The sequence below is a fragment of the Anoplopoma fimbria genome, chromosome 13 (assembly GCF_027596085.1).
Source record: "Anoplopoma fimbria isolate UVic2021 breed Golden Eagle Sablefish chromosome 13, Afim_UVic_2022, whole genome shotgun sequence".
Taxonomy (NCBI): domain Eukaryota; kingdom Metazoa; phylum Chordata; class Actinopteri; order Perciformes; family Anoplopomatidae; genus Anoplopoma; species Anoplopoma fimbria.
This window is the reverse complement of record NC_072461.1, coordinates 10,017,850-10,159,500: the sequence shown is the minus strand read 5'-3', so window position 1 is coordinate 10,159,500 and position 141,651 is coordinate 10,017,850. Positions and strand designations below refer to the sequence as shown.

The window sequence follows — 141,651 nt, the reverse complement described above, 5'->3', positions numbered from 1 at the left end:
TGTGTTTCTTAGCTCTGACATTTAAATGCCTCTTGCCTTCAGCTGAGTTGGCTGTTGTTAGTTTAAAATAGTGGCAATAAACTGCAGGAGTATGAGGTAAATATAAAGCCATACGATGTCTGACTTCTGTTTCCAGAGCTGGCCAATTACGAGAAAAACGTCAACAGGGCGATACACAAGTACAACGCTTACAGGTGAGGTGTGCTTTGTTTAAGGATGAGGGTTTCACTATTGTTGAAACAGCAATATGTAATTACAAATGTAATACTGTCGAAACAATACATCAATGTGTGAAGTTGGATGTCTATAGAGCATACACCCAATTGTCAGTTCGTTTAAAACCACAAAAAGATCATCACTTTATATTGAAACATTTGTTTTTTAATCAATTTGATGGTGATTTTTTTTAAGAAGATGTCGTTCAACTACAGCCTCCAAAATAACCATAAAGTTAAAATAACACTTCTCTAAAATGATTTGGAAATTTTAACCTTCATTGAGGTTAGGATTATTACATTGTTTGATACTGGCAACTGGGTTTATTATACACTTGATGCCATATGGATAAGGATGTTGTTTAGTAATTGGGATAAAAGGTGTTGCAATTTTAGCAGAAACGTTCTGTTGAGGCATCCAACAGAACTTTTCTGTCACCATCTGATTTATCTACTTTAAATATCTTTAACATCTCATTTAAACTTTATCCATCTTTTGCTTATTCCCTGTCTAGGAAAGCAGCATCGACCATCTCCAAGTACCCTAACAAAATCAAAAATGGCGAAGAGGCAAAGAAACTGGTATGTGTTCTAGATTTGGTTTTAAAGGTCTTCAGTTGTTGCCTTATTTTAAATAAAACGCTTCACACATGTGGAAATTTGACCTGGTGACAATGGTCCTAGTCCAACTGAAGTCACAAGTCATCGGAGTTCAAGTCAGTTAAGTTGCAAGTCTTTTTATAATATTGTCAAGTCGAGTCATCAAATTTGTGACTGGAGTCTGATTCAAGTCCAAACTTTGTGAGTCCAGTTATTACCATCAGCACCATCCGTATTACACTATTGTTCTTTAGTACAAAAGTTTCATATTGGATGTGTATCATGTCACCCTTTTGTTTTGGCTCGCATCCATGAAACTACTTGCTTTATGAAGAAATTCAAAAGTTTTCATACATGTCTGAAGGTAGGTTAGTGTAACCAATTGTCAGAATTATTGTCATAGAAGAATAATCGCTTGATTTTACAACATAAGCATAATAATCAGTATTTTACTTTTTAAACAGGGAGTCATGATAGAGTTTCGTGTTGGTAATTTCTTATGGTGATTATATCGGATTCACTAAGTCTAAAGTAATATCTTATTCTCTGTATTGAACTCAATCCAGAATGATGTTTTGGTCTCAGCTGCTTCACCGACAGTTTATTTCAGCGTTATGGTGCCTGGAAACTGGAAAGGTCTCCATCATTGTTAGTATTCCCTCGGCTAATGCGTCCATGTTGGTTTTGTGTGTTATGTGATGCCCTCTGCTCTAGCATTTGCTTGTCAACAGCACAACTTTGCACATCTTACATAACTGCTGCAGCTCACTCTATTCACCACCCTAATGCTTGTTTTCACTCTTGAACAGGAAGGTGTTGGAGCTAAAATAGCAGAAAAGATTGATGAGTTCCTACAAACTGGCAAGCTACGGAAACTGGAAAAGGTGAGTGTTGGGTCGTCGTAGTACAGGATCCATGCCACACTGTATAAATATCTGATTAGTAAAAGCTCAATTTAAATGTATTACACAAACTGACTTTTATATTTTCTTTTAGATCCGTAACGATGACACAAGCTCTTCCATCAATTTCCTCACCAGAGTCACCGGAATTGGGTAAGTCATTAAGTTAGGAATCTAAAATAAAAACCTGTTCAATGTTTTGTATGGACTTTCACTGTCAAATGCAACATGACTAATACAAATGCACAGGGTTACCAGTTCATAGGCCACTTCAGAGGCATGCTTGCATGATAACAAGCTTTTTGCCAGTGGAGTAGAGCGAGTTAGGAGAGAAAATAAAGAAATAAAACAGCACAAGCTTGCGATTTTAAGAAGACTTGCTGTGTATATAAAATGGATTTGTTAATCAAGGGGGTCATATCAGATTCAAACTATTCTTCAGTAGCCCAAACAACCAAGAGATGTCGTTTATTGAACAATTCAGAGATTTCGGGGTAATTCTCCCTGATAGACCCGCGGTCTATTCTGGGAGGATTTGCTGTAAAAAAAAAATTAGATTACTAGAAAAGGTTGAAAATTCAAAATGTATTGAAAAGAACTGGCAGTCAGACGGTAGCTCAACATTGCGTCACAGACAAAAATGAGGAAGGCTCAAGAATAGTAGAGAAGAGGGAAAAGCACACGCCAACAAAGAAGCCTCAGAAACAGAAGCTGTGCCAGACTCTCAGCCTGGCATCTCATACCAGTACGACAGAGGTCAATAATTAACATTTCACAGACCTCAAGGCAGAGTGCTTTTAATATATATATCGAACAGCGTTTATAGCAGTGTCAGTAATGCTGTAGCGGTCTGGACCCGGGCATGAGGGATACAGGAAAGGTTAAGGATGTTTCTGTAGTTTTACTGTATGTGCTTTATGTAACAATCTGCTTCTCTTGGGTCTTGACTTCAGCCCTGCTGCCGCCAGGAAGTTTTTTGAAGAAGGGGTGAAGACATTAGAAGGTTTGTTTAGTTTATTTATTAGAATTGTTTAAAAAGAATGTTTCCTTTTTATTCTTGGTCCTTGGTACTTCCAGATTTATTCAACATAGAGTATATTGCATGCTAAATACATGTATGTAATGTAGATTTAGATTTGGCGTGATTTGAAATGAGCAATGTTTGTATTTTTTTAGATTTGAAAAAGATTGAGCACAAGCTGAATCATCATCAACAGATTGGACTCAAGTAAGTTCAGCTGAATGCTCTTGTTTTTCTATAGTAGTTATGTTTTCTATCAAAATAAAATATGTTTGGATATCTTGAAGTGATACATGAGTTGTGTTTCATGGATTATTCTGTTGCCTTCAGGTACTTTGAGGAATTTGAGAAGAGGATTCCACGTGCTGAAATGGAACAGATGGAGGTGAAGATGAAGCATTTAAGTTTGTGTCGTCTTTTTATTAGTTTTTATTGAGAGTTTTCTTACACTGTGTGTTTTCTCTAGACTCTTATTCTTGGAGAGTTGAAGGAGATCGGCACAGAATATATTGGGACAATCTGTGGAAGCTACAGGAGAGGTAACATTTCCCCATTTGTGTTGATGTTCGGTTAATGACAGCAATTCAGACTCATCAAACTCACATGTTCATAATTTCCAGGTGCAGCATCGAGTGGTGATATTGATATTTTGCTGACCCACCCAGACTACACCTCTGATACTCAGAAGCAGGTGAGACTCTTCTCTACTGTAGCTAACTCATCCTGTAGCAATAGATAAAACATTACTGTTGTTATTAATGCGTTGCAGTGATATATATATTTTCAATTAATTTTGCTTCATTTATATTTTTCTCTTCCAGCCCAAGCTCCTTCATGCAGTGGTTGACCATTTGGAGTCCATTGGGTTTGTGACCGAGACCATGTCCAAAGGAGACACTAAGTTCATGGTGAGGCCGGTGCTTATTTATTTTATTTTGCTTCTCATCACTTTTCAATTATTACAAACCATTGACAATATCACTCTCAATGTGATGCACAATGTTTTTCTATCTTTTGTTGTCGTAATTTACTTTTTCTATTTTAGTTGATTTTTTTTTTGTAAAACTATATTTAGTTTGAATATCTTTATATTTTTATTCTATTTTTTAGTTTTTCTTCTGTTGTAATTTTTGATCAAATTTAGGCGCAAGAAATTCCTTTGTGTTTAAATAAAGTTCTGTCTTAATTGATCCTTTCTTTGGAGTGCTCAGCTGTATGTTTATGATGTTCTGGTAACGAGTTCGTACAGTAACTATACAGTCTATTAACCCAACCCATGAAGTGCATGCCTGTGGTCACCATGTGCTGGATCTTGTTTTCTAGGGAGTCTGCCAGCTGCAGCGGACTGATGAAGATGAGGAAGAATACCTTCACAGGCGTATTGATATTAGGTGCCCTACTTTCTGTTGCTTAGATCTATGATCTTCCAAAATAAAACATTGCCTCTACCTACTACAATACGAAACAAGCCCAGTTATGTTCAATTTGATATACTGCAAAAAACTGTAAAGAGGCAACCTTCTGTTTTATTTCCTTAATATTCAAACTGTATGTTCATCTGTTTGTTCCTGCTCTCTAACTGTCCTCTCTCCCTCTCCCTAAGGTTAATTCCCAAGGACCAGTACTACTGTGGAGTTCTGTATTTCACTGGAAGTGACATCTTCAATAAAAACATGAGAACTCATGCGCTGGAGAAGGGCTTCACTCTTAATGAGTACACCATACGGCCACTCGGGGTCACTGGTGAGTCTCAGTCAGATGTGACACATGACCTTGCTGACCTCTGTTTCAGCGCTGTCTCTCTTCTGGCTTCAGTAAGTAACCAATGATTCATGCTTTAAACGTTTAATATCAGCTTGTTCTCTCTCTGTGGATCTGTTGTAGGTGTGGCAGGGGAGCCTCTGATGGTGGATAGTGAGAGAGACATCTTTGAATACATCCACTACAAATACAGAGAGCCAAAGGAGCGCAGCCAGTGAAGCAAAGGTTTACAGTTACATCTTTATTTGAAGCTACAGCTTTCTAGCAAAGGAGATCAGAAGCATCTGTACAAATGTGTTGGTTTACCATTCAACTATGTTATTGAACACAAAACAACTATGAAAGTCATTGAATTTTTTTTTTGCTGTATCTTTCTATCAAGATGAATCCCCTTTTAATAACATTTGTACCTAAATGCACACACAACAAAATTGTTATTGTGTTTTTATCACAGGCTAATTCTGAATGTTCATGTATCCTCTTTTATTGTATTTTTGACCACACTTTAAGATTATACCATAACCTGAGGATTAAAACACAACATAAACAAGGAATACCACTATCATCAGGGCATTTTCCCTTGAAAGTAGTTCCCTTTAACAAACTGGCTGAGCTGAGGGGTTTTAATGGTTAATTGTTTCCCGTTCATTCAACAGTGTTGCTACTTTATGTTAGTAGTTAATAGTAGTTAGTAAAAAATCACTTCTGCATGGACATATGCATGTTTTTAAACCTGTAGTATTTCTCTTCAAATTAGGGGGCAAACTAATAATAATAATTCAAGATAAGAAATGCAATGATGCAAACATTATTTTCTGCTTCTGGGTGCTAATGATTTTTTTTTTTAAAGATAAATGAGATTGTTTGATATGTGAATATGACTGTTACACTGGTAGATATTATTGATCTCTCGTATGTGGTTGTGTGAACATGATGACGTGTTTCGTGATAGATACAAATTGACCAGGTTCCTGAAATACTGCTACAGTGTACCCTGGTGATGCAGATCTTAATCTGTAACACAAAACTTTAGGATTAGGACGTCGATTCAGTTTTGTATGTGGATGATTGCAAATATAGCTGGTAATATTTAAGAAAATAAAAATAAAATGATAACCAAATTATATGTCAATTTTCATTTATATAAATTTCCAATTTTTCTTTACACTCAAATTTAAAATTTAAATGGGTTTTATTGTAGCATCAATATAGACTGTCCCTTCTCAAGAAAATCGGAAAGAGCAGTTTGGCTACATTAGAAAAAAGTTAATTACGATATATTCTTTCTCAATATCACGAGAAACTACTGTTGTAGCAAATTAATCAATTAAATAAATGTTTTGTTGTTGGGGCTGGATTTTACAGTAGCATCTAGTACATCACAGTTTGGCCTAAACTTTGTTTTCATGTTTGAAAGTATGATATGCTTTACTATGAAATTTGTTTTTTGTATGGCATATTATTCCATGGCATACTATATACTGTGACTTTTTTCAGGCATACTTTACTATAACATTTTTAAGCCTCATGAGACATCATGTTATCAGGTTTTCCTTCCACCCGTTAGGTCCATTCTTGTGAACTCAATATCCCAGAAATAGTTGGAAGAAATTATTTTTCAAATTTGGCACATTTGTATGACATTCTAAAGGGATTTTTAATGACATTTTGATGGTGTTCTGTGCTATGAATGTTATGTTTTTTTTATTCTATACTATAAATTGACTTTCATGATTTTTTTCAACATACTATAGTATTATTTATTTGGCATACTATACTTTGAGTTTTTTTATTACTTTATTCTACATAATATACTATGACTATTTTATAACCTTTTTCAACATACTATTTGTTTTCAATGATTTTTTTTTAAATTACTATTGTACCAAATATATAATGACTTTTTTGGACAAATTACGACTTTTTACAACTTTTTTCCACATGCTAAACTATGACTTTTTGACATACTTTACTTTGACTTTTTGACATACTATACTATGACTTTTATCTTAATTTTATACTCTGACTTTATTATAACTTTTTCAGGCATACTATACTATGACATATTTTGGCATAATGTACAATATAGAACAAAAAACTCCTGCACACTGTCTTCTTCACTTGCATATAAATATATTTAAGTAACAACGTTTCAGTACGTAGAACTTCATCAGGTTATTTGTACATAATGTACAATTACTTTTTCTATATATTATACTATGATTATTTTCGACATGCTTGCTATGCCTTTTTCTACACGCTATACTATGACTTTTGGACATACTGTACTATGACTTTTTCTACATGCTAAACTAAGATTTTTCTAGACCCGCTATACAACACATTTTTCATGACTTTTTTGACATACTATACTGTGATTTTGTTCAACATAATCTATAATGATTTACATACAATACTATGTTCTTTACGACAAACTACTATGACTTTCCACAACATATTACACTTTGAATTTTTGACACATAACACTATGACGTTGTTCTAACTTTTTTTGACATGCTATTCTCTGACCCTCTAACCGTCTAACGCATACTATACTATGACTTTTTTATGACTTTTTCGACTTGCTATACTCTGACTTATTCAATATACTATACTATCACTTTGTCACGACTTTTTTGACAAACAACATTGTGATTTTTTTTATGACTTTTAAAAAATAAACTATTCTATGACTTTTTTATGACTTTTTTGACAAATTGTACTATTTCTTTTTATGACTTTTTCAACATAGTATAATATGACTTTTAATGACTTTTTTCGACATGCTAAATTAATGAGTTCGACAAACTATACTATGTTTTTTTATACCTTGTTATACTTTGACTTTTTGACAAACTATACCATGAGTTTTTTTTTTTTAACACTATAGTATGACTTTTTTTCGCCCTTCTAATCTATGACTTTTTTCAACATGATATACTATAACTTTTTATAACTTTTTTCGACATAATATATTATGACTTTTTTCGACATACTATACTATGACTTTGTTTGACAACTGTTAGATTTTTCAACATACTAAATTATGGCTTTATTAAAAGTGCTATACTATGCCTTTTTCTGACTTTTGTCAACATGCTATACTATGACTTTTTTCAACATACAGTACTATGACGTTGTCATGCTATTCTCTGACCCTTCAACGCATACTACAGTATGACTTTTTGATGACTTTTTTCGACATGCTATATTGTGAATTTTTCATGACTTTTTGACATGCTAAACTATGACTTTTTTTTCGACAGGCTATGCTATGAGTTCTTTGAACACTATACTATGACTTTTTTCGATATACCATACTATGATTTTTTTCAACAAAAAGTCATAGTCATTATGTTATATATAGTTTGTTTTTTCGACATACTATACTAAGACTTTATCGACATACCAAATTATGCCTTTTTTTGACATTACTATACTATGACTTTTTTTGACATACTATAGTATGATGTTTTTCAACAAGACTTTTTAATGACTTTATTTTGACATGCTATACAATGACCTCTTGACATACTACACTATGACTTTTTTCAACATAATGTACTATGAATTATTCAACATACTATACTATGACTTTTTAGAATTACTATACTATGACTTGTTTCGATATACTGTACTATGACTTTTTCATGACTTTTTTCGACATACTACTAATACTATGACTTATTTTCACAAACTATACTATTATATTTTTAAACATACTATACTATGACTTTTTTTACTTTTTTCGACATACTGAACTATGTCTTTGTAATACATTTTTCCAAGCTATACCATGTCTTTTTTCAACATACTAGACAATTAGTTTTTCTGACTTTTTTCAACATACTTTAATATAGTTATCTTCGACATACTATACTCTGACCTTTCTTTATTTTATTATAGTATGGATTTCTTTGGCATACTATCATATTACTTTTTATGACTTTTCTCGACCTACTATAATATGTATTTTATATGGGTATTTTACTTTCTATGACTTTGTTCAACACACCATACAATGCCTTCTTATGACTTTTTTCAACAGACTTTACCATGAATCTTTGACTTTTTCCTCCATTCTTAACAATGGATTTTGTTAGGATGTTCACTTGGAGGCTGGACATTAAAATCAGGAGGCTTGAGACAGTGGTTAGGTGCAAACCAACAAGATGTTTATTTCACCCACAAGTAACACAAAAAACATGAGATCTTGTGTATGTATCATGCGGTGGACCAAGGGCAGCATGTGGTCCTGGCAGCAACAGCGGTTGATGGAAACTGGCAGCCTTATATAGCCACTGACAATGACCTCAACTCCACCACAGTGTAGGGAACTCGGCCCCTCACCTGATATCAAGATTACCTAAACCACAACAAAAACATTAAAATACATTTCTATCACCCTAATGCCAATCATCTGCATGAACTCAATTTATGTTACACATTATAATAGAGTCATAGAAAGCCAGAACAGGAGTTCAACTGCACTAACATCACTCTACTAATTACCAAAATCTCTACTAAAAACTAAATTTGTGCTCACGTGGTCTGGGGACTCTTTTAACCCGAACACCCTGTAAAAGAGGTAAGTGAACACAGACATTACACATTATCTTACTGCACAATAAAGAAACTGTTTATACCGCATGTGTGTCTTATTTCTTTAAGCAGTCCTGTATACAAAGTGTGCTACAAAAACTAGTATTGGAGAGGACTTTCATTACAGCTTTATTCAACATACTATTCTGTGACTGTTTATGACTTTTTTTTTTTGACATACTATTTAATGGCTTTCTTCGAAATACTATATTATGACCTTTTTTAAATTATTAATATTAATTGTTTTCATTACTTTTTCGACATACTATACTATTTCTTTGTTTGACATACTACAATCAGGTCTTTTTATTACTTTTTTCGACAAACTATACTATGACTTTTTTCGACACACTTATGGTTTTCTTCGCAGTGCTATACTATAACTCTTTTGACTTTTCCACACACTATACTATGATCTTTTTTTTGACGTACTATACTATGACTTTTTTTCGAAATACTATACTAGGACTGTCTTTTCGACCATACTATACTATGACTTTTTTCCACATGCTATACTAATGACTTTTTTAATGATTTTCTTCAACAAACTCCGCTATAACTTTTTTCAACATACTATACTGTGCCTTTTCTTGTGATTTTTTTTGGTGACATACTATACTATGACTTTTATGACATGCTATACAATTAATTTTTTAGGATTTGTTTTCGACATACTATACTATGACTTTTTTTCGACATACTAAACTCTGTTTTTTAAACATACTACACTATGACTTTTATGACTTTTTTCTGACATACTATACTATGACTTTGTTCTGAATTTTCTTTTCATAGTATACTAAGTCTTTTGTAAGGCCTTTTTTTCTACATACAATACTATGAATTTTTAAGACATGCTTTACTATGACTTTCTTTCAATTCATACTAGGACTTTTTATGAATTTAATTGATATACCAAGCTATGACATTTTATGACATTGCTATGCTGTGACTTTTTTTGCCATTTCATACTATGACTTTATTCGTATTCTTTTAGACATACTGACTTTTTTCCACATGGTACACTATGACTTTCATGATATTTTTTTTGAGATGCTTAACTATGACTTTTTTTGACCTATTATACTATGACTTTATCATGTCTATTTCAAGATGTTATACTTTGACTTTTTTCGACATACCATATTATGACTTTTTTATGACTATTTTTGACATGCTATACTATGAATTTTTTAAACATACTATACTAGGACTGTTTCTCTGTTTCTCTATTTCTCTCTTTCTTACTCACTCACTCTCTCCATTTCACTCTCTCTTTCACTCTCTCCTTCTCTCTCTCTCTTTCTCTCTCACTAGATCTCTCTCTCTCTCTCACACACTCTTTCTCTCTCACTCACTCACACACACTTTCTCTCTCGCTCTCACTCCCTCTCTCTTTCTCTTTCACTCTTATCTCTTTCACTCACCCTTTCTCTCTTTCACTCACCCTCTCTCTCTTTCACTCTCTCTCTTTTTCAATCTCTCTTTCTCTCACTTACTCTTTCACTTTCTCTTTCTCTCTCACAAGCGCTCTCTCTCTCTTACTAGCTCACTCCCACTCTTTCTCACTCACTCACTCACACTCGCGCTCTCTCTTTCTCTCTCACTCACTCACACTCGCTCTCTCTCTCTCTCTCACTCACTCACACTCGCTCTCTCTCTTTCTCTCACTCACTCACACTCGCTCTCTCTTTGTCTCTCTCACTCACTCTCTCTGTCTCACTCACTCTCTCTCAGTCTCTCTTTCTCTTTCACTCACTCAGTCTCTCTCTTTCACTCACTCAGTCTCTATTTCTCTGTCTCTGTCTTTCTCTATCTCTCAATGCCTTACTTTCTCTCACACACAATTTCAGGTAGAACCTTCCCTGTGTTATCACCAGTTATGGCCAACAGTAACTCAGCACGACTACTATTAATACTACTATTAATACTACAACAACTTCTACTATTGCTGATTCGACAATTTCTTCTACTTAACCACTGATATTACTGCTGCTATGGATACTACTACCACTACTATAACTTCAGCTTCTAAAACTACTACTCTTCTTATGACTGCTTCTTCTACTATAACTACTACCTCTACAGTTTAACAGTTCAGCTTCCAGATTTTTCTTCATTGTATTTCAGCTCTTTGCTTCTTTTGATGATGCAGTTCATCTTCCATCTCTGCCAGTTTTAAAATTCAACTACCAGGTTTTTCAGCAGTGCAGTTCTTGGCTTTTGGGCTTTTTCAGGAAAGTCATTTGTAACTTCCACATTTGCAGCAATGCTCTGTGACTGATTTCAGCTTTCAGCATTCCAACGCATTTTCTGCAGGATTGTATTATTTATGCGATTGGACTTACTTTTTTTTTTCAAAGGAAACTCAAATGTACCTCAAATGAACCCCAAACTAACCCTAAATGAACCCCATTGATACAGCTGTCTCAAAACTGTTAATATATGCAACATCTTCGGGCAGTAGCACCCACACAGTCAAAATTTCTTGCGAAAATTTCTAGTTTAAACATACTATACTATGACCTTTTTCGTCATGCTATACAAGTAATTTTTTCGACACACTATGCTATGACTTTTTTGGACATACTTTAATATGACTTTTGTCGATATTCAATACTATGACTTTTTTGGACATGCTATACTATGACTTTTTAACATACGATACTATCTTTTTTAAACCTATTTTACGTCATGCATAACCATGACTTTTTTCAACATGCTACTTTTTTGAATTACTATATTATGCTTTTTTTCAACACACTATGGTATGACTTTTTTCTACATACTATACCATGACTTTTGTCGACATACTAAATTATGATTTTTTTAACACACTTTGCTATGACTTTTTTCTACATACTTTACTATGACTTTGTCGACATGCTATACCATTAACCTTTCCGGCATACGATGTTATGTCTTTTTTTGACCTACTATACTATTCATTTTTTCAACACACTATACTATGACTTTATACTACATGCTATACAATGTATTTCACATTCCTTACTATGACTTTTTCGTTACTTTTTTCAACATGCTATTTGATAACTTTTTAAAACTAAACAATTTTTTTAACAGACTATACTATGACTTCGTTATTTTTTTTGACATGCTACACTATAGCTTCTTTTTACTTTCTGACATACTATGTCTTTTTTTGACATACCATACTATGACTTTTTAGCTAACTTTTTTTGACCCTTCCAACATTATATTATATACTATACCATGAATTTTTGATTACGTTTTTTACATATTATTGTCTGACTTTTTTGACAGTCTGTAATATGACAACTTTTTTTAATATACTTTACTACATATTATTCCATGACTTGTATAGTCATGTAGGCGTATTGGTAGGCTACTATTACTTTTTTTTTAATGCACTTTTCATTACAAACACTACTGTGATATTTTTTATGAAAAATGTATGGCACTAGACCATAACTTTTTTCATGTGACATTTGTTGACATACTATATTGTGACTTTTTTATGATATACAATGCTATAACTGTTTATATATTTTTTAACATATATCACACATTATACAATGACTTTTGAATGAATTTGTATGGCATACTATACAATGCTGTTTATTATAAAAAGAATGATGACATACCATACTACTCCTTTTTTTACAACATTCTTATGACATACTTTACATACATGAGATTTTTGATTATTTTTTGATTATTTTGATTACTTTTTTATGACATAGTATATTATTTCTTTTTTAAGGACGTTTTTTTTGGCATGCTATACTATGCTTTTTATGACCGTATTATGAAATTACTCATTATTTATACACCACAGGTATAAGTTACCTATTATACGAGAAACGTTCCTAGATTTATAATTTAAGGAACTATAAAATAATAAATTAAATATTAAGTCGACATGTTAGTATATTCAATGTTGTGTGCAAAATGCAATAATTTTACATAAATACATTCCATATTTTGCCACAGTGCTATTGCCAATGAGTCATGAACCATTGGAGGCATGGACAATCTTGCTCATAACTTGCCCATAGCAAGTTATTTACGGTGGTTACCGCGGCAATGATCGTGTCGCAAGGCATGATGGTCTGAAATAAAATGCGGGTAGAAACACCGGATAGATAGACCTGCATAAGCCAATGACAGCACCCGGTGCAATAATACCAGCCAATTGGAAGACGTCAAGGCAGCAGTCTCTCACCCCTACACACCCACACTACTTTTGTGTCAACCACTTCGCGGGAGTTGTCACAACAGGAGCGGTCATCTATTTAAAACTAGACAAACACTAAACGGGAGACGAGTAAGTATATTTTAGAATATGGCATGTAGAAAGTGATATGGTGGTTAATGTATTTAGTTGTGGGTATTGTTAAACTGGGATCACCTGTGCTTACTGTTAGAGGGTGTGTTTTCCCTTTAGCGGGATGAATGAGCCGCTAACTAGTAATCGTGTTTCTTAACGTTGGCGAATCAACAGCTCATCATCGACGAGTACGCGCGTGGAGATGTGGTGCTCGCGAACCCACCACCGCTCGGTTAACGTTATTGTTATTATTTCAATGCCGCGTTTATTCAGGTGTCCTTCGTGCTGCGGGGCTCTACATGTGCATGTGTCGTAGTGTTCTTGTTGAAGGTAGAGACGAAACGACCCTCTCGAATGTCTCCCGTATCCATAGAAACTACGCAGAGCGCGCATCCACCGAGCTGATGGAAGTTGTTATGCAACACTTGTAGAAATGGCTAGTACAAATATCATGTGGCAGTTATTATGTAATGACAACTTCGTCACCAACTAACTCGTGTTTTTGTTGTTTTTTTACTTAACTGAGTGTCCAGACCCTGACAGTATGTCCTCTCTACGGTTTGGGTTTGTAGTCAGTCGATGCTGCTCAGGGTCTATTGCATTGTGTGCGTGTGTGTGTGCGCCAATGCGCGGCGTGAAGATGATAAATCCTCTGCTATGTTTTGGTTTCCCAGGGCAACCATGTCTGAAAGAAAAGCAGTGATCAAAAATGCCGACATGTCGGAGGACATGCAGCAGGACGCCGTTGAGTGTGCCACGCAGGCCCTGGAGAAGTACAACATCGAGAAAGACATCGCTGCATACATCAAGAAGGTAAAAGCTGCCGCTGACGCACCTCCGTAACTTCAGCCCACTGACGTGAACACAATCTAGTTTAGGTAAAACTGACAGCAACAAGTGGTGTGAGGCTATTTTGCACTCAGTGAACAACCATAGTTTTGCATAATTGACGTTAAACACCGAGCCCGGAATTTGTAATTGTTTCCACTCTTCCAGTTCCTCTTGGACTGACTGACTGACCGGCAGCAACCACATGCCCACATTTCTTATCTTCCTGGTGGCAATCCTGACCAGTGTAGTGAAGGGCACAGCTCGGATTGTCATAGCATCCCTTTTAAAACTTGAGTAACGCTGTATCATTTCCATCAGACACTCCCTGAGCCTTGGCGAGGGTCCACATTCCATTATTACTCGGGGAGTTTTCACAGCTAGGGCTTGTTGACTAAATTGTCCCAGTTTCTTGGAACCAACAGTTTCCCAATTTGCAAAATTGGCAATATAAGATACAGTATTTACACTGAAGATAATTTAAAGATTAGCCAACAAATCTGTTTTGAAAAGCTCAATTTAGGGGTACATAGTTAAATAGTGTATTTTTAATTTTATATAGAAGTCTTATCTTGGAAGATTTAATACATCTATGTGCTAAGGTGAAGCAAGTAAATTATACTGTTGATATCTCCTAACTACAACAATCGAATAATTGGAGGAAATTGTTTCACATGTTGAGATGTAGCATTGATCATATACTATTACTATCTTACATTATTAAGCAATGTATTCTCATCTTTTCTTCACAACTCCCAGCATGTCGGTCCATAAGTGTGTAATTAACAGATGTATTTTTTTTACCCACAGGAGTTTGACAAGAAATACAACCCAACCTGGCACTGCATCGTTGGGAGGAACTTTGGCAGCTACGTTACTCATGAGACCAAGCATTTCATTTACTTCTACTTGGGTCAGGTGGCCATTCTGCTGTTCAAGTCTGGCTGAGGGAACTCGTTTTCTCAACACCAGCTGACCATACAGTACTGACTGATGATTCGACAAAGGCACTTATCATTCCTTGGCAAGGGGCCGCTGCCTTTTTCTGTGCTGCTTTCTACTTTGTTCTGTTTTTGAGGATAAAAAAAACGTGGCCATGTTAAAGAGATGAAACACTTGTATTTATTTTTGTGTTGTTACATTAGACATGTCATTTTTTAATTAAAGCGTAGCTGTTAAGCTGTCTGGGTCCAATGCCTGGTGTGGTCAATTCATTGCACGGCTTCATTATACACCAATTGAACCAGGATATTTATACCATGACAAGATACTTGTCATGTTTTAATATTTGTACATTAATTGGTAGATGTTTGAAGTGTGTTAATATTACAAGTGGTAAGAAATAAACAATTTGCAGTATCCAGGGTAGTGAATCTACATATGTATATTTGACAATTCGACACCATATGGTATGGGGTTTGAAACCTATGGCACACCAAGAAAGTGTATTACAATATGTTAAGGTCACAAGCTCAATAACATTAGTACCTGCATCATGCAGGCAGCTATTGTGAGATTTTCCAGAAAAGCACCAACCTTCAAGACCCATTTCAGATGCTAATATAAAGTTAGTTGCAAAGAATAGTTTCATCTGCATGGTACCATAAAAACCTGATAATGCATACATTAAAAACCAAAAAGGTTAATGTGCATTTTTTTCTGTCAAAATACTTAATATAATCCATTTTATTATATAATGCATGGATGGCTGCAATTTAGAAGCCAGGTGACACTTGAGCCATCAATACACACCATTTTTTGCAAAAAAACAAGGCAAGAGAGGGGAATTATACGGTGGTACTCTTTATTACAACACATTTAGAAAACCAGCTTGTGTGGGTAGACACCATTGGACAAGCAGAAGGAAGAGCGCAGGTACCCTTTGAGTTGAGGTACTTTCTTGATGAGGGGCAGGAGCTGAGCGTCAACAGCCTTCTGGTCCTCTTTCCTCTGCTCGGTCAGCTGGTACTTCTGCAGATGGAGACGAGGGGAAGAACACCAGTGAGTCAGGTACCTTAAATATGATTGAAGTTGTATTATTATTAGTAGTAGGGCAATATTCAAGTTAGTTTACCTCCTTCTCTGTATCAAAGATCTCCCCCTCCTGGTGACGGGGCCTCCTCAGCTTCTTCTTCTTGAAGTAGGCATCGTTCAGAGTTTTGGGGATCTTCATGCCAGAGATGTCGATTTTTGTGTTGGTAGCAATGGAAAACTTCTGGTGAGCCCTACGTAGGGGTACTCTGTTCAAAGCAAGAGGGCCTAGAAGTATGCAAAAAGTAAAAATATTAGAGATGCAGTATGGTAAATGACCACCATCTTACTATAGCACAGTTGCTGTGCATAACTGAACATCAATCTAAACCACCAAGAAGTGTCATCCTTACCGGTGACAAGCAGGAGACCACTGGAGAGCTGCTTCAGGAACACCACGCGCTAAAGAACAAAAACAAGTTCTCTTTAGTATAAAGATCTTGTATTTAAGGTTTGCACACCAATGACCTCATAATCACACATGTGCCACTGTGATGAGACATTTAATATCTGCAATCCACATTGATGCCAAGCAATAGATGGCAAAAAATACATCTACTTGACACACTCTTAATCCATTATGAGCGCTCTCTGCCCGTCAGATTTCAGATTCACAGCTGAAACATTATTTAGGTCAGCTACTGCTCAAAGTGTGTGTGGGCACACTAGCATGCCTCCATAACTTGCCCATGTAGCGTTAGAGTGTGGGAGGGAGGGACAATGTCTGTGGTACCGAGGGTGTGATTATAAAGATGTGTCAAGCACGCTTGTTAGAAAATACATTTTTTTAATGCAGAATAAGGATGCACCACTGATATACCACTGAAGGGAAGGCTCAATAGCCTCAGACACCGTGCTTTCTATGAATCTCTTCAAAGCCGGACTGCTCTGCTATCATGTTGGTTATATAACACTTTAAGTTTAATCTATGACAGTTCAAGAAAAGACAACCTCTTTTACCATTAGAGAATCCTGCCAAAGTCTGTTCGAGATGGTGTACAGTGAAGTGTTAATAGATTTAAAGAAAGCCTCTGTGGCATTTCTCTTAATCCCTTGTTTTTTTGCATCAAGACTCATCCTTAGAATCCATTGTGGATTCTAAGGATCCGCATTTCACAATATAAATAGTACTCCTTTATCCAAAATAGTTATTTGCCATTATTAGCAAATACACTGTGTTTAATTGCCAGTTAAACTATAAAACTAACTCAGTATTGATGCTAGAAGTGTTCTGACATTCCTAGACATGGGAAAACTACCACGACGTTGCAATTATTTTAGTGCCCAACAATAATAATTTGACAGCATGAAGTTTTAGTGTAGTGTAAAAATTTCTGTTACCAACATTAGATGTAAACGAGCTTTTTAACTACATTTAACATATTTTGTTCTTTGTTTAGCTGCAAGCCTACTGATATTCTTAGCTTTAAAATTTTGATGGAGATGTCCTTTTGTGATCCAAAAACAATATGAAATATGGATCACAATTTCTATATTTGCAGATCATAATTACTAATACTTGTCAAATGTTATTACTTCTGCATCTGTCTGTATGACATCATGGCTTATCGATCATACAAGGGCTATTAAATATTCACCTGTTAAGCTTAGCCAAAGCCCTAGAAGCATTTTGCTACTCCTTTAGACACTTAACATTTTACAGCCTTTGCTGTGCCATTTCTGCTAATCCATAAGAACATGGAAATAATTGTCAAGATGTGCTAGAAATTGTTCTCACCTTTCCACGATGGCGACCAGTGAGCAGAATGAGGACAGTTCCTGGGGTGATGGAGCTGCGCAGCTTCCTCTTGTGCTGGCTGAAGGGTTTCTTTCCGTGGCTCTTCAGCTTACGGGGAACATCCTCTGTGGGGTAGTAGCGAGGCTACAAGCAGGAGCACATGAAAATACATATAACAATTTTAAATACATTACACCATTGCTTTATCAGCTAATTTGACATGTTATGGCATGTCAACTGACTCACTGTGCCTGGAATACAAACGCTGCACACCAATTGTACCAACAATAGTGACAAAATTCTCAATTTGGTACACAATGGAGTAATTTCTCAGTCAGGCACACATTCAAGATTGCCTAAATGTGTGTGCTACTTCATGTTGAATTCAATTTCTGTCAGCATAATGACATTTACAGTTCCAACTAAATCAAACAAAGTAAAATCTTTGGGGACATTATATTTTATCTCAATTACCATCTTGCGCAGTTTGACGACACGGGTGCCTCCATTCTTGTCTCCTCCAACTGTCTTGACAACAGTTGCCTGAGGCTTCGTCTTAATCTTTTTCTCCATCTGAAACAAGAGCATATTGTCAATACAAGATGCAGTGAACAATAGGATATGTATTCTTTACCATTCATTTTGTTGGGTGTCACAGATGTGCCCTCACCTTGGTCTCAGTGATCTTTGACTTGCGCTTGTACATGGCCCTGCGGGCGTACATAGCAGACCGGGAGTAACGGCCAATGCCCCGGGCCAGAACCGGGTTCCGGCTCCCGTGCTTCTTCTTGGAAGCCTTTTGGTCTCCCTCTGCCATCTGACACAAAGAAAAGTAAAACAAAGGTTAGTATATGGACTGCTGCAATATTGCATGTAATGACAATGTCAACGGATTATATTTGAAATGAGTCACTTTTAATAAACAAAATATCCAGCTTTGGTTGGACAGTGCATCGTATACTGTTGAGCAGCCCTATGGTTCTGGTATCATGTACAGAGAAATAGCTGTTCCAATACTACTACAGCCTTTATGAAAAGAGTGGTCCTTATAGACATTATACAATACATATGTAAAGCGTACATAACAAAGCTTGGTTAACGTCTAACGACTAACTCAGTCGTTTATGTAAAATTGAGAAAATGTGTTTGGTAGAGCGCCTAACACCGCAGCCACCGCCAGTGCACAACAGGCATGAGACGTAACATTCACTAGCAATTAGCAACACAGCACAGAGGAAACACCTTACTGGGTCGCAAATCACTTGTCTTCTCAAAATTACAATTTAATGTTTTAACTGAGAACTTAGTATGTGACGGAGGGATTGTATGGTTGAACAGCACAGCAGACTAACGACAACACGTTTGTGTTAGCAAGCTAGCAAGCGTTACAGCACGAAGGCTAGCCGGCGGCCTAGGACTGCAGATACAGCAAACTGTTCATTATTACAGAAACACGACGGATTAATCAGAGTAATAACGATGGCTAACGCAATGTTGTAATACAAGGATTGGTTTCCTGATATTTGGAGACAGGATTTTAGATTCTGTAACGCAGATGAACACAGATTTTATTCCAACAGAAATATGAAGGCAAGGCCGTCTTACCTTTGCTACGAAAAAAAGAACGACATCCGGGGACGTGACGGATATAAGGACGCCGCACGATGACGTTTACGTAATTGCGTAACATTTCAAGGAGGTATTGGTTATTGTAGTCCTGCATATATTTGCCCTTAATTCTCACTGTAAATTTGAAATAAAATCAACATTGCAATTGTTTTTTTTAACAAATACCATGATAACGTTCTTTTATAGTTATTTTTCAGTTGCTTTGATAAACACATTTATCTATATATATTATTGTTTTATCTGCTGATACAAACAATAAAACAATTAATGCTTGCATAGAGCTTCTTAATAAATAAACACAAGAAAAGAATAACAAACAATGTTGCCAACTTAAGATAGTTGTTACTAACATTGAGTACATCAATGTCTCATATCAAATATGACTGAGTACATTTAGTACCCCTCTCTCTATGGTGATATGTTAGCATTTAAAAAAAACCATTATGAGCATATATAACAAAACAATCAAAGGTTACTACTTCTTTAAAGATTATGATTATGATTGTTAGAATTAAAACTGCCATTGAAACAAAAATAAGTGGCTGTTTATTAATTCCCTGCTAATTCCCTGTAAATTTCCCCGCTGCGGGACTAATTAAGGATTATTTTATTTTATCTTAATCTAGGAAAAAAATGATTCTGTCAAGGCCTGATAATGAAAGCTTCAAAATTCAATTTTTGAAAATGTTATTTATTGAGATTCTTTAACACAGAAATACAAAATCATTTTTTGCTGGAGCCATCACAGGAAATCCTTATTTTCTGGAAATATAATCCCTTTTAATGGAGTGATAGAGAAGATTTTAAGGCAAACATCAATCTAAAGTCCCCTTTAGACCCCACTTTAATGCAAAACAAACTATGAGTTAATAATATGCTACACATGTAAAGTGACCAAGGACCTAGTCCTGTGTCTAGGGCACATACACATACAGTCTCTTGCACTCTTGTGCAACGACCAAAGAAATATGCAGTAGCTCTTTATCTTCACAGGGCTTCCAACACAGTACTGGACTGAAACATTTATTGCACTTTGGAGCATTTGACATTTCATATGTACGTGAAAAGGATTTAAAAAAATCTTCTTTTAGCATGTGTCACCCATGCATGTCAACGGTGAGGCAAGACATTCTTCAGCAGTAATTCTTCTGATACTGGCAGCTTCTTGGGTCAGTACTTTTCCAGGATGATGGCGATACCCTGACCACCACCGATGCAGGCAGAGCCAACAGCGTACTTGCCTCCCCGTCGCCTGTCAAAAACAAAGTTCATAATTGAAGCTACCTAATATGCAGAAATATCACCGCATTACAATAACCACATAATATTTACAACTGTAAATACGAAAAGAAAAAATTACCTGAGCTCATGAACCAGGTGGGCAGTGATACGTGCTCCAGAAGCACCAAGAGGATGTCCGATGGCAATAGCTCCACCGTTAACGTTGCTTTTTGCTGGATCCAGTCCAAGAGCCTTAGCAACAGCCAGATACTGAGGGGCAAAAGCCTCGTTCACCTGTGCAAAGCAAACGACATTAGTGACAGAGCTGGGTAATAACAACTAGAAAGGTGCACTTTGTAATGTGAAGTTCTCTGACCGGTGTGTCTGCAACAACCACTGTTGTATTGTGTGACTGAATAAATATAACCCACAATTGGCTAATCCCCGTCACACATGAATGTGCTGTTAGGATTCGTAAAACACGCAACCACGAGAGGTCTTTGAGCATGCAGCCATAACTGTGCACCCAAAATATTTTGCCGTTTGCTGCGGCAGAATGCGAGATTAGCCGTGGACAGACCAAGAGGTGCACACACACTCATGGACCCACGCAAACCAGACTGATCGCATGATCCCCCAGGCGTAGATAATATATATATCAGTCACAGGGGACATTTCACTTTTACTTCTGATACTTAAATTATATTTTGCTGATAATACTTATGTACTTTTATTTAAGTACATTTTTTAATGTGGGACTTGTAATGGAATAGTTATTAGATGTGCGTATCGGTGCTTCTACTTAAGTAAAGAACCTGAGTAATTCTTCCACTATTGATGAAATATATCACACATTCATACGGAGGTAGTCACAGATATAATTGTTTCACTGATAACAAACCTCGACAAGATCCATGTCGTTGAGAGTCAGACCAGCTTTTTTTAGAGCTTCTGTTATTGCTGGAACGGGACCTAAGATGATTAAAAGAAACCAGAAATTCTTACTTTAAAATAACCAATGTCAAATACCACAACAGTTGAGTTAGTCATTCAGTTCTTTTAATTCAAAGAGATTAAATTACATCTCCATATCAGTGGTGTCACTTACCTATTCCCATAATGCTCGGGTCACAGCCTGAAACATGATAGGCCACAATTCTGGCCAGAGGAGTGAGCTTGTGTTCATTCAGCGCATCTTCACTTGCAATCACCACGGCAGCAGCACCGTCAGATACACCCTGGAGATCAGGAAGAGAGTAGTAGATTTAGTAATAGTCAGTTACTTCCCATGGTGGCAGACAGTAACAATAGTTGCATGATTTTAACATCAATATACATTTCACTGTAAATCAAGCTGTTAAAATCCAAAGGAAACTGATCCAAGTCATAAGTCCTTTATAAAAATGTAATGTCTTTCAAATGAAGTAAAAGAGACCATGAAAAATAAACTGACCACCTTAGATCCTGAAGTTAAGCCTTTAAGTCTCCGGCCGCGCAAGTTGAACCCACGGCCCCCAGGCCCCCTGTGTGATTCAAAAATGAGCTTACCACTAGAGCCCCTAGGCCCCTGGCGCTTCAAGCAGGATTTGACCACAAGGGCCCAGGGCACCTCGGCACCTGGCGAGTGAGGGTCCCTCAGCCCTTAAAGCATAAGTTGACATATCGGGACCCAGGCCCTGCAGCACCTGCAATGTGAGGCCCCTGGGTGCTTGCAGTTTAATTTTGCTCTCAAAATGCAACAGATTCATGCATTCAGCGTTAAAACTTACAAAATGTTCTTCCGGGTGAGAATGCCCCTGGGCCCCCCCCTGGAGGGTCCGAGGTCCACACACCACAGTATTACAAAATCCTGTGGGAAACACTGCTGCCTAAATTCCCAGACTCACTCTCAGCCAGGCTGTTTAGCTCAGCCTGAGCAAAGATAATGTAACGAGAGCCTTTAATTAAGTAAGAATCATATTTAAAAAGGTAAAAACCTCGAAACACATGTACTAGTTAGACATATGGCTGTCGGCATGAACTCACCGAAGCGTTAGCAGCAGTAACGGTCCCTCCCTTCTTGAAGACAGTAGGCATTTTGGCCATCTGTTCCAGAGTGGTCTGTGGACGGGGATGTTCATCGTGAGTCATGGACACCTTGCCTTTCCTAGCTTTCACATCAATGGGAGCAATTTCCGCTGTGTAGTAGCCAGCCTCGTGAGCTTTAAGTAGAAAAAAAAAAAAAGGTACGATTTAACTTTTATGACTGATTAGCAAAGTTAACTCTTTAACGAGGTGAGCAGATTGTGAATACAACAAATACATATCAAAGAACGAAACCTGTCTTACCTGCCTTCCACCTTTGCTGTGTCTGGTATGCATAGTTATCAACTTCTTCTCGTGTGATCTGGTATTTCTCTGCCAGGTTTTCTGCTGTGATGCCCATCGGGATTTTGATGTGCAGGTCAGTCAGGCCCGCCCACAACGTGTCCTCTAGCTGTCAGGAAGACGAGGCAAGGTTTTTATTTTTATCTTTGCATCAAAAGGTTCTGGAGTTATAAAAACAAGCGGTCTTGGCGTCTCGTGTACATTTGTGTCAAGTGTTTGGGGATTTGCGAGTAGAGAAAAATCAAAATAAAATCAACAGGTAGCAAACCTTGAGATCGGTTCCAAACTTTGTACCAAATCTTATGTTGCGAACAGCGTACGGGGCCTGACTCATACTCTCTGAGCCTCCGCACAGGACCACCTCTGAATCCCTGAGGCAAATCTCCTACAAGAACACAAGGAAACGGGGTTTGGTTTTTGGAGCAACAAGAAAAAATATTAGACACATTATGTGCAATTGATATATTGTGCTTTTATAATGTATGCTCTTTGTATTTTACAAATATACAGAAGTGTCCATAGTGCATTATATTATGGTTCATTCTTGTATTTCTGCCAGAATGTTTTGGTTCTTGGTGGAGTGCTTACTTGAGCGCCATTGATGATGGACTGGAAACCAGATCCACACAGTCTGTTCACAGTGAGAGCAGGCACTGGGATCGGAACACCACACCTCAGACCCACATGACGAGCAATGTAGGGTGCATCAGCTGAGCTCTGAAATTAGGGATGTGGATCAAGAGAAATTATAAAAGGTGAGGGGCCAATCCAAGTGCACTAGTCAAGCTTTTAATGTGACTGTAGTAGTGATCTGTTTATTGTAGCTAATAGATTTGTTAGAGTTTCGGTACCTGCATGACATTTCCCATGATGACACTGTTTACAAGTTCTGGAGCCACGCCCCCTGCTGCGAGGGCGGCTTTGGCTGCATGCTCGGCCAAGTCTGTTGCACTGTGATCCCTCAGCACGCCACCATAGGTGCCAAATGGAGTGCGCTTGGCAGCTACAACAAATACACCTGCAGAGCAAACAGAGTTTGCATTCAAGCCAGTGCATTGAGATGCAGAAAATTAAGATGGCGTATAAGAGGGAAACTAACATCAGATGGATCAAGTTGGACTGGAGGGACAAGAGGAGTATGTAACTACATCTGGATTTTTTAATTCTCAAGGTAGAGTATACATCTCTTTACCAGGAGGACTTCTTTCATACACAGGCATCAAAACACTTCATGTTCAGGGATTATGGAGTTTTATCAATCTTTTTCTTGTTTAACAAATTCGAAATTATGCCTATCGAAAAGAGCAGTAAATAATAACAGGGAAACTGGAACATTGTGTTTTCTTCTCTGAAAGAAACATACTGTATAATAGACAAAGTGTTTAAATCTTTTGCAATTTGCTTCATGTGCAAATCCTCAGATAGAGAAAAATAAGTAATTTAAATGTCCTATTATTATACACCAGTATGTACTTGCTTAACTGGAGTGACAATAAACATCTTTAATCCTGTTATAGTAGCAGCTGACTCGTGCTGGTTGTGTTTAGTGTTCTGTAACTTGTACAGTTGTATTTGCTCAAGTAACTGTATTTAAGTTTGGAGGTACTTCTTTTTTACTTGAGTTGTCCCCTTTTATATTACTTAACACTTCCACTCCACTAAATGTCAGAGGGTAATATTGTACTTTTTACTTCACTACATGTATCTGAGATCTGTTGTTACAACTAGTTACACACCCAAAAAATGTTTTTACATAAAAAAACTGTATTCAGACTAGATTCAACTACCCTAAAGTAGTTAGTATGCTGCAAGTTGAACTGCCACACCGCTGCTTACACGTTAGTGACACAATATTTATAACCCAATACTGTATTTGTAATGATAATGTAATGCCTTACTAAACTTAAAATCAATCAATTTTTTATATTAAAATGCCAACAATAAGTGGTATAACCCTTTACTAGTTTTCTCTGGAATAAGTCACTTCGTTATGAATTGCTTTACTTCTCCTTTCCTTCCCTCCATCAATGGAGGTAATAATTGTTATTTTCACTTCAGTGGATCGAAAGGTAATTGTGGACAAGCTGTTAATGATCTTGACACCATCTTGTCACCTTTCACCTACATCGCAGTGGCGTGTGATTAGAAAAACACATCTTCTGATTTATATACAAATATATTTACAAAAAAATCAACTTTAAGAGATGACATCATTCATTTTAAGTCACTGATAATCTTAAACTGCGACACAAATAAGAGATTTTTAGCCATAACTTTTAGGTCCACCTGCTTTTTCCGCCTCCTGCTGAACTGAAGCATGTTTGTTTACCTCTGAGAAGCGCCATGATGCAGGATTATCACACCACCACTGTCCGGATCAAACTCTTCGACCAATATCTTCTTGTGGCACTCTGACTTCTCTCAATGGAACCGTGGTGAATGATGAAAAAAACCTGCGACCTTTCCCCTAAATACTACAGCAGCACCTGTACTCTCGTCCAGTCAGATTCGACAGAAATGTTACATGTCGATTCAGACGACGACATTATTAAACCCTTAAAAAACAGTAACGCCTTGCATCATTTTATTATTGATTTTATTTACAAAGTAATATATATATAATGCATTTTTGGTTATTTTCTGAACAAATAAAATACACGAAAGTGCACCCGTAACATTGTGAGCGTGACAGCTCGACGACGTCATCTTCTCGCGCCTCGTCTGTCGTTCGAGCAAGGGGACAGCACATCATCCTTGGGGGACGGGAGAGGGAAATACATGTGAACATTTTTGACCCCGAGTATGTGTTTAGAGTGAAACAATTCACAGTGGAAACATGTCTGCGGCCTTATCGCGCTCTCTCTGCAGGGTTTTATCCCGACAGACCGCTCCGTCACGGTGAGTGTTTGTAGTATCATTGGAACAGCTAACAAGGCGCTAGCTACCTGGAGCTAACACAGCTAAGGTTATTCAGTAGAGAAATGCTGCTGATCACCTCAGTGGTTGACAGATCTGTTTGTTGCTGTTCTACAGCTTCCTGTTGGGAGAACATCATGCTGTACAGAGTCCTTGGTTCGCACCAGTAATGACACTGAAGACATCTGCTCCACTGAGGTATGAACTAAAGTCCCAGGTTCACTGTCACTGAATGCCAATTGTTTTTATCAAATAACTTCGATAAACAGCTTGCACTACTAAAACACAGTATTAAGACCGAACCTGCTGCTAACTGCTAATCAAGTAACCGCCTTGCATAGTGGCAAAATCAACTTTTGATATAATTTGTTGATTTTGCACTCTGTTTGTAATTGTCATTCATTTAATGATTATTTTGTGTATCAATGAATGCTCAAAACTGTCCACGTCAATATCAAGTTTCGAGAATCAAAAGGTATGTCTTCATATTGTCCTAATATGTAATTTAGGATCATATAAAATGGAGAAAAGGAAATAAGTGAGACAATCTTCACATTTGAGGCTGAAACCTGAGAATGACAAGGCATTGTTGCTTCATTATGACCCAAAAGCTAAAAATCTAAATGATTTGCAATTTACACTTAAGACAACATCAAAAACTCAAATTGATATTATGTCATATGTTTTTCAGATCAATATGAAAATCTGAGACAATATCATGTTCCATGTCACAGTATCAATATATTTCCCAGATTTACTTTAAAACATATCTCGCGGTTAAATATGCTCACATATCTGTACTTTGTGTTTAAGAGCGGAGCCTAAAAAGAAGAAGAAAGTGGACCCAAGAAGGGAGCAGATGTTGAAGGAGAGGATGAGAAAAAAGCTGAAGAAGCTGGAGAAGGTTGCACCTGAGCTTATACCCATAGAGGACCTCATCACTCCGACCAAATGCTTGGATGAAACAAGGTACAGCACATTTCACCGTTGTCACTGAATCTTGGTCTCTTTTTTTAAAAGATTCAGTTGGCATCAGAGTTCCATACACTGAGTTTTAATATGACGTGTTAAGAATATGTTTCTTTGGGGTTCCCAGACTCAAGAAAGCTAAAAATCAATTTTTCTGAATTGTTAATCCATCAAGTTTTACATTTGTATTGATCCCCTCTAGGATATAGGGGTTTAGGGATGGATGTGACATAAATTATACAACTGTTGTTCAACAAGATCAAACAAAAGGTTTCCTATTGGCTGTTCCAAACAGTAAATTAACTACACAAAGCCTTTTGGCATTAACTTGGGGGACATTAAAACATTTTATCGACACGTTTGCCTTTTATTTATCCTGCTTTTATTTGTCTTACTGTACCTTTTTTGTTCTTTCCTTGCTATTTAGTGCTCACTGACTTTAAAGTGCTGTTAATTGGTATTTCTTATTCTCTTACAAAGGGAACGCTCTGCACCAAGGCTGTCATTTGAAGAAAGTGAGGGTCGCGCCTTGTTGCTGAAGGAGTGGTGTCGATACAAACAGGTCACCACTTAACCTATAACATCTCCGTCGCTAAAGCTTTTATAGAAAATCTTTCCTCTGACCTCTGCTCTCTATCTTGCTCACTTAGTGGGCTATATTTTGATGTGCTCTTCTGTCTTTGCTCTTGCAGGAGCAGCACATGGCTGAGGTGCAGGCTGTTGAGCTCGCCCTAGAAGCACAGAGGGAGGCATTGGAGGAGCTGAAATTAGAGTCTGAGGAGCTGTACAAGGCGGCGCTGAAACCAGACCCCCTTCTGTTTCCCTTCACTCACGAAGGTCCTGCCTACACACCGCCAAAGACCAAGTATGAAGCTCCTGATGGGAAATACAACAACATTACTAAAGTGTACACACAGTGATGGACAGGGGAGGGCTGTGAGCACAGCCTGTGTGTTTTGTCATGTATTTAGTGTCCTTGTTTGTACATGATTCAATAAGCCATCATGCAGTCTTCATGGGAACGACACTTTGCAAATATGTTTTTTTCTTTCTTGAATTGTACAGTCACCTCAGTTGTTTCATGTCTGTATGAAATGCTACAATACTCTTGGAAATTATGCATTGTTCTCTTTTTTTCCTCCACATTCAAGTCTCTGTAGAAAACATACTGACTTGATCAAATTTGTTCAAGATCATTTAAAGCTTTTCATGTATTGGAGCTATAAAGCTGAATTTTGTGTACTATGCTTTTATAATATATTCATCAAAAGAGGTGTACCTACAGCACAGGTTGGAGAGAATGTGGTGCTTTTGAGCAATGTTGACAGACTTATTAGGGCCAACTCTCCTGTATTTTGCATCAAAAGGGTTTTCTAGTGCAGCATTAATTGTTAATGTAACTTATCTATACAATGCAGGACAGATACTTCATTATATGGATGAAAAACATTTAATCTTCAGAATGTATCCATTGCTTAATTTGACCCAATATTCCCCCCATTTCTTACACTTAACACAGAAAAACAAGGAAATTATTCTTTAACTCATTTACAGCAAAACTGTGAGTGAAGTCACCCTTTTTGCTTTTTACACAATCCTTAGAGCTTTAATAATTTATGACGACAAAAAAAAAAAACAATGCCTTTGCAGAGATCATCTTGTATTCATTGGTTAAACATAGATGCTGTTATACTTATCAGTGACCACTAGGCGCTGCTACCACTGTTTAAACATATCTGTTTTCACACAGCAGCTCAGCTTGAGATGGCAATAAGTGATGACCAGTGTCTCCAGCACTTTTCTCCAAATTATTTCTTTAAGTCCATTAAGTGACAAGAATCTCGAATCTTCATTTCGCCTTGCTTTGGCCGGCAATGGAACGGAGACACGTCAGGTTAGTGGTTACAGTTCATGTGTCCTGAGGCTTCTCCTGGTTCAGAGGCATGTGCCAGTCTCTGGGAGGCTCTCGCCTCAGTTCCCACACTGGGGTGAAGTTTCTCTGCTCCGCCACTCTGTTCCTCTCACTCTTCTGCAAGGCTTCCTGCAATACAGATAGGTTACATAAAAAGATAATTGCAATTTCAAAACATTTTTTAAAGTTTTTTCATGGATTCTTCAGGACATTCAAATTAGGACACCATGAATTATTATCTGTTTGATCACACGTTTAGGAATTGAAGTAAAGTGACTTCCTGATGCTGTACCTTGGATTCAGTGGTTCTGTGTTTCTCCCACTCTCTACAGTTGTAGTAGTCCTGTTTCCACTGTAGGCAGGATGGCAAGGTACCGTGGGTATAATAGTGGTGAAAACAGTTCCTAAAGCTTTTGCAATGTCTGAATTCACTCCAGTAGTCATCACAGACTCGGGGCGGCTGTACAAACAGACAAAATCCAGAGTCAGCACCAAGCCAAGTTGTTGAAATTATATTTTGAACCTCTACTGCTTTGTCCCTGGAAAGTAACTCCATCACTTCCAAATTTCTGGTTGGGTCTAACAAGCTCATTTAAGATGAAACATGTAAGGTCATAAAGGATTAACATGGGGAGTGCTGAACTTGTGCTGCTGGCTACGGCTTTTGCTTAAGTGAGGTTGAAATTCCAAACTTAATCAAGGCTAGTCTTGATTGTCCAAGAATTAGTAATTAAAAGAGAGACATTATTAAATAAAAATAAATTAATTTTTTGAAGAAAAAAAAAAAGGCCATGAGCACAGAAAAAGGCCGTCCTGAAACGAACAGTCCTGGAATTAATCAGTTACCTTCAATAAAATATGAGCTATGTTTAAAAAACTATCGTGAATTATATCCCAATTTATAGTATTTATTTTTGTATTATTCATGTGATGATTTGTTTCATAATAGCTTATTTCAAACGTAGTTAATCAATCGTCCACTACCAAGACGCACTCTTGAACATCGTTTGAAAGTCATACTGTTCAACACTTTCTAAAACTGAAATAGGGGTAAGTAACTAAAGGTCACTTTAAATAGAGAAAAAGAAAACGCATATTAGTCTGACAGCACCTCCCTCAGGTCGCTAATGTTTATCAACCCTATCGTGCTACGTGACTGATCCAGCTTTACAAGTATCTACATTGCATGTAGTTTTAAAAGTGTATATTTAACGATATATTTCAAAGCAAACACGCGTTTGATCACGATAAATAAAGTTTCTGTCAAAACCTCCTCTTTTAACTGACATTGATGATAGCTAGCTAAGGGCGATTTAGCAAAGACAGCTAATGTTATCACCTTGCCAACTATTTGGGTCAGATTTCGACTTTCCTATTGATCATTAGGACTAGCAAGAACAAGGTAGCTTCAAATAAATCACAACATTAAGCCGACAGCATGAGAATTGTTAAATTACCCTCCACGCTTCTTGTCCAGGTCGGTCCATTGATAGCCGCGCTAGCAAATACAGCAACAGAACTTCCGGTTCGAGTTCACTTCAAAGTAAAAGACCTTTGAAAATACTCACTAAACACTTTCGAACAGCAAACATCAAAATAAAACTAAAGCATGACTGACTTATACTAGTGATCACTAACCAAACATCCCATAATTTAAGTAACCATAATTGTGACCAATATATTTAAAGTTACTCCGCATTTGTTAAGTCAAGAACCAGTTTTTAAAAAAATATGGACATTTCTTCTTTGACATCTTTGTTGTTTTTCCACCATCTTTGGTGTTATAAGGTATACCGTATGTTTTTTACTCAGCATTTTATCCTGCCATTACACTGTCTAATAAGAACAAGACAATCAGACATAACGCATCTGCTTATTACTAAATAAATGTGTCTAATTCCAGTCAAGAAAAATGCCATAAAAACATCCTAATATATACCAGATTCATTATGTAGTTTGTGTTCATGCTTGGACATTACAAAAAATAACTAGTAGCGACAATACATTTCAAACACAGTCCTTTATTTTGCTTATAAATAAACCAAGAAAAAAGGGGGGACTTGCAAATTTCTCCTATAACTCAAAATAAAATGATTTTCATTATATTTAAAAACAAAAGTATTGAGCTATTATTGCTCCCATTTTATAAGAATGGGACTCTGGATAACAGTATATTTAAATTGTCAATTGTAAAAATATAACAATTATGGAAAAAGGGGGAAAATGTTCTAATATCACAACAATACTCCACAAGTTATTTATTTTTAGTGGTGTGGTGAAATAAATTATTCTTATTTATTCCACAAACTCCAGACCGCAGGAGCTCAGCTTTTGTTGAGAAAGATATTACTGTCTGAGTTTTAATGATATATATCCAAGCTCAGCAGCAAAACCATTTCGAAGGGTCAGAGACAAAATCCCAGTGCATCTGAAGGCCAGTTTTTTTTTTTTTTTTTTTACTTTGCTGTTGAAGGTAACAATAATATGGTGAATCCGTTTGCATTATTCAGTCTCTCCACTTAGAATCCTTCAAGGCTTTCTGCCCTTCTTGCGTAGTGACTGTCCTTCTCCTGAGAAGGCGATGAATCTGTTCAGGGCATCATCCTTTGAGGATTGAAAGAGATTTTAAATTGTTATAATTTTAAAAGTACAGCAGGAGTGCTACGATAAATTGTATTTAGAGAATTTACTGCAAACAAATAGAATGAAACACACAATAAAATAGTTTAGTTCAATTGCTATGAACAAAAAGGATGTTCTGGAAAAGGGTGTGAGAAACTGATCTGAAACACTGTAAATAAAATAAATATGTACGAAAAAAATCTTCCATATTTCTTACATCATCTAAAAATTTCCTGGGCAGAGGCTTCGAGTTTCTGATGAAGGTGATCCTTCCAACTTTGAATTCGTAGTTGGGAATGCCTCTGTGAAATGAAAGTTTAGAGTTTAAGGTTAAGAATTTACATTCAAGGCTAAAACACAGCTTGAATGGTTCAATGTTCAGTGATGTATAGTAAAATAAACATTGAACAGGCGTCACTAGGTGTGTCCACACAGTGTGGAACTCTAACCATTTCACATTGTGCAAGAGTAAAAAAAGATGACGTTTTGACATATTGCAGTGGTCAGACGGTGCAAAGGGAGTCAATCTATTGTTACATTTAGCAATTTATTAAATGGCCTAACTATGAATTATATCTGCTAAAAGCAAGCTGACCATGTTACGTGAAACGAAAACCAGATGGTGTAGGGGCAATAGTGAGCAACAAGCAGCAGAGTTTAATCTCTGGAGAAATCAAAAGATGGGAAATTAGAAGGGAGTGGACATAGTTTGGCAATTCTCGAACGGGCGTTAGACTTAGTATTTCCAGCTGTCTGTCAAAGACCCTCACAAATATCATCATAGCCTTATGTCATTTCCTGCCATGCTCTACTCTACCCTAGTGGTCAGTAGTTACTAACAAGAAATCACAGCACTAGTTGGTACACCAGTTTGTGTACAAATTGAAGTATGATACAAAATTGCTCACACTGCCAGAAATTTGTCAGAGTCTATAGCGCAATCTGCTGTGCTCCACCACGTGACATTGTATTTTCCATCTCAGCTTCTACACTTCTGCAATGACGTTATCAGTGCTAACTGCAATATGAGCACACTGCTGAGTGGCGGTGATAAGCTAGTCAGTCCGGCACACACACTGGGAATATGCAATAACATGCACAGGCGGCCAAAGCGGCCACGTAAACAAAGTACGGAGAAACTTGGATTACATCACACAGAGTAAAAATGACAGTTCACAATTTCCAGAAGAAAATATGCTATATTCATGCTCTAGGGCATAAAATGCCCCAAACATCTTAATAATATTGCAGAGTTATCATGTTGAATAGTTAAACCATTATGTTACAAAATTTTATTTTAGGCCACTTCATGTCTACATGTATAAAATACTGATCATCACCTTTTGATGTCACTTGGGTCAAGAGGGACAGGGCTGGGCTCGATCCCTTTTGTTTTACCATCCAAACGATTGCCAGAGCCGGTGAAAGCCTGAGGATAAGAAGCAGATCAGAAGTTGCATTAGCACAAATTATTACGGTTATCAGTGCGGTTTATTTCTCTCTAAGTCACAGCAACATTTACTCACTCTGAATCCCAGGTCCATGTCGGCGTAATTGGTGGGATCTGCTTCTTCCTCCTGTGAAGAATTGAGTTTTATCAAATTGTTCAGAGCACAAATTGTACAAGTACCTTTAGGGTTTGGTTCTTACCGTTGGTTCTTCCTGGTGCTGCGGTCGTCGTTCGGGCTCTTTGTAACCCAAAGGAGCATCAAAATCCACCTGAGAAACAGAGTCGCGACACATGTAAAGCGGAGAACACAACACAATAATATAGGTTGTCTGTGGTAATATGATGCAGAGGTTTTCAAAATCTTCCATGCAAAGCGCACTGAATTAGCATTGGTTTACGGCTAAGGACCCCCTTTTTGCCAGTTGTCTTTAAAAACCCATTGACAATGCTATATCAAATGTAAACAAAACAAAAAAAATGTGGAATATATTTTCCAACTTTTATTAATGCAATTATAATAACATTCATATTTCAAATCCATTTCTGTTTGCATGTTAAGAATTGTTTTTCCTTAAAGCTTAACAAGCTAGCTTCATTTCAAGAGCAGAACCGCTTTGTGGCAGGCGCAGATTGTTACAGGTCATCAGAAAGATGGGCAAATAAGAGTAAATATGTTATATATTATTATACATTATGCTTTATGAAAATAATATTTAAACTTTTTGTTGTTTGTTGGCATTTTCCTTTATCTCAATTAGGAGATAAAGGCTGCCCCTACTTTGAAATTCACTGCTATTGAGAATCTTACGTTCATATCGCACTCGATGATAGACACTGCTTTATCTGGCTTGGTCTCCATTACTCGCAGCTCATATATCTGAAACAATAACAAAGAAGCCATTAGCATTCGTATTCAGTAGAAAAAAGATAGACAAAAACGTATTCACATAGTCCAATACTCACCTTTTCGTTGTAGTTGATAGCTACGACATCACCAGTTGTCAAGCAGGCAAAGTTTCTCAGTGCGTTCTCCAGCCTGCAATAAAGTAAAAACTTAGTTAGTCACTATAGTTAAACACAAAAAGTGAAATGGATCACTTTTATGTTAACAGATATTTCTTACACTGCCTTGGGGTTTGTAATGTCCAGGAAATCGGGGCTCTGCGGCTGGAACTTTGAGTAAGTGGCCACCATGAGGTTAACGCTTTCCACCTGGACCAGACCTCCTTCCTCCAGCAGGAGATTCTGCATCATCTGCAGCAAACAGAAAGAAACAAATCTCAATCGATACGTTAAAATCAGTAGAGAACATTTAGACACCGACATCAAACTGGTTTCTTTTTCTCACCCAGTGGGGCAGGTAGCAGATTCCCTCGTCTGCCACAAACTCCAAAACACCACAGTGTGTCATTCTGTCGGAGTTCTTGTTGGTCAGCTTGAACAGCATTGGATAGGTGATGTTAAGCCTGCCTGTGCAAGGAAAAAGAACAGAAAGGTGAGATTCCTGGAAGGTTCATACAGGACATTAGTAACGAAGGGGTGTTTCATTTAACTTCCACTTACTGAGCTGGTCGAGGGCTGAAGGTGGCATTATTACTGAAAAAGAAAACGCTCATTAGTTGAGACATTAACAAATAAGATCAAGTAAATACCTTTGCTTTCAGTTAAAAGTGTTTTGACACACAAGATATGCAAGATGCAACATTATTAAATATTATTTGTGAATGATCACCTTAAAAAGGGCAAACCACCATTATTCTGGGGAATTACAGAGAAACTGCTGTAAAACGTAATGTCTCTTTTAACACTGTGGCTTTTTTTAACATTTAGAAGTGGGAATTTATTGCCTGTACTACTACGCTTATTGACTTGCTTGCATCCCTGGAGTCTTTGTGCTTTCTCGCTTCGCAGGCTTCTATAAATCGTGGCTGTACCTGGACCGTGGATGTGCATCCTGCTACGGCCCTGCTGACACCGACTGCTACCACCATTATTATTATTACTAGTCACATTACTATTACTATTACCTGTACCATTAAGCATTTTAGCTTTACTTCCACCCTGAAGCCCTTTTGCTTTCTCGCTCTGCAGGTTTCCATGAATCGTTGTGGTACCTGGACCGTAGTCGTGCCTCCTGCTGTGAGCCGACTGACACCCACTGCTACTTCGATTATTATTATTAATCACATTACTATCCCTATTTTCATAATTATAATTATACTGTAATAATTGCTGCTGTTATTATAAGTAGTCTTATTATATGAATCATTTATTTTACATTACATTACATTACAGTCATTTAGCAGACGCTTTTATCCAAAGCGACTGACAAGAAGTGTATTCAACATAGGTATTCAGGAAATTTACGTCATATACATTGAATGTGTTGCATCTCTGTTATGCTGTTCATTCTGTACACATGACATCTATTGCATTCTGTCCATCCTGGGAGAAGGATCCCTCCTCTGTCGTTCTCCCATAGGTTTCTTCCTTTTTTCTCCCTGTTAAAGGGGTTTTTAGGGGAGTTTTTCCTGTGCCGATGTGAGGGAAGGACAGAGGATGTCGCATGTGCACAGATTGTAAAGTACTCTGAGGCAAATTTGTAATTTGTGATTCTGGGCAATACAAAATAAACTGAATTGAATTGAAAGAGCTTAAACTGATGAACCTTTATCAAACTTCGATCCACAGATATGTTCCCAAGCGTCTACAGCTTACACAACAAAAGGTTGGCTGCACCGGAGAGCAGGGATCATTCACTGGTAAGGTAGCTCAGGTTTCTTGTGACTTTATGATTATTCTACAATTTGAACTGAATTTCCTTCAGACCTTTGAGAGAAAGACACAGTAGTTACTTCCAATCTTTGCGGGAGGGCCATAAAATTTAAGGAAACACTGTATTTATACAGATTTCATTAGTTTTGTTTGGGGCAAGAAAAAGAGTGCTAAACTATTGCAGAGCAGGGAAAAAGCATTGTGGCCTGAATAATCAAAGTTCAACATTACGAACGCTTCAGCAAGACTACTCAAAAGATCCAGGAGGAGAGTCCACATTACACCCATTTTACAATCTTTACACTGGTTGCATGTTCGTTCAAGAAATTAATTAAATTTCGTCTTTTAACCACAAGAATGGCAATTTGGTCCCATGCTCCTGCTGTCCGCATGACAAAGTGTCCCTGAGCGAGATGGCTCCTCAATGCTTAAGATGGGCTAATGCAAAGGTCAAATTTCATGTATGTACGTATATGTCTATGAACATTGTAACAAAAATTAAGTTAAGGTTTTTACTAACAAGGCTAAAAACTAGAGACTGAGTCTGTGGAGTCAAGACCCCAGACACCCTGGAACGACTTGCTGGAGGAGATCAGGCAGGCCAGCTCTGATTCTTCTTTCAAATCTCTAGAAATGATTTATCTTAAAATCCGATATTGTTCTGTTTTACTTTACTTGTACTTACTGTGTTTTAGTAATAGGCATAACTACTTTCCATTTTATTCATTATTTACCTGTAACTTTCTCTTGTTTTGTATGCATTTGTAGAGCACTTTGTAACTTGTTTGCAATATAAATAAAGGTAATATCATTATTATCATCATCATTTCCGTTCAGTTAGTTTTTTTTTTACCAATTAATAGATTCAATCGAGAGAAGACTCAGCATTTCTCTATTAACATCAAGAAACCCTATGTTTGCATTTACCATGACGAGATTGTACAGACAGTGTATTAAAGTATACCGGCATATTATGTGACAATAACAATACTTACTTTTTCCTCCTTTCTCCACGTCGGAACGGTCGTTTGGACCCGCAAGCATGGACACCGAGTAGCAGCGGTACTGAGTGGAGAAGCGGTTCGGAAACCCCCGAGACATCGGGTGATCGAATACGTGGAAGGAAAACTGTGAAAGAAACCAAATCCTATTAAAACAACAGAATTGTTTCCGATATGTTTACGTTAGTTTGTAAAATCCAGACAGGACTTAAAAGTCCATCATGACAGAGCAGCTTTCTGCTGATGTGTTGTTGTGAGTCGCTCGCTAGCTAAACCGCTCCGGTTACGACTCGTTTCGACATAACGTTGAATGTTTCGTCACCGTCGAGCCAAACCGGAGTGTCACTCACCATGTCGACAGTGTTGGTCTTTGGTTGTCAAACGACTCAAATCAAAATGGCTTTTTGTTTTTTTCTTATTAGAAAATGTTGCTTGTGAGCTGTGACTTTCCACTGTTGTCTTCCGCTTCTTCCGGAAGTGTACAAACTGCGCGGAGGAAATGACGACACGACATACATTAGCCAATCACAGAAGCCAACTGAAAGAACACTTTTCTACTTTTTTATTACATTTTTCCTGCAGATGCTAGAGGATTCTGTATTATGAGATGAAAACAACTTCCAATTTTAGATTCCATATTATTAAAAATGAAGATTTTACATTGCATTAAGCTAGTTTAAGAACTCTCACGATGTTTTTAAGTCTCATAAGACTATGCCTTCATAATAAAGGCATTTCAATATTTTATAAGAGTGCCTTGGATTTTTCTTGTTATTTTTTTAAGCTACTAGATAGACTGTGTGGTGAGCCTGTTAGGATAATTGATTCATTCTAACTGATTAACTATTCAACTTTCAGTTTTGACTTCTTAGCAAACAGACATGTGAAGTCATGTATTTAGATTAATTTATTCATCTAGAGTTCTGATGCCTAGGAAAAATCCATCTGCTGAGGAAGATCATATGAAACAATAAAAAACTCCAGAAAATGTTCAAAATTGCACAGACATTTCAACCAATTACCTTTCATTCGACACACCCTGCCTGGTAAATATTCCAAGATTTGTACTCCATTCTCCATGCCCAAACTGAGATCATTATTATTAATATGAGGGTTCTTTTTCAAACATGTTTTAAAAACAACTTTATTCTCCTGTTCACAGGATGACGGATACTCTTCAAGCCTAGTAAACTGTCACTGACGTGTAAAATCAGTGGAGCTGCCATTTAATATTTACCAACCAGTTTACATAGATCATGAATAAATCGCACAGCAGCCTTATTCAGAGCCACACGGTTTTAATGAGTCTTATGAAGACCAAATCAGACAAACAGCACACTGATAACAAGTTAAAAGTCATTATAGAGCTCTAGTTGAAAACTGTACAAGTCACAGATACAGTCTATAAAATATAAAACTGAGAGAAGGCAGTGTTGTAGTATTGTAGTTTAACTTTGAGAGAACATTTAAAAAATCTGAAGGTCTGAAGACGCCTTATAATGGCAAGAAGGGAATTCAACAGATTTGTAAATCGACATGATTCTCTTATCAAGTGTGTAATCCAATTTTTCTGCATTCTTTTTTAGATGTAGGTCTTCATATCGGAGGCCAACTTTTTGCCACTTCTTGATGCAAGGCTTCAGGTAACCACTGGCAGTATGCAGACAACAGGACTGTAGGAGGAGAAAAATACACAATAAACAGGAGAAAAATGTCAAGAAGACCAACAAATCAGAATCAATCAGAAAGCCATGCCAATCAAATGAAATCCTCACATTTATCTTCAGTTTCCCAGACAGAGAGGAGGGCATCTCTGCAGTCAACCCTCTTTGACACCAGCACTCCCAGCAGAGCCTCCGTCCTCGGTTGAAGCCTAAAGCAGCAGAGACACAGCATTAAAAGAAAAGTCATTCCTTGATACAAGTTAATTTGTATTTTGACAAAAATGGAGAGATGCCTCACGGAAGGCAGATCAGTGTGAGAATACAAACTTACTTTGCCCACGTTTTCAGCATGATGGAGGGGTTTGAGAGGAGGTGGCTGCTGTGGTTCATTAGTTTAGGACAAACCTGAGGACCAGACAAAGCCAACATCAGAGTTACGGTTTGATCAGCTACAGGCATCATTTGTCCAGCTTTTGTAAAGTTTGTGCCAACAACACAAGAGGGACAACATAACTGTATTTATTATATTAACTCAGATAAAAAAACTTGTCCAAAAGTTGTGGAATGGGTTAAAGAATTTAAACATTTCTAATTTCCTTTTGGATTGATTGATTTGTATTTGTGGTATTTTTTGGTTTGGGAGTAGTAGTGGTGATAGTGTAAACTGTTTTGATTTCCTCGGAAGTGTGTTAATATCTGTTGATCATGTTGTATATTTCAATAAGAAGAGAAGGAATGGAAGGAGGAGGCTCAATAGTTTAAGGCTAGTTTAAGGCTACCAATACTATAATAATATCAGTATTTTGTCCTCTATCAGTGATCAGGACTGTTAAGGATTGGACAGAGTGGTCAGATTCAAGCTTTCATGCCTAATTTGAAACTTGAGTGACGACTGAACAGAGATGGTAAAACCTGCTGCAGTACCTGTCCCTCGAGCAGAAACCTGGCAAACAGTTTGTAACGCTCGAGGCCGTCTGGATATTCCATCTCCACTGCTGGCAGCTGCCAAGCTACACGGACTGCAGGAGAAAAACAACAGTTACACAAATGTAAACCTTTTCGGCACAAAATCAGCTATGATGCTCAGCTGTGGAAAACCTACAGAAGGTGCTTGGGCGGTGACATCTGATGGTGCCGGTGGACGAACAGAACCACGGTGACGGCGACTCCAGAGGGGAGCCCGAATGACAATACTGGGGCAGAAGGTCGGGGATCCACTCTGCTTCTACTGCTGACACACCTGACGGAGACAGAGAGGAAGACATTTCACCAGCTGAAACCATCAGCCTGCAAATCCAGATGATTCAATTCACAGAATTCAAGACGAACTTTGTCGTTGTGAAATTTGGCAGTTTAGAAATCTTGCATTTTCTATAAGATTTTTAAGAGAGACACACAATATAAAAATGAGAAAATATTGTCCCTTGATCCGTAAAGTTATGATTGACTGATGGAAATCGTGTCAGTTCATTTTAATTAAAAACTCTCTTTTCTCGGCCATGTGAAGCTAAGAAAAATCCATTGATTTGTCTAAAATAAGGGGTTTTAAAGTCTGACATGAAATCTCAGCTATTCAATTCACCTTTAACTTTTGTCTGCACATTAGAAAAATATAAAAAAATTCTCACAGATAATTCCATGTGAAAATCAAGCACCCTGGATACCACATCTGATGTTTTATCAAAGCTTGTTTACCTCTCATGTACAACTTGGTGGTCTCCATGATCTCCTGGTAGACTATGAACTCTGGCAGCGTTTTGAACAGCGCAGAGCTGGGATGAATGAACACCGGGTCGTCCAGGAGAGGCGTCTATGAACAAAAACAGATAAAGGTGAGATGGTGAAGGAGAGCTATAGTCGACTCCCTTATTTAATCACAACTACAGCCATCCGAGCAACTTGCCTTGTATCCATTCCTCCATTTGGGGTCCAGTATATCTTCTGCCTGTACGCGCCTTGCGAGATGGTCTCCCAGTCCTGCAAGAACAATCTGCCGCAAGCAAACCACCTGGTGCTCAGTGGGCGGAGTCATCTTGGGATTCACAAATACTCCCACCTCTGAACACACTGCGTTCACTGGGATGAGAGAACACGGATGGTTAATTATTCAATTAAATTAATTCATAAGCTCTATGCCTCACTGTGTGACTAAGATCATTATTTATTTTTAAGGCAAAATCTGACCTCACTCAAACATTGCTTTCCTAACTTTGTAAAAAAATCATAATGTCCATTTACTGAATTGTTTATAAAAAATACTAAATTGTACACCAGCACCTTGGTGAAAAATCTTCAATATTAAAAGGAATTGCCACTCAAACGTTAAACTTTTAAATTCAGTACCAAATTGGTCATTCTTAAACAGGAATTCAAATTCCAGTATACAATGTATGTAAACACAGAATTGAAATGAGTAGATTGGCCCCATTGTAACTGATACCTCATCCAGCTATTTGAGTCAGCATCGGCTAGATATTGTTATGAGTGCATCCCTAGTTTTCTGTGTGTGTTTGTGTACCTGCGTTGGTAAGTTGTCCTCTGAGCCTCCTGATCTCCACCATGGCTTTATACCTCAGGCCGTTCTCCTCGCAAAACGTAGGAGTGCAACCAGCGAATTCACAAGCACCAACAGCACCTGTTGTCACATGTATACAGAACTGTAGTACAACCATATCAATGTACTTAATATAAAACATTTTGTACGTAAAATTTGTTTTTTTCTTATATCTCATCTCTTTACTATGAATGTAAAGTGAAAATTGTTTTTGCTTTTGCATCTTGCAATCAGGTGTGAAATGAAACTCCAAAGAAAATGTGATTGTAGACTTTTGGGGCACCACAAACCCTCTTCAACTAGGTCTCACTTAGATCCCTCAAATCAAATGCTTTCCAATGTAAGTAAGTCTCACCTGGAACCTGGAAGAAAATGAGGTTTGTGAAGCCAAGTCATGTGACCTTTAGAGGTCAACATATGACCTAACGTACTGTCCAGTATTGTAACCTGAACAAAAAAGGAAGCTTACCCAGCATGACCATGAGGTCCCCCAGCAGCAGCGATGCTCCTCGCCCAGCCCACAACCTCTTCATCTGGGTCAGCCGAGCTCGACGCTGGGTGAGCTTGGAGCTCTCGTCTTCACTACCTGAAGGTCTGAGGAGAAACAGAAATGTGTTACCAGAATGAAGATAAAAAATGAGGTATGCAGCGTGATTGTGTCAGTAAATCTTTACCCTTCTGAAGCAACTATTTCTACAAGCAAGACATCAGAATCCAGTTTAAAACACGTTAATCTATAAGCAGACATCTTTAGAGCAAACGTGTGTCCTCACCTGTCGAGGTCTTCGAAGAGCTCCCGGACTGTCATGGCTGCTACCACAGCGATGACGTAAGGCAGACAATCCTGCTGCTTACCGAGAGCTAACATTTTAGCATAACGCGGTGCCACAGGGAACGAAGCCATCGCTCTGCCCAGGGGGCTGATGGGACAGCTCAGCCTTGCTCGCTCCATCTCTTTCACACTGACAGGAGAAACAAAAAAAAGTTTACAATTGTGGGCATGTGACACCACTAATAATTAGCTCAATCTGTCTTATCACACTGGGTAAACTAAGACAGAGTCAATATAAAAGGCTTTCTTACTTAAATGCCACATAAAAGTGTCAAATACTGTGTTCCAGACAACTCGGAGCTCAAAAATGTCCCTCAACATTACCCAAACGATTCTAATGAACAGTATTAAGGTAGGTAAAAACAGGGAAACCCATCGACACACAGTTAGTTTACCTTCCTGTGCGAGGTGGCTCTTTCAGAGCTCCCAACGAGATTAACAACTGCTCTGCTGCAACGAGAGCCTCGGCAGACGGAGACGTGGGGAAGGGAAAGTTGACCACCTGTACAAACAGAGAAAAAAAATCAGTTTTTATGAGAACAAGCAGCGTTTCACTCGGAGGCCTGCTGGTGAGTTTGTCATTTACTTTCTACTGACCTTCTCTATGTTGAGGTCCTTCATCTGTAAAACCAGGTCCTCCACGGGCCTGCGAGTGATTTCTGCCTCTGAGAACAAACTGAAGTCTCCGAATACTGCAGACGAGTACAACCTGCAGAAGCACCACAGAAACAAGGAGACAAACATTAGGGAATCCTCAAGGGAAGAAAACAGCCATTTGATCAACTCGGGACCATTTCAAAGTCCTGACCTGTAGCAGTGTCCCGGCTCCGTTCGTCCCGCTCTACCCGCCCTCTGATTGGCTGAGGCCTGGGATGTCCACGTGACCTTGAAGGACGACACTCCGGTTACCCGGTCGTAGAAGCGCTTCTTGACTCGTCCGCAGTCGACCACGTACTTGATGCCGGGGATGGTCAGGGACGTCTCAGCCACGTTGGTGGCGACCACGCAAAGACGAGTTCCAGGTGGAGGAGGCCTGAACACCTGAAGGTGTGATACAAGATATCACTGTAAGTTTATTGACTGTACTGCATCATATGGACTCCTCAGGTATAGGACAATGACGGCTGAAAATAACTAAAGGTTTGTCAAAACGTCAATCTGTACAAAATAGCGAGATTATTTAAATTTATTATCACTTTAGATGACCATTTGTTTGTTTATCATATTCTATTGTAAATTTTCAAATCTCTATTTAATATATGTCTTATACTATTGCACTGTGTTTATTGTCCATCCATCCATCCATCCATCTCCATCCAGTTAAGGGTCCATAACCGCTTATCCAGTTAAGGGCTGTGTTTATTGTCATTTACCAATAACCAAGCAAAGTTCCTTGGTGCAAACATAATTGTGCTGGATTTACACAATAGATAACATAAACATATCTATTAGTTTGCAGTAGTAATAACTAGTTCTTTATATAATAAAAACACAAGACATGATGTGGTTATATAACAGGACCACCTAATAAGTTGGAAAGTTGATAATCGGATGAAGATGTCTGTTTTTACAGACAAAGATAAAATATATATATATATATATATATATATATATATATATATATATATATAAAAACATGTTTCCTAATGTGTATTTTGGAAAACAATGGGCACCTGCTATTATATTGAACTATTTAAACCATTACTAACAACTTATCCCGAAAAGCATGCTTTTTACCATCAGCTTCAATTTGGATGTGTTTTCCTGATGTGGTTAAGGACAGGTTTTGGGGTTCAGAGGTTTAAAGACATCCTCCCCATTAGCAACATTAGCAGTGCAGTTGATGTCCATGATGGCTGCAGCTACAGTACTGTTGCTGGGAAATTTCTAACACATGTCCAAATATTTAATTCTATCCACAACACTGAAAAATATGCAAAAATAACCCTACTCTTCTCATGGATTAGTTTAGTGCTGACATAAAATAATAATCTCACCTTGGCCTGCTGCTCTGGAGCCAACAGGGAGTACAGAGGGAGAACATAGAGAGGAATAGAGGGGTCGGCCTTCTCCTCTGCAGAAACAAAACACAGAGCAGAATTAGTAGAAGCCCTCATCTGAAACACATCCAGCTTGATGTGAAGAATGATTCATTAGGAGCAGCTCGCCTGTGCTGGCGGGATCTTCTCCGATCTCCAGGTCGGAGCCGTCGTCCTCCTCGTATCCAATCCCCGCCTCTCTGTCCTCGTCCCCTTCATCCAGCGGGAGAGCAGAGTAGTTGTCCAGGTCGATTCGGGGCAGAGCCTGGAAGAGAGATATAATGCTCTTAAAATATGTACAGTACACACTCACAATTTTTTTTATCTTTTAGTTAACAGATTTTAGGGGCATTTTCTTGAAATTAGACTTACGACCCTCTTCTTCTGTTTGGCCTTTTTAAACTTCCTCATTGCATCTGAGGTCTCTGCTTCCTCGTCTTCACCTAATCACAAAAGAAAGTAAATATATGAAAACATACTCATGTATATATCTGAACATAAGAGGGGAAAACAGGTGTGTGTTAGACTCACCAGTTGTTGCGTTACCCCTCCTGAAGGGGAAAGCGTTTCTCAGTTTTCTGCACAGAATGTGAACCTCTGCCTGACCGGTCAGAAACACCAGGATACCGCCTAAAGGACAGAGACCAGGCATCAGGGTGGTGAGTGTGTGTGTGTGTGTGTGTGTGTGTGTGTGTGTGTGTGTGTGTGTGTGTGTGTGTGTGTGTGTGTGTGTGTAGGTTAAACTCCTGTCCTGCTTGCTTACTTACAGTCCACATTTAAAAACTACATTGTTGAAAATTAACTAGCAAAGTGCAATTCTTCGGGCATCCCACCACAATATCTTAACATTAACAGCTATTGATGCCGTGAAGCTGCAAGGTTAATTTTTCTATCTTTAATCTGGTCAAATTCAGATAATGTAACTGCTTCCCCTCAAATAACTGAGAGTCTCCATCTTTCAGGGTATCTAAGAGCCAAAACTGATATCTGTCATGTTTTGTATTTGCACCTGGAGGCAGCATCCGGTGGATCTTGCAGATTTTGTGGAAAGTTTCTCCTGTGTAATCCTCCATTGGGGTGCGTTTGTTGAAATGTATGGTGACCGGGAACTGGCGAGCGTCCACCTTGATGACGGGCGGCGGCGTCCGGAACAGCTTGGCGTTGTCCGTGAAGTCCTCCACTCTCAGAGTAGCCGACATGACCAGCAGCTTCATGGGCAGACCTTTCTGCAGAGACATGAAGAGTTTTTTGAAATGTGAAACATTGACCAACAGAGCAGGCTAGCTGACCAATCAGGGCAGACTTTGCTTTCTGGAGGGAGGAGCAAGCGTTACAACGGAGCATTTCAGAGAGAGGGTGAGGAGAGGTGCTGCAGGACAGCCATGATGAGGAAAAACAAGGTGGATTATGAGCATTAATGCATGTAAACATGTTATAAATGTAACTTGAGATAAAAAATATGCACCCGGAAAATAGCATTATAGGGCTTGTTTAAACAAAGGGGTTTTCTACACCAAACACATGAAACACAGCAGAGTCTCTCACCTTGTTTCTGAGCGGGACGATACGAGACAAAAGTCCGACGAGGATGTCTGTGTAGACACTCCTTTCATGAGCCTCGTCTATGATTATCACACTGTATCTCTGGAGCAGGAAATCCTATGAGACAAGACAGAAACACTAAATAAAATACAGAAGCATCAAGCTAATTAAAGGAAATTAAATGAAAGAAAACTGTCTCAACATCCTCATATGATGTTCTTTAATCTCCCAAATCATCTTTCAAAAGATTAAAGCGCTCAGTGTGAAATATAAATATGATATGATCTTACTACTATATGAGCACGGGCAGGATTTATGAAATTTGTGAAATTTAGAAAAATGTTTTAGGTTAAACCCACTGACTTGAAACTGAAAAAGAGGATTCAAATAATTTTACTGTAAAGAAAAAGCTGGGTCCTCTTACATAGACAGACTAAACATAAACAGTATCACACATTCAACACTCTCCATGTGTCTCCCTCTGACTCTGTTGCTATCCTCTCTGTGGTCAAGAAGGAAAACATCAGCTACCTGGATGTTTCTCCGCTGCCTCGTTTCATGTCAAAATGGCATTAGATATACTAGTAAGCCAAAGTCTGTCATGTTTACTTTATTTTATAAAATGATACCTTCTGAATCTCCTTCAGTAGAACACCATCCGTCATGAACTTGATCTTGGTATCGCTGGTCACGTTCCCCTCGTATCGAATCTGGTATGACACCACCCTAAACACAGACGCACAAACATGCACCACATCATTTAATAAATGTTTCTGTCATCAGCAAAACTTCCATTCCCAAGACAAAACAATGTTTACTATTCAAGTCTGTTACATTTGAAATATTTTGAGTGTCCGTTACCGTGTGGACAGGTTCATCTCTTTGGCCACTCTGTGAGACATGCTGACAGCAGCCACTCTTCTTGGTTCTGTGATTCCGATTATTCCGCTGCCGCTGCGGGAAACCAGGACCAAAAAGACGACAGTAATCACATGAAAGCACATACAGATGTGCATCCGCATGCAGGCCCTTTATTCCAGGTAAACATCAGCCTACCTGGCGTAGCCGGCTTCATACAGGAACTGAGGCACTTGAGTGGTCTTTCCACTTCCTGTCTCTCCGCAGATGACGACGCAGGGGTTTTCCCTCACTGCCTCCATGATGACCTGCTCCTCCGCCAGCACGGGCAGCTTCAGACGAGCCTCCTGTAGCAGCAGATTCAAATACACTTAAAGCACGCTCACAAAAACAAGACACACACCTGTCTGAATGGAACCTGTAGTTTGGCCACACCTGTATTTCTGCTAATCGGTCGACGGGAATAAAGACAGCCGGCTGCGACGGCGTCTTGTTTTCCACTTTCTCCTGATCTGAAGTCTTATCATTCTGTCCATCTTGTTCCGTTTTGGGTTGGTCTCCCTTCACTTCCTGTTTGTCCCCTGTCTCGTGACAGGGAGAGGCTGTCTTCACTGTGGTCTCGTTCACTTCTTCATCCTCCTCCTCCTCATCAGACGAGGTGTCCAACTCGCTGCTTTCTTCTGCCTTTTCTTCCTCTTCTTCGTCCTCCTCTTCTCTCCATTTTCTTTTTCTGTTCGCTCCACTGAGGCTGCTGATCTTTGGTCCTGAGTCTCCATTTATTATTTCATCTGGTAACCTGAAAATAACAAGAAAATAATAAAACCACGGACTCCACCATCTCCAGATCTTCCAATGAGAAAAGGGCTTTTTTTGTTGCTTTTCTTATCTAAAATGATGCATTAGTGCGCTTACTGTTTGGTCTGGTAGAGTTTGTCTCCTGTTCCCAGTTTGGATGTGGTGTACAGCAGCTTCAGTTCAGACTCTGGAAGCTGCACCTCAGCCAGTTTGGTGAGGATGTCTGCTCTCTGGACGGGACAGACAGGTGGACAGGTAAATGGGTTGTGATCTAGTCCTTCATATCTCACTTGTTGGCAGAGTTACTAAATATATTACAATTTATTTCCAGTATACCTAATGAACTTAAGCAGGGTGAGTTACTGTAAATAATTAAGTAGGAATAAATTGGTTCAGTCTTGTGTCTAGGGCTGGACATCTTTTTAGTAGTAATAACAATACTGATATCTGAAAAAAAGATGTATATATATATATATTTCTTCAATTCCCTCTCTCTCCCTGATTTTCTGTCACCTCTTTATTGTCTGCAATCAAGGCAATGCCCCAAAGAACATCATGTCAACATGTCTAACTACGAAAATGTTACGAAAAAAGTCACAAAAACCCATCAGAACTTCAATGTGAAGTCTTAAACTTACTTGTTATGTACAACTGACAGTCCAAAACCCAAAGATATTCAATTTACAGTGACATAAAACAAGAGAAGCAACAAATCCTCACGTTTACTCTTAATTACTTAGTTGTTGCTATAGATCAACTACCATTAATGGACCACAAATGTTTCAGCACTACTAAAGGTTTGAACTGTTCGTATGAACTGAACCAAAGCCGTCTTATCTTGGATAAAAATAGACTGTAAAACCTGATGAGAGAAACAACTTTCTCCTCAAAGCGTTGTGAGAACCTGCTGCAGCATCAACCTGTGTCTCACCTGAGCTTTCTTCTCCTTGCGCTCCAGGACCTTCTGCAGCTCTTTCCTCTGCTTCTTGGTGAGGGGCTTTTTGGTGGAGACAGGTGTCACTGAGGCTTTCTTCTTGTTGACTCTGTTGGCTGGGAGGACCAAAGCGTTGCTCTGGTCTACACCTTTTAGCCTGGCCCCATCTGAAGAAAACAAGTGTTACAAACCAAAACTGACAACACATTTAAGTGAAAATAAATACCAAAATAACTTCACCAGTTTATAGACTTCACCTCTGAATTCTTACCTTGAAGTTCCACAACAACGTTTGTCTTCTCTTCCTCTGCTGGTTGTTGGGCTTCATTTTGCAGTCTTCCCTTCCAGTTGTGTTTCTTCCTTAGTTTTCCCATTTTAAATTGAGGTCTGTAAATAAATAAATAACAAACGGCGTATATAATACCACCAACTGATAACTTGTAATGTTTGACACCAAGGAAGAGCTAAAACGAGCTAACTAGCAAACTGAGGCTAAACCATACGGTAAAAATGTAAATAACACACGCGACTAGATCTTTATGAATATTAAGAAATACAACAAAAAAATTCGCAGGTTTAACAATGGCATGTGTAATTTAAACACTTCACGTGCGAAATTACAGCCCTGGACGAACCTCACGTGTAAACATACAACGGTCCATCAGTTAAAATTGTCCGACGCTGAATCCTAGTCTCCGCATAAAGGTTCCGTTACAAAGAAGAAATGATTGCCAATATTATAGACAACTGTAATTTTTTTACAGAAGTGATTCTGTTTTAATGAATAAGTTGATTAAGAGGGAAAGACCTAAAAAAGTATATTGAATTTTTAAATTGAAATTATTTTCTATTTCATCCATGATGAAAGATTCTTTTTAAAATGTATGTTAAAAAAAGAAATTCACAACATTTTATACAATGTGTGTACATTGCAATTAAACTTGTTATATTTTGTTTTTATTTGAATTATTAGAATACAGTACCAAAAAAGACATGAATAAATTTTATCTTGGAGTAACACAACCATTTTTTTCTTGTTGACTATTTTCACGATAATAGAAAATGGCAAATTACTTTTTTAAGATATAATGCAATTAGAAAAATGTATACAATTGCCAGATATCAAACAAACACACAAAACACTCACTTCATGAATTACTTCAGTCATAATCATTTCTCATTCAATCTTCAGTTAGGAATATCTTTCAAAGCTCACATGTACAAATAAAGCTTCTCAAGGAGCTGAAATACATGTTTTTATTGATCTATGAGTTTTTTCATCACAGGCCTTTGAAAATAGAAAATTACAATTTAATATTTCAACCACATTGCAGAAAGAGTCTGTTTTCAAACCCACATAGAAAATGTTAAATTTCTTCATGTGATCATTGTTATCATGTTAACAAAACTAGTTTATTGTGAGCAAGTGTAATTAGTATAACTCTGCTGACTTCAACCCAATCAATTTACAATACTATCAACTGATATTAGCTGAACACAGACATATCGGTATGAACAATAGAGTGATATGTTTGTAGTAGTTTCTTTACGATCAAGTGTAAAATGTCCTGCTTTTTTCATAATTTAAATGGTTTTCATCAAAATACTGTCAATGAAATAAATAGAATCCAGTATGTTGTTACAGGAAATGTTCTTCTCAAATAACAACATTCGCAACAGCCTCAAAAATCCATTATCAGTCATTCTCTAGTGCAGATTATTTCTAATCTTTCTTTTTATTTAGCCTGTTCTACGGTGTTAAACGGTGGTATATGAAGGCCTACAGATACACAGATGGATGACAAATAAAATAAATAAATGCGTCTTAGTGAGGTGTTTCAAGTCTCCCATAGCTGCTCAGTTGGAACTGGTTAACATTATTGTCATACTTATTCATACCATTCCAGCTTTTTCCTGCATTGAAGCATCTTTGTTATTATTCTCTACTCATTTATTCTGGGTTTTTCTTTCATTTGTCACCTGCTTGTGCATGAAATTAACTTTGGTATTATAGCATGAAACACAAAAGTATGACATTTACTCTTGGATGTTCAAACAATAAACAGCTCTTCTTCTTCTTTTGTATCAATAAAACATCACAACTCCATCTCAGATGCTGCTGTCCTTTAGAAGAGCGTACTCGTCCTCCCTCAGATTCTCCCCAGCTGTGAGGCTCTCCTCCCTGGTCCTCTTCGCCTCTTTGGAAAGCCTCTCGAACCTCTTCAGGAACACGATGAGAACCACCAGCAGAGCCGCCTGCAGCAGCACAAACACAAACAGACACACCTGTGAGGCCAGAGCCAGGTCACAGTACCAGTAGTGGCAGGACTCCAGGACCTCCTTCTCCGTTAAATACACCACCAGTCGCCCTCTCAGGCCGAGAGGGGAGCTGCAGTTGACGCCCAGGTGTGATGTGAGGGCGGGAGGCTGACGCAGCAGCAAGGCCCGCAGGTAGAGGACGCCGCAGTCACACTCCCAGGGGTTACCATGAAGGGAGACGGAGCGGAGGGAGGTCAGATCATCCAGGAGCCCATTGGGGAGGCTGGTCAACCGGTTGTCGTGGAGACGGAGGGAGGTGGTCCCAGCGGGGAAACTGGTGGGAAGTGTGGAGGAGGTGAGAGCCCTTCTGCTGCAATCCACCTGATTGTCATGACAGGAGCAAAGGTGGGGGCATGCTGATGACCTTTGACCTCCAAACAAGGGGAGCAGGCAGAGGAGCAGAAACCCTTTCATGGTTACTAATCACTGGAGGAGAGAGGAGAGGAGAGGAGAGAGGAGAGGAGACATTTACTGAAGTACTGCACTTAAAGTGGACATGTCATCCCTATTTTTAAGCTCATACTTGTATTTTGGGTTTCTACTAAACATGTCTATATGCTGAAATGTTAAAATAAAACATGAGTGGGGGGGCTTCATGTGAGATGTGATGTGGAGCCAAATCCAGATACCCAAACGTACACAAGCACTGGAAAATTCAGTTTTTCATGATATGTATCTATAAATACAAATTTATACTTGAGTATTTCCATTTTCTACCACTTTATTCTTCTACTACAATTCAGAGGAAAATATTATACCTTTACTTCACTTAATTTATAAGTATCTTTGCAGATTAATAAAACAAAATACTATCAACAAATTATTATCGGTCAGGTATCGATAAGACTTCATTGATCCCCAAGGAAGGAAATCACAAACTACCCAGCAGTATGTAAAGCATTAAAAATGATCTCCACCTTTACCAGCAGCAACATTTAAGTGATGAACACAATAATACATCAACTATAATAATCTAATTACATATTATACATCATTCTGAAATGGGCCATTCTGCATAACGAGTACTTTTACTTTTGATACTTTAAGTACATTTGATGCTTTTTCTACTTTTACACAAGTCAACTTTTGAATGCAGAACTTTACCACCAGCAAAGTATTTCTCCACTGACATATTACTACTTTTACTTGAGTAAATGATCATAACACTACTACTAATCACTTTAGATTGATGCATTGTGTGTTGGTTTCACTGGTCAAAGAGGAAACCATAATCAGCCACTGCTCTTTATAACTCTTGATGGGTGAAATATTTGTTTTCCGCAGATATTAAGGTGTAGGAACGGTACAACTACACTCCCACATTTCCTGTCTGGTTCTTGACTGTAAATTAAAGAGATCATTCAACTGTTACTGTTAAACTTCATATTAAACAACACTAGATACATTAACATTAAAGTTTGCAGAAACATAATCCTCTGTCACAAACTGATGACTGGCATGTAAGTGAAGGTAAACATAATAAAGTGAACTATCAAGGTAATGACTCAACATCTGATAAGAAAACACATTTTAAATGTATCTTTTAAAAGCTCCTTCCTGGCCCTTACAAACAGAATAGAGTAATTTTGCCAAACTTAACTTCACCGACTTGACAGCTTACTGAGATAACTTAAGACCAATAAATTGAGTGATGGATCAGGAAACCAAGTTTTAATGTAATTTATGTTAAAGACAGCTACAGAACTAAAAGTCTTCATAAGGTCTGAGGAGAGTCTTTTACCTTCAGTGCTGCGTGTCTTCAGGAGAGAACTGTGTTTCTACGGAGGATGTGTGTGTGTGTTACTACCAGCTGACACTCACTGATAAGGACCACTGACAAATATGAACACACACACACACCCGTACAGTACAACACACACACACACGTACAGAACAACACACACACAGACGTCTAACAGGACATGAGAAGTATCTCAGTAACTCTTTATCTTGTGGGTCCTTCATTTCTAATGACTTTCTACTGCAGGAAGCTCTCTGGAAAGAACTGTTTGGTACTTAGAGGACAAATAGAGAAAGTGTTCAATAAGTTACAGATATTATTATCTTTAATTAATTACTAGTGAAACCTAGAGTCTTTGAGTCAGATTACAGAAGCTAAACATGGGAACATTTTTCTATTTTCCCTATAATTCCCAAATATTGTACTTGTTACTCCACTGCATTTATTTGATAACCTAAGTTACTGGTTACTTAGTGGTTTCTGACTAATAAAACAAAATATAATCAACAAGTAACCTATGATGTATCAGTATAGGTTAAGATAAGTTTATCGATCCCTACGGAAATTCACAAACTACCCAGCAGTATATAAAGTATTTAAAATAAGCTCCACCTTTACCAGCTGCAACATTAACACAGCATTAATGCATCAATAATTGTAATCTTTAATATATATTATTCCGATATGGGCCATTCTGCATAATGAGTGCTTTTACTTTTGGTACTTTAAGTATATTTTGATGCTAACACATTTGCACTAAGTACATTTCTAATGCAGGACTTTTACCCCAGTATGACTACTAGATCTGAGTACTTCTTCCACCATAAAATGTGTCCCGGCCCAGTAAAATACACACGTCTGTCAATCATACTGATGTTACGTCTGCTCTGACTGGCAGGGAGAAGATGCTGTGTGCAGTGTGCAGAGGAAGAATGGCTGCAGGAGATAAACTTCACTCAGCAGATGATGATTTCCTGCAGCGGCGCTGAACTCACTGGAACTTAATGTACTTTAACTCTGAAACACTCAGAGAGAAACGATGCAGGTTGACGAGAAAACACAAGTTTTATTTGTCACACTTTTATAAACGGGGCACAGCCTTCAGGAGAAAATATGAACTGTTCCTCAGCATCAGCCAACACACACGCATGCTCACGCCACGCGCACGCGCACGCACACACACACACACACACACACACACACACACACACACACACACACACACACACACACACACACACACACACACACACACACACACACACACACAGGATGCATATCTTTACTAGCAGAATGCAGAGACTCACTTCCAATGAGAGAGATTTAAAACAGAAGCATAGACACAGTATTATTTGAAAAAATGTCACATGAAATTATTTGTGAGGATCAGACAGCAAATTAACAAAAGAAAAATTGGATAAAAAAAAAAAAGAATAAGTAAAGTCATTGTGGATAAAAGGGAGTTTCATGGACGGATATCTGGAGGAAATGTCATGAAATACACACACACACACACACACACACACACACACACACACACACACACACACACACACACACACACACACACACACACACACACACAAAAATCATAAAAAACAATGTCCATCAAATCTTGACATCACCAACAACCTAAATCTCTTTACAAAACATCTGGTAGCACACATCAGACCCTGACAAAATATCCAAAAAAGTTTAGCATTGCATTTATAAATTAGATACCAAAAGAGACCAAAAAAACAAGATATTCAATTCACAAGATAACTGTACATGTATTTGTTTTAGTAGTTGTAGCCACACTACCGAGGTCTGTATATCCATGTGTGTGTATTTCTATATAAATAATATTTGTGTTATTTTTAGATATTTATGCATATTTTTTTCTCTCCTTTGATTGTTTTGTACCTTTGTAAATGTCATGTTTTATTGTTGTATACTGCATTTTAATATAATATATATCAGGTGAATCTAATACAATATTAATCATTAATGCTGGTGTTTCTATTTAAGATTGCAATCCAACTTTTTGAGATATCTGATGCCTCAAGTCATTATGGAATAATTATAAAAGAAAGAAGAAGCTTTACTTGACTTACACACTATACATTATAAGTTACCCCACTCAATTAAATATGAGTCAATAAAGTAGCATTGAATTGTTTGTTCATTAGCTGTTGTAATTTAAAATCCATTAGATGAACAACTGATAATAAGGGAATAAGTTGAATTAACTTACATCCTTAAGTGTAATTAAGAGCCTTTCTGTCACAAAGCGTTGCTTTTCACCTCTTCATCTTTCATTTTGATTAGTTTCTCAGTCTCCACATCTGGAGTGGATAGCGGCAGGATGGGGATGGGACTCTCCATACGGTTGTCCTGAGCCAGTTTACTGAGGAGGAGAAGGAAGAAGAAGAAAAGGAGGAGGAGAGATGAAGCAGACACATCTGTCCGGAAATCTGTAAACCTCAGCAGATGTTTCCTGAACATTGTCTCTCTCTCTCGTCTTCACATACCTGGTCATCTCCTGGATGCACTGCGCTCTGTAGTTCTCGTAGTGGACGTCGCAGGTCACGTCTTTGAGGTCGTGCATGTGTGAACGAATCAGCATGTTCCTCAGTTTCACAAAGTCACAGTGCGACTGATTTCCACTGAGCAAAGACAAACGTAGAGGGAATGAATAATCCGACGTATACGACGTTCAAACTGTGTCTAACAACAGATGAGGTCTAGACAAACCTTCAACGATTCCCCAGGGGTACAGTCTCCCTCTCACTCTCTGCCCTCGAGCCTCCACCACTGTGTTACTGACGATCACAGTGAACGGGGTGCACTCCTGCACACGGAGACAAGAGGGGGGATTGTTTTTATGTTTTACATTTCTGCCAATAGATGCTCCCTAATGCTAGACATTGTCCCTTTAAACCAACAAAATGAATAAATATAAATTAAATCCAAATAAAGAAAAAAAAGACAAACATTTATTTTGGTGTATTTTATTTTCTAAGAAAGGGCGTGTTTGGGGAACTATTAAATCGTGTCATTGACCCCGAGTGATAAAACATGTTTTCCTGGAAACATATTATAAGTGAAATGACGTCAATCTGAGGCCAAAGTTACAGTTACTTCCACTGACAGTGAATCAGTTCAATAACTGAACTCAGGTCTCTGACTGCTCAGACTCACCTTCAGCTCTTTGTCGAGCTGTTTAAACTCTTCATCCTCATCAGAGTCACATTCGGGGAACTGGTACACTTTGATCCCAAACTTGTCTATTTCCTCTCGTATCTAGAGATGAATCAGATGAACGGTTACAGTGAGACGACCTGCACACAGTAAAACATGATGAATCCACTGTGGAGCTGCTCTTCTGGGACTCACTCTGTCTTTGAGCTTCTTGATCTCGTTGGGCGTGAGGCAGTCCGCTTTGGCAATGAGCGGAATTATGTTCACCTTCTCGTGCAGAGCCTTCATGAACTCGACGTCCACCGGACGCAGCCTGTGGAAGAAAAAAACCAGAGTGAGAAGGAAGTAAAGTGAGAGTAAAATCCTCCATATCAAAAACAGTTTGAATGGATGACTTCATACATAAAATACAAAGGTGAAAAATGTGTTTCCTGCTCCGATCACTGCCATGAGTGAAATTGAGTGAAATTAAAACAATAATACTGCTGCTGAGCTGCATCTCTACATTCAAGACAGACACACTTGGTGACATGTGATGGAGGACACCTGCTGTGACATCACTGAGTGGGGTGTGGCCAGAAAAGCATCATCACCATCAGATTTCTTTCACTTGAGAAAAACTAGGAAGCTCTTATTTTGATTTTGATTATTGGTTGAAACTCTAAACATAAATACAATATTTCCATTAATGATTCAATCATATTAATGACTATTTAATGTTTGCTTCATCATAGGAGACATAGAAGCTACCAGCTGTGTGCTACTACTCAGTTTGAACCAATCAACAGCCAGATGATAACATCAGCTTCAGTAACAACAGATTGTGGAGGATACATTTATAATATCACTCTGTGATTTAACAACAACCAAAATAAAATAAAACATTTATTGATGAATATGATTCATGGAAGCTTAATGTAAAACGGAAATTTAGTTGTTAAGATGCCTCATTCCTCATAAGGCTATCTTAATTTCACAACATATTTAATAAATAGTGGTGCACATTCCTAAAGAAGTTGTCAATGTTTTGTGGGGCGTTCAGGGTCTTGGGCCTTTATAGGACAGCCTGCTTTTTCAGTTCAGTCATGAAAGTTCCCATCAGAGCATCTCAGCTGTAAAGTGACCTCAGTCACTGAACTAAGAAAACTCTCATCAGTCGATGACTTGTGTTGTTTTAGCTTCAAATCTCCTGACAGCTCGAAACTTTCATTCACGGTTGAGGCCAATTTCAACGGCGCTGCTTTGCCCGGCACGTGACGACGAGAGCACGAGCGCATCCAGCGGCTTTAAAACTTTATCCAGATGTTTCACGGAGCAACAGCTGGATGTTTTATAATAAAAGATGACAGAAGATGTTCTGCATTGAAGCAGCGACCAGGTCAACCTGCTTCATTTGTTCTTCTATTTCCAAACACTGAAGTTTGACTTCTCTTGACCCATTTAGTCCAGCGTTAAGACATGAAGTAAGCTGGCTAACAGTCACGAAAAACAAAGTTTGAACTCAGTTTGTTCACTAAGCAGGAGACAAATGTTCAACACGATGTGTATCCGTCAGACCAGGGGGTTACTGACTCTGACTCATATTTAATAAGAAATATGGAGATAACCACACAACTACAGTCAGCTAGCTTAACTATGTGTTAATGCTAAACACATTGTATTTCCACATGTCCTCTCTTCTTTGAACTGAGACTATTCATTTGTTGACGATGTTAAAATAAACTGCAGTAATATGAAGTGGATGTTAATCCAAAAACAAGTGTAGTTTAATACATTGAGTCTCTACAATATAATAGTGTAACTGAAGGAGGAGGGGATGATGCAAACTACTGTGTTTAGATGAATAAATTCATAAAATAAGTCAAACATATTCATACTTTAATCTCCAGTCAGTCCAGTTAGGATTAGCAGCTGGTGACGTATGAACCTGGTTGCCATGGAGTCCATATATATTGGAAAGACGCGTTCCAAATCCACCATTTTGTTCTGAGACTCTGAGAGAGAAACTTTCACTCCACAATTTCTGCAAAACTGAAAAAGCGAATACCGAAAGAAAACACCCAACTGATTCCAGATCAACTCCTTTTCTGGTTCATCATGGAAAATGTAATAATTTAACGACTTTATGTCATTTTAAGACTTTTTTAGGCTGTTTTAATCTACAGCTTGGGGCATCTAGCTAGCTAATGCTCGACAGCCCCAGGGCCTGACTTCCACACAGTGGCTAGTTGTTGCAGTTAAATATAAGAAAATAAGAAATATAAAGTGTTACAGTAGAGTTGTTTGTGTTAATAACTGAAATGTGAGGATAGAGATGCCAAATCCTGAAACAAAAGCTGCTTTTCATGCAAATAGTTCCAGTGTACACTAGCTTAAACTCCTTTGGTAAAATGAAATGTTGCATATTTCACACATGTCCTTCAGTAGGCCTAAAATGCTTTTGTTGAATTAAGCAGAGTTTATTCCTAAACTGGATGTTAATCATTACAGATGTGTGATGTGCCATCTCACCTCCGAGACCACAACTACTGGCGGAGAGAGCCCAGCAGGAGCCAGACCAGGTCCAGCACCAACCAGGTACAACACTTGCCTTTTACACACCAAACATGTGTTTATATATATTTATATATATCCTGTTAGATCTGTTAAGAGTTTGTGCTTATTTTAGATATTATTTTCATCATTATCTTTAGTGTGCATCGCTTTGATACCTGATGATTGTAAATGACTAGAACTGTATTTGTCCAGACCATCTGTGAACATATGCAGCTACATAAATGTCAATGTAGGATTGAAGTTTAAATTAACACTCACAGCTGTCATGTCATGTTTGTGACACTGAGACGACCGTGACATAACAAGTGACAATGTGCTTCATGCTTAATGTTTGAAACCATGCAAGTGTAGACACTGAAAGTGTGTTTTTGATGTCATATGTGTGAGTGTGAAAAAAAGATATATAGTTCTTTTAAAAAGAGCTATATATTATGATACTTCAGTTTCAGCTGTATGTGTTGTGTTGCATTCAGAACCGTTGTTATTCTGCATTTTTTTGTATGTAATGAAGGTGAAGAAGCTATTTATCACTTTGTGGTTTTATTTGATCAATTTGAGTTTTGGCCATTATATATATTTACTATATAGACTAGATATATTTATATTTTATTGTTTGTATTGTTTATTCAGTGTACTTTTGTTATGTAAGAACTATAGGACCATTTAAAAAAGAAATGTAACTTTTCCGTTTTAATTCTACATAAAAATCTTACTTACAATTAATGTGGACGTCAGTGGAGATATTTGAGAGCATAGAAAGTTCAAGTTTAGCAATGCGTCCGACTTCCATCCTACTGGCTGGGCCTCAGCTGAAGCCTCCCCCTGCTGGGGACACGGTGGGAGGCAGACTGTCTCTGTGTCCCATCCTGGGATAATACAGAGACCTACAGCTCCTGTCAGGACGTCTAAACCCGTGAAGACTGAAGTCTCTGTGGAAGTGAGGATCAGACGGGCATCTCTCCTCTCGCTGCCCTGCACCTCGTTCATCAGAGACATCGAGTAAAAGGTGTGACCGTCATTATCAACAATCAGGTGAGGACATTAAAGGACCGTCCCGCATGTCACCCTGCTGTCCAAGCGTCACAGAGGACAAGACGTCTGTCTGCACAGGAGCTTCAGCTGCATTCCAACATGTCCCCTGTTTAACCTCCTCCTCCTCAAATGTTGCCATGGCAGCCAGTCACATCATTTCTCACGCTGCTCTGATGTGGTTTCTGCATGTAACTCCTCATGTTGGCCTGCGTCCCTCTCCTGGAAGCAGCAGTAACACCTGTCTTCACTTTCTCTGGCTGTATGAACTGCAGTCAGCTGACCCACTGATTGTTTGTGCTCCTGCAGGTCTTCATGCGTCTCCCGGATGAAGACGTGTCGTTTTGCCGACGGTGCGTTTGGTTCCGCCTCGGTCCGTGCTTCACACTAAGTGATCAGTAAGTTTGACGTGTCGCTGCTGAGCTCGGAGACCAGTGGGAGTGGTTGAGTGATGAGAAGTGTGGAGTGGAAGTGTGTGCTGGAGAGCTACGAGTCTGATTTCTGTTATTATCGCTGTCAGCAAAGGCCTGAAGAACTGGACTCTAGCAAGTTCACCAGGAAATAGTTTAGCTGAGGTGTTAAGCCGCCCCGGTCCTGACACATCTCATCTAGTGATCACTTGAGTTAACGTTTGATGGACGAAACAACAGCCACCCTCATTATCCGTGTGTAAAATAATTACATTTACAGCACAAGTGATGCATCAAGTTGGTCCATTTGTTTCCTCAAAAGAGGAACTTTCTGCCAGTATATTCTGTGTAGTTAAAGTATTCCCATAAGAATAGTCTGTATAGTAATCATTTAGTAATAATGCTAACCAGTGTTTGCTCTTTGACGTTACCATTTTATAATAAACAGAGCAGAGTGATACCAGGTCAGCAACAGAAGCCCCTTTTAATGAAATACAAAGATCCATTCAGTTACACAGGAGACTCAGATGGAAACCAGTGATGTTCCAGCAGCAGTCTTTTAGGACTAGAAGTGAACTAGTCCGACCTGGTTCTTACTTTCTCCCTCCGTTCATCTCTAATAGGTTGCCGAGAGCAGGAAGAGGCAGAGGGAGCAGGAGAGCAGCTCCGGAGGCCTTGAGGAGCCTCCAGAGAGACGACTCCGTGAGGACGCTGCCGTTCTGTCAGAGCCGCAGCCCTCCACCTCCACCTCACTCCGTGAGGTCGCTGCTGTCCTGCCAGCCCCTCGGCCATTCACCTCCACCTCACAGGTGGCCAGGCCGGAGGCCAGGCCGGAGGACGTCCAGCTGGAGGTGAGTGCTCTACATGTTTCCTTAGTGTTGGTCTTCACCTGCCTCCTGTTTTAGTTTGAGGAGAAACCACTCTGTCCTAGCTGGATGGTCACCGTACACATTTATCCCACACTACTGCATCAGTCTAAAGGGTGTAGCTCAACCAGTCTGACCCCCCCACTCTCTTTCTCTCTCCCCGTCTGTCCACATGGTTCAGGAGATCCAGCCAGCAACCCTCCAGGAGCCTGTGGAGGACATCCAGCCTGATGATGTCATGGCCTTGCCTCTCTTTCCCAGCCTCTACGGTCCCGAGCCAGCTGGTCTCTCACCGTCCGCTTTCCATGAAGTGACGGAGATGATTTTGGGGTGGATGACTGACTCTCCATTCAACCCGGAGTTGTGATCTCACCCCACACACACACACACACACACACATATATATATATACATACACACACAAACATTAATAACCATTCATTCCAACATTAGATTTCACTTCCTTCTTAAAACTTTGAGAAGGAAGTTAAATCTATTTCCCCCTCTTTTAGGCTGTAGATAAGTATTACATCTTTAATTTTAAAGTTTGTTGATAAGTTTTACATTTTAATTATTTCTTTGCTTATAGATACGTTTTACATACATGTTATTGCATGTTGATGAGTTTAACATTTTTAATAACTTTTTAGTTCTTAGTATAGATAGAGTTTTAAATCTTTCATAAGTTTTAAGTGTTTAATTTTTTAAGTATGTTGGTAAGTTTTCAATATTTTTTCATTCTCAGTTTGTAGATAATTTCTAAGTCTTTAAGTTTGTAGACATGTTAAAATACTTAATTTCTTCTTGGTTCATAAATTAATGCTTTTAACGATTTAATAGCTTTAACGAGTAAGAAGGACAAATTATAATAAGTATTCACATTTCACTGACACACCCAAAAAGACAAAGTGATTTTATTTTAACAATGTTAACAAGAATTTCAAAAAATCTATAATAATCAAAATATTTAGGTAAAACATATTTTAAGTATTTAAAATATTTCTATTCTTAAATATATTAGGGTCAAGTTATATGAAATTACTGTATGTTACTTCAAGAACTTTAACTAAATTTCTAAATCACTTTGACAAAGAAAATAATTTAGATTTCTCTGTTTTTCTAAGATTTGACTTGGTAGAAGAAGGAAAGAGCTTTAAGAGGGTCTATAGACAATGTTCCATTTAAATCGTTTAGTTTTTTTAGTTTTTTGCTGTGTTCAGACATCACACATTTTTGAAGACTAAAAATTATTCTCTATTAATGTTTCTAATTAATACCATAGTTAATTGTCAGTTAAAACTTGAAAGTTAACAATTGAAAACAATTCCTTAAATTAGGTGTTTAATATCTTGTTAAACTAGAGTATTTTTATATCATGACTTTGCAACATGAACATCAGGAAACATTTGGATGGAACATTGTCAAAGGATTAGGTTTAGGGAGGGTTAGACCCTCTTAAAGACCTTTACTTTTTAAAAAGAGTTCAACAGACAAACTCATACATTCTTATTATTTGGTTTTTAATTTGTTTCAGTTTGTAGCCATGTTATGATATATGTCAAGTCCTTCGTAGTTCATAGATAAGCTTTAAGAGTTTTTAATTTGTTGGTAAGTTTCACATCTTTTTCTCTTCATAGTTGGTAGATAGGTTTTAAGACTTTATTATTTTAATATGTTGATGTTTTACTTTTTTCATTCTTTCTTAGTATGTAGATAACTTTTAGGTCTTTAATTACTTTTAGTTTGTAGATATGTTAAAATACTTAATTCTTGTTAGTATGTACAAGTAATGTAAGTCGTTTAACTATTTGATGGATTTAATTCTCTCTTTGAAAAACTTACTTATCTAAAGATAAACAATCATGGTAAGTATTCAGTCACACTTTATAAATAATCTAAAATGACAAACAAAATAATTTCCTTTAACAATGTTAACAAGAATTTCAATTAATCTAGAATATTCAAAATATTGAGGTATCAAATATTTTTAGTATTTAAAATATCTCTATTATTAAATCAATTGAGGCCAAGTTATATGAAATTACTTTATGTTACTTCAACAACTTTAACTAAATTTCTAAATCATTTTGACAAAGAAAATAATTCAGATTTCTGTTTTTTATGATTTGATTTAATAGAAGAAGGAAAGAGCTTTAAGAGGGTCTATAGACAATGTTCCATTTAAATTGTTTAGTTTTTTTTACTGTAGTTCAGACATCACACACTTTAGAAGACTAAAAACTATTCTCTATTAATGTTTCTAATTAATACCATAGTTAATTGTCAGTTAAAACTTGAAAGTTAACAATTTAAAACAATTCCTTAAATTAAGTGTTTAATATCTTGTTAAACTAGAGTCTTGTTATATCATGACTTTGCAACATGAACATTAGGAAACATACATTTGGATGGAACATTGTCAAAGGGTTAGGGTTAGGGAGGGTTAGACCCTCTTAAAGACCTTTACTTTTTAAAAAAAAGAGTTCAACAGACAAACTCATGATAACACCACACAGGAAGTTAAGATGGTATGTTCCATTCATTCATGATTAGCAGTAGTAGTCGTAGTATTTGTATCAGCTGTAATAATACTGTGGTAGTTGCATCAGCAACAGCAGCACTAAAGCAGCTTTTAAAAAGGAAACTCTAAAATGTTTTAACATCCATGTGTCTCCATCACAGCTGTGCCTTAATATTGTTCCCTTGTGTTTCTCTCTGTTTCCCTCTCCTGCCGTGTCTCCCTCTCTATGTGAGTGTGTGAGTGTGTGTTTGTGTGAGTGTTGATTCTTTCCTACAGCTCACTCTCCTGGATTCCTGCTCACCTGCCTCATCCAGCTCTTCACACATCCAGGGCCAGATTGTTGCTTCTGTTACTGAGGTAGAGACACCCTTCCTTCCTGTCTGCCTGCTCGTTTTCCTGCTAACTCGTCTGAGGCTCAAGTCTGCCCACGTTCTTCCACCCAGCCCAGCCGGTCCTGACATTCCTCTTCCTAATCCCAGCTCATCTAGATACTTTTCAATGAATTAGTTAAACGTTATCTGTCTCCTGGTTGTGTTTTGCTCTTGGGTCAACTTTTTAAACTATAGGTGTCCACAATATTATGTAAATAGAATTGGGCTGCGTTATAACACAGTATACAATACCTTGCAAAAGTATTCAACCCCTCTGGAGTTTTCCTATTTTGTTGCATTATAATGTGGAATTCAAATAGATTTTTATTTGGATTTCATGTAATGGACCTACACAAGATAGTCAGAATTGGTGAAGTTAAGTGGTGTGTGCATATGTATTACCCCCTTAAACAATCTGGTGCTACCAATTACCTTCAGAAGTCACATAAATAGTGTGCAATCCAAGCATCACATGATCTAACAGAGTGGCATTAAATTCGTTATTACAAAATGGAAAGAATACCGCACCAGAACCAACCTGCAACGACCAAGAACTCACAGACCAACAAAGAGACCAAAGATAAACCTGAAGGAGCTGGGAAGCTCCACCACGAAGATTGGAGTATTTGTCAAAAGTAAAGCTTTTAATAACTTTTCATCTTAAAAGGTCTTAAGATCATCCTGGCCAAATTTGAAGTCGATTGCATAAATTCTCTAGGACGAGTTCGTTAAAGTTCAATCCCTGAAAACGATGAAAAAGGCCTAAAAATACAGAAAATGGCCAAATTACTGTAGCGGCCCCTATTGGATGAATGGAATGAAAATTTCAGGGTATGTTACAGGATGCGATGCCGACATATTCTGCAAGTTTCGTGATGATGGGCCAAACGGTTTTCTCCATAACTCGCAAAAATGTGTTTTTAACAAAATTCTAAATGGCGGAAAATCTAGGAGGCGGAGCCTAATGGTCAGAAGGCGTGGTTTGTAGAGCAGATGGAACGGGATATGTGTGTAGAATTTCAAGTCAATCGGACATACGGGATGAGGGCCGTGGCCTTCAAAAATCTAAATTTTGTACGGGGCGCTGTCGAGTCGACTTGCCACTCTGATGCATTAAAATCATATCAGGCAACTACATTTTGGACTTTTAATGTGTGTGCCAATTGTGTGCCTTTAAAAACACTTTCGTTTTCATGGCGAACAATGCGTCGCCACAGTAACGGCGTTCCGCGAAACAACAAACTTGATAACTTTTAATCACCAAGGTCTTTAGATTGTTCTGACCAAATTTGAAGTGGATCTGATAAATTCTCTTGGAGGAGTTCGTTAAAGTTTAGCGCCTTGAAATGGCAAAAAATACAAAATAAATTCATACAAAATTAAAAATGGCCAACTTCCGGTTGGGTTTAGAGCATGGTTCCAAGAGACTTTATTTTAAGTCGACATGTCATACATGTGCCTACCAAATTTCATACATCTAGGTGAAACGTACTGCGGGGGCTGCTTCGTCGAAATTTCGTAGGGGGGCGCTATCGAGTTGACTTGCCACTCTGATGCATTAAAACCATGAGAGATAACTACATTTTGGACTTTATATGTGTGTGCCAAGTTTGGTTGTGTTTTGAGCATTTTTAATCCCTCCGTCTTCAGGCCCGGAGTCTCATCAAACATGTGAAATATGGAAAAGATCTGACTTTGTGAAGTTGAGTTAGTTATTTGTTCATGGCCGCCACGTCGCCGCCGTTTAACGAATTCTTACAATCTTCACAATGAAGCATTATCAAGGTCTTAAGACTTTTCTGACTAAATTTGAGAGGGATCTGATTAATCTGTGAGGAGGAGGATGAAAGAGTACACAACATGTAACTTCCTGTTGCCACTAGGTGGCGCTATTACTATGATTCTAAATTGACATAAAGATGTTATTCATTAATTAATTCATCGTTTGTTCTATGAAAGCTAGAAAATCAAACTAATGCCCAATATCATTTCCCAGATCCCATGGCAATGTTTTCAAATTTCATGTTTCATCAAACCTTACAAAATATTCTTACTTTAGATTAGTTAAGAAGGATATGTGACAGAGAAAACATTGAATCCTTACATTGGAAGTTGGATTTTTCCATCAAAAAAGGCTTAAAAGATAAGTTGTTTATTAATATAGTTAGCAAAATTAAAGAATCGATTTATCAATTTAACTGAATATTAAAAACTGAAACTACTCATGAATCCTACATTGAGTAGTCTTTGGGAGAAAGGCTGGATGTCAATATGTTATACATGTTATAAAAGACACAACAATTAAAAAAATTGTTTGTTATTTTGTGAAAATCCAGTCATTGCGCTTAGCTAAGCTGACTGGCTGTAGCTGTATTTTTACTGAATAGATATGACGATGGTATCAATCTTCTCATCTAACTCTCGGGGAAAAAAGGACAAACAAGCTCTTTTCCCTTGAATCCTTAACTATTACTTTCTATCTGAGTGTCGTGAACGGCTACTCAATTTGGCTGTCAACAGCCATTACTGATGCGGGCATATGTTGTCTCATCCTCTCTGGAACACTCACACTCAAACACACATGCTCACAGCAGCAAGGTCCCTCAGCTACAACAACGGTGATATAGTGACAAAGTCTGAAACTGTAGGCAGCGCCACAGTTCATCCAGGCATATCTGCACATGGACCATTTGTTCTGATTGCACCATAGCAATAGATCATCTACAGGGGTATGTCCTTTTTTCATGAAACATACATAGTTTCGAAAAAAGTACAGTCGTGTATTCTGAAAGCAATAATAATGAACCAGCAAGTTAGATTAAGTTCAAATTTAATTCTTTTTAATTCTTGATTATTATTATTTTTATTACATACATTAAATTTACAGAGGATTATAAAGCATTACTAACAAAATTTAATTTAATTAATTCTTAATTATTATTTTATTACATACATTAAATTTACAGAGGATTATAAAACATTACTAACTAAATTTAATTTAATTAATTCTTGATTATTATTTTTATTACATACATTAAATTTAGAGAGGATAATAAATCATTACTAACAAAATTTAATTTAATTGACAACCACCCTGACCACAAACTCTCAATGATGGCGAGGAAAACTCCCTGGATTGATAAGAAATGTTAAAAAAAAAAAGAAGGAAGAAACCTCGGGAGGGACCGCTAAATGTAGGATCCCCCTCCAGGATGGTCAGCAAACAGGTGGCAATAAAGGACAAATTAAATTTGTAATCTGTCCTTTATTGGCAAACGGGTGCCAATAAAGGACAGATTACAAATTAAATTTTGCTGTTACCTTTTTTTCTAATTGTGTATTTGCCATAGCCTGATTCACTGTATGTATGTATGTATGTATGTATGTATGTATGTATGTATGTATGTATGTATGTATGTATGTATGTATGTATGTATGTATCAATTTAATTGAGTTAAATTGATATATATATATCAGTGTATATATATATATCAATTTAATTGATTCAATTTAACTGTCTCCTCTCAACGTTTGAATCGTTTGCTGCCCGGTGTGTCCTCTTCTTCATCGTCCTCCCTCGACTTCTTTCTAGATCCACCTGGTCTTGGGTCCCTCTCCTCGTCCACCTGCGTCTCTTGCTTCTTGTCCGTCTCCTCTGCAGCAGCTGCATCTTCAGTCACCGTAATATTTCCACTACTCTTAGCAGGATCGTGGCCAGTTGTGACGGTAACTGTGTCTGAGTTGTTGTCTGTAAACTCAAAACACTGTCTTGACTTCTTGCTGCTTCTCTCATCTTCTGCTCTGTCAGTCTTTCTTGTCCTTTTCCTCGATAGACCAGGCAGAGGCTCTTCTTCAGGAACTTCAGCATGTTTGATTGGACTGTTTCCAGTTTTCTTGTTGAAATCGTCGCAGTCGTTGCCGTCACTGTCGTTGCCGTCACTGTCGTTGCCGTCACTGTCGCTGCTGCTTTCAGCAAACTCATCCCACCATCTGCATCTTTTGCTGCTTCTCTCCTCAAAGTCATCTTCATCCTCCTCTCTTGACCTCCTCCTTGACACTCCAGGTAGGGGGCCTTCTTCCTCACCCTGTTTGACTCCAACCTCAACCCCAGCACTAGCACCAGCCTGTTCTGCATCTTCATTATTGTTATCAATTCTGTGATTGTCAACGATGTCGTCTACATTGTCGATGTTGATGTGATTATTGTTGTCCAGGCTGTCGTGGTTGCTTATGTTGTCAAGGTTGAGAATATTATCATTGTTGTCAGGGTTTTCACGGTTGCCCTGGATTTCATTGTTGTCAATGTTACCATGGTTTTCATCATCCTGGTCCTCAATATTGTCACCGACGTCATTTGCATTTTCTACTTCAGGGACGAGAAGCAGGTCCCCTACCAGAGCGTAGCCGGGCTCCCGGGGTCCAGGAACCAAGAGAAATTCAACCAAGCGAACGAGTCTGACACGAAGTTGAACTGCCGGTGACCAATCTCCTCTTGCATTCAAATTAAGGCCAAGTCGGGGGCCTGCAAGGTAAAAAAAAAATCATGTTATCATTACCATTAACTGCACAAAACTGAAAATAAGTCCCCCTTAAAGGTAGAGTCTGTGATACTGGAGAAAGATTCAACAACCAAACCCCAGATTTACCGTCCCTGTCACTGCCTTTCTCTTTATGCATCCATGGCCTTTCCCCTGCTGCAATAGTGTTGTGTGGCTCAAAGGGTGGTCCCGAATAGTTTATAGCTTAATTTATAGTGTCCATACATTATTTATTTTTCTAACCACCATTGTCTTATTTCAGAGCACTTCCACACTTCTTTGTGTGGCCACTCCAAAACGCTTCTAGTTGAATATCACTGAACTTTTCAGAAAGGCGCTGCGCTTCCCAGCACCCTGCCAGCGTGGACAAACAGACTTACAGAAATAATGGGGGCATTACCCCACCTTCTATTTTCTCTTCCCATCTCTCACAAACACACATTCACTGAAATTCTCCCAGTTAAAAAGGTTGATGTAATAATTTCTAAAATGAACATGTTTTTTACGAACAAAATATTCTACTTTAATCCATATTTGTTGGCGTTAACAGTTGAAAAACGACATTTTCAACGTGGCTGGTTTGTTCTCCTGCTTGCCACCCATCAAGGGAGGCCCACCTACACTGTGTGCACAATTATTAGGCAAGTGAGTATTTTGACCATATCATCATTTTTATGCCTATTTTCCAACTCCAAGCTGTATAAACTTGAATGCCTATTGGATTTAAGCATATCAGGTGATGTGTATTTGTGTAATGAGGGAGGGTGTGGCCTAAGGAGATCAACACCCTATATCAAGGTGTGCATAATTATTAGGCAGCTTCTTTTCCTCAGGCAAAATGGGCCAAAAAATAAAAAGATTTAACTGACTCTGAAAAGTCAAAAATTGTAAAAAGTCTTTCAGAGGGATACAGCACTCCTGAAATTGTCTACAGGGTCGCAAGAAACGCGTTGAGAAAGAAGACGCAAATGAACTGCCAAAGATTTGAGAAGAATCAAACATGAAGCTACCAGGAACCCATTATCCTCCAGTGCTGTCATATTCCAGAACTGCAACCTACCTGGAGTGCCCAGAAGCACAAGGTGTTCAGTGCTCAGAGACATGGCCAAGGTAAGGAAGGCTGAAACCCGACCACCACTGAACAAGACACATAAGTTGAAACGTCAAGACTGGGCCAAGAAATATCTAAAGACAGATTTTTCAAAGGTTTTATGGACTGATGAGATGAGAGTGACTCTTGACGGACCAGATGGATGGGCCCGTGGCTGGATCAATAACGGGCACAGAGCTCCACTTTGACTCAGTCGCCAGCAAGGTTGAGGTGGGCTACTGGTATGGGCTGGTATTATAAAAGATGAGCTAGTTGGACCTTTTCGGGTTGAAGATGGACTCAAAATCAACTCCCAAACCTACTGCCAGTTTTTAGAAGACACTTTCTTCAAGCAGTAGTACAGGAAAAAGTCTGCAGCTTTCAAGAAGACCATGATTTTTATGCAGGACAATGCTCCATCGCATGCATCGAAGTACTCCACCACGTGGCTAGCCAGTACAGGCCTTAAAGATGAAAGAATAATGACATGGCCCCCTTCCTCACCTGACCTAAACCCTATTGAGAACTTGTGGGCCCTTCTTAAACGGGAGATTTACTGTGAAGGAAAACAGTACACCTCTCTGAACAGTGTCTGGGAGGCTGTGGTTGCTTCTGCACAAAACGTTGATCGTCAACAGATCAAGAAACTGACAGACTCCATGAATGGAAGGCTTATGACTGTTATTGAAAATAAGGGTGGCTATATTGGTCACTGATTTTTTTTTTTTTTTTGAAATGTCAGAAATGTTTATTTGTAAATTTTGAGTTGTTCGTTTATTATTCTCACTTTAACAGATGCAAATAAACAAGTGAGTTGGGAAAATTTTCGTTTTCCATTTAGTTGCATAATAATTCTGCACACTAATAGTTGCCCAATAATTGTGCACACATAGATATTCTCCTAAGAAAGCCAAAACCTCATTTTTACTTTCTTAAATATTCAGGTTTGAGGTTTATTAACATTTTTGGATTGACCGAGAGCACTGAAGTTGTTCAATAATAAAATGAATCCTCAAAAATACAACTTGCCTAATAATTGTGCACACAGTGTATACTAATAGGCGTTACAAGCTTTTTTAGAAAACCCCAATAGAAGCTTTGAATGTTAAAAAATGTAATTAGTTTGCCCCAGTGTCCCGGCCTGATCCACTGTCTTTGGTTTCTATTTAGAGAGCCAAGGCTGTGTATGAACACCGGGGTTTTTTTTTCAGAGCAAACAGTACGGACAGCTAACAGAGCATGAGGAAATAATAACTTAAAATTTCTGTTTTTTGATTAGAACCGCAGACTCCACCTTTTTAAAGCTTTTAGAAAGATTATACATTACAGATAGATGTATAAAATGATGAACCAAGCACTTACCATTTCTGCTGTTGTGAGATCCGTCTCCTCTTTGGTCCATTTTGACTAAATAAATCAGACAAAGAAAACAAAAATTACATTACAATATCAAAATATTGTCCGTCCTACCTCAAATATTTACATTTCAATTCTGAAGCTTGAAACCATCAAATTTGACATTTAGCATATGTGACAGCTTATCTAGTAAATGGTATCTGTCCCTAAAATCTGTAGTACAAACACAAGCTTGTGCCAACGTTTTGTTGAACAAATATGATTTCAAAAGAAGTCCCTACCAGCTAATTAATGCAACATTTGTTGATTTTAACATAATGACTGACTAATTAAGTAGACAACGACAGTCATGATAAGACTTAAATGATGAACTAGGTGATTGAGGAATGATCCTATAAACAGGGTTGTAGACATACCTTACTTCCAAAGAGCTGGTCTGTAATTTTAGCTAAAAATAATAGCTGCAAGTTGTCGCCTGACAAAAACTGTTTTCAGTGTTGATCTGTGTTGATATGCTTTGATCTGTGTTGATCGGTGTTAATCTGTGCTGATCTGTGCATGTCTGTGTTGATTATTTTCACTCCTTTGATACACGTGTGAATTCTAGAACTATGAGTTCTAGAATGTCATGGTTCCATTTTGTTTCTCTAATAATAACACTGAGTGTTCATTACTGTATATATGTATATATATAGTGTTATTTTTCTCAACAACTCATATGAATGGACACAAACCAGCAATAAATTGCTCTTCAACAGTATTCCCTATGTAGCTTAATCCTCTGTGCCTCAATGCCACCTTAGCATAAAGTTGCTGGCAGTAACTATGACAATGTTTGAGAGATGCAGTACCAGTCAAAAGTTTGGACACACCTTCTCATCAATGGTTTTACTTTATTTTAATTTTTTTCTACATTGTAGATTAATATTGAAGACATCCAAACTATGAAGGAACACATACGGAATTATTTGGTAAACAAACTAATGCTCAACAAACCAGAATATGTTTTTATATTTTAGATTCTTCAAAGTAGTTGAATGAGAAGGTGTGTCCAAACTTTTGACTGGTGCTGTAGATGCATAAGCATGCTGATATTTTGCCAAGAGAATATCTTTTTTGATATGAGGCCAATGTGTTATTTCACAGTTCTGAAAACTAAGAAACACAAGTTATTAGTTTTTTGTACTACTGTCTGTTCAAGCAATGGTCGCAGTGATTGGCTGTGTCCAGAGAGGTCAAATAGACCTTAGACAGTAGCAAATAGAGATCACCAGCCTTAAACAATACTCACAGGAACTCACTGTGCCCTGCCGAGAAATATTACTGCAACTAAAACCAATATTGTCATTATAACACTTTGGTTTTTGTATGTATTAAACAAACAAGGTGCAGCGTGTTAATTAGTGGGCTTTGGAGAAGTTTGTTTACCCTTTAGACTGTGCCAGGCTAGCGATTTATCCCTTGATTTAAGTCGTTAATCTAAACTAAGCTAACCATCTCCTGGCTTTAGCTACATATTCACCGTACAGACATTTTATCAATCTTCTCATCTTCCCCTTGACAAGATAGAGAATATAAGCCTATTACCCATTATGTTGAACTACTCCTTTAACAGGTTTTCGGGTTGATGTTTTTCCCCAAGTGTTTGGATTAAAAAGTGAATTAACTTCAATTGGATGTAGAGGTGACAGTGCCAGCAGTGAGAGCAGAGGATGGACTCAGGCTGTGATTATCTCTCTTTGGGAGTTCAAGATCAGGTCAGAGAGACAACAGAGATAGACTTACTCACTTTTACAGCAAAAGAAGAGCATGAGAGACATACAGACGCAAAAACAAACAAAACAGAGCCTGTGGGAAAACGTGTTTGTAGATAAAAAGATGAAATACATACCTAGAGGAATGGAATAAATTAACATTTTTAATAAAGTTTGTCAAAAAGGATGCCAGATATTTGGTTTAAAGGTATATTATGTAGTCATATTGTTAGCCCTGTTAGCCTTTCCTCTTTGGCTAAACAAGTGATGGCAGGTATATTCCAAAACCCAAATAAACACATCCACACCTCCTCACAAACCTGTGGGAAGGTACCAGATTTTAAAGGAATGCAGCCAAAGGCACTCTTATCCTGCAGTCGCCCCCCAGTCTGCTTTCTGTGTCTGTATGTCTCTCTGCTCGGTATGTGACACAGCCCAATATAGCATCACATAGAGACTGAAAGGGGAAAATGAAGCTTTAAAAAACACAGTGATTTTACAACCCGCTGCCTTGTATAGGACGCTAAAGAGTGCCACATAGGTCAACCTGGGCCTCTGTACGGTTTGACATCGAAATTATACTGGATGCAGACCCTGCTTCATGGTTTTGGTTACACAACCATGTGAGGTCCAAATGTGCTCTGCTGAGCCCAGAAATGTCCCAGTCACAGCATAATTAAAATAAAAAGGAAAATACAGGCAGATGGCAACACACGCTTGTAATGAGTCATAAGTGATGATTCAAAGGAGTATCAGTCTAAACAAAGGAAACATAGGAAATTGATGCACTTTCAAGAGTTAATATCTGCAAAAACATTCCCATCAGACTCAGCCATACTTACTGTTTAGTGGTAATTAGCAAAAGTTTGCATACTGAGCTAGCATGGTGAACATGGTAAACGTTATACCTGCTTGGCATTATATTGTTTTTGTCAATACGCCGAAATTAAGAATATAAAACAGGCATTACTCTATGGTAAATCGTTTAACGTAAAGAAAGTTAATCAAGGGGTTAATATTTCACTTTTCAGCAACAAAAATGTTGGTGGTCTAAAGTTATTATTTATCATCGTTTTATTTATGTACTAATAGCACACAGATTAAATCAAGTTGAGATCTGTGTGGTGCAGCTGTGTACAAGGTGACTGTCTAGGAATGAGTCAATATGTTACAGAGACGATCTGCCATTAGTTTTGTTACGTCTCCAACATGCCAGCTGGAAAGCAGCCTTCTGCAATTGCGTCGCAGCTGTGTCTTTTTTAGCCTCCACGTTTTTGCAATAACTTTATTGAAGAAGGCTGGTGTTTGCTACAAGCCTTTCCGAGCTTCTCTTGCGTGCAGGGACTGAGCTAATATTTGAAACAAACAAGTAGAAAGTGAGTAGTGGGGGTGCCAGCGCCTGGTGACGCTTGATTTCGGAGAAAGACGATACACATCTTTCCCCGAAATCATGCGTCACCAGGCGGCCACGAAGACAACCTAAGACCGGGGCTGCAAACTGAAGCGCTGGCACCAAATCAAAATGCCAAATCTTTTGTCTATATTCTGGAAAATGAGTTACACTCTAAATAAAATGTGGATGTAGGAAGATGGAGAGAGAGTCTGGTAACAGAACTGTGGGTATAAAATTGATTAAGTGGCGCTTTTCTTGTGTGAGCCTATTTGCAGGATAATGATTTTATGCTTTGAATAAATATATTTATATTCAAAATTGTAATCACTGAAGTTTATTTTGATAGATGTTTTTAATCAAAACTGGAGTAGACTCTTTAAAGCCTTTTATGCTTTTGCCCTTGCATATTATTTTATTATTTATATTGGGTTGTTTTTTTAACGTTCTTTATTATGTGATATAAATAATTCAATCCATCACTCAAAAATCCTGAGAATAAAAATACAATAACAGTCGTATCCTTACGCACTCTAGTTTCAATGTTCTGTTTTTTTTTTTTGCTTGAGTCCTCCATGGTTATTATTTTTTAATTATCAATTATATTGCCGTACTGCCTTCTCGAGCAGGTAGAGGGCAACTTAATGACCCAGCGAGGGAAAAGTAGGGACAAGGAAATATGTCTTATGGCCGGAGTCTCATCAAACATGTGAAATATGGAAAAGATCAGACCTTGTGGAGTCGAGTTACAGAAGTTTATTTGTTCACGGTGAAGGATCGAAATTCGCTGAGCCGCCCTTCAACAAATTCTTACAATCTTCACAATGAAGCATTATCAAGGTTTTAAGGCTTTTCTGACAAAATCTGAGAGAGATCTAATTAATGTGATGAGGAGGTTGTAAGAGTACACAACATGTAACTTCCTGTTGCCACTAGGTGGCGCTATTACTAATATTCTAAATTGACATGAAGATGTCTTCAGGGTCAGGATGGCATGACATATGAGAAATTTTGAGCATATTAGACAATGTACGGCCGAGTTATAACAACTTCCTGTTTCATGGCGAATGGTGTTTTTTTGAAAGTGATGCCACAGATACAGTTAAAACTGGAAAGTTAACAGTTGAAAACAATTCCTTAAATTAGGTGTAATATCTTGTTAAACAAGAGTCTTGTTATATCATGACTTTGCAACATGAACATTAGGAAACATACATTTGGATGGAACATTGTCAAAGGGTTAGGGTTAGACCCTCTTAAAGACCTTTACTTTTTTTTAATAAAAGACAAACTCATGATAACACCACACAAAGTTAAGATGGTACGTTCCATTCATTCATGATTAGCAGTAGTAGTAGTAGTTTGTATCAGCTGTAATAATACTGTGGTAGTTGCAGCAGCACTAAAGCAGCTTTTAAAAAGGCATGTGTCTCCATCACGGCCGTGCCTTAATATTGTTCCCTTGTGTTTCTCTCTGTTTCCCTCTCTATGTGAGTGTGTGAGTGTTGATTCTTTCCTACAGCTCACTCTCCTGTTCTCCTGCCTCATCAGTTCATCAGCTTCGCTGTTTTCAACCCCGGCTCTTCACATCCAGATCGTTGCTTCTGTTACTGAGGTAGAGACGCTTCAGTCTTCTCTGGTTAGTAATTTATCCTTCGTGTTTCATTCCTGTTAACTCCTCTGCAACTCAGGTCTGCCCACGTTCTTCCATCCAGTCCAGCCCGTCCTCACATTCCTCTTCACCCTCCTGTCCTCTGCCGTCAGCAGCCATCCCATCTCTTCTGAATACTTTTCAATAAATCAGTTAAACGTCATCTGTCTCTTAGTTTGTGTTCAGCTCATTCACGGCTCCATCGTGGTTTCAGTGTGAACAGGAAACGTTTCAGAAGTGAAGCGTCTATTCTTCAGCAGCCACAAGTCTGAAACAGTTTGACAACATTTTTGGTGTTTTACAAGCATAAATACATAATAACATAACTCCATCAAATTCACAGGAACCAACAGCAGCTGTTGTTGCAGCTATACAGAACTGTAGTACAACCATATCAGTGTACCTAATATAAAACTTCCTGTACAATAAAACGTTTTTTAAATATGCTCTTGCATCTTGCAATCAGGTGAAAACAAAAGTTGTGTCCAAAAATAAATGTGATTGTAGACTTTTGGGGCCCCACAAACCCTCAACCAGGTCTCAATTAGATCCCTTAATTCAAAAGCCTGATGTTAAGTCTCACCCTGAAATCCTGCTTCATGCTGGAACCTGGAAAAAAAAATGAGGTTTGTGAAGCCAAGTCATGTGACCTTTAGAGGTCAAAATATGACCTGACGTACTGTCCACTATTGTAACCTGAACAAAAAATTAAGCTCACCCAGCATTGTGATGGAAATCTTAGAGCTAGTTCCCAGATGTCTTAAGCAGTAACATTTATTGTTGCTCGATCGAGGAAAACAGGGAAACGCCACGTGTGAATCACAGCGTACTGCTACCCAATTCTGAAGATGGTGTCCTTGAGCACAGTATTTAACCTTTCCAGTACCAGCTAAGTTCCGCTATACTGTACTGCGTCCTTGTTCTGAACGGCACACCACTCAGAAAACAACCTCCACCTGTTCTCGTACTGGAGACGGGTAGAAGGGGCTCTGGCTTTAAGGATAGTCCTTCTAACTGGTTCTATGCAGCCACTCAGCAGCGGGTCGGGCCCTCCAGCGGCCAGACCCACAGTTAAAGGCAGCCGGGATCAGGATGCAAAATCCGACCCCTAGGCTGAGACAGGAGGGTTCTCCCGTCGGCGAGGCACAAGGGCGTCCTGCAGCAGAGTCTGTGCAGCAGAGCTAAACCAAGTCCTGGCTGGCCATAAGGGGCCACCAGCAGAAGTCTGAGGCCTGTTGAAGCCCTCTGAGAATTGTGGTAAGATCAAAATGTTGGAAAAAGGCGTAAAGAAGACCTTCTGGCCACATGTGAGCCAGGGCATCCTGACACAGAGGACTGGTTCTCTCCATCAAGGAGAACCAGACGGGGCAGTGGGTCAACATCTCCGAGGCAAAGAGATCCACATCTGCCCTGCCGAAGAGGCCCCAGATGCTGCGCACCACCTCTGGTTGAAGCCCCCCCAGGAAATCTACGACCTTCTTCAGTTCCCCTGGTAGATACATTGTCCGTAAACGGGACGGCCGTAACAACTTTGCAGATTTAGTGCCCCCTGGTGGTTCATAAGAAACACGGTCGAGGTGCTCTTCGACCGGACCAGCACATGCTTTACTCTCAAGTATGGCAGAAAGCGTTTGAACACTAGATGCACAGCCCGTAGCTCTAGAACATTGACATGCTCAATGCAGTCCTGAGCAGACCTGTTCCCCCATACTGCACTCGACCCTGAGAGAAAGGCATCTGTTGGGACAACCTCCCGGCGGAAAGGAACTGAGCCCATGGGGACATCCCTTGACAAGAATGCCCTCTCCCTCCACGGTAGAGCGAGAAGGCACTGACTTGATACCTCTATTGTCCTGTGCCACTTAGCGTCCAAGAGAAGGCTGTTCGGCCATCTCTGCAGGGGGCTCAGTGCCAGCAAGCCCAAAACTACATCTGAGGAAGCCATGTCATTCTGCCCCCTCGGAAAAGGGGAAGGCTGTGGAGGATGTCGTCAACGCGCTGGAGCGACAGACAGGCCGTCATAGTGACTGCATCCAGAGCCACACCAATGAAGGTTATGCGCTGATAGGGGCTCAGAAGGCTCTTCTCCATGTTCATCCTGAGACCCAGCAGGGCCACGTGAGAGAGAAGGCAAGCCTTGTCCTATGCCACATGAAGCCGGGATGGCGCACAAATCAGCCAATCGTCAAGGTACAGCAGTATCTTCAAGCCCTTCGATTGAAGGGGGAGAGGGCAGCCGTAACGCAACTTGTGAACACTCGCAGGGAGAAGAGATAGTCCAAATGGAAACACCCTGAACTGAAAGTGACAGCTTTAAAAAGGTGAAACGTCTGTGGTGAGGCACAATGGAGACATGGAAATAGGCATCCTTTGAGGCAACAGACATGAACATTTCCTCTGGAAAAGAGCACAAAGAACATCTGCTGTTCTAAACATGTGGAATGGCAAAACCTTCAGTAACTTGTTGAGTCCCCTCTGATCCATGACTGTACGCAATCTGCCGCCTCTCTTTTTTACGAGAAAGTAGATTGAGTAGAACCCGCTGGGCGTTGACTGGGGTTCCACCATCTTGATGAGCTCGAGCGAGAGTTCTCTGCCAACCGTGGAAAACAAGCAAACAGGAACTCTAATGTTATAACCATGTTAATTGCTCTAACTGATTGATGTGCTTGAAATAGAACAAAAAAGTACAAAATCTCATAAAAAACAAGTTTCTCTATAAAACCTATTTTCATTCAAAAAAAGAAACCAAAGTTAAACAAGCAGCTGTACAAAAGCTCCTTAATATTGGAAATCAATGGATTTAAATCAGGAACCACCCAACAAAAAATAACTTTCGACTCGGCTTTGACAGTCTTTGATGTTCATTACAGTCTGTCCTAAAAATGCATTGTGCCCTAATATCTACAGTCTGGGTACCTTTTAGCAGATCTCAAAAGAAGTTTGGTATTTTTAGGAATCACTATTTTACCATTAAGTCTGACTGACAGTCCAAACCCCAAAGATATTCATTTTACAGTGACATAAAACAGAGAAGCAGCAAAACCTCACATTAATGGTCAATTCGTACTTAATGCTGTCGATCAACTACCATTAACCAACCACATGTTTCAGCACTACTAAAGGCTTCATTGTGGTTTTGACTGTTTGTATGAGTGTTGCTCTGGTCTGCACCTTTTAGCCTGGCCCCATCTGAAGACAACAACACATTAAAGTGACAATAAAGACCAAAATAACCTCACCAGTTTATAGATTTCACCTCTGAATTCTTACCTTGAAGTTCCACAACAACGTTTTTCTTCTCCTCCTCTGCTGGTTGTTGGGCGTCACTTTGCTGTCTTCCCTTCCAGTTGTGTTTCTTCCTCAGTTTTCCCATTTTAAACTGAGGTCCTGTGCAAAAAATGACTAAAGTCCAGATTCTAAATTAAGGCAATTTATTTGCTTACAATCGCAGGGTTTCCAAAAACAAACAAAGCACTTTCTATCTCAAAAGTATCTTTCCTCTTTCCTACACAAAATAAATCATAACATACATCTTCATTCAATAAGGTCAAAAACAGTTTGCCTCTGCCTAGTCAGCAACACCTGTTTCAATGAGCCCCACTGATTATATGAACCTGTTGCCTCATTGACAGCAACACTACGCCCCCAAGTGGTGGGAGGTTTAACAAAACAAACAATAACAAAGTGGCTCTTACACGAGCTAACTAGCTAACTGAAGCTCAACTATTACGGTGAAAAATGTAAATTACAAAATACAAATATTTGTTATTTGAACAGGTCAGACAACGGCACGTTTAATGTAAACACTTCACGTGCGAAATAACAGTCCTGAACAAACCTCACGTGTAAACAAACGACGGTCCATCAGTTTAAACAGCCCGCCGCTGAAACCTAGTCTCCATTTAAAGGTTCCGCTACAAAGAAAAGTAATCCCCAATATCTACCTATTAGCGTTTCTTAATTCATAGAAAAAAGGAAGAATTTAGACGATATTTTTTTCTTACAGAAGTAAGTCTGTTTTATGGTATCAGCTGATTTAGAGGGAAATTTCTAAAGAATTGTATTGAATTTATCAATTGAAATATATATTTTTTATTAATCCAAATGCTTTTGATTTTTTAAAAATGTATGTTACAAAAGAGGAAATACAAAACATAAAATATAATGCAATTAGAAAAACGTATACAATTGCCAGATATCAAACACACACATAAAACACTCACTTCATGATGTTCGTCAGTCGTAACCATTTCTCATTCAGTCTTCAGTTGGCTCACACATACAAATAAAGCTTCTCAAGGAGCTGAAGTACATATTTTTATTGATATATTCTTTGGCCACATGAGCCTTTGAAAATGGAAAACTATAATGTTATTGTTCATCGACATGGCAGAAAGAGTTATTGACTTTAAACCTGACATAGAAAATATTAGATTTCTTCATGTGATCATTGTTATCATGTCAATAAAAGTGTAATGAGTATAACCGTGCTGACAGTCAAACCAATTTGCGATATTATCAACTGATATTAGCTGAACACAAACATATTAGTATGAACAATACAGTAATATGTTTGTAGTAGTTTGTTCACGACCTCACATCAATGACAAGTCCATGATTCAAATGTAAAATGTCCTGCTTTTTTCACAATTGAAAGGATTCTCATCAAAATACTGACAATGAAATAAATAGAATCCAGTATGTTGTTACAGGAAATGTTCTTCTCAAATAATAACATTGGCATCAGCCTTAAAAATCCATTATCAGTAATTCTCTAGTGCAGATTATTTCTAATCGTTTTTTTCATTTAGTCTGTTCTACGGTGTTAAACGGTGGTATATGAAGGTCTACAAATACAAAGATGGATGACAAATAAAACAAATAAACTCATCTTAGTGAGGTGTTTCAAGTCTCCCATAGGTGCTCAGTTGGAACTGGTTAACATTATTTTCATACTTATTGAACCATTCTAGCTTTTTCCTGCATTGAAGCATCTTTGTTATGATTCTCTACTCATTTATTCAGGGGTTTTCTTTCATTTGTCACCTGCTTGTGTATGAAATGAACTTTGGTATTATAGCATGAAACACAAAAGTATGTGAGAGACATTTACTCTCCGATGTTCAAACGATAAACAGCTCTTCTTCTTCTTTTGTATCAATAAATCATCACAGCTCCATCTCAGATGCTGCTGTCCTTAAAAGGAGCGTACACGTTCTCCCTCAGACTCTCCCCGGCTGTGAGGTTCTCCTCCCTGGTCCTCCTCGCCTCTTTGGAAAGCCTCTCAAACCTCTTCAGGAACAAGATGAGAGCCACCAGCAGAGCCGCCTGCAGCAGCACAAACACAAACAGACACACCTGTGAGACCAGAGCCAGGTCCCAGTACCAGTAGTGGCAGGACTCCAGGACCTCCTTCTCCGTTAAATACACCACCAGTCGCCCTCTCAGGCCGAGAGGGGAGCTGCAGTTGACGCCCAGGTGTGATGTGAGGGCGGGAGGCTGACGCAGCAGCCAGGCCCGCAGGTAGAGGACGCTGCAGTCACACTCCCAGGGGTTACCATGAAGGGAGACGGAGCGGAGGGAGGTCAGATCATCCAGGAGCCCATTGGGGAAGCTGGTCAACCGGTTGTCGTGGAGATGGAGGGAGGTGGTCCCAGCGGGGAAACTGGTGGGGAGTGAGGAGGAGGTGAGAGACCTTCTGCTGCAATCCACCTGATTGTGATGACAGGAGCAAAGGTGGGGGCATGCTGATGACCTTTGACCTCCAAACAAGGGGAGCAGGCAGAGGAGCAGAAACCCTTTCATGGTTACTAATCACTGGAGAAGAGAGGAGAGAGGAGAGGAGAGAGGAGATGAGACATTTACTGAAATACTGCACTTAAAGGTGACATGTCATCCCTATTTTTAAGCTCATACTTGTATTTTGGGTTTCTACTAAACATGTCTATATGCTGAAATGTTAAAATAAAAACATGAGTGGGGGGGCTTCATGTGAGATGTGATGTGGAGCCAAATCCAGATAACCAAATGTAGTTTTTCATGATATGTATCTATAAATACAACTTTGAGGTAGTTTTACTTTACTTGAGTATTTCCATTTTCTGCCACTTTATACTTCTACTACAATTCAGAGGAAAATATTATACCTTTACTTCACTTCATTTATAAGTATCTTTGCAGATTAATAACACAAAAATACTATCAACAAATTATTATCGGTCAGGTATCGATAAGACTTCATTGATCCCCAAGGAAGGAAATCACAAACTACCCAGCAGTATGTAAAGCATTAAAAGATCTCCACCTTTACCAGCAGCAACATTTAAGTGATGAGCACAATAATACATCAACTATAATAAGCTAATTATATATTGTACATCATTCTGAAATGGGCCATTCTGCATAACGAGTACTTTTACTTTTGATACTTTAAGTACATTTGATGCTTTTTCTACTTTTACACAAGTCAAATATTGAATGCAGAACTTTCTCCACTGACATATTACTACTTTTACTTGAGTAAATGATCATAACACTACTACTAATCACTTTAGATTGATGCATTGTGTGTTGGTTTCACTGGTCAAAGAGGAAACCATAATCAGCCTCTGCTCTTTATAACTCTTGATGGGTGAAATATTTGTTTTCCGCAGATATTAAGGTGTAGGAACCAACTACACTCCCACATTTCCTGTCTGGTTCTTGACTGTAAATTAAAGAGATCATTCAACTGTTACTGTTTAACCTCATATTAAACAACACTAGATACATTAACATTAAAGTTTGCAGAAACATAATCCTCTGTCACAAACTGATGACAGGAAACCCTGTTTTAATGTAATTTATGTTAAAGACAGTTACAGAACTAAAAGTCTTCATAAGGTCTGAGGAGAGTCATTTACCTTCAGTGCTTCGTGTCTTCAGGAGAGAACTGTGTTTCTACAGAGGATGTGTGTGTGTGTGTTACTACCAGCTGACAGTCACTGATAAAGACCACTGACAAATATGAACACACACACACCCGTACAGTACAAAACACACACACGTACAGAACAACACACACACACACAGACGTCTAACAGGACATGAGAAGTATCTCAGTAACTCTTTATCTTGTGGGTCCTTCATTTCTAATGACTTTCTACTGCAGGAAGCTCTCTGGAAAGAACTGTTTGGTACTTAGAGGACAAATAGAGAAAGTGTTCAATAAGTTACAGATATTATTATCTTTAATTAATTACTAGTGAAACCTAGAGTCTTTGAGTCAGATTACAGCAGCTAAACATGGGAACATTTTTCTATTTTCCCTATAATTCCCAAATATTGTACTTGTTACTCCACTGCATTTATTTGATAACCTAAGTTACTGGTTACTTAGTGGTTTCTGACTAATAAAACAAAATATAATCAACAAGTAACCTATGATGTATCAGTATAGGTTAAGATAAGTTTATCGATCCCTACGGGAAATTCACAAACTACCCAGCAGTATATAAAGTATTTAAAATAAGCTCCACCTTTACCAGCTGCAACATTAACACAGCATTAATGCATCAATAATTGTAATCTTTAATATATATTATTCCGATATGGGCCATTCTGCATAATGAGTGCTTTTACTTTTGGTGCTTTAGGTATATTTTGATGCTAACACATTTGCACTAAGTACATTTCTAATGCAGGACTTTTACCCCAGTATGACTACACTGTAGTATTGCTACTTTTACAGAAGTACTAGATCTGAGTACTTCTTCCACCATAAAATGTGTCCCGGCCCAGTAAAATACACACGTCTGTCAATCATACTGATGTTACGTCTGCTCTGACTGGCAGGGAGAAGATGCTGTGTGCAGTGTGCAGAGGAAGAATGGCTGCAGGAGATAAACTTCACTCAGCAGATGATGATTTCCTGCAGCGGCGCTGAACTCACTGGAACTTAATGTACTTTAACTCTGAAACACTCAGAGAGAAACGATGCCGGTTGACGAGAAAACATGAGTTTTATTTGTCACACTTTTATAAACGGGGCACAGCCTTCAGGAGAAAATATGAACTGTTCCTCAGCATCAGCCAACACACACGCACGCTCACGCCACGCGCACGCGCACGCACACACACACACACACACACACACACACACACACACACAGGATGCATATCTTTACTAGCAGAATGCAGAGACTCACTTCCAATGAGAGAGATTTAAAACAGAAGCATAGACACAGTATTCGCTCCTCATTGTTGATCTATTTTTTTCCGCAGTGGCAACAAAGCAAACTGGAGGTCATGATGCATTTGAACACGAGCGCAGGGCATCGGCTATGAAGCAGTAAAAAATAGTCCGTCAGCATTTAGCGGATATGAGTAACGGCAGCATGCTCGTACTGCAGCGACCCTCTCATTATGTCAAAGGCTCTCCATTCACAGTTAGCCACTGGCAATAAGTGCATTTTTCAGCTCAGCCAGCACACGAATATAAAAACGCTGGACGAGAATATTTGAATTGACATATTTGAAAAAATGTCACATGAAATGATTTGTGAGGATCAGAGAGCAAATTAACAAAAGCAAAAGTTGGATAAAACAAAGAATAAGTAAAGTCATTGTGGATAAAAGGGAGTTTCATGGACGGATATCTGGAGGAAATGTCATGAAATACACACACACACACACACACACACACACACACACACACACGCACACACACACACACACACACACACACACACACACACACACTCAAACACATAATAAAAAACAATATCCATCAAATCTTGACATCACCAACAACCTAAATCTCTTTACAAAACATCTGGTAGCACACATCAGACCCTGACAAAATATCCAAAAAAGTTTAGCATTGCATTTATAAATTAGATACACTGAGTAGTAATTTAAATTACGCATTTATATTATATATGTTAAGACTGTTAAACCACAGCGAGGGGCTCAAAGAGGGCAAACTGGATTCAAAAGTTTCAGAGACCAAAAAAAAACTGGCTCTGACAAACAACCGTCCAGGCAGACAAACTATACAAAGCACCAAACTGAGGATAAAAGTACAGCCAGAGTTTCCACTAAACACGTGATACCCATGTTGCCTGAAGGTCTCGCTGTCGTTCAGGGCAGAAACAGCAGGTGGCGCTGCAGACCAGCTCTGCTCCGGGAGACGATCACTGGTCTTTGTCGTGCATCTGCTGCTGCATCTTATTCAGCATCTCCTGCATCCTCTTCAGCTGCAGACAAAGAGGACGTTTGGTTTAACTCATGAAAACATCCTGAATGCTGTGTGTTTGATCCCAAAATACATTAAAGACCATAAAAACTCTGATTTAAATGCAAAAATAACTGCTGTGGAATTAAATATGTGGAAGGAAAACTTTTATAATATGGAGGTGAGAATAATTCAGAAATACTGGCATTAAATACATCATGTCATTCCAGATTGTATTGATGAAAAGTTGGATTTTAGTCCCAAATAATATGAACAAACGTCTCACATAATGAGAGACAGAACAGAGAAATATACTGTGAAATGGGGAAAGTATTGTATTGTGTTAAATGTACTGTATAAATATGTGTACATAGACAAGCAGGTTGTAGTAATAAACGGACATGATGACTTACTGTTTTTCTTATTCTGTTACTTCTGTTATTTTAATTTGAACAAATTCACAAGATAACTGTACATGTATTTGTTTTAGTAGTTGTAGCCACATTACCGAGGTCTGTATATCCATGTGTGTGTATTTCTATATTAATAATATTTGTGTTATTTTTAGATATTTATGCATATTCTTTTCTCTCCTTTGATTGTTTTGTACCTTTGTAAATGTCATGTTTTATTGTTGTATACTGCATTTTAATTTAATATAATATATATCAGGTGAATCTAATACAATATTAATCATTAATGCTGGTGTTTCTATTTAAGATTGCAATCCAACTTTTTGAGATATCTGATGCCTCAAGTCATTATGGAATAATTATAAAAGAAAGAAGAAGCTTTACTTGACTTACACACTATACATTATAAGTTACCCCACTCAATTAAATATGAGTCAATAAAGTAGCATTGAATTGTTTGTTCATTAGCTGTTGTAATTTAAAATCCATTAGATGAACAACTGGAAATAAGGGAATAAGTTGAATTAATTTACGTCCTTAAGTGTAATTAAGAGCCTTTCTGTCAGACAGCATGTTTTATTAATTAGACCATTAAAATACTTTAAAGCTACATGTAACATCTCTCAGTGGTGAATGAGCTTCATGCAGTCGTTCTCAATGAAGTTAACCGCAATCTGAGACGGGGACATCATACTACACCTTCACCTCCACAGATCTGTGACTCTTCTAGGTTTCATTCATGAAAAATAAAAACATTTCCTAACAGAAATCAATACAAAACAGCAAACGTTGCTTCTCACCTCCTCATCTTTCATTTTGATTAGTTTCTCAGTCTCCACATCTGGAGTGGACAGCGGCAGGATGGGGATGGGACTCTCCATACGGTTGTCCTGAGCCAGTTTACTGAGGAGGAGGAGGAGGAGGAGGAGGAGGAGGAGGAGGAGGAGGAGGAGGAGGAGGAAGAAGAAGAAAAGGAGGAGGAGAGATGAAGCAGACACATCTGTCCTGAAATCTGTAAACCTCAGCAGATGTTTCCTGAACATTGTCTCTCTCTCTCGTCTTCACATACCTGGTCATCTCCTGGATGCACTGCGCTCTGTAGTTCTCGTAGTGGACGTCGCAGGTCACGTCTTTGAGGTCGTGCATGTGTGAACGAATCAGCATGTTCCTCAGTTTCACAAAGTCACAGTGCGACTGGTTCTCCACTGAGCAAAGACAAACGTAGAAGGAATGAATAATCCGACGTATACGACGTTCAAACTGTGTCTAACAACAGATGACGTCCAGACAAACCTTCAACGATTCCCCAGGGGTACAGTCTCCCTCTCACTCTCTGCCCTCGAGCCTCCACCACTGTGTTACTGCCGATCACAGCAAACGGGGTACACTCCTGCACACGGAGACAAGAGGGGGGATTGTTTTTATGTTTTTTTAACCCTGATCTGTCCGGAGAAAGATGACTGAGCATGCTGGGCCCTTGTTCACATTCACACAGTTAGACACATTCACAGAAGACCAGAGCGGCTTCACAGTGAAGTGAATGTAATTGTTGAGGCACGTAAAAAAAAAAAAACTTTTGTTGTTTATTTTTCTTGCACAGATTTTTCTGTATCTCAATATGCGCCTCTACAGGAAGTGACGTCATGAGACATTAGTTTTAGTCATCAGCAGAAGTGTCTAATTAGCTAATACAGTATTTTTACTCAATATATTTATATTTGACTACTCTTAAAGGTGCAGTGTGTATAATTTGGAGGCTTCTAGCAGTGAGGTTGCAGATTGCAACCAACTCAAACTTCTCGTGTGCCAAGCTTTGAAGAGAACTAAGATGGCCGACATGAGAATGTGAATGTCGCTATCCAGTGTTTAGTTTGTCTGTTCTAGGCCACTGTAAAAACATGGCCACCGTGTTTGGGAAACTCTTAAATCGTGTCATTGACCCCGAGTGATAAAACATGTTTTACTGGAAACATATTATGAGTGAAATGACGTCAATCTGAGGCCAAAGTTACAGTTACTTCCACTGACAGTGAATCAGTTCAATAACTGAACTCAGGTCTCTGACTGCTCAGACTCACCTTCAGCTCTTTGTCGAGCTGTTTAAACTCTTCATCCTCATCAGAGTCACATTCGGGGAACTGGTACACTTTGATCCCAAACTTGTCTATTTCCTCTCGTATCTAGAGATGAATCAGATGAACGGTTACAGTTAGATGACCTGCACACAGTAAAACATGATGAATCCACTGTGGAGCTGCTCTTCTGGGACTCACTCTGTCTTTGAGCTTCTTGATCTCGTTGGGCGTGAGGCAGTCCGCTTTGGCGATGAGCGGAATTATGTTCACCTTCTCGTGCAGAGCCTTCATGAACTCGACGTCCACCGGACGCAGCCTGTGGAAGAAAAAAACCAGAGTGAGAAGGAAGTAAAGTGAGAGTAAAATCCTCCATATCAAAAACAGTTTGAATGGACGACTTCATGCATAAAATACAAAGGTGAAAAATGTGTTTCCTGCTCCGATCACTGCCATGAGTGAAATTGAGTGAAATTAAAACAATAATACTGCTGCTGAGCTGCATCTCTACATTCAAGACGGACACACTTGGTGACATGTGATGGAGGACACCTGCTGTGACATCACTGAGTGGGGTGTGGCCAGAAAAGCATCATCACCATCAGATTTATTTCACTTAAGAAAAACTAGGAAGCTCTTATTTTGATTTTTGGTTGAAACTCTAAACATAAATACAACATTTCCATTAATGATTCAATCATATTAATGACTATTTAATGTTTGCTTCATCATAGGAGACATAGAAGCTACCAGCTGTGTGCTACTACTCAGTTTGAACCAATCAACAGCCAGATGATAACATCAGCTTCAGTAAAAACAGATTGTGGAGGATACATTTATAATATCACTCTGTGATTTAACAACAACCAAAATAAAATAAAACATTTATTGATGAATATGAACCATGGAAGCTTAATGTAAAACGGAAATTTAGTTGTTAAGATGCCTCATTCCTCATAAGGCTATCTTAATTTCACAACATATTTAATAAATAGTGGTGCACATTCCTAAAGAAGTTGTCAATGTTTTGTGGGGCGTTCAGGGTCTTGGGCCTTTATAGGACAGCCTGCTTTTTCAGTTCAGTCATGAAAGTTCCCATCAGAGCATCTCAGCTGTAAAGTGACCTCAGTCACTGAACTAAGAAAACTCTCATCAGTCGATGACTTGTGTTGTTTTAGCTTCAAATCAAATTCAAAGACAGCTCGAAACTTTCATTCACGGTTGAGGCCAATTTCAATGGCGTTGCTTTGCCCGGCACGTGACGACGAGAGCACGAGCGCATCCAGCGGCTTTAAAACTTTATCCAGATGTTTCACGGAGCAACAGCTGGATGTTTTATAATAAAAGATGACAGAAGATGTTCTGCATTGAAGCAGCGACCAGGTCAACCTGCTTCATTTGTTCTTCTATTTCCAAACACTGAAGTTTGACTTCTCTTGACCCATTTAGTCCAGCGTTAAGACATGAAGTCACGAAAAACAAAGTTTGAACTCAGTTTGTTCACTAAGCAGGAGACAAATGTTCAACACGATGTGTATCCGTCAGACCAGGGGGTTACTGACTCTGACTCATATTTAATAAGAAATATGGAGATAACCACACAACTACAGTCAGCTAGCTTAACTATGTGTTAATGCTAAACACATTGTATTTCCACATGTCCTCTCTTCTTTGAACTCATTTGTTGACGATGTTAAAATAAACTGCAGTAATATGAAGTGGATGTTAATCCAAAAACAAGTGTAGTTTAATACATTGAGTCTCTACAATATAATAGTGTAACTGAAGGAGGAGGGGATGATGCAAACTACTGTGTTTAGATGAATAAATTCATAAAATATAAATTCATACTTTAATCTCCAGTCAGTCATACTTTAATCTCCAGTCAGTCCAGTTAGGATTAGCAGCTGGTGACGTATGAACCTGGTTGCCATGTAGTCCATATATATTGGAGAGACGCGTTCCAAATCCACCATGTAAATGACTAGAACTGTATTTGTCCAGACCATCTGTGAACATATGCAGCTACATAAATGTCAATGTAGGATTGAAGTTTAAATTAACACTCACAGCTGTCATGTCATGTTTGTGACACTGAGACGACCGTGACATAACAAGTGACAATGTGCTTCATGCTTAATGTTTGAAACCATGCAAGTGTAGACACTGAAAGTGTGTTTTTGATGTCATATGTGTGAGTGTGAAACAAGTTTTTCTTTTAAAAAGAGCTATATATTATGATACTTCAGTTTCAGCTATATGTGTTGTGTTGCAATCAGAGCCGTTGTAATTCTGCATTTTTTTGTATGTAATGAAGGTGTAGAAGCTATTTATCACTTTGTGGTTTTATTTGATCAATTTGAGTTTTTTATTATATAGCATGTTGCTAAGTTTTACATTTTTAATTTCTTCGTAGTTCATAGATAAATTCTTTCATAAGTTTCAAGTGTTTAATATTTTAGGTATGTTGATAAGTTTTTAATATTTTTCCTTTTCAGTTTGTAGATCATTTTTAAGTTTTAAATTTAAGATTACAGAGATGTTAAAATACTGATTTGTTCTTACTATAAAGACAATTAATGTAATGCTGTTAACTAGTCGATAAGTATTTACATTTTACTGACCTGATCTGTTAGCAATGTTACCAACATTTTCAATTAATCTAGAATATTCAAAATATTAAGGTATGACATATTTTAAGTATTTAAAATATCTCTATTATTAAATATATTAGGTCCAAGTTATATGAAATTACTTTATGTTACTTCAACAACTTTAACTAAATTTCTAAATCAGTTTGACAAAGAAAATAATTCAGATTTCTGTTTTTTACGATTTGACTTAGTAGAAGAAGGAAAGAGCTTTAAGAGGGTCTATAGACAATGTTCCATTTAAATTGTTTAGTTTTTTGCTGTAGGTCAGACATCACACACTTTAGAAGACTAAAAACTATTCTCTATTAATGTTTCTAATTAATACCATAATTAATTGTCAGTTGACAAGTTAACAATTGAAAACAATTCCTTAAATTAGGTGTTTAACATCTTGTTAAACTAGAGTCTTGTTATATCATGACTTTGCAACATGAACATTAGGAAACATACATTTGGATGGAACATTGTCAAAGGGTTAGGGTTAGGGAGGATTAGACCCTCTTAAAGAGCTTTACTTTTAAAAAAAAAGAGTTCAACACAGACAAACTCATGATAACACCACACAGGAAGTTAAGATGGTACGTTCCATTCATTCATGATCAGCAGTAGTAGTAGTAGTAGTAGTAGTAGTAGTAGTAGTATTTGTATCAGCTGTAATAATACTGTGGTAGTTGCATCAGCACTAAAGCAGCTTTTAAAAGGAAACTCTAAAATGTTTTAACATCCATGTGTCTCCATCACAGCTGTGCCTTAATATTGTTCCCTTGTGTTTCTCTCTGTTTCCCTCTCCTGCCGTGTCTCCCTCTCTATGTGAGTGTGTGAGTGTGTGTTTGTGTGAGTGTTGATTCTTTCCTACAGCTCACTCTCCTGGATTCCTGCTCACCTGCCTCATCCAGCTCTTCACACATCCAGGGCCAGATTGTTGCTTCTGTTACTGAGGTAGAGACACCCTTCCTTCCTGTCTGCCTGCTCGTTTTCCTGCTAACTCGTCTGAGGCTCAAGTCTGCCCACGTTCTTCCACCTAGTCCAGCCGGTCCTGACATTCCTCTTCCTAATCCCAGCTCATCTAGATACTTTTCAGTAAATTAGTTAAACGTTATCTGTCTCCTGGTTGTCTTCTGCTCTTGGGTCAACTTTTTAAACTATAGGTGCCCCCATATATGGGGGGGGGCAGAGAATACTCTGTCACACACAATGACAGGTATCTGAACACATCTCATGTTTGTGTGTTTTTGTGTGTAATTACCCGTGCCCAAATGGAGGGATGAAGTAGAGGCAGCAGTGGACTCGGTTGTCCTGGATGTTCTTTCTGTTCAGTCCGCTCTCATCCCTGAAGTACTGCTCAAACTGCTGATCTATGTAGTCTGTGATCGGCTTCCAGCTAGAACACACACACACACGCACCACAGACTACGTTAGCACCTCCTCCGGGCACTGTGAATTCAAGCGAGCAGTCTGAATCTGGCCCACCATTCGTTGTTGTTGACGGCGTCTCCGAACCCCGGCGTGTCGACGATGGTCAGCTTGAGCTTGACCCCTTTCTCCTCGATGTCTACAGTGTGTTTGATGATCTCCACGGTTTGGTTGATGCGCTCTGCAAAACATCGACACAGAGAGGCAGACAGTGACAAGGAGCAAATGAGGCATAGTGGCTGAAATAGCAGGTCAGGGATGAAGTGGAACAAGACGGTTAACGGTGCAGAATGAGCCCTGATGGAGTAATTCAGGGCTTTCACTGTCTTTCTGTGCCTTCAGCAACAGTGGCATGATTGATTGGCATTATAATTGATAATTGACATTATGGACATTGAGGTTATGAATATGTACTTACATTTTTAAAACAGGTTTAATAATCCCCTAAAACATCTGGGCACTGTAATTTTTAGCAAACATTACTCACACAAGAATGAATAGTGCATTTGTTGGGGACTATTTTCAGCAAGGGTTAGGGCTAAGTTCAATTTTAGCCTAGTTATATAGTGTTTACAGTTGACCAAATTAAAACGGGTTGCACCAAACAAACTGGTAACTACATAGAGATTAGTTACTTTATATTTACACCCAGTAACTGCCAGGTGTAGCTGTTGCGTAGCTAACAGATAAAAGCAAGGTTAGCTCGCTAATTTATGAGCCATTTAGTAAAGAGTTAAAGTAGTGTGCTTATATAAAGCAAGGTTGACACATCAGATCTATTATTATAATATTACATTTCACAAAGATCAAACAATAAACCTTAAGTTACAAAGCAATCTGCCCAAAATGTTAGATCTGCGACTAGCTGGTGAAATGCCGTCTATAGGGACTTGAGTATTTATAGTAGCAGGACAGTGTATGTGGGATCGCCTCAGAATAAAACTACAGTGCCCATGTTCATTGTAATGAAGGAACATGTCAGCAGTGTAATGGTGAGCTCTATACGACACAGAGGAAAAAGACCAATTAGGCTTTAAGCTACAAAGACAATGGGCTTCTTATTAGTTAGGTCAAGTTTCAATATCACCAGACTTCTCCCTTAATTGTGCAGCAGCAGATTGCCTGCAGCACTAAACTGGACTTCTTCTATGTAGCTGTGTGACATAGATAAATGTAAGACAACTGGTGACTTATGACTGATACAGAGATAAATAATAGAGTAAAGACTCACCTTCAGCATTCAGTAACTTCCTGTCCTTGTAGAGGTCTGTGAGGAACAGGCTGTTGACCAGAGTGGATTTGCCCATACCAGACTCTCCTGCACAGACAGACAGAAGGTCACAATGTTTACAGGGTACAAATAAAATATGATGCCGGTTTATTAGGTGCATTATAGCTAGGTGTACAAGTCCAGCCAGTTTTCTGTCATGTTTGTTTCTTCGGCTACAAACTCACCTGCCACCATCAGTGTGAAGTCGAAGCCTTTCTTCACCGACTTCCTGTGGACCTGGTTGGGCAGAGTTGCGAAACCTACATACTGCTTCTCCTGAGACGGAAAAAGAAACGACACAGAGAAGAAGAAGAAGAAGAAGAAGAAGAAGAAGAAGAAGAAGAAGAAGAAGAAGAAGAAGACAGCATTAAGTATTAATGCATGCTTTGAGAAAGAAAGGGTCTATTACGTAGGGCTACAGATAATGGTTGTTTTTATTATAAATGTTTCTGACAATCATTGGAGAGCGATGGAAAGGAAACTAATTGGAAGTTTTTTGATAATTGATTAATGGTTTCAGTCATTTTTCAAACAAAAAGTTAATCTCCTTTTGTTTCAGCTTCTCATTTGCTGCTTTTTATATCATGTGATAGTTAGTTGATTTTCTTTATGTTTTGGAGGAAACACAACATTTGAGGAAATTGTTGTTGGGTCAAACATTTTCTCCATTACTAGAAAAACAATCTAAATATTAATCAGTAATGAAAATATGAGTTAATTGCCGCCATATTGTCTGTATTAATCAATTGATTGTTTGATCGATTCAAAGTAAGAAATATGTGAAAAATTACCGTTTAAAATCGCTAAAGCCCAAAGTGATGTCTTCAAGCTGCTTGTTTGGTTCGACCATGAGAACAAAGCCAAAAATATTTAGTTCACCATCACAAAAGAACAGTGGTGGAAGGTAACTCAGTACATTTACTGTATGTAAGTACTGCACTTAAGTGCAATTCTAAGACACTAGTACCTTACTTCAGGATTTCTGTTATTTGTAATTCAGAGGAAGAAACTGTACTTTTTACTACTTTACTACTGCATTATTTTATCAATTAAGTTAGTCTAGAAGAACATTAGAACATATGATCAACACATAAATTATGGTTGATATTGTAGTAATATATAGGTTAAGATAAGATATAACTATACCCCTTTATCGTGTAAAGTGATGTAATGTTATAAAATAATATACATCATTCTGAAATGGGCCATACTGCGAAATGAGTACTTTTACTGTTGGTTCTTTAAGTATATTTTGCAGCTAATGCTCTTATACTCGAGTACAATTTTGAATCCAGGACTTTTACTTCTAACTGAGTATTTTTACACTTTCATTAAAGTAAAATAATGAGTACTTCTTCCATAACTGCAAAAGAGAAACAAAAGTGGCACATCACCACATTTGAGATACTAGAACCCGATATTATTTGTAATTTTTTGTAAGTTGAAACTATTAACTAATTATCAAGAAAGTTACTAATTCATTTTCAGCTCTCCAATAAAACATCAACAGCCAGCCATTTATACTTTAAAAAAAAAAAAGCTGTCACCAAATAACTGAAGTGCTTTCTAATGTGACAACAAAACGTATCTGGCAGCATCTGTGCAATAAAACAACGACCACAACAGACAGGCGGCCTCTATAACACAGAAAATCTACAACTGCACAAAAAAAAACATGTGCGCAGCATTCCTCTGTGAGCAGCTGAGAATAAACCAGCGCCTCAGACTTTCCACTGAAAAGCTCAGAGAAATGCACAAAGAGAGTCATGGGATACCAGTCGCCACACTGAGGCGCACAGTAGCTCTCAAGTCCTGCAGGGATTTCTCTGCTGCATCTGGCAGAACGTCATCTTCACCCGGCAGTACGCAGATATATGAATACACAAACAGACAGAAGCTACATTCAGCAGACCTGAAAAGCTCTTTCTGTCACTGTGCAAACAAGCCAGCCAAACAAACAGTCAGGGTCCTTATGAGCTGTCATAACTTGTCATGGGCATTTCCGACAGCCCCCTCGGGTGAGGATTGCATTTACAAAAAACACAAACACACACAAACAAAATTACAGGCGGTGAAATCAGTGCATGGCAGACACACTTGTCATGAAGCCAGATGAGTAAGAATAAGGAAATCTCTACAGAAACAAATCATCTCAGCAGTGAATCTGTCACTGGAGGTCTCACACATCTCCACAGAAAAGCAAAGATGACAAAAGATGCTGGCAGTGAGTCCACAGGTATTTGAGCTTCTTGTTTATGCATTTAAAAAAAGTAATCCCAAACGCTGTCTTTATTTTTCCTGGTATTCCAGCCCCAGAAATCCTACTTTTTTTTACCTTCTGCCTGGCTGTTCTCACTCGTGGGCACAGCAGCCGTTCCACCAGTTTTTCTTGCAGCATGATGGCATCCATCCCAAACCGCTCTGACACTGACGGACAAAAATAGCCACGGGTCTCAGAAAATTTTGAAACAGCCCAGCAGGGAGGGAAGAAAAAAAAAAGCAAAATTGAAGCCTCGAGACCTTGATAAACTCTCGCTCCGTCTCCGCTCCCCAAATTGTCTCTAACACACCTCTTTCCTGTTTGCGCTCTTTAAATGTCTGCCCTCCTACTCTCCTTCTCTAGATTCCCTTTCTTTTCTTTTCATTTCTCTCTGTCCTCTGCCCCGCAGCGCTCCGACTCTCCCTGTTCAGACAGGTATGGAGGAATTCTTGCTGAGACGGAGGGAGACCGAGAGAGGGAGTGAGAGAGAGAGAGAGAGAGAGAGAGAGAGAGAGGTGGCAATTTGAGGGAGGAAACAAGGGAGGGATGGAAGGAGTGAGCGTCTAAAAGAAACTCATTCATTCAGCATGTATTCCCTCCCCCCAGAGCAGACAGTTGAAAAATAAAACTCTATACGCTAAAATCACCACTGACAGAAAGCAGAAAGAGAGGGAAGTGACATGAAATTATAAATGTAAGAAAAAAACTTGCGTGAACTTGACAGAGACAAAAGCAGAAGAACAAACAACTGATAAAGACACAAAGGCTGCAAGTACAGGCCTGTTGAGCGAGTTTATCAAGATTAACAAGTGAATAAACCTGTCAATCCACGAGTATTTATGTATCACCACATTAAAAAATAGAGGTGGTGGGAGAAGTACTAAGATCCTTTACTTAAGTGAAACAAATCAATGTGAAAACTCGATCTCAGTAAAAATACTACTTAAGTCAAACTACAGAAGTATTGACAACACCATGTACCTAAAGAATCAATGTTAAAGTACTTGTTCTGCAGACATATGGCGCCTATGACTGACATGTTATTACATGGTTCAATTGTTAATTGCTGATGTAGCACTTTTAAGAACTTTGTATAGACTCGGGCCCCTCCGAAGGGTCAGACAGTCATTTAAATGAAACCGTCTGAGAAGTTGAGAGATGATATGTTTCTTTGTTGGAGCTGTTTACAACTCGTAAACATCTGAGATGTGACATGGCGTCACAAGTAATCTCCGCTATTATGAAAAGGGTTAATAAACCAAAAAGGTTGGGAGAAACTGGTTGAATGCTTTGTTTAATCTGGAGAATGTAAAGCATAAAATAGAAATACTCTATTGTAGTATAAGTACCTCTAAACTATACTACATTTAGTTTTATGTCTGTCAAGACAAAATAAATAATAAATAAACATTAGATATGGAGTTACGCTGCAGCTCACGGTTGACAGTAGTCATAGAAACATAACACGCTTTCTGGCAGGTGAGTCCTCCAGGTACACAACACCCAGAAATACTACCCATCTTTATGCTAAGCTAAGCTAACCAGCTCCTGGCTGTGGCTTTAGGTTCACTGTACAAACACGTGAGTGGTATCAATCTTCTCATCTAACTCTTGGTAAGAACTCAAATAAACATATTTCCCTAAATGTCAAACTATTCCTTTAATATTGATGTTAGTTCACACATATCACACTTCAATCAATCAATCAATTGTTTGGTTTTGTTGAGTCGTTAAAACAAATTCCTACAGCAGGTATCCATGATGCCATTTTTAAGCTAAAAATGTTTGGGAAGCTCTGGTCTAGACTTTAATGAAAAGGATGTAAAGGAGATCAGTCACCATGTCGTCTGTGTGTGTGGGAGTTTTTGTGTGTGTGTGTGTGTGTGTGTGTGTGTGTGTGTGTGTGTGTGTGTGTGTGTGTGTGTGTGTGTGTGTGTGTGTGTGTGTGTGTGTGTGTATGTGTGTGAGTGAGTGTGTGTTTGTAGAGGTGAACGAGGTACATTTCATGGCAGAGGTTGCAGCCAATTGCTTCCAGATGTGACAGTGGTGTGTGTGTGTGTGTGTGTGTGTGTGTCTGTGTGTGTGTGTGGGAGGGTGTGTCTGGCGCACACATGATGTTGGCCGCAGAGCTTGAACGCTCTTTGAAATAAAAGAGACCTTTTTTTTCTCTCTCTCTCTCTCTCTTCTTTTCTTTCCCCCAAAGTAGGCACACCCCGCTGTGATGCCACGTACAGGATGTGACGGTTCCACTCCACGCCACCGGAGGGCGACCCAGTCATCAACTCAGATAAAGAGTTATGGCATGAGTCTATACTGATGCCTCCTCTAAGGGAAGGAACAATCTCAGCCACGGTGGTGGTGCTGATGTGATGTGAACGTCAGTAGAGATGCTAGATGAAGAGCTCATGTCATTGTAGACATGGAAGAGTGTGTCTACAATGACGGGGGTCAATCTGAATAGAATAAAAGAACAGATGTCATGAAATAGAGTTACAATAGCCCCCCGGCTTAAACCCCCCAAACTTCAGTCTCTCTCAGCGGCCAGCTGTCCCTTCCTCTCATATGCCACTAGACTCACAAACTAGATATAATCTCCAGTCACACTTTCTTTGTTTCTGGCAACTTCAACACAATGTTCAATTAAACATCTCACATTACTTAAGTCTGGCCAAAAAATACATAGTGTATAATCTCTTTCATTCACAGCCACACTCCAGAGACAGACACAGGGCCTCTGATACCAGATGGAATAAGGCACTATTGGGATCACAGATGTGGATTACAAACTGTTGATGGAAATGAGTCTGGTGACAGGTGTAAACTAATTGAGGGGTCATTCTCTCTTTTATTGTAGTTTTGCAGTGTTTCTCTGGCTAAAAGTAATTGGATGGCTTTCTGAGGGGCTTAAGAAAGAGATACAACCAGATTCATTCGTGATGTTTTGGTTATTATAAGATGACAGTTTTTCATAAAGTCATCAATGAAGCCGCCAAGAAGAAAAATGACAATAGTTCAGAAATCATCCAATTAACCATGTTAAATTTGGTTAAATAAAAGAAAGAGTTTCAGATTTTTAACTTCTTACTGGAAGCCTGGACACATTTTTAATTATCTGTTCCAATCCATTCATCTCTCATCAATATATTTTTGGAGAATATCATTATTATTATTATTATTATTTTATTTTCCATTTCGTCTTACTTCCACTTTACCATCTCCTCCGTCTTGTGACATAGAAAAACAAAAACAAAATACACAGCAAACTACTCATCAGTCAAACCCATGAAATATCAATAAAAGCACAGGTTATCCACATCAGTCTATCACTGCCTGAACATCTGGACCTGGATCTGGATCTTAGTAAGAAATAGACCGACTCCTCACTGCTGTTGTGAAGTGACTTAGTTGTCGAAAGTTGCGACTCGGCGTCCCCTCTCTGGCCTCCTCCAGCTGATCAAACACAGAGAGGGAAGGTAGAGTGTACGACAGGTGCAGAGGGACGTTTAGGAGTCAGGACTAATGACAGGAAGCAGGCCGTGAGAGGGCAACTTAAGAAAACACTCTTGTTGTCTTTAATGACTCATATTTTCTCTTCGTCTTTTCTCCCTACTACTGCAGCTACAACTGCAAGTAATGCATGTATTCAAATGTTGATTGGTTAGTCCAAAAACTCATCAGCATTCTAAACCTTAAAAAGGTTTAATTTGCAATTATATAAAACAGAGGAAAATCGGAAAATCTTCAGTCTAGACGCACAAACCAGAGAATATTTGGCATTTTGCTTCTTAATAGATTTTCACAATTGCTGCAGATCAACTTTCTGACCACCAACTTCACAAAAAATCGTCTAAATGCACTTGCAATGCCGAAAGATTGCTGACTTATTTTTACTCTACCACTTGTTTATCTCTTTATACAAGCTTCTAACTCAAGTCTGCACCAACTGTCTTTTATTTGGACAACTTTGTGTTTAAAGAGATGAGGAAAATGATCTCTGACTTGTTTTCCGCTTTACAACAAATACAAGAGGAAACTTCTACTTCTATCTCTGCCTCTGTCCGTCTGTTTATTGTCAGTCTGTCAACATGTTGGACCGTCCTGCAGAGGCAGAGATCCAGAGATCAGCCACTCAGACTGCAGGCAGCACTCAGCTTCTTCCTCTCCGTCAAACAAAGTCATGGCCTTTAAGGAAACAACTCTCAAAAGCCCCCAGCAGTCAACTCCACTGCCAGGGCACACACACACACACACACACACACACACACACACACACACACACACACACACACACACACACACACACACACACACACACACACACACACACACACACACACACACACACACACACACACACACACACACACACACACACACACACACGTATAAAACCTAATCCAAATGAGCGTGGTCCAACAGTGCCAGGGGCTCTCAAGAGGCTACAGTGATGAGACGGATGGATGACGTGTTTGCACACCATAATGTATGTGGAGTATCCATGGTGACGTGTCCTATTTGGTGCAGGCCAGTGTGCAAAGGACTAAAATATCTTCCTCATGTAGAGGTGACCATTCATGGCTTAAAACTTAAAAAAAAAAGTACAAAAGCAGCTGTTTGGAAGACTGCGTTGATTTAAAAGTTACAACTTATTGTCCTGTTAAACGTTTTAACATGATGACATCTGCCAGCCAATCCCTCTCCAATTGTTGCATTGTTGGTAATGTAGGCGCCACATTTTGACAAGAAAAGATAATGTATGGTGTAAAAAGAGACCATATCTCAGATTTATTTTCTGTCCATTGTTATTCCAACTATGTTAAGTGCAATGTCAGATCAGGGCTGCACGGCGGTGGGGTGCATAGCGCTGTCTCCTCACAGCAAGAGGAGCTAGACAGCCTTCTGTGTGGAGTTTGCATGTTCTCCCTGTGTCAGCGTGGGTTCTCTCCAGGTTTCTCCGGCTTCCTCCCAAAGTCCAAAGACATGCAGCTTAGGTTAATTGATGACTCTAAATTGCCTGTAGGAATTACGCAGTATATTGCTTATGAATTCAACTTATTGTTCTAAGAGGAAACGTGTTATATCTTTCTATTTCTTTACCACTTTAAAAATCTATTTTATACAAGAAAAGACTATTTCAATTTAGATTTTCAATGTTATAGCATGGCAGTAAGCTACTCAAAGAAATATAAGTGAAAAAAGGAAATTACTGATGGTCAGAAAAAGTTCAACTACATGAAAAATCTACTTCTGGATTTATAAACTCAGCTCTGAGCAGCACAGACTAGCAACGGTCTTGAAATTGAGTCCTCTCGGTCAAATAGCGGCGATAAATGGGCTTAAAACGCTGTAATGTGTTCCCGGCTTAAGAGCAGCCAAATGGCCTGTGATGCAGCAGTAAGGAGCGGTGACCTTTACTGATGACTTCTCTGCATCTCTCAGGCATCCAGCTGACACTTTCACACCATTAACCCTGATTGCTTCAACAAAATTTGTGTTCTTCCCCACCAGCAAGTGAGGCAAGAGAGGGTAAGAGGGAGAGATAAGGGGAGATATGAGAGGGGAGAGGGGTGAGGGTGGGCGAGACAGAAGGAGAGGGGGACAAAAAACAACATAAATGGACTCAGAGCCCCCCCTCTTCTGTTTTCTCTCCTTGGAGATGCAAAGCCCTGCGTGCACTCGGCTCTTTAACATGCTAATCTGACAGCATGTAATTACTCAAGCAACAATAAAATTGTTTCACTGAAGGCCACTCGGCCATCGCAGCCCAGTTTTACCATCCGCCTACTCAGTGACAATGGACACTTGTGGGAGCACGGCTGTAACCTTGAATGGTATGATAAACATGTATCCCTGAGCATTTAGCAAAGGAGATCCAAACGGCTGAATGCTGTCATGAAAGAAGTTTTTTCTTTTGGGAGTTTGGAAAACTAAAATGGAAGACAGAACTTCTTTTACTTACAGGATGAAGAAGTTAAACTACAATTAACCGCTATTAAAAACAAGCATTTTCTGTATGTATAGTATCTATTTAATTTCTTTGTGCCATTGGCCTCCTTCATTGTCCAAAACACTCAGTAGAGCAGCAAATGTGTATCAATCCGCAGCTGGAAATAGGCCCCAACAAAAGCACAATTTACTACCGGTTGAGTAACGTTTTTTAAAACTACAGTGCCCAGCTGTTTTTTTTAGAAGTTAAATTATAGATTGGTAACCTGGTCTGTCTTCAGTAGGATCCAGTGGGCTGAATGAGGAGGTCACATGGTATTGGGAGATGAACCAACACATTGTTGGTTTTGGAAAAATATTGATCCGGCATTATGATTTTGTGCACCTAAAAGTTTACTAATCCCTGTTGGCTTAAAACGTCTAGCTCAACACAACATTTTGTTTTATCAACTGATGTTTCCAAAGTCTCGGAGCTGCTAAAATAAAAAAAATGTTTAGCAACTATAATTCCATCACAACTGAGAACCCTCAATATACAGATAAAGACCATGGGATTGTTTTGTCAACTGCTGTTTTCAAACTATCAAGTTCAAGATTATTATGGAGTAACGCCAACCTTACCTCATGCTTTAATGGGAATTAATTGTAACATTTCTGTATTTTCTAGTCAAAAATGAAATGTGTGATTGACTAAAGAATAATTCAGATTTGTGCAGTTTATTGCACAGAGAACAGTTATAAAATAATCTTGATTCTCTTCAATCCTTTCATTGGATTACCGCTCAGACTCCGAATCCCCATTTCCAAAGAACTTGTAATCCCATATTTATCAGGGCCGACAAAATACTTGAAAAGATTTTGTTCAGATCTCTCTATCTGGGTCAACCTCCAGTTACTTTCTAAAAGCTTCCTGAAAGGCAGAGCCGAGGAATGAGCTCTGCAGACTGCAGTGTTACGTACAAAACCTGAGTGGGAAAAAAAATGAGGTGAGCTGCTTCAGGTACGGGACAAAACACACACACGCTCTACCGGATCATTGCACGCATGTTTGCGGCATGACAAAATGAAAGAATGTGCATGTGAACACACCGCGGGGCAGAAACTCCTCACACATCCAAGCAAGAGAGAGGGCAAAAAAAAAACACTTCAAAAAAACTTGTTAAGGCAGAAACTCAGACACATGAAGATGACCGTGGCTGCTTTGTCCCGTGTGACTCTTAGTGCTGCTTTAGTGTATGCATATGTTCTCTACTGTTTTAAAACCCAATGAACTTCATTCTAAATTGTAGTGAAGATCTCAAAAAAATTTGTTTGGGAAAAAGTTTATAAATGATGCACAAGACATCTAGAGTATGTTCAATATTTCACTCTGTGAACATCACGTAGCTTAAATTAAGCCGATACAGAAAATGTAAAAGATTAATTTTCCTTAAAGCTACTTAGAGAAGAAACAAAAGACAAAAACTGGGAATTGATTCATCAAATAGTTATCAAAGAAGACTTCTTGGATCAGCCACTCTCTCCTTCTCCTCTTACAACTTCTCTGTTCTGCTGAAAAGCCGGAGCCACGGGGGGTTCAAATCCTTGTTTCAATACCCAACCCAGCCCCCCTGAGATACGCCTATTCCTGCACTGCAGCTGGTCCACATTGGGAGCTGGTGGGGGTCCCATCTGTGGCAGCGAGAGTGTGAGGGGAGGGTGCAGCAATGGAGAAAGAGGGTGAGGAGGGGAGGGGGGGGAGGTAAGTCGAGTGTTTGTGAAGTGAAGTGCACGGACACAAATGCATGTGATGCAAAGTCTGTCCACTGCTGCAGGGAGGAATCATTGCGTGTTATTTGACGTCTCAGACAAAAGCGACGACAAGGTGCAAGATGGTTCCTCAAAAAGACCTTTAAATGACCACTTTCTAAAAACGCCCACACAAGGAGGAGTCTAAACGCTGGACAAATATAAAGACGGGAACCATTTTGTGTTGGCAGAAAAATGGTAAATACAAAGAATTGAGGAGATAAACATGCAAGAATTATAGAGACCAAATTATGTTATTCACTTTTGGGTTACCAAGTAGTAAAAATCTCACTGCTGGGTCATAAATAATCTAATTATTTATGAATTCATTAATAAATTAATTTGGGTTTCTCACTTTCTGAGGCCAAAGCAAAGCAAGTAATTCATCTCTTATTGTAAATGTTAATAATAAATAAATAAATAAATATTATGTCTTTAATTGTGAGTGTTAATATGTTGATAACTTGCACACTTTTCCAGGAGGACAGAGGTCATCTGGATTAGCAGAAGAGCTACAAAGACAGAAAGCATCCTGCTATATGAGGATAAAAAACCGCCACATATTTTCCACAACCTGGCGTTTTTCTTATCAATGACAATAACGGATCTGTAAAGCATCAGTAAACTACTAATTATCATTAATAAAGCCAATGTTTACAACTCAAAGACCCTTTATAAGTGATACCTTATTAGAACGTGGTACCCTTAAATCTTACATCAGCAACTTTTGGTTTTCAGTTGGAATCCGGGGTTTAGTTTTGAATATCATTGTTTTTATCAAGGCCAAAATCATCTCTTTTTTGTAACCTGTATAACAAACAACTTAATTTCTTATTTGATGATCAATGACGATCGGAAAAATGTCACAAAAAAAGAGAGAAAAATGAGGAGGAACAACAAAAGATGGTTCGGTCTTCCAGGACAGATAGATGAGTAAAGTGTAGAAATAACACATTCTTCATTGTGTTACTGTTACACTTTATGTAAACACACCATTACCCTGAAGTATCACTTGTGGTTACAGTGACTGTTATTCAGCAAAGATTGCATTGACTCACCATAAGTAAATGAAGTATGCAACATATAACATTAAGTAATGACTAAGGGGAATTTGTGGCTTTGTTAATCGTAATTCTTACACCAGAAATATCTTAATTAATGTCGAAACGTTTACATTTGGTCAGGCAGGACAGGATATTGTTTTCTTGATGTTGTTCATACTTCATTTGATACTTGTGTGCTCCACTACATCAAGGTGACAGATCTCAGATAACTGTTAATAATAAAACTGACATTGTGATTTTTCTCTCTTCAGTTTTGATCTGTGATGAAAAGAACAACTGTTCTGCGAATATCCACCCACACGTGTAATGATCACAGCACAGGATTGTGGGTAGGTCAGATGGGGTCGTCCGCTCACTTGGTATCAGAGAAGTGATGAAAACAGATAAAAATAAAAAAAGACTGTTGCCTGGCAACGTAATATAACAGCAAAGGAAGGGACGGGAACGTTTAGAGCGATGTGAGTTAGAGACATGGAAAGAGGAAGAGGAGAAGGGAGGGAATGTTGTGAAAATATTGATTTAGGATTGATTATCAGTTATCAGTCTTTCAGCGGTTATGATCTCAGCATTTACTGAGCACTATTAGTTGTTTTTTGTCCTCCTCCGCAGCCTGGATAATCAAGAATATGAGATATTTTTCCTCAATCTGCCCAACAGGGTCAGATGCAGTATGTGGGAGTGAAGAGCGGATGAAAGCCAAGAGGCAAAACTCACAAGTTGTAAAACACTGTAGTAATCTAAAAACTGAGCATGAGTGAATCACTACACATTTAGGAGTGGATTTATGACAGATTGATTGTAATTTGAGGTTGTTATCTCCGCCAGGCGTAGCCTGAGGAGATTATGTGTATGTGTGTGTGCCTGTGTGCTCATCTGCATGTCTGTCTGTCCATGGCTAATCATATACATATACATACTAATGGACCAATCAGCCTTATATTTTTGGTCCTGGTTTATGACTGTTTTCTCAAGGACCGCTCGTGGTTGCAGCAATTCACACTTGAAAAAAATATATATATTTCCTGTAGCGTGAGTGACTCCTCACTACTCCTAACCGTTCGGAAGGGGCCACAAGTGACCAACCACTGCTTTCGTTTGGACTCTTGTTTCCGCTACGGACTGCAAATTGTTCCTCTCTTGATTTGCACTTCAAGAAGGGACACTTGTATGTATGTATGTTGAATTATCGCTTGGCAAATAACAAACTGAACTGAGTGCTTACTGCAACGTCTTCTCATGTTTGTAGGAGGTGAGCTTGTTAGCTGTTAGCAGCCAGTGGGCAGCAACTAAAAACACAGCAGGACTGACAGTGTTTGTTCAGAGGAAGCGTAAACCAGTCAATTTAGCTGCACAGAGACGGTGCAGCCAGTTTTATTTATGAAAGCGTTTCTGTTGAGTGAAAAGTGCGAGTGAAAAAACATGTCTCATACGCTTGGGTTGCAGACTTGCGGCAATTGTGGTTTGTTGCAGTTGTTAATAGCAGGCTGTCGGTGTATACAAACACACATATATATATACAGCGGGTAAAATAAGTATTGAACACGTCACCATTTTTCTCAGTAAATATATTTCTAAAGGTGCTATTGACATGAAATTGTTACCAAATGTCGGTAACAACCCAAGTAATCCATACATACAAAGAAAACCAAACAAATAAATTCAGAAATTAAGTTATGTGTAATAAAATGGAATGACACAGGGAAAAAATATTGAACACATAAAGAAAGGGAGGTGCAAAAAGGCATGGAAAGCCAAGACACCAGCTGAAATCTATCAGTAATTAGAAAGCAATCCTGCCCCTTGTCAGTGCAAATTAATATCAGCTGGTTCAGTCCCAACTGATGGCCTATAAAAAGGTGTCTCATTACCAATGTGTCACACAAGAAACATCTCATGATGGGTAAAAGCAAAGAGCTTTCTCAAGACCTTCGCAACCTTATTGTTGCAAAACATACTGATGGCAATGGTTACAGAAGGATTTCTAAACTTCTGAATGTTTCAGTGAGCACTGTTGGGGCCATAATCCGGAAGTGGAAAGAACATCATTTCACCATAAACCGGCCACGACCAGGTGCTCCTCGCAAGATTTCTGACAGAGGAGTGAAAAGAATTATCAGAAGAGTTGTCCAAGAGCCAAGGACCACTTGTGGAGAGCTTCAGAAAGACCTGGAATTAGCAGGTACAATTGTTTCAAAGAAAACAATAAGTAATGCACTCAACCGCCGTGGCCTGTATGCATGCTCACCACGCAAGACTCCATTGCTGAAGAAAAAGCATGTTGAAGCTCGTTTAAAGTTTGCTGCACGACATTTAGACAAGCCTGTGAAATGCTGGGAGAATATAGTCTGGTCAGATGAGACTAAAATTGAACTCTTTGGATGCCATAATACACACCATGTTTGGAGGTCAAATGGCACTGCACATCACCCCAAAAACACCATACCAACAGTGAAGTTTGGAGGTGGGAACATCATGGTGTGGGGCTGTTTTTCAGCATACGGCACTAGCAAACTTCATATAATTGAAGGAAGGATGAATGGAAAAATGTACCGAGACACTCTTGATAACAATCTGCTGCCATCTACCAGGATGATGAAGATGAAACCAGAGTGGACATTTCAGCAAGACAATGATCCCAAACACAGCCAAGGAAACTCTCAATTGGTTTCAGAGAAAGAAAAATAAAGCTGCTAGAATGGCCCAGCCAATCACCTGACTTGAATCCAATAGAAAATCTATGGAAAGAACTAAAGATCAGAGTTCATAGAAGAGGTGTGAGAGATGTGTATGTGTGTATCTCTATTGGTTTAAAAAATGTTCTTTGGGTTTAGCCTGACAGCTTCTATCTCTGACAGCAGGGAGGACAAAGTGCAATGAGGAGACTGAATACAGGACAAATATAAAGATGGGAACCGGTTCTGTCGCCGAAAAACTTGCTGAACACTACAGAGTGAAGAGACAAATGTACAAGAGTTAGGGACCAAATTGTTCAAAGTGTTCCTCATTTACAAGCAGATCTCCAGATAGAACAATCTCCTGAAAATCTCCCAAACACATTACATTACAGTCGTTTAGCCGACACTTTTGTGCAAAGCACCTTATATGTTTTACCCAAATACTAGCAGTGCACATATGTACATTTACTCAAGTACTGTATGGTAGTTCCATCGGTGTGGACTGGATGATGAATGTTAGTTAGAGTCTGATGGTGGCACCTTGCATGGTAGCTCTGTCATCAGTGTGTGAATGGGTGAATGATATGTAATATACTACTGATTGTAAGTCGCTTTGGATAAAAAGCGTCTGCTAAATGACTGTAATGTAATGTAATGTAATGTAATGTAATTCAATTGTCAGGTAATTATGCTTTAACAGAATTGAAATAAAAAAAATTCTGCCACTTTATACTTCAACTCAAAAGTTTGATTCTGCATGAAGAGTTCTTTTACTTTAGATAATTTAATTACATTTAATTGTTAATATTTTTACATAACAATCATTAGGATTGCAGGAGTTTTACTTATAAAAGAGTATTTTGTCTTTGAGAGGTGTCACCAATATTTAGTCTATGCTTTTATCAACAAGAGTGGACCAAACATCACCAAAACAGTTTCAACAAAAGCACAAACCTGAACAGTATGACCTCCATGAAGGTAGGATTTATTTCATCACTGTTGTATTAAACTGCATTGTGTTTAGTTATTACAATTGATGCATTTTCAGCTTTGAGGTTGTCAGTTTGACCAAACTGTAAATATTATTTCCTCTTTTTCATCTCTAGCTCTCTTTTGGTGGTTCACTGATGAACACTATTTTAAATCCATCAACAATCAGGTTTGATGAATCATCCAAGCACACTCAGCACACGCAAATTCTCCTATGCTGTCATCAGCCACTATGTGCCAAGAGGAAGAGGGGGGAGGAAGTCGAGGATACCGAGGAGGAGGGGGAGGAAGGCCCGGGGGGTCATCAGAGATGCGACCTCCCATGCAGGCTCATGTGGCGGCTGTGTTTATCAGCTGAACAATGGCCAGGAAGGGTCCACTAAAGGCAGCGACTGTAATCACGAGTCGTGCTGCTGTAACGTTGATAATTAGGCCAAACCATTGGTCGACGTAATGCCCGATAATTGCCGATGATTCAGGAGAGGAGAGGAGAGAGAGGATGGAGAGGAGGGAGAGGATGGAGATGAAGGGATGCTGCCTTTTGGGTACCATGTTGGCTGCTCGCCTTCTCGCGACGCCTGCCTGCTCTACATATGCGTCTAAAAATGCCCCCCCCCCTTCCCTCCCAGATCAGCCCGTGATGGCATGGCTGCCCTCAGAGCATCAGGCGTTTAGAAAACTGGCAGGATAACGCAAAAAAGAAATGCGCGATCCGAAACGTAAATATTGCTGATGATGCTGCCTGCAGCCGAGGCCGTCCAGCCCGAGGCCGTTTTGTGACAACGCACCATATGTGAAAATGCATTCTCATCATCACTTATATAAATACATAGAAAGCATGTCACTTACCTCTGTACCATCCTCTGTTGGCCGTTACAGGATGGATGTGGAGGAGGCGCAGGTGCAAGGATGCGGAGCGACGCCCAGGGAGACAGAAACATGAAGCAGTCAGTCACCGCGCTGATTTTCAATAAAACACAGAGCTGGAAAAAATAAATAAAATAAAAAAACACAAAGCACGCTCACCTGTTTTTACCGGGATGCGGCTTTTGTACCGGATGTTGGCCGTCATGTTGACCTCTCTCCTCCCTAGATTTCTCCGAAGCGACGGCTCTCAGAAAGCGGCCCCCTCGCCTCCAAACCCCGGACGGACAGCAGGAGGGCGGGGCCGATCTGACAGATGAAAGCCCCTCCTCCTCCTCACGGATTCAGCCAATCAGGCTGCAGAGTTTCCCTACATGAAGAGTAGAGCTACAGGATGCCACGAGGAGGGTTTAGGGCCAAAACCAAACTCATTGACATCCATTTTATTCTATACATCACTTCTCTCTGGTGTTCAGTCAGATATTTTGGTTTCTGAAACCACAGCCCAAAGGGTTGCAGTGTTCACTTAAATACCGGACCATCCATCCCCCAAATCATAATATTATAAACAATCAGATATTTCACAAACATGGGTGAACATTCATACAAATCATTAGTCCCGACCATAGAAATCATTATATTCTGCATGATAGACCTACAGCTTAAACACTTTATCTGGCTTCATGTTTCCCTTTACCAAATGTTTCTGTTTGACTTTAAAACACCCCAAAGAAGACTTTTGCCATAACACGCCAATTTATTTTTTACTGCAGCCTACTGTTGATTATATTTTGCTGACTAAGGCCCAAAGCATCATGAATCTCTCTTCATTTAAATTGTGTTTCTAGGAACAAGCATGGAGTCGAATTGAAACTCTCATATGGTTCCTTGAACTATTTCACTCAATAACGAGTTCACGCTGTATTAGCATCAGAAATAAAAACGTTTTCCAAAGACAGACATTTAGATAATAAGATGATTACTGTACATTTTTTTTTATTATTATTATATAATATGTTTTATTTATTATCTGTTTCTATGTAGTTGAGCTGCTGCAACATCCGAATTTCCCCCATGGGGATCAATAAAGGAATATAATAATAATTAAAAAAATGAATTACACCATTTTCTCTAAAATATGTCAGGTGAAAAACCCTTGAACTAAAGTACTGAAGACAACAAGGCACATATCAGCGAGGATTATATTAAGGTAAGAAGAGACATTTGTTTTCTTTCCACTAATAACCATTTAACATGTCATTCAAAACTAAGCCCAAAAATCACAGGTGTCAACTCTCTATTCTCTAAAGACATTTTATTTCAGAGAGAAAAGCTTTAAAAAAACGTTTATGCTTAAAAACAAGTCTCTACTGACAAATGGTTAAGAAATAATGATAATTGTGTGTACCTTAATAAGTTCAACAGACAGATTTGCATAAAAAAGACAGAAAAACTAAATAAATTCAAACACATTGATGAAAGCACAGTTAGATGGCTCTGCTAAATAGAAGGCTGGAGGGCGTTTATGCATAGAACAGTTATATATTTAAGTATTTTACTTTTAAATGTGCAAACAGAACATTTTACACATTAAATGATACCACTGAATTAAAAATGGACACATATTAAGTCACTGGACTGGACAGTGTGATTAGTTCACAGTCCGTAGTTGTAGTTTGGCACTGACATTAAAGATTGTGCAGCTCTAGATGATAAATACAAAAAAAATATTAACAACATGGCACGTTTCATTCGACTAAACCATGATCTTAAAGCCTAAAAGTTGTAGTTTCTCTTTATAACAAAGTTGTATTAGTTTGACTACTTGCATTAAGTAGCTTTCCAGCTCAAAAGTCAAACAAACACCTAGATTTAAGTTTGTAGTGTTGGCTACAAAATAAGGGTTCTAGTTTAACAAGATTAAGAACCAACATTATTCCTCATCCTTTGCATAGACAGCTTACAGCTCATTCATAAGCACACTTAAGTGTTCACTGTGATCATTTTTAGCGTTATTGCATCATCATGAAGAACTGAAGGTCTGAGACCATCAAGAGGTGACTCCCTCATGAGCTGATAGAAAAAACATGAGAAGCAATCTACTTATAAGTTAAAATATGTTGAAACAGATTTAACCGGATGGCGAAATAAATGGAAAATGGACAAAATGCATTATTCATATATATATATATATATATATATATATTTGTAAACATGATAGTGTGGTGCCAAAACCTCTTAGTACCATTGTCACTGGCAGCTCTGTGTAATCATACTTATGTTCAAACACTAAATAACTGATATGTGAGAATCATCCAGTATTAAAACATTTTCACATACAGCTTTGCACATTTTCCCCAGGCCAACCTGGCAAACTGGCACATGAGCGAGATTTAGATGTGGATTGTAAGCGGAGTCTTGACGAGATGTTTGAGAAGCTCCTGAACAGCTGATGGATGGATGTTTGGAAGGAAGAAGAAGAAGAAGAAGAAGAAGAAGAAGAAGAAGAAGAAGAAGAAGAAGAAGAAGAAGAAGAAGAAGTGGTGGTCTGCAGATAAAGATGATGATCTGTGGAGGATGGATTCAGAAGATGACCAGGTCTGTGGGTGTGTGTAAATATATATAAGTGTGTGTGTGTTTGTGTGTGTGTGTGTGTGTGTGTGTGTGTGTGTGTGTGTGTGTGTGTGTGTGTGTTGGGGGAGGTTCGGATCACAGCGTTTCCCTTCCACTGCAACTCTTTCACTCGTCTGATTTCATCTTCATCTGTGCCTGCATCTGAGCGATCATCTGCTGCATGCGTCTCAGCTACAGAGAGGGAATAAAAAAATTGGCTTAATTGATTGATACGTCTCAAAACATATTTCATCTATTACAGTCTATAAGGTTTTCTCTTCATAGCAAGTTGCATGGACAAATCCTCTGCAGGGAAATTAAGCGTTTCATGTTTCCAGCAGCAGAAAAAAAGCATCTAATTTGGAATAAACAGATGATGACCTCGGTAACCAGGAGATCAAGTGATATTAAGAGTTACTTAAAAAACACAGATATATGTCGACTGATTTAATCCTTTATTTTTACTTTATAACCAGCACGAGGTACCGATAGTTTAAAGGTGCCGTGTGAAGGATTAGGCGTGAGTGTAGGAGAACTATGGGGGCCGACGCAAAAACACAAATGGTCCTATCTAGAGTCAGTGTTTGGTTTGTCCATTCTAAACTACTGTAGAAACATGGCGGCAGGCTCCGTGAAGAGGACTGGCTACGTACATAGATATATAAACGGCTCATTCTAAGGTGACAAAACACAACCATTCTTAGTTTCAGGTGATTATACGCTAAAGGAAACATACTCATTTATATTATATTCCCCTTTGCCAATAGACCCCCTTAAATTCTATATGCTTTTCCTTTAAGACCTAATGTGTATTTTAGAGTAAAACTAAAAGCTAAAAACAGCAAATGTGTCTCTGTCTTTTCTTGACAGAAACTCTGCCTTGTTAGCAAAACGCCACTGTCTGTGTTAAAACCACAAAAATACCAACTTCCCATGAGCTGAGAAAAGCAGCCTCAACTTTGTGCCAACTTTCAGGTCGTGTTTTCAAATGGTTTGTTTAGCTTAATAAATACAGAATTTTCTCAACCAATAAAGGAATCTTTAATTTACATTTTAATATTCACTCTCTAAATTTAAGGAAAAAAGTTATTGCTGTTTCACTTTGTGGATTAAATAAAAACAAACTGAAGAACTGACAGTTTTCCTAGTTTGTCTTCAATGCTGGTAAAATACTTCACCAGCTACCTTTTACACCTACAACAGTAAGCGTGAATATTCATTCAAACTTTGTGGTTCAAACAATCAGATGCTCTGATGTTAAAGGGTCAGTAAGCTTGAAAAAAGATATATAACATATCTGTCAACCACAATGACTGAACAAACTAAGAGAGGAAGTGCAATCTATAGAGAGACAAACTTAAGAATAGAAAACACCTGACTGATCGATGCAAAAGCAACAAGACGATGATCACTCCACACTAAAATACATCACCGAAATGATAAAAGCATCCCGTGGACTTCCACTTGAAGTCATTTAAAATGATTTTCTTTATTATTCAAAGATAACCTGCTACATAACAGTATATATATATATATATTAAACAAATGGTTACTTAATCAAATGATGAGTGAATCAATATGTTTTAGTACATAATGACATCATATAATCTAAATTTATATAAGGGGTTTTAATGAAAGTGTTTAAAAATGAATGAAGCATAAAATCAATTCTAAACAATACATTTTAATGAGAAGGCAACAATGGGGGAATGATATTATAAAACACATAATGAGGATGTAAAGCTTTTAAAACCATCAATAGTCCCACTGTTAATCAATAAACTCTCCTGTAGCGTTCTTTAATGTATATCGCCATCTTGTGGCTGAGAACAGTACTTGAAATGAAAACCACAGTATGTAGCCTTTTCTCTCTCTCCACTGGCATTGTTTGGAATATCATGTATGTGTGAGTTAAATCTGGTTATATAGTAGAAAATCATGTGCGCCTGGCTACACATGAAGAGTAACAGTTTCAAGTCACAGCTTTTCCACCGCTTTCTGAAATTGAAGGTAAAAGAATAAAAAAAATCGTTTTTTTACTTAACTACTAAAATCTTAATGACTGCAAACATTGGGGTCATTCAAACCTAAATGAATGTTTATTTTCAATTGGAAACTTTATTCTTGATATTTATTAAATTGTATGTTTGCTTGTAATTGACATCTACACAGATTGTCATGATAAATTTCACAGCTTACCTGCTGTGCACTGACACAACCAATTCATTTGAATCAATACATTTTTGCTATAATAATTGAACAGTGTAATTAGGGTAACATTATGCAGTTCATTTCAGAAACTTGTAAAATAAATGTACCTTTTCATTTACGTTTCATACACCAGGGTTCCCATTTGTTTCTAGAGATAATTTCCCAGGACATTTAAGGTGATGGTCTAGCTGGTATGACAGACAGGGATCACACCATACGCTTATATGTTCCTCTCTGTGGAGGTCTGATTTATAAGACGTGCAGTCTATGGCTATAACTTACCTATGAAATCATCTCTTAGCTGCTTAGAAATTATGACAAACTGATCATAGAATAACGCAAACATACCCTCAGACGTAGGCAACACAAGCCAGCGAGCAGGTCGACTTTAGAAACTTAACCAAACATGCTAGTTTTTTTATTTTTGATCTTAAAAGTCCACAATATTACCAAGAGCAGCCTAATCAATACATTCTGGTCCATAAACTATTGTTTGAAGTTAAGATGATCCTGAACATAACGTTCAGCCCTTTAACGTGGCAATGTTATCGTTTTTTGGGAGAACAGTTAAATTAGTAGTTCATTCTCAGCTAAAGGAAAATAGGAGAAGTTTAGAATAACTATACAGAACATAAAGGTTTTTCTCTCATCACCATGTGTTTTCAATGACTGAAAAATGAATTCAACTGCTTTCCAGGTATTCCAGGACAAGTGGGGATAGCATGAATAGTATGCATGGATAGTACAATAGCATGAATTACCCTATTCCGTCCTCCCTCCCCAAACCCCGACAACACGTAAACAAATAGACCGCTGTCTCCTCACATAACTGAGGTCATTCCCACCATAAAACTGGGCCAGGACATCCAGGCAGGAAGTGATGGCATATCCTGCCATTGGGCACATTGTTTACAAACAGCTCTGATTGGACCACGCCCGCTCACTACGGTGCACTGCAACCGCAACACAAACAGGCCAATCAGCAGCAATCAAGTGAAACGGGTTATTGCCTGAGGACTTGCAGGCTCCCAGAATGTAAACAATACATATGGAAGATAGGGGGTGATAATAAATTAGACCTTTTTTTTCTCTTTCTAACATTTAGTCACACTGAAGAATTGACAGTCAGTAGGGCCAACATGTTATGGTATAGTGTTCTGATGTCATATGTACAACAAAGATGACAAGGCAGTTTTTCTGCACAGCCAGGGTGAGTCTGCATTAACCCCCATTATATGCAATACTCAGGGCATGTGGGTTAAACTGTGGTTTAAGATCGGTCTGTTTTTACCTTAGAAAATACTTTTGACAATTGTTTAAGTTTTCAAATTGAAATATTTCGGTGATACACCCACCTGACTCACTGTAATTATGATTTGCACATAAAACAAAATCTTTTCCTGGGACTAATAAATGGCGGAGTTCTGCATTCCTTCTGTGTGGTTCTGTAACTTTTACGATAACCAGTGAAGATGTGTGTTTCATAGAAATGCATCAGCTATGTTGTACAAGTTGGACCCTGGTTCAAAAAGAAGAAAACGCATTTAATACTGAAAATTGTTGTAGTAATGTGAGTTGTTTGGCACATTTAATGGACTGTATTAAAGCACCTGATGGTCCTTTAAGAAGTGCTTTTGCATAGTGTTAAACATGGGGAAATGTGCAAAAATGTAAGAACTGATGATTTTGTCCCCCTATCTTTTCATTGTATAGTTGCACTAGGAAGGCAACACGTCACAGCAAGTAAGAGGAGGACCAATAACTCTTTAACCTAAGGTACATATGGAATATGAGTATTATATGAATATGAATCCGATATGTTTTTTTGGGCCTGCACACCTGTATTTATAGCTATCCACTTGTAGTTGGATCAACTGGACACATTTTAGTACGAAGAGAGAGAGAAGCTGCGCGTGTTCTTACCTCTGCCTCTTTCTGCAGAAGGATCTGGTCTTTATCCACCTCGTCCTCGTCCACAGCCCTGCAGAGAAACCAAACACATTGGTTAGAAAATGTTGCTTCATACAGAGCGGCTCATGTGCTGTTGAAGAGATATATAAAACCAGCATCTCACCTGCCCGCTGTCTTCAGCCTCTCTGAGCGGAAGTTCTCGTAGTGCAGATCCTGGGTTACCTCCTGGAGGTCCTGCATGTGGGTCCTGCAACGAAACAAGACATGCGATCCTTTCCTTACACACTGGGAGGCAGTAGAGCTTCGCTGTTAAATATTTCATTAGTGGATTTTCTTACACATCCAGCTTAATGCGGATGAAGTTCTGTCGAAGGTTTTCCTTCCATGTATCGTATTACCTAAGCAGTTTTATTGTCGGGGAGACTTACACAAGCATGGTGCGTAGTTTGAGGAAGTCATTGTGCTCAGGGTTCTCAACCTCAACGACTCCCCAGGGGTAGAGACGACCACGGATCTTCTTCCCCTTCACCTCAATCAACTGGTTGGAGCCAATCACAGCGAAGGGAATGCTCGCCTGGGAGAGGAAGATAAAAGGTCAGAGGAGACCCAGAGAGAAACAAAGTCAGTGGAGGGGATATAGAAAATAAAGGTATAGGAGAGGAGTTGGGGTGAAGTGAGGGGGGAGCATCGGAGGAGAACGGTATATATCACTACACCAGCAGAGGGAAGTATCTGACGTAGTTCTGCTACAGCCAGCATCGGCTGCGCCTGTCCCTCTCTCTCACCTTCAGGACTCGGGTCTGCTCCTTGAACTCCTCGTCCTCGTCTGAGTCGGCGTCGGGCAGCTGGTAGATCCGGATCCCGTGCTCTGCGATCTCGTCCAGGATCTGAGAGGTGGAAAGGGGAGGTAAAAAACACGAGATGAGCCAAAAGGGGTCGTGACCTCACCGTGACCTCACAACGTGTCCCGCTACACGGGGAAAACCTCGACTGATGGTTGGGTCAGTTTGACTTTCTATGAACAATCTCGATTAGGAACAGACCAGAAAGCCATCAAGAAAGCGCCTTCATTCAAAAAATAGTAAAACTGTCAAAACCACTAAGGACCCCTTTCCTTCGAAATATCTTTTGCATCCTTCGTTTTAGTGTAGTAGATGCTCATAATGTAATAGTATTCAGTGTTTTTTAAGTTACTTATCCATACTATGCTTATGTTCTTGTAATTGTACTGTAATAAATCTTAACTTAAATAAAAGTCGGACAGTATAACGGTAACCTCAAGTCACTTAAAGCTACAGCTTATTCCCCTATGGCACAGGCTTCCGTTATTTAGCTAAAGTATATATATTAATATATAAAAAATGTGCTTTATAAAACTGTTAACTGTGAGTCAGATGTACAAAATAACAGCTGGCGCTCTGACCCAATGGAAAGTAATAGAGCTATATAGACTAATAGGAGGGTGCGAGCGAGTGCCAGTTGTTGCAGCAACACATTTAATTAAAGCCCCCCGCGGAGGACAAAGGGGGTGAGACAGAAAGGGTAGACAGGTGAAAAAATAATAACGGCCTGTGTGTGTGTGTGTGTGTGTGTGTGTGTGTGTGTGTGTGTGTGTGTGTGTGTGTGTGTGTGTGTGTGTGTGTGTGTGTGTGTGTGTGTGTGTGTTTCGGAGTCAGAAAGTTCTCACCCTCCTTTATTCGCCGACCGGTGGGGAAACAAGTTGAAACAAAAGGAGCTTTCTTCCCCGTTACCTCTGGGACAGATGTCAGTATTTATTATTCTAAACATCAAAGCTGCATTTTTCCTTTTGTTTCCCACCCCGAGAGAAGAACATTTAAATCCACAATGTAGCCTTATCTAAGGGAGCCAAAAAATGTCAATTGTTTTCTTAACTTTTTTTTGGGGTGTGGGGGACTTTCATGTACTGCAGTGTATAACAGGACAGTGGTCAGTCAGCCAGGAGCCTGGGAAGTGAGCACAGGTTTTCCTACAGAGCTCAGCTCCTGTTTGAGTCCCTTGTTATGGCTGCCGCTTGTTTTCTCAGTGAGCTCTGTACGCAAGATAGTGTGTTTCTGTGTATGTGTGTGTGCGCAGGGAGACTCGCTCATTGTTGTGGGACAGAACAAAAAACAAACAGACTTCGCAGGATTCGGAAGGAGAGCGTGACTCAGGACCAGAGCCTCTTTCTCTTTCGTTCCCCTAAAAAATGCACACGATGTACAGATTCGTCCAAACGCGCGGGCTGGGTAAACATCGCTCTCGTGGGGCATGAGCGAAGATAATTTTGGGAAACTGTGCACTCAATGGGAAAATAAACAAAAGTGACACAATGGCAGGAAAAACCCCCCGAAACAAACAACAAATCAGCAGTCACACGAGCAGATAAGATTGAGACAAAAAAAATCCAACTGAAAGACCACTAAACAACAAGTTAGATGAACAACCAAGGAAGACATATTTTATGAATGGAAACCACCATTAAATATCTAGAAATAATATCTGATCATCACGCAAACATGAGTCTGTTGTCTGCCATCATCTGTTCTCAGACCTTGGTTAGCCAAAAAGTGAAAAATGACTGTTTACCTTTATTATTCTGTTTGGCAACGTGTGCTTAGTACGGCCCGACACCTATAATCAAGACCTCTCCGGGATCATGGGATGTCAAAATCACTGCCTGCTCCAAATCCCTGTAGTCTCTTCTGTTGATTTACAGTACACAGTGTAGACCGTAATCCATGATGTTACACCGGTCTCTCTCCTCCTATTCCGCAGAGTTGTGTATTTACCTTGGCACACAGATGTTGGCAGTGGGAGCCATTTTGATTTCATGACCATCCTGTTCGGCTATAATACCCCCTCCCCCGCCCCCCCGTGCTGTTATGGTTGGGCGTGCAGGTCCACTTGATGTTGTCGGGGGCAGCGCGCAAACAATGCCACGCAAGACTCAATATTAATTGGAAAAGGAAGGCAAAGTTTTACTGGCTTGCGTTTCTGGCTCACATCACCGAGTGTGGAGCATTGTCGCTGGAAAAATGATTCCGTCATGTCGGGCGGTTATGATAAGTGAGAGGGGCGGAGGCCGCTAGAGAACGAGCTTGAAATGAGACACAGTTTGAAGGTGAGGCATGTGTTTTTTCAGTTTACAGTCAGGTTCGCTTCACTTCTAGGAATAGAAAATACACTGTGGCGGTTATGTGTCGCCACCAAATATAGCATACCCACAGGTCTGTCCATAGATGTAATTACACAGCGGGGGGGAGTCGTGGGAGACATGGCTAAGCAGTTTTTCCTGCAACCGCACGGCAGGTTTAACGGAAACCCTCCAATCATAATGAAACACAGAGCAAAGCCATCATTACGGAGGATCAACCGTTTCAGCACGTCAACCAGGCAGGCCGGGAATAATATTTTTCAGGATTGGTTCATTCCTCACAAGCAAAAACCACGAAAAATATGAATGACTCAAACCACCCGCTTAGCAATGACAAACGACGCTGGCAGAAAAACAAATAGCCGCTGGGAAGAAAAAAAAGAGCAAAGGAGACAAAAGAAGAGGATTGTGGTCCGGATGTTCAACAGGTAACCGCATGCCGGAGCTCAGTGATACAGCTGTAGTGTGACTGCAGACAGAGGTGAGCCTCCTGTGGCCTGCTGTGGTGTTTGTATCCACTGAGCTGAACCTAACAGACAAACTAACAGAGAGAACAATACTTGGAAGTAGAAACATGTAGAGAGAGAGAGAACAAAAACATCCAAAACACAAAACAATCAAACCATACTAATCAACCCTGACTGAGAAGAGCAAGGATCAGGAATTCAGAGGGACCGGACCGGCAGCGCTCTTACATAACGTTTATGTAACCTCGCGGCTGCCTGCCAGCTTCTAGCAGAGCGGCCATGGGGAGGAAACGGTGCATCATTGCCATTAGAGGTAGTCGGCCTTCAGTCACTTTTGAAACTTGTGCTTGTACTGAGAAAACACCTTGAGGGACAGAGGCCCTCTTTTTCCAAGACTGCTGAGTTTATTAAAGGAAAAAAAATCCTGGCCATGGTGAGGAGTGTTTAATCCGTTCTGCTGAGGGTTCTCTCTATCCCTTATGAGACCCCCTGTGGGTCCAACTGTGGGTCTACATATCGGTGGATAAAACAACTGCTTACTTTGCACCTTCCAAGTCTAATTTACACATCAGAGCTGACCTGAAGTGGAACCAGCAACAGGCAATATTCAACAGTAATACAGTAAACGTTAAAAGTTAAAACGTAAAAGTTAAAGTACCCAAAGCAGCATTTGGAGAAGCACGTTTTAGTTCATCTTCTGTTCTGGTGACACATTTATGCTGTATATGGAGTTATTGCCGATGACCTAACTGCTTCATATTTCCTAAATGCTGTACACAATCATGGTTGACGAATAAACTACAGACACAAACGCCTCCATTGACTGTATTTATTTTTTTGTGGAACCTGACACAAAGTTCACCCCTGCTAGCATCATATCTAATCTCTGAGTTAGGTGGTATTTCACACAACAAACGGCATTCATTTAGCAAGCGCGGTTATCATTTAAGGCCAACATCTACTTAATAAATTTATCACAAGACCAGTAACGTCTGATCGGCAAAACAAATATTCAACGGGAAACCATGACTACTTCATGTTTTCATTTCAGAATATTTGGTTTCTATATTATTTTGGAGCGGTTTGAAAGCAAGTATGAATAATTCAATTTACACAAAATCTGGTGCTTTATGTGTGTGTACAAGAGTAAAGAAAGCCATATGCTAATAAAGTGAGCTTTATATTTTCTGCTAATATTTACAGTCTGTTCTGCTGCAGCTAAATCATTACAGTCTCGGTCTGTCTCATGTCAGAGCAAACCTGAAAAAAAGAAAAAGGAAAACCTGTCCAGCTAATAAACTGTAAATTACTAACTCTGGACAAGCAGAAATATGTTTTTTCCCCACATAAAATAAAGCGCCAACACACTATTTGATAAAGAATTAAATGCCGTGATAAGTACCGAAATCTTCAGTCATAGATCTAAGTCCTGAGTGGAAGAACAACTTTTTTAAAGTTTCAAGAAAACAATTTTCAGCCAACAAAACAAGACTTCGCTATTAAAAAGAAAACTATGATTTACTCTCTCACAGGAGGATTCAATGTGGCTTTTGCAAAGAAATATAAATATTTAGAGAGAGTACTGAGCTGTGTCACTGTAATTAATATTTCAAACAACACTTATTACAAACCTCAATTACAAGGCAAACAACAGAGAGGGTCTGGCAGCATGAAAAGAAAAAAAAGGCTGACTCCTCACACTATTCTTTAGTTTCCAAACTGATTTGCTAACCTTAAGACACATGAGAACAAATGCTTCTCTCTTGCCAGGAAACGCCTTACGACTAACCGGCTCTCTGCTGCCTGCAGGGATTCTGGGGGGGGGGGGGGGGAGAGAGCCCCAACAATACCTGATCTAGGGGGGGTCGGAGGGATTTAGACCTCATACCAGCCTCCCACACACACATAGAGAACCGGTATAATCTGGAGTCAGGAGCAGGAGCGGAGTTTACGTGCGTGGAGCTTTGTAGCACCAGGCGGTGGATCACGGCGGAAGGAGGATGACCTTCACAACCATCTCCAGAACAAATCCATCAGACCTTTTAAACATCATCCGCCTTTCTAGAAGTACAGCACTGACACGCAGCAGCACCGCAGCAAACAATACCTTTCTGTTCACAGGATTAAAGACACTTGCATGCATGCGCATGAAACACACATTCCAGATATATTCAGTCAGAGTCTGAGAACCAGAGAGTGGACGGTCCAGACTGGAACAGCTGGATTTGTCTGCACCAAGAGAAAGTACAGGGGGGGAAGTCACCGCCACCATGGAAACGTGAAGGCATCATTGAAGTTATGGGGATCAACACGCTTGCATGCACGCGCACCCACCCACCCACGCTCCCATTGTCTGGGGCGAAGTATTAGTCCGGTTAAGACCACCCACCTCTCCCTCTGATCAAAGGGCACAGGGAGGAACAATCAAGCTATTCATGTAATCTTGTATCTACATGAGATTTACATGAAGACGTGGCAGGTTTAGTGTTTCAAACCAAAAATCTGGCTTTTTTGTGACCTGGTCCGGTGATCAAAAGGGTGAACAGCAAAAGGTGACTCATTGGTGTAGAGAGCAAGGAAACGTGCTCTGTTCACACTGTACTTTCTTTACTTGTGAACAGACGAGAGCGTGTAACAGAGCTGCCCATTCAATGAGGGAAAAGCACATATTTATTGTTTTAAAATCCGCAGAGCCGTGGAGCATGCCCTGGCACAATGACCGCTGGAGGGCAGAAAAATAAATACATCCTCGTGTTTGAAACAGTGGCAGGAAAAGGGACAGGGCACAAGCTTACAGGGGACTCGTATACTAACTCACACACAAACACACACAAATATAGGAGCAGTGAAGTAATCACCACTCAACCTTTACTCATGGGGTGCCTACTTAGTACAAAGAAAGAGTCGAACTTCAAAATGTGTGTGTGTGTGTGGGGGGGGATGACGCTTTACAAATAGCATATTTAATTTTATACTAATATTTGGACCCATTTTACCCTCGAAAATGATAATAATAATAATAATAACTAATAGTAAGTTATTTTGCAACTTTAAATCAAGTAAGGGTGCAACTAATGATTCTTTTTAATTAGCTATTAATCTGTGGATTATTTCCTCAATGGATCGTTCCATCACAATATATTAAAGGCAAAGGTTTTGTCTTTAAAGTGTGCTGGGTTTCTTTCTGACTAAAGAACAGTAGCACATCCTCACGATTGAGAAGCTGGAACTATGGAACATTGAGACAAAAGTGACTTAAATTAAATTGCTGATTCATTTTCTGCCATTTCACTAACCGATTTATTGTTCTAGCGATAGAAAAAAAAACAAGACACAAAAGCACTTCTCTGTTCAGACAAAAACAGGTATGTTTTTGACTCCATCAGGATTCCAGTCTAAACCAGCTGTGTATGGTTCCTCTATGTTCAAACAGAAAAACATCCAGTGAAGCAGTTTGAGATTAAAACCCTGCACAGGATATGACTGAGAGGTCCCAGACTGAGAGGATCAGTCCCTCAATATACCCTCCTCAAGGCAACTTATGAGCTAGAGACCGCAGCGACCCCGGCGAAGGAAATTGGCATGAGAGCAAATAAAAAAAAAAAAAGACAACACAAAGAGGCAAAGGAAGAAAAGTACGAGGTGGAAGAATGAGGCACTGCCAGGAGAGGAAGGACCGAACGAGGGGAGAGCAGAACCAAGAGGATGAAACCTGGATGATTTGTCCAAGAAGGGGCAGCAGGTTGTGTCTTGTCAGTGGAACAGTGTTGACCCGTAGCAGGAAACTTATATTGTTCCCTACAAGCTGTTTCCCCATAATAATAGGAGAGAAGGACGAATGGTTTAAAACGGTGAGAAAGTACCCTACAGAAAGAAACAACGACTAATAAATAATGCGGGAGGAATTCTGTGGACATCAATCATCCTCCAGCACCGGGGCTTTGTGGCAGCTTCTTGGCGGCCCGCGACTGCATGGGAGGACTCTTAGGCACGTATACCTAAGAGCCACTTCAGCTAATCTGATGGAACCGACAAATACTCTGGCCGAGATATGTTTGTTCTCCTGAGAGACACTTAAAAAGATGAATGAGCATTGCTACGACAGCCTATCATTTACAATGACTACGTTTACAAGCACGCAAGAAACCAGACTACTGTGATAAATGTGTCAAGGCAGCGAGAGTGATTTTCAAAGGCTACTATTGTCTAAAACGAGAATAAGACAATATCCCACCCCATTTTTTGGGGGAGGGGGTAAAACGCCCTATAATCATTTAGATATATGATGTGTATATGATAAGATACCTTCTTAGTGATGCGACAGTCTCATTTTTTTTTTTATACTTTTTTTCCTGTGTACATGTGCCTCTTTAGTGTTTTCACTGCACGCATTGCTCCCCATCCTGGTATTTGCTTGAAATATTTGCATGTGAAAGAAAAACCACAAAACCTGTTTGAGGTTCTACATGGTAAAATATTCAGGTTTCACCAGCAGGAATTTAGCTGAACTAAAAATATGTCTCATAATCAGATCGCCTGGAAATAGCCAGTTAATTAATTAACTAAATGCATGTAAATGCAGCCGGTTGATGAATTTATTCAGGACCACTGGCTGAAACATAGCCGCACACAATCAGACTGCACAGAAGCACAAATTGAGATGGAGATAAAAGTTGTGTTTGCCCAAACGGGAGATAAAATGCCCTCTTCAGGGACACGTGGAGCTGGTTCTAAATGTGGGGCAGATGGCTCAATTACCCCTATGTATTTCCTGACAATAACGACTCCAGGAGCACCCTTCGGTTAGATACGGACAAACTAAATAATTTTTTGTGTCCGTTACCAGTACAAAAGAAAAAAGAACTGTGTATAAATTTAGTTTAGAAATAAGCAAGATTTCTTAATTGCTTGGATTAGAAAATGAATGGATTTGGGTAGTGTGCACATGTGTGGGCCAATGTGCGTGAATTCGTCCATCTCGTTTAACTCATCAGCTCCTTAGCGTACAGCGGGAAATGTCTGTTAAGGGGACACTTAGTGGAGCATGTGAACAAACTCTGTTGGACAGATAGTGTTCTGGGACAGTTTGGCCGTAAAGAGGTCAGATGGGAGCGATAATGTTTCCCTATTTTCCGCTGCCCCACTTTTTATCTACAGTCGCCTACGTTTTTTATAGCATACGATGTCTATCAGAATGAAATCCAAATACACGAAGAAAATGAAACAAGAGTTGAGAGCAGTTGACCTGTTTCAGCGCTGCCAGCTGGATCAGAAAGCCCACAGGCCTGGAGATCGGGGCGGGGGGTTTCAGTGGTGGCAGGAAACATGGTTTTGTTCATCTGAAGTGCCAGAGGAACACTCAGAAGGTTTGAGGAAGGTCAAAACACAAAACAACTCCAAGGAGCACAATTCAACAGGGCAGGTCCCTTAAGGACAACGCAGCAGAGAAATTTCACCTTTGATGCTTGGGGGCAACTTACACACAATCAGAATAAGGAGGGAGTTACCGAGTTCTTGCATTGTCCTCATGAGGCGCATGTGAAATCTTTTTGTCTTAGGAAAATTTAGCGTGTGCGTCCTGAGACTGTGACCCCGTCTCCCCGGGACGCGGCATCAGCACTTTTGATCAATCCGACTATGGGAGCCTCGGACAAAGAAGACTCGCTGCCGAAGAGGAACGGAGCCGAGTTGGACTCTGGTCAGCCTGACACCCTGTCAGACCACCGGCTCCGAGACCTCAATGAGAGGCAGGTGGGAGGTCTGGGCTTTGGCTTTGCAATTAAAAACAGTAATTTGCAACAACAGCCCATTTACTGCCTGCTTTTTTTTTTTCCGGGACTACGACTGCAACCGATGATCGTTTTCCATTATTATTATTATCTGATGGTTACTTTCTCCATTAATCGTTTTGCTTATAATTTGTCAGAAAACAGAAGCCAAAAATATTCCATTTATATTGACCTGAAAACAGGAAAAGCTGCCAACCCTTCACATCTGAGAATCCAAAAAGAACCAAATTTTTTGCTTGAAAAGTTGGAGGTGTAAGGGTTAGAGTGGAGCAGACGTTATCAGCTGGGTTACGTAGCAGGAAGCTGAGGAGCGCGCAGGCAGGCAAGCAGACACTCTGGGTCACATCCAACAGGAAGTATCTGGGACGGGTCGAGACTGGATGAGATGTGTTGCCCCTATATTATATACACACACACAACACCGTGTTCCTACGCATGTCCCTCCTTAATGTTTCCTCTCGCATGTCGTCCCTCCCTTTACTTGGCTGGCTGTATCATCAACACAAGGTGCACACTGTAAATCGGCGCAATTACGCGGGGAAGTACACGTTTGCTTTCTCGGCGTGAACACACGGATGTCTGACACAACGGGCTGTCGATGAGGATGGATGGTGTTTTTTTGCCATTGTTAGCGTATCGTCCAGCGATACACTTTCTAATTGATAAACCATATAACTGTAGATGAGACAAAAGCAAACACAATTCAAAAGTCCCCAACATCCTGGCCACATCCTTGTGCCAAGAATCAAATCTAGGGGAAAGATGATTACGTACACTGTATATAGAATGGCTATAGATCTAAATTGTGTGCGTGTGTGCGTGTGCGTGTGTACGTCAAAACTCACCCTCCTCTTCAGGCGGTCCCTCTCCCTCAGTGTCAGCGTGTCGGCCTTGGCAATGACCGGGACTATGTTGACTTTGCTGTGGATGGCCTTCATAAACTCCACATCCAGAGGCTTTAGGCTGACAAATAAAAATATTTTATAGAAGACAAAGAACAATGTGTTTGAGGGCGAGAAAAAGGATAATTGAGAAATTGAATTTTCGTGGGGCAAGAGAAAAATAGGAACAGGCTTCTTTAAGGTAATCTTCAATGTGCTGGAGCAGACCCAACGTGTGTGTGTGTGTGTGTGTGTGCTTGTTTACCCATGTCCAAACGGAGATATGAAGTAGAAGCAGCAGTGCACCCTGTTGTCCACGATGTGTCTTCGGTTCAGGCCGCTCTCGTCGTGGAGGTATCGCTCGAACTGATTGTCGATGTACTGGATGATGGTCTTGAAGCTGACATGGGAGACAAACAGAGAGGCAGAGGGACAAACGGACCCCCTTTAATCATGTCTAATAAGCACGTAAACACTGTTTTAACATCGACACTGAGAGTGACATTCAAGAAAAAAGAAATCATGCGCTTCACTTTGAAGGCTATTGAGCAAGAAGTCGAGGAGGAACTAAGAGACAAATATTGTTTTTGACTCCCTTCATGAGTAAGTGGTGTAGTTTTTTTATATGTCATGAGATTCATTACTGGTGTTGTAAAATTCAATATCTCATTTTGTGATGGGATGGAATCATTTCAGTTGAAGGTGTTTATGTTCCTCAATGGGCAGAGAAACCCTTTAAACTCTACCAGAGAAACTTTAGAAATACAGCTGCTCAAAGTCAAATTACAGCTGCTTCTGCAAGTTGCAGAAAAGTTGTGATTAGTGATCTGTTTCCTATCACCAGGAAAAACAGGTGCTATTTTCACACCTTGTGTTGTGCTGGTGCGATAAAGACAAAGTTCAACTGATGAATGCATTAAATTATCTTCCGGGCAGACAGCAAGTTGTGAATCCAACTTATGGAAAGAATGTTGTCTTTATGTCAGTTTTCTTTTCTTGTTTAGCAGCAAAAAACGCATCAAAGGTCCCAAGGCCGAAATCAAACATGTTATGTTGTGGTATTATAGCATGCGTTGTAAACATGCTTTCCATAGTTCTTTACATTTGTGATCTGCGATTGCACCCAACTGAACTGATCTATGTACAGTTAAAGCGCATATCATATACTGTGAGTACAGACCTTCATTACGAAAAGCAGAATCTTGATTTATTGACTTTTAAACATTAACTAATTATTGAGCAGGTGACAAGAGACATATTCTGCAGAGAGAAGGCAAAGAGCAGGTTTTTGCTGTTATTGCCTTTCGTTCACAGATGTGTCTTTTTTGTAAGCCTTTGGCGGAGAGTATGTAGATCCAGGAGAGCTAATGTACAGCTATGCTGGGACAAACCACACACTCACACACACACAAATGGCTGAAGAAAATCTGGACATAGGGAATGCAGAAGGAGGAGAGGTAGGAAATAGGGAGTTTCTGAGATGGAACTTGAGAAAGGGAGTCGTTGAGGACAAGAGGGGAAGGATGAGAGAGCACGCTGTTACAGGAAACACGTCCCAAGCTGTTCTCACTCCTCCTCCTCCTCCTCCTCCTCGTCCTCCTCCGCGGCACACAAACACACCAGTCCTGGCTGTTGATGGCGTCGCCGTATCCGGGGGTGTCGACCACGGTGAGGCGCAGCTTCACCCCTCGCTCCTCGATCTCCACAGTCGACGCCTCGATCTGCACTGTCCTCTCGATCTTCTCTGTGGAAGCAGAAACACAGGAACAATTAACGAGTAGCATGGAACCAGAGTGGAACTTTATTATCCCATAAAATCGTGCCCGATCTAAGTGCTCATACACAGCCGCTGAGATGCCGAAATCGCAGGCTTCAAAGAAGGTGTCTATGAAATCATGGGTTTTGTCATCAAAAAGAGCTACACTTTTTTCCTTTTTTCTTATCTGTACAGACCCTGGAGGGGTCAAGCCAGAACAAGTCCTAACCTAAGTCAAGTCATAAGAAGGGGCAGGGTCATATTTTGAGACTCAAGCATTCCCAACATTCCTGTTTCAATAATGCGCTGCTGGAGACATTGCGCCAGACATTTCTCCATTATTACAGTGTGCATGTTTGTGTATGTGTATGTATGTGCATGTGTGTGTGTGTACCTGCAGCACCGGGGATGTAGCGTTCAGGGTAGAGATCAGTGAGAAACAGGCTGTTTATAAGCGTTGATTTGCCCAGACCAGACTCCCCTGAAAAAAAGAGAGAAAGGGAAATAAAAGCTCTATTCTCTTAAGAAAGTGTGTATTCTACTTTAAAAGAAAAGAGCGATCACTCACCTGCAACCATGAGGGTGAATTCAAACCCTTTTTTTACCGACTTTCGGTGCACTTGGTTCGGGAGGTTGGCGAACCCGACATAACCTGCTGCATCTGGGAACTGTAGAGCACAAACAACACATACATATTGTTCAAAATGAATGTCAGAAACTAAGATTAATGAGGAAGTATTGCACTAGTCATAAAAATATGTAATGACTCAAATTATAGGGGGTTGCAGATTTAGTTTAATGTGATTACGTGACATTTTTGATAATTTTATTAGGAGTGTAAAGGTACAATTGAGCGTATACGAGATTGATGATGATGTCCATTATTGAGATGTTTCAACAGGCAATAAAACCTAGCCACTAAACACTCACATGTATACAGGATATCCCCCCTGGATGCCTGTGCGAGTGTGTGTGCATGAGATTACGAGTAGCATGAGTGTTAATCACCGCTGCCTTATTAGAATCCCCTCCTGAGTACTCTGTAAAGCCGTAATGTGTGGGGGACGTTTGGGCCCGTTACTCACCTTCCCTTTCTCTCCAGACTGAGACATTGCTGCTGCTTACTGGATACCTGGATACAACGGGAAAAAAAAGAAAAGATAAAGGTGCATGACATAAATCATCATAAAAATCCAGCCTAACTTCCTTCCTGCCAGCAGCAAAACACTTATTCCAGGCATCTTGATTAAAATCTTTCTCGAGAATGAAATTAATATTTTGTCAATAGAAACCAAAAAAAGTAGCTTAAACTCACACTGTAACGTAATTCACACGTTTTTTTTTTTATTATTTGCGTGATGTAATATCCATCCAAATACACTATTAGAGCCTTTAAAGTCAAGTCGTGGTTGCAATTTGTTTCCCTGAAGAATGATATGATAGGTTTGACATGAGGAATCTGCTGAGCCTGATATGTCGCATTGCACACTTTCTTAGCCAAAGCTTTTATTAAACATTGCTTTGATCGGTTGTTGATGCTCTTTTTGTAAATCTAAAGTCAAATCCTTTCCAAAAATGCTAGAAATACATATTAATCTAAATTAAACAAGGGGTGAGTGATATGAATGAAATCCTTTCTCGCAGTATATGTCATATTATATCATGACAGCAATATATATTTCAAGATTCAGTAAGTTTCTTTGGAAACTTTGTTTATTGGGATAAATAACCAGACAGAAGTGTGAGTTTTTGGCAAAAAAACACCATAATACAATCACAAAATCATAAAAAAAATAATCATATTATATATTACTATAAAGCTGTTCTGCATGAACTCTATTTTATAAATTTGTTTAGTCTCTTGGGATACATTGTTGTATCTGCCAACCTAAATTTGACATCACAAGCCATGACAGAGCAATTAGACAGGCAATAAGTCCCATAGTTGTCTTCATATCACAAATATACATTTATCATATCGCCATGACATGCGGCTCATTTTTCTTGAGCAGGAATCACTAAAGAGGACTCCACCTCAGGACATGTATGTTGTAAATTGTAACAACCCCCATCGAGCCCCCATCGAGTCCACGTTGCGATGGGCACTCGGGCTGCCGTGACGACCACACAGTTCTTTCACACTATCACGTGGAAGGAGCAGTGATTAAGGGCCCTTGGCAACAAAGTGTGTTCCCAGACTCCCATTAAACTGTCCTCTATGCCCACCCCCACCGCGCTCCCGCCCCACTTGATGACCCCAAGCAGACGACGGAGCAACAAGCCCGCTTGATAAATTAGCCACATAATGACGGAGCAGGAAGAACAGGCTCCGTTTTATCACCAACACACTGGCCCTTGACAGGTGGAGTGTGATAAGCATTAGAACGAGGCAGGCCGCCGTGTGCTGCCAAACGGAGATGCACTGGTTATGTAATGGTAGTTGAGGGATGAAGGGGGGGGGGGGCATGGGAATCCGGATTGACCTTATGCCATTGGCATGCAACAAACGCACAGTTGTGGACACTCAGGGAACCATTTCACACTGTTAAATATATTAGATGGTTTTTTTGGATGGGAGGGGGTCTGTGTGCATCTACATGAAAGTGGGCAGAGATCTCTCACACTGGTTTCACCGAGCCCGCAGGGAAAACAATGGCTGTTTATCCCTCTGGTTCCTGAAGCCTTTCCTATACAGGGCAGCTCCGCTATGGGGAGGAGGGAGAACACGTGCCTCACCCCTGACCACATTCGGGTCCCGACCGCATGTCCAAACAGCAAGGGGGAGAACACTGATACTATAGGGAGGAGGGGGGCCAGGTTAGGGCCGCAGGGTCGAAAGGTTAACCCAGTTAAACCAAGTATAATTTAGAAAGGGAGAAAAATATAAGCACTGACATTAAGAATAGGCATCCAACATAAATATTATAGAACCGGCAAACTAGTAAAACACTGATTTAACCAGAGTGGAAACAGTTAGTTGATCTACAAACATTTGAAATCTGAAACTATTTTAATATAGTAAACTATAAAAAAAATTTGTCTTTCGCCATCGTTTTGACCTGATGGTGGAGCTAAATAAAAATGTTGGGGAATCGATAAAGTTCAATTCATCCTGTGAAGAAGATGAATTTGTGTGCCAAATGTCACCATTTAAAAGTTGTCAAAAATCACCAAAATCCCTGGGATACATCCTCTGGGGAATATGAATATGTTAGTGAAATATGTGCCAATCAATCTAGTAGGTGTTGAGATATTCTACTGGATGAGTGTAAACTTAGTTGTTGGTGATGAGAGAGGAAAAGTCACATAAAAAAGAAATACTTAAAAGTAATTGGGATTCATCCTCTGGGGAACTTCTTGGATTTTGTATGATGGTGTTGGGGCAAACCATCCAATTATTGTAGGGACAATTCACAAAAAAATTTAAAAAGTGATGCGCTGACCAACCAAAATGATTCCTATACACACAACACTAGCGTGGCTCAAACATGAGGGTCGGCCCTAAAAACACAACAAAGACGATAATAAATGGGCTTTCATTGTTAATGAACATCTAATTTAATGTACTGGCCCACACAGGCGTATCCATGTGTGTCACTCACACACACACACACACACACACACACACACACACACACACACACACACACTCACACTCACACTCACACTCACACTCTAAGTGTTATTCCTCGATAGGCTCTGTGGGAACCAGCGTTAGCCCGGCAGCACATTAATTAAACCGCTCCAATATCACACTTGTAATATCACAAAGACAACACTACAGGACAGACAGGCAGGAGGCACACTTCAATAAGACTCTCTTAATAACGGCCATTTAATCGGCCGGGCTGCTGAGCTGCTTACACACACACACACACACACACACACACACACACACACACACACACACACACACACACACACACACACACACACACACACACACACACACACACACACACACACACACACACACACACACACACACACACACACACACACAACAGGCCCAGACGTGGCGGGAGACTAAACAGTTTGGGCCAAACAGGGAAAAATAATGCCACCTTAGTTAAGCCAAAGTGCTTGGTGTGTAATGCATTTGCAGTTGATTTATTGGCTGGAGGGAAGCCATGAAGGGGGCAGCAGTGCTGGTAGAACTATTCACCTTCCTCACGAACAGCGTCCAGGGTGCGCACACCCGCTTCCCCACGGATTAAAGCCTTTCTGCACTCGCTGGAAACATTGAAACAATAATGTCACACCGTGGAGATTTGGTGAACTCTGTGGCACGACAACAAAAAACTGTAATTTACTGGCAACTGATCGCAGCAACAGGCGCCCCGAGAGGTAGTGAGCATAATAAAGTGACGTGAGACACACACACAACAACGCACATTAACATTGGGGGGGGGCCTTACTGTAATTAAGTAGCCCTTGGGGACCAAATGTAGTGGTGGTGGGAGACAGTAATAAAATATATGATACTGTCTTTTAAGCCATGGTTTTAGAAAAACTTTATAATACGAGCACAGAGAGGGGGGGTAAAGCAACAATAGACGGAATGAAAAAGCCTTTCAACCATAAGAAAACCAGCAGGGCTGTTCATAACACACACGCACACGCACACACACACACACACACACACACACACACACACACACACACACACACACACACACACACACACACACACACACACACACACACACACACACACACACACACACAGGATGGGCCGTTTATGATGATGGGACAGGGGAGGAAATGACTCAAAACAAGTGGGAGTCTTACGGCAGCAAAATGTTATCATAACACTGTTGCTCACACAGCTGCTGTACAGTAACATGAAGTTGGGGGGGGGGGGGGGGGGGGGGGGGGGGGGGGGCTTTTCATCAATGATTAATTGTGAAACTAACACCTTGGTGTGGTAAAAGGTCATATATAGTATTTTTTGTTTCCATGCTCATACCTGATGATAGAATGTGTATAAATATGTTTGGTTAACGGCTTTTGAAATTTGAATGTGAGAATATTGCAAATGAAGGAATAAAATAAATAACATTTAATAATAGGCGTTCTATCACGACACAAATCCCTATTCTTGATTATAACTCAGGCCTAAATTGATTTATTCTACAAGTAAACAACAGAGAATGAAAAGCCACCAATTTAAGTCCTATTTTTATTTATTTTTTTACTGTGAGGAAGTACTGTCTGTTTAATGGTATGGTAGTATAGTATAGTATACAAGTATATTATTATTATTATATTATATTTTGTTCTTTTGCATTCACAACACTGTGCAAGACTAGTGTCAGACAGATGTCTTTCCCAGCCAGGGGAAATGACATCTGTCACAGGAAGCTGAAAAGGTCAGAGAGTGGTGAAGGTGTCAGATCAGAGGCCTGAGACGTCTTTCGGTGCTCAGAGATGCCGTCCTTCTGATAGCAAACTGATCTGTGTCCAGCCGAGTATAATGCTAAATTGTTTCTGAATTGAAGGGCAGCTGCCAGCCCCAGATTACAGCTCACACAGTCTGCCTCCGTGCCCACGGCGTTCACCGCTCAGCAAGAAAGGAAGTGAAATATGCATGTTTTCACTGAGCCAAAAACACAAGCAAAGATGGATGATAACTCTTCAATGGTGGCCCTCCGCCACATCTTAGACGGACACATAATGAGAATATGTTTCTGTTTCCCCGCTGTTATTGTGAAGTTGTCTAAACATACATTTATTTTACAAAAAACATGCCTTTATAATCAAAAGGTCAAGGATTAAGCGGATGTTCGAGGGAGATTTCAGGGTTCAGGAATGTTACACAAAGCAGGATTTACAGGAAATGTGTGAATGGCACGTCTGATTTGGAGATTTTTTTTATTTTTTATTTTTTTTAAATGGGACTGATTTGGGAATATGTAGGCCCACTCAAGTGTGGGGAGCTCCAATGCATTATCGAGCATGGAACAGGACAATGGGACAATAAATGAGCTGAAAGGCATTGAGTGTTTTTTTTAAATTTATTTAAAGGTATTGGACATTAATCATTGTAGTGAAAATCTGAAGACAAGGACATATTTACTTTTGTGTCTAATAACTACCGAGATTTTAAATCAACGCTTCAGTCCCTGGATATGGGAGATTGAAGGCCTCTGTAAGAGTTGGATGTCCACCACACCCAGTCTGACAGACACTGACTGAGTTTACCACACATCAAATGGGACAACGGCATTTTCATTTCTACGTGCGCAATAAATACCGTATTTCCTTACACTGGGATATCCTATTTAAAAAAACTCCTTTGTTAAACCGAATTTGAGTGTAATACGGCACTGAAACTTTGTCAACGTTACAAGTCAAACTTTACAAAGCAACAGTTGTTTCGCGGCTGGTGTCATGTTGCCAGAAAGGCTTCAACGGAGTCTCCGGTTTGTCTTCTTCTTCTCCATTCTTCGTCTCATTTAAACACTTTTTAAAAAATGAACATAAAACAACCAACCACTGAGCAGTGCCTTACCTGAGCGTAACTTTGAATACTTGTTAATCAACAGGAGCTTTTTTTTGCCTCTTGCCGCTGTCCCAGCCCAGGAAGGGAAACCCGGAAACCGTTCCCGTGAGTCCGCTCCGCCCTCCTCCCTGAAGCTCGTCATGAGAGGTTTTCTTGCTGCGCCACTGGCGCCATTACGGTTCAACGGACAGGACGGCTGACTCGCAAAACATCGTTCCGCTTGATCCAACATGGCTGTCCAAGTGTTACAGTTTCTGTAACTATTCGCCCAGGCATTTCTTTCCCTCTTGACCCATAACTTTGTGGGAATATTTAATATTTAATTATTTTATATAAATTGTCTATTTAAAACGAGCAGCTGCCAAGCTATAATTGGCTTACAAAATATATTTTATGTTGATCAGTGTTTTCATTAATTAAAGATGACCCACTATATATGACCAAAACGTGTCCATAAATTATATAAATCCTTTGGATATCTCATGATACACCGCTATCCAGTGGTGGAAAACATACTATTCTTAAATAAATTACACATATTGTACTATTGTAGGTCCTTGTATATCCATAGCCCATTTCCCATGTTATTTAACTTTATTCTACTTCACTAATTTCAGAGGATACTGATACAATTTTTTCCATACGAAATCAACCAATGATGAGTTTTTTAAAAATAGATTTTGAATGGATAGGCCTACACTATAGCTAGCTACTAAATATCAAATCAAGCATTTAAAATCTATTTGAACTAAATGATTGATACTAAAGTATGTCTTGAATAACAATTTGAATGTGAATACTTCTACTTTAAGCAAAATATTTTTACATTGGGATAGTGCCACTTATAATAAACACTTCTTTGTATAACAAAAATATTTTCCTGGTTTAAATTTGCAGGGCATGTGGATTATATTCTGAAATGTAATACGTTGTACAAAAACATACCATCGTTAAGGGATATTTCCGGTGTAAACTTGGACAAAATATTGTTAACAATAAAGGTTCTGACAAGTCATTACATTAAAAATGAGTATTTACTCTGGGTGGTGCATGATGCACCCACCGAAAAAATAAAAATACTTAATAATACAAAAAACACATATTCAATAACATTGAAGCAACACACAATACATAATAAACAATAATCACAAAATTGTGAATTCATTTATATAAAAAAATAATTTTGTATAATTCAAACGATTTAGTATATTTGAGGTTTGATGGTAAATTGTTCCAATGAAAGGAAGCCTTGGTACTTGTAACATGATTCTGTCAGACAGACAGACAGACAGAAAAGGATCAGGCTCTCTTAGTAATAAACACACTGAGATTAAACTGTAAAGACGGGTCCAATTTAAAGTAAATACCCTACATTTAAAATAAATAAGACATGTTCTTTTCTGTCATTTTAAGACACACAATTAAGAGCCTATTTCACAATGGCTGTGAAATGACCATTTTAAGCTGCGTGTTCACCGCAGACAAGTGGCATTAGCCTCCATGTCTGAAAAATCAATAACAAGTGCCGTGATTCAGCCAACCACTGCATTTCAGCTGCTCCACAGCCTTAAAACAGCCCCCCGTGCGCCTTAAACCCCATCTCTCCATCCCCCCTCCTATTCATTGTAAATAACTGTTCAAACGCACAATGCGCTCTGGACCGCTTTATTCAGCCTCACAACTTCACCGAGTTGCCATTGGTCCCCTGAGGATGCGGCGATAGCTGATTGGATGAAAAGTTTCTCGTCCAGTCTGTACACCCACCCACCCCCCTACCCCGCAGATATTCGTAGTCCGGTGCTAGTGTGATTCCAGTTGTTTTCACATCGCATCGCCAACAAAGACACTCTGGAGCTGCTGTCTCTCACATCTCCTGGTAAATGTGGCGAGTGATGCGCAACTAACGGCCGACGCTCCTTCACGTCGAGGCGAGAACGAAGAGATAAATTAGCAGAGATATACCTTTGCTCTCGAGAAGATAAGTTAGGGGAGAGAGTTTGAGAAGTTCCTGCAAAAATGGTGTCGGCCGGACTGGAGATCCTGGGACTATCGCTGTGCGCAATCGGCTCGCTCCTGGTGATGGTGTCGTGCGGGTTGCCCATGTGGAAGGTGACGGCGTTCATAGAGGCCAACATCGTGGTGGCTCAGACGATCTGGGACGGCCTGTGGATGTCATGCGTGGTGCAGAGCACGGGCCAGATGCAGTGCAAGATGCACGACTCCGTCCTCGCCCTCAGCCACGACCTCCAGGCGGCCAGAGCGCTCACCATCATCTCCTCGGTGATGGGCGTGCTCGGGCTCATGGTGGTGGTCGCGGGGGCGCAGTGCACCAACTGCATCCGCGCCGAGTACGTCAAAGCCCGGGTGGTGAACGCCGGAGGGGTGCTCTACATCATCAGCGGTGTGTTTGTTATGGTGCCGCTCTGCTGGATGGCCAACAACATCATAGCGGACTTCTACAACCCGCAGGTGCCCGCGTCCAAGAAGAGGGAGATCGGCGCCGCGCTCTACATCGGCTGGGCAGCCTCTGCGCTGCTGCTGATCGGGGGAGCGCTGCTGTGCTGCTCCTGTCCCTCCAGCGGGAGCTCTGGATACTCGGTCAAATACGCACCGACCAAGAGAGCCACGCCGAACGGGGACTACGATAAGAGGAACTATGTGTAGCTGATGTGGCTCGCGGATGGATGGCGGTGCGTAAAAGTGATCTGCAGCTATTGAAAACAGTTTTTTTGATGGACTCAAACTTTGCACCTGCAGTTTTTACAAAGTTTGTTTTTTTCAATCTGAACTTTGAAAAATCAATGGAGGCACATCTGCTGTTTTTTACACTGGCCCTCAACACGCTCGGACCACAAATTCACAAAAAACGTTTTGGTATCTAAAGGAGATTATAAAAAAAGACTATAGACTACAAGAGGTAGCTCACAACAAAAAGGAGTATCTTTGTTAGGTACCTGCTTTTGTAAGTCTTCGAAATTATTAGTGTTGACTTGTTTACCGCTGTAACTTCCAAAAGTTTTTATTTTCTTGAGGAACTCTTGCCATCGAATATATAGACTGTTTTTTTTTTTCTTTGCCTTGATATGCACTGTCAGCACAAACTTGTACAGTAACCCAGAATGATTGCACTCCCACAACATTCAGAGACTCATTTCCTGCGGTGGAACTACGCCGACATGTTGAGGACTCCAACAATGTCTAACAGCAATAAAGGAAAACGAGGAGGGAAAGTGCGCCTCAATAAATCTCGGCCACGCTTTTTTTGTGTTGTTTCAGAACTTGATGGCGGTGACTGGGAAGTTTTGCAGTCTATAATTCTGGACCTGTAGATTCAGGGAGAGTGTGGGATCTGTAGGTCACAACATGAAATGTTATTACAGTCCGATATCCGGCTGCACTGAGCACCTGCGACTTTTTTCTTCGTTTTGTTTTTTTGCAACACTGTCCCGGAGGAAGTCTTTTGTTTTCGTAAATACTCCGAATAAACTTCTGTTTTCTGTTTTGTTTGTTGACCTTTGATGTAATGATTCATTATTCGTGTATATGAAGATGCAATATTGTGTCATTTTATTAAGATTAAACTGAATATATTGTCTTTAAATCTTCTAGTTAAAGTGTGTTTCTTGAACAAAAACAACTGACATCTAAGTTGTGATGCGTATATATATGAGTATAGATCCCTCCGCGGCTGTGCGTAATGCATGCCGTTCCCACCGTGGATCCATAAACCCCCACGGCGGGAGAAAGTATTTTGGTTAGCCATAGAAATCCAGATGACAATGCCCATTCAGCCAGAGTGGGGCTCCGCTGTTCAACTCACAATACTCCACAACCTCCCCCTTCAGACCACCTCCCCCCCTTACCCCTCCTCGTCCCGCAGTCAATGAAAGGCGTTCAAATCAGAGCTGGGGAGAAAGTTGCTGGAATCGTCTTCCCCGCGAGTCACTTCATTCATCCGTCGTCGCAGCCTCATCACCTCCATCAGGGCGTTGCCAGGATAGATGCATGGGCTCCACCACAAAAGATTACACGCCATCACTTTGAAACAATTGGTAAATCCACACAGCTGCTTCATGGGCACTACCTTTACCCAAACACTCTGAGCAGTGATTGACAATATTGAGATAAAAGCAATACACATGCACATGAATAGAACAACAATAGGGGAAAGAAACAAGATAGTTCAGTCTAGGAGTAGAACGGTCCTCTGTTTTACTACCGTGACTGGATTACAACAGTTTACCCATACTTGTTTTGCTGGTCACTTAAGAATGTTAGCAGGTCATATGCCCTCTTAAAAGATGAAAATATGGCCACGCAGAAAGTCTGATTACAGTCAGGGGAGTGTGTGACTTGTGCACTTCACAACAGATCCTTGAATGCAAACAATAATCAGTCAGTTTTATTCGACCATAAACTAACTGTAATATTTACTAGTCTATCCTCCTCATTCACAACAAATACTCACCTCTCAATTACTTTATTTGTAGCTACACATATAACACAATATTGATGCCAAATTTGATGCAACAGTGTCCAGAGCTTTCAACCCAAACACACGCTATTCATCTGCGAATGGAGTTTGCTCAGTTGTCATGGAGATGGATCTGTTGACACTATTAAACTGTGCATTGTGATTTCACCCACAGCACTTTTAAGCCTTGTCATGTGTTTTCGCCAAATAGTTCAAAATTAAAGTTTCTTCCTGACCTTGGAAATAGTTTGACTAAACAATCTCAACTCAAGTTCCTCTTATAAGCTTGTTGTAGTTGTGCAATCCAAACAACCCAACTCCAAGCGCTGATGACCATGTGATTTTGGATTAAAGGTCTGGGAACAAAAAGTGTAGTAAGTGTTGCTTGAGTTAGGATTGTTTTGTCAAATCATATTATAATCATAAAAAACATTTCCAAGGTCAAGAATGATCTTTTCGTGTAAAACTGAAGCGGATAGTGGATTAATCAATTAGTTGATCAACAAAAAAAGAGTCCTGGAAGTCATTTCAACAAAATAAATGTTTAAAATTCACTTATTTCAGCTTCTAAAATGTGAATATTTGCTGGTTTATGAGTATTATTATTTGATATTGAACTGAATATTGTTGCGATATGAACAGGTTGCTTGAACAAAATAATTTGAATATGTTAACCCTGGCTCCAGCATCTGACACTATTGAAATGAGAATACAATTGACAGAATAATTGGTAGTGAAGATAATTATTCTTGTTCACTTCCATGCTTAAGTCAACTGAGAGATAATAATATCTTAAACTAGTTAGATTGTTGTAACAGAGTGAAACAACTACACAAGGTTATGTCATCAAACATACTGTGAGTGTGTGATTTTGTCTCTCAGTACAGTGGGCTACAGTAGATGTTCCTACTTTGGTGTCTGTATGTTTTTTTTTTTACACAAAGACACACCCGCGAAGGTTCAGTCTGGTCCGCCTCACCGAGATGTTTTTGTGGGATTGTTAGTTCCACTCCTCTAGTCACCACACAGAGGGGTGACGAAGCGCAGGGTGTGTGTGTTTGGGGTGAGTGTGAGTAAGGGGTTAAGTGAGTGTATGTGTGTGTGTGTGGAGAGTTGGGGGTGGTGGGGAGAGGGGTGCACCTTTAAAAAAGGGCCCTCATTCCAATGAGGAGAGAGGCAAATAGGGCCAGCGACGTCACTCAATGGGCCCTCGCCATGGTAACCAGCCAGAACCTGCAGTTGCCTGGTTACGGGAGCCTATAATGTGGTGGTATGGATGAGCCTAATAAAAGGCCTAGCCAGCAGACATTCCTGCAAGCACGGACACACACACATACACACAAAACACACACACTCACACTCACACTATGCACAGCAGTCTAGAAGATGAAGGGGGGATTTACTTGAAACCCATAATGGTCACCAAAAGCTGTGACAGCAGAAACATATTTGTTTCATTGTGTTGTATTCAAGTGTTGTGTTTTGCCGTAAAATGTTGCGCATTAGAAACATTTATTCTGGTCAAGAAGTTTGAGAAATAAATGTCACTGACATCTCAAAATATGATTCTTAGAAATAGGTAACATGCCCCGACAGAAAACAGTTTTGACCTCTAAACTTGACCTCCCTGAGCCTGGAAAGTGTCAGAAGTCGGTCAAGTTGCGCACTTGTTTCAGAATTCTGTTGCAGCCAGTGAGCGTTGTGCGTGTTTTGGGGAGGTTGTGTCAGGCCAGGGCGTCTTTTATTATGACGCAAACTTTGAACTCTGGATCTGAACTTAGGTCAGGCGAGTTGAAAGACTCTTCAAAACAACCAAAAATGTAGCAGTGAGTCATTATAAAGGAAACTGGCTTAATGTTTTTAATGACTGACTGCAGGTGCATACAGTCAACAGACGACCCAGCTGGATGGAGCTTACTCACAGATTGTGAAGCCAAGAGTCAGCAGGTGGTTAAACATGGAGGACAAAAAGTGGCTTTGTATAAAGAGCTAAAGACCCCATGAGCCGTTTGTTTGAGAAACAATGTACGAGGTAAGAGATGGAGATCAGACAAAAAAAACCCACCACCACCACGTTTCTTTTCTCCTGCATGTCCGCAAAGTTTATGGCTCGGTGACTCACGAGTTTTTGTTGCGGCCCAGTATCACGACCAGGCTTCCTGTGCAGCGGACAGCGGAACAGGAAACAGGAAGGAACAGGGAGGGTGTGGGAGAGGAGGAGGGGGGGAGAGTGTGTGTGTGTGTGTGTGTGTGTGTGTGTGTGTGTGTGTGTGTGTGTGTGTGTGTGTGTGTGTGTGTGTGTGTGTGTGTGTGTGTGTTTGGGAGTGCTTTAACAACCAAAGTTCACACACACACACACACACACACACACACACTCGGGTACAAGGGAATGATGTACGTAACTTGTTCACATATCTTTTTTATCTGTTCAATTCCAACCCTAACAAAAAAAACACATAAATGTATCCAGTGACAACCATGTTTCTCATATTGTAGTCATTATTTTCCCACATTACTTCACTGTTCATTTAAAGGGCACATAGGATTATGACATATGATTCCCAGACACATTTTTCTGCGCTGCCTAGATCAGAAAACATGTGATTCAACAAACCAATCAGATTAGTCTTACCTTCCTATGTCACATCTAGGCTCATTAGAATATACCGCCACGCCATCGGAGTATCCCCAAACACGGCTTGAGAAATACCTTTTGCTAAGGTGCACCATATTTTTTATCAGAGCAGATTGGCTTTTTTTTCCAGGATGGGGCCTTAAAGAGACAGGCACTAAAACGGAGCGTTTTAGACAGAGGGTGAATACAGGTATTTTCGGCAGACAGTATGAGAAAAATAAAGTGTTGCATTAAAGCATGTAACATGTCCTAGTAGAAACCCCAAGTACAAGTATGAACTTGAAAATGAAAAAGATATGGCCCCTTAAATACTTCCACAAAATCTTTTTAAACCAAATAAACCATTTTTAAATGTCACTAACTGAAAACAAGAATGTTTTCATAGTTAATGACAACATGACATATATCGATATATATGGAAAGGATATCAACAACATGTGAACTTTTTTTTATAATTTGTGAATAACCATGTCTCATAGTGTAATTGAAGGACGCACTGGGCAGTAAAAAAAAAAAGAAGTTATATCTGTTCAATACCAAACAACCAACAGACACAGTTGGAGACAAAGCTGGTGAACGTAGTGGAGCATTTAGCAGCTAAAAAGCAGGATATTTTTTCTCATGGGTTGGTGGAGACCAAATCAGATCAAAAATAGGGAGAATACTTGACTATGTTCATCAGGTGGCCAGCAATGTGGCTTCAAATGAAAAATATTGCTGTGTATCTGCTGGATGTCATATCCACTTCTTAGCTGATGATATGTCAACGTTGTGTTCACAGCTCGTTTCCTTTGCCCCCAAATGGCCTTACAGCTTTAAAGCCATTTCAGGGTTGTAAACCCAATAGTAAGAAGTTGCCTTTTAATGCAAGGTCGCTAAAATGTACAGAATTATAGAAAAATTCTGCCAAATATTCAATCACTCCTCCCCAAAACTTCATAATATCAAAGTGTTGATGTGTAACGTAAGATAAGCCAACAACAGTTTTATAGCAACAGGCAAGTGTTTTCTCAACAGGGTGATAAATAGAGTGCGCTGTGAAGGTTTTATCTCAAAAATATGAGAGAGGAGAAGTTGAAAAACAGGGAGTCTCAACTCCTTTCATGCCTAACTGAGTGAGATCATGTTTCCATACAGTACATCATCATCAGGAGACACTTTTCAAATACATACTCACCCTCTGACACACACACACACACACACACACACACACACACACACACACACACACACACACACACACACACACACACACACACACACACACACACAAAAGCACACACACACACACAGACCTCGATGTAAGTTGGACGAGACAAAGAGGTGAGTGACAGCCCTCTGCTGAGAAGAAGAGGAGGCCTGGCAGCATGATAAATGTCTGGGTGGGATCAGGAGACATTTCTGATTTGGCATGGTTTGCCAAAAATGTATGTGATGTCAGTCAGGAGAAGGAAAAAAAACCTTCCTCTAACACCAGTGTTTATACACCAATCACAGTGGCACAGGTGGTGTTGCTTTTAGCATCTGTAATTTGGAGTCCCATATTAACATAGGATACGGCAATCAGTGGCTAAGCAAACAAACAGTCCGTCTAAAACACATACACACACAAACAGGATTTGGAGTTGTACTAAGTGTATTGTTTCCACACTAATTGCATCTTGCAGGAAAACTCTTGCTTGTTATTGTCAGGAGTCAACACTTGAAATGTGGAAAGAGTCACATACGTATACAGCAGAACAAACCCACGTTTAAGTGTTCTTT

At 39.4% G+C, this 141,651-nt stretch overlaps 13 protein-coding genes across 18 annotated transcripts in view; 4 read left to right on the top strand and 9 right to left on the bottom strand.

Annotated features, from left to right (window-relative positions):
• polb (polymerase (DNA directed), beta) overlaps positions 1-5,611 on the top strand; it is a 5,977-nt gene extending 366 nt beyond the window's left edge. The window contains exons 2-14 of the mRNA XM_054610988.1: positions 137-194; positions 731-797; positions 1,625-1,699; positions 1,812-1,870; positions 2,671-2,720; positions 2,894-2,945; positions 3,069-3,123; positions 3,205-3,277; positions 3,359-3,429; positions 3,560-3,646; positions 4,062-4,129; positions 4,342-4,481; positions 4,623-5,611. Coding sequence (XP_054466963.1) covers positions 137-194; positions 731-797; positions 1,625-1,699; positions 1,812-1,870; positions 2,671-2,720; positions 2,894-2,945; positions 3,069-3,123; positions 3,205-3,277; positions 3,359-3,429; positions 3,560-3,646; positions 4,062-4,129; positions 4,342-4,481; positions 4,623-4,717 — 950 coding nt within the window. The 3' untranslated portion in view covers positions 4,718-5,611. The remainder of the gene's footprint in view (positions 1-136; positions 195-730; positions 798-1,624; positions 1,700-1,811; positions 1,871-2,670; positions 2,721-2,893; positions 2,946-3,068; positions 3,124-3,204; positions 3,278-3,358; positions 3,430-3,559; positions 3,647-4,061; positions 4,130-4,341; positions 4,482-4,622) is intronic.
• Positions 5,612-13,309: 7,698 nt separating this feature from the next.
• Positions 13,310-15,435, top strand: dynll1 (dynein, light chain, LC8-type 1). Its single transcript, XM_054610491.1, has 3 exons — positions 13,310-13,410; positions 14,088-14,226; positions 15,052-15,435. Exons 2-3 carry the CDS (start codon positions 14,095-14,097, stop codon positions 15,187-15,189), a joined length of 270 nt encoding a protein of 89 aa, XP_054466466.1. The 5' UTR covers positions 13,310-13,410; positions 14,088-14,094; the 3' UTR covers positions 15,190-15,435.
• Positions 15,436-16,028: 593 nt separating this feature from the next.
• Positions 16,029-18,852, bottom strand: rpl6 (ribosomal protein L6). The gene is made up of 6 exons (XM_054610490.1): positions 18,681-18,852; positions 18,485-18,583; positions 18,011-18,154; positions 16,626-16,674; positions 16,316-16,500; positions 16,029-16,212 (listed from the first exon to the last, which is right to left on the bottom strand). Exons 1-6 carry the CDS (start codon positions 18,825-18,827, stop codon positions 16,060-16,062), a joined length of 777 nt encoding a protein of 258 aa, XP_054466465.1. The 5' UTR covers positions 18,828-18,852; the 3' UTR covers positions 16,029-16,059.
• A 1,467-nt stretch (positions 18,853-20,319) lies between these two features.
• Positions 20,320-25,696, bottom strand: acaa2 (acetyl-CoA acyltransferase 2). Its single transcript, XM_054611099.1, has 10 exons — positions 25,557-25,696; positions 24,079-24,245; positions 23,816-23,944; positions 23,496-23,612; positions 23,189-23,336; positions 22,886-23,061; positions 21,969-22,098; positions 21,762-21,832; positions 21,000-21,154; positions 20,320-20,891 (listed from the first exon to the last, which is right to left on the bottom strand). The coding sequence occupies exons 1-10, from the start codon at positions 25,570-25,572 to the stop codon at positions 20,810-20,812; spliced, it is 1,191 nt and encodes a 396-aa protein (XP_054467074.1). The 5' UTR covers positions 25,573-25,696; the 3' UTR covers positions 20,320-20,809.
• Positions 25,697-25,934: 238 nt separating this feature from the next.
• On the top strand, positions 25,935-28,248 carry mrpl40 (mitochondrial ribosomal protein L40). The gene is made up of 5 exons (XM_054610821.1): positions 25,935-26,125; positions 26,261-26,341; positions 26,957-27,112; positions 27,593-27,674; positions 27,805-28,248. The coding sequence occupies exons 1-5, from the start codon at positions 26,064-26,066 to the stop codon at positions 28,030-28,032; spliced, it is 609 nt and encodes a 202-aa protein (XP_054466796.1). The 5' UTR covers positions 25,935-26,063; the 3' UTR covers positions 28,033-28,248.
• Positions 28,249-28,554: 306 nt separating this feature from the next.
• c13h22orf39 (chromosome 13 C22orf39 homolog) lies at positions 28,555-30,580 on the bottom strand. The gene is made up of 3 exons (XM_054610823.1): positions 30,482-30,580; positions 29,317-29,484; positions 28,555-29,153 (listed from the first exon to the last, which is right to left on the bottom strand). The coding sequence occupies exons 1-3, from the start codon at positions 30,509-30,511 to the stop codon at positions 29,022-29,024; spliced, it is 330 nt and encodes a 109-aa protein (XP_054466798.1). The 5' UTR covers positions 30,512-30,580; the 3' UTR covers positions 28,555-29,021.
• Positions 30,581-31,029: 449 nt separating this feature from the next.
• Positions 31,030-37,371, bottom strand: ufd1l (ubiquitin recognition factor in ER associated degradation 1). The gene is made up of 12 exons (XM_054610659.1): positions 37,223-37,371; positions 36,867-36,999; positions 34,660-34,692; positions 34,445-34,566; positions 34,220-34,350; positions 34,060-34,132; positions 33,905-33,973; positions 33,297-33,365; positions 33,173-33,223; positions 32,987-33,075; positions 31,864-31,948; positions 31,030-31,628 (listed from the first exon to the last, which is right to left on the bottom strand). Exons 1-12 carry the CDS (start codon positions 37,223-37,225, stop codon positions 31,554-31,556), a joined length of 933 nt encoding a protein of 310 aa, XP_054466634.1. The 5' UTR covers positions 37,226-37,371; the 3' UTR covers positions 31,030-31,553.
• A 668-nt stretch (positions 37,372-38,039) lies between these two features.
• Positions 38,040-48,794, bottom strand: dhx37 (DEAH (Asp-Glu-Ala-His) box polypeptide 37). The gene is made up of 27 exons (XM_054610598.1): positions 48,726-48,794; positions 48,362-48,477; positions 48,088-48,257; positions 47,274-47,386; positions 46,797-47,157; positions 46,560-46,708; positions 46,365-46,457; positions 46,133-46,229; positions 45,507-45,620; positions 44,971-45,187; positions 44,493-44,591; positions 44,334-44,404; positions 44,091-44,226; positions 43,920-43,996; positions 42,731-42,963; positions 42,520-42,631; positions 42,318-42,424; positions 41,864-42,052; positions 41,560-41,684; positions 41,055-41,171; positions 40,440-40,612; positions 40,232-40,346; positions 39,639-39,776; positions 39,461-39,555; positions 38,868-38,941; positions 38,648-38,745; positions 38,040-38,545 (listed from the first exon to the last, which is right to left on the bottom strand). Exons 2-27 carry the CDS (start codon positions 48,462-48,464, stop codon positions 38,469-38,471), a joined length of 3,453 nt encoding a protein of 1,150 aa, XP_054466573.1. The 5' UTR covers positions 48,465-48,477; positions 48,726-48,794; the 3' UTR covers positions 38,040-38,468.
• Positions 48,795-49,051: 257 nt separating this feature from the next.
• LOC129101198 (septin-5-like) lies at positions 49,052-55,639 on the bottom strand. Of its 3 annotated transcripts, XM_054610880.1 has the most exons (6): positions 55,529-55,639; positions 55,334-55,435; positions 54,883-54,983; positions 54,664-54,798; positions 54,437-54,539; positions 50,750-50,835 (listed from the first exon to the last, which is right to left on the bottom strand). In XM_054610880.1, the coding sequence occupies exons 1-6, from the start codon at positions 55,619-55,621 to the stop codon at positions 50,833-50,835; spliced, it is 537 nt and encodes a 178-aa protein (XP_054466855.1). In that variant the 5' UTR covers positions 55,622-55,639; the 3' UTR covers positions 50,750-50,832. The 3 variants fall into 3 exon arrangements, with proteins under 3 accessions (XP_054466854.1, XP_054466853.1, XP_054466855.1); XM_054610879.1 differs by lacking the exons at positions 54,664-54,798; positions 54,883-54,983; positions 55,334-55,435; positions 55,529-55,639 and having other exon boundaries at positions 49,052-50,835; positions 54,437-54,517; XM_054610878.1 differs by lacking the exons at positions 54,437-54,539; positions 54,664-54,798; positions 54,883-54,983; positions 55,334-55,435; positions 55,529-55,639 and adding an exon at positions 52,151-52,240 and having other exon boundaries at positions 49,052-50,835.
• A 19,396-nt stretch (positions 55,640-75,035) lies between these two features.
• On the bottom strand, positions 75,036-81,846 carry LOC129101173 (platelet glycoprotein Ib beta chain-like). 3 transcript variants are annotated; one of them, XM_054610846.1, is made up of 4 exons: positions 81,771-81,846; positions 78,483-80,685; positions 78,139-78,450; positions 75,036-75,133 (listed from the first exon to the last, which is right to left on the bottom strand). In XM_054610846.1, the coding sequence occupies exon 2, from the start codon at positions 80,671-80,673 to the stop codon at positions 80,050-80,052; it is 624 nt and encodes a 207-aa protein (XP_054466821.1). In that variant the 5' UTR covers positions 80,674-80,685; positions 81,771-81,846; the 3' UTR covers positions 75,036-75,133; positions 78,139-78,450; positions 78,483-80,049. The 3 variants fall into 3 exon arrangements, with proteins under 3 accessions (XP_054466821.1, XP_054466819.1, XP_054466820.1); XM_054610844.1 differs by having other exon boundaries at positions 78,139-80,685; XM_054610845.1 differs by lacking the exon at positions 75,036-75,133 and adding an exon at positions 77,240-77,458 and having other exon boundaries at positions 78,139-80,685.
• A 1,035-nt stretch (positions 81,847-82,881) lies between these two features.
• On the bottom strand, positions 82,882-107,730 carry septin5a (septin 5a). Of its 2 annotated transcripts, XM_054611692.1 has the most exons (12): positions 107,654-107,730; positions 107,477-107,490; positions 92,090-92,180; positions 91,866-91,952; positions 90,692-90,815; positions 90,468-90,602; positions 86,769-86,886; positions 86,574-86,675; positions 85,789-85,885; positions 85,565-85,700; positions 85,296-85,398; positions 82,882-84,104 (listed from the first exon to the last, which is right to left on the bottom strand). In XM_054611692.1, the coding sequence occupies exons 1-12, from the start codon at positions 107,697-107,699 to the stop codon at positions 84,042-84,044; spliced, it is 1,116 nt and encodes a 371-aa protein (XP_054467667.1). In that variant the 5' UTR covers positions 107,700-107,730; the 3' UTR covers positions 82,882-84,041. The 2 variants fall into 2 exon arrangements, with proteins under 2 accessions (XP_054467667.1, XP_054467666.1); XM_054611691.1 differs by lacking the exons at positions 107,477-107,490; positions 107,654-107,730 and adding an exon at positions 94,240-94,314.
• A 2,387-nt stretch (positions 107,731-110,117) lies between these two features.
• Positions 110,118-132,880, bottom strand: zgc:63587 (uncharacterized protein LOC393431 homolog). The gene is made up of 12 exons (XM_054610261.1): positions 132,788-132,880; positions 127,359-127,405; positions 126,842-126,941; positions 126,668-126,754; positions 126,138-126,261; positions 124,783-124,917; positions 124,482-124,599; positions 115,012-115,113; positions 114,655-114,800; positions 114,390-114,473; positions 114,239-114,296; positions 110,118-110,296 (listed from the first exon to the last, which is right to left on the bottom strand). Exons 2-12 carry the CDS (start codon positions 127,383-127,385, stop codon positions 110,231-110,233), a joined length of 1,047 nt encoding a protein of 348 aa, XP_054466236.1. The 5' UTR covers positions 127,386-127,405; positions 132,788-132,880; the 3' UTR covers positions 110,118-110,230.
• A 1,680-nt stretch (positions 132,881-134,560) lies between these two features.
• cldn5a (claudin 5a) lies at positions 134,561-136,364 on the top strand. Its single transcript, XM_054610099.1, has one exon. It carries the CDS (start codon positions 134,795-134,797, stop codon positions 135,440-135,442), a length of 648 nt encoding a protein of 215 aa, XP_054466074.1. The 5' UTR covers positions 134,561-134,794; the 3' UTR covers positions 135,443-136,364.
• The last annotated feature ends 5,287 nt before the right edge of the window (positions 136,365-141,651 follow it).

Excerpts from the sequence above, each read along its gene's own strand:
- dynll1 (XM_054610491.1), top strand. The coding sequence starts at position 14,095 with ATGTCTGAAAGAAAAGCAGTGATCAAAAATGCCGACATGTCGGAGGAC. Across the intron at positions 14,227-15,051 it reads TCGCTGCATACATCAAGAAG|GAGTTTGACAAGAAATACAA; the intron begins GTAAAAGCTGCC and ends TTTTACCCACAG.
- rpl6 (XM_054610490.1), bottom strand. The coding sequence starts at position 18,827 with ATGGCAGAGGGAGACCAAAAGGCTTCCAAGAAGAAGCACGGGAGCCGG. Across the intron at positions 16,501-16,625 it reads TGGTCTCCTGCTTGTCACCG|GCCCTCTTGCTTTGAACAGA; the intron begins GTAAGGATGACA and ends GCATACTTCTAG. Across the intron at positions 16,213-16,315 it reads TCTTTGATACAGAGAAGGAG|AAGTACCAGCTGACCGAGCA; the intron begins GTAAACTAACTT and ends CTCCATCTGCAG.
- acaa2 (XM_054611099.1), bottom strand. Across the intron at positions 23,613-23,815 it reads CCATCATCAATGGCGCTCAA|GAGATTTGCCTCAGGGATTC; the intron begins GTAAGCACTCCA and ends GTGTTCTTGTAG. Across the intron at positions 22,099-22,885 it reads TTACTGCTGCTAACGCTTCG|GGTGTATCTGACGGTGCTGC; the intron begins GTGAGTTCATGC and ends CCTGATCTCCAG.
- mrpl40 (XM_054610821.1), top strand. The coding sequence starts at position 26,064 with ATGTCTGCGGCCTTATCGCGCTCTCTCTGCAGGGTTTTATCCCGACAG. Across the intron at positions 26,126-26,260 it reads CGACAGACCGCTCCGTCACG|CTTCCTGTTGGGAGAACATC; the intron begins GTGAGTGTTTGT and ends GCTGTTCTACAG. Across the intron at positions 27,675-27,804 it reads AGTGGTGTCGATACAAACAG|GAGCAGCACATGGCTGAGGT; the intron begins GTCACCACTTAA and ends TTGCTCTTGCAG.
- c13h22orf39 (XM_054610823.1), bottom strand. The coding sequence starts at position 30,511 with ATGGACCGACCTGGACAAGAAGCGTGGAGG. Across the intron at positions 29,485-30,481 it reads CTGGACAAGAAGCGTGGAGG|CCGCCCCGAGTCTGTGATGA; the intron begins GTAATTTAACAA and ends CTGTTTGTACAG. Across the intron at positions 29,154-29,316 it reads ACAGAACCACTGAATCCAAG|GAAGCCTTGCAGAAGAGTGA; the intron begins GTACAGCATCAG and ends TCTGTATTGCAG.
- ufd1l (XM_054610659.1), bottom strand. Across the intron at positions 34,351-34,444 it reads TCTGCTACCTGCCCCACTGG|ATGATGCAGAATCTCCTGCT; the intron begins GTGAGAAAAAGA and ends TGTTTGCTGCAG. Across the intron at positions 31,949-32,986 it reads GACCCAAGTGACATCAAAAG|AGGCATTCCCAACTACGAAT; the intron begins GTGATGATCAGT and ends TTCATTTCACAG.
- dhx37 (XM_054610598.1), bottom strand. The coding sequence starts at position 48,464 with ATGGGAAAACTAAGGAAGAAACACAACTGGAAGGGAAGACTGCAAAAT. Across the intron at positions 47,158-47,273 it reads AAACTCTACCAGACCAAACA|GTTACCAGATGAAATAATAA; the intron begins GTAAGCGCACTA and ends TGTTATTTTCAG. Across the intron at positions 42,053-42,317 it reads GAGCCACCTCGCACAGGAAG|TGTGAAAGAGATGGAGCGAG; the intron begins GTAAACTAACTG and ends TTCTCCTGTCAG.
- LOC129101198 (XM_054610879.1), bottom strand. The coding sequence starts at position 50,823 with ATGAAAGGGTTTCTGCTCCTCTGCCTGCTCCCCTTGTTTGGAGGTCAA.
- LOC129101173 (XM_054610844.1), bottom strand. The coding sequence starts at position 80,673 with ATGAAAGGGTTTCTGCTCCTCTGCCTGCTCCCCTTGTTTGGAGGTCAA.
- septin5a (XM_054611691.1), bottom strand. The coding sequence starts at position 94,314 with ATGGATGCCATCATGCTGCAAGAAAAACTGGTGGAACGGCTGCTGTGC. Across the intron at positions 86,887-90,467 it reads ATCCCTCCATTTGGGCACGG|GCTGCGTCCGGTGGACGTCG; the intron begins GTAATTACACAC and ends TTTCTTCCACAG. Across the intron at positions 84,105-85,295 it reads TCAAAATGAAAGATGAGGAG|CTGAAGAGGATGCAGGAGAT; the intron begins GTGAGAAGCAAC and ends CTTTGTCTGCAG.
- zgc:63587 (XM_054610261.1), bottom strand. The coding sequence starts at position 127,385 with ATGTCTCAGTCTGGAGAGAAAGGGAAG. Across the intron at positions 124,918-126,137 it reads GCCATCAACAGCCAGGACTG|CTTCAAGACCATCATCCAGT; the intron begins GTGTGTTTGTGT and ends CTCCCATGTCAG. Across the intron at positions 124,600-124,782 it reads ATATCTCCGTTTGGACATGG|CCTAAAGCCTCTGGATGTGG; the intron begins GTAAACAAGCAC and ends TTTATTTGTCAG.
- cldn5a (XM_054610099.1), top strand. The coding sequence starts at position 134,795 with ATGGTGTCGGCCGGACTGGAGATCCTGGGACTATCGCTGTGCGCAATC.